The following is a 132,710-nucleotide window of genomic DNA, read 5'->3' on the forward strand; positions in this document are numbered from 1 at the left end:
CGGGGCGGGACACCCGTGCTCGGGGCTCGGGGGTCCCGCTGATCCCTGCCCGCTGCGTTCTCCACGCGGGAAGCGGCCGCGGGGGCCGCAGAGGGATGCCGCGCGCCTTGCTGCCACCTCTCGGGTACCGCTTCTCATCGACCCAGCGGGGCTGTCATCTGTTCAGGTGCCTCACAGGTTCTCCGGGGTTGAGTGTGGGCAGATTCGTGTGATGCTAATGATTTTACTTGAGGCTCTTTGTATTCCCCTGGCTATGTGCCCGAAAACTGGCACAAAGCAGGGGTCTTATAACAAGGAGAATTTTGATGACAAGTGAGCATCTCACCTTAGGATGTGCCAGGGCTCATCTAGCTAGCAGCCTTGAGGCAGACACCCATTAGAGAAGGAAGGAAAAGCATAGGAAGAGCCAGAGACTATTCTTCTTGTCTCAAAATCTGCAAATCAGCCACCAAGAGGGGACCAGCCCAAGTGAAGCACAGTGCCAGGCTGGGGCCTTTCAAAAAGCAGCTCTGGGCACTGCTGGACAGTCAGCACTGTCAAGATAATCAGGGTAGCCTGGAGAAGGCAGGACACACATTTGCCTTGTCCTGGTCATGCAAAAGACAACAGTGGAGCAGAAGTACAAGGATTCAGAAATTCACCTACCCCTTTTCATTTGGCTTTTCCGAGGTGCATCCTTCAGCATGAAACTGGTGTCAGTTCCCCAATGGTTTCATCCAATCACCTGTCTGGGGTTCACAGCCATCACAAAGCACAATAACATGCTTGCATTAACTCTACCTGTCCTGACCACTACTTTCTTCTCCTTCACCTTCTCATCCTCCTGCCTGGACCACGACACTGCTGCTGCAGGCAGCCACAAACCACCCTCTTCCACTTCCCCATGTGGCTTTCCTCTGCCCTGTGCTGAGCTGTCGTTGTGCCACTCCGTGTGTCCACTCGGAAGCTCCCGGCTCACTTTCTGTTTATCCTTTGACAAATCACACAGTCTCTCATTACCATTTTAGCAATTTTGAATATTCCAGTACATACATTTGTTTGCATGAAATAGTCCCAAAGTGCAGTGGACGGCGGGGGACGCTCTCCCGTTCCTCAGAGGTCGGGAGGGTGGCTAAGACTTTTGGCCTTACTTGGGTGAGACATTGCAACAGTGGTGGAAGAAAGGAGTCAGCTTGGTCGGGGGCTAAGTCCAGGGTTATTGAGGAGAGCTACAGTGCAACACATGATCAGGGGGATGAGGCAGACCCTGACAGAGCATATGAAGCAGGCTTCTAGCCTGGCACATCCCAGTTTGCCTGTAGGGTGCTTGGTCCCACTGTGTTCCCCATCTCCTACGGAGAGATGGTAGGGACTATGAGGAACACAATGGGAACATTCAAAGCAAGTGACAGGCTCAGATTCCAAGTGAACCATGCTGCATCTCTACTAGAAAAAAAGATAATTCCAAGACAGGAGCTCATGCTATGCAACACTCCATACATGGCTTAGAGAGCTCCCTGGTGTGGTTTTGGCCCATGCCAACTAGCACTTTCCCAGCCAATACCCAGGTCCGTAACAAGTTATGGCTTGTGCCAGGGGCTGTCCCTAAATGGCCATTTGGATGTGCCCATGTGGATGTGGGACACATCATACATCTGGGATTAGAGAAGGGGGCCCGTCATTGCCTTGGCTTCTTTTTAGCACGATAGATGTACTGCGAGGTGCTGGCAGATGAACTGTGAAGAGACAGGGCTACAAAAAACTATCAGTGACAGTGTAGAAATGAGGCAAGTGTTCTGCAAAACCATTTCCCACTTCATCCTCTCCCATTTCTTCACTCCCATTTTATTTATTGTGCTTTCACTCCTCCTGTGTATCCTCTGGCTTCACTGACACCCTCCTGACCACTACACTCCCTTTTCATCAGCTGCTTTCTGCACTGGAGCATCTCCCCTCCTCCTGTCCCTTTGGCTTCTCTGTTCTGATGCCTCACTTTTGTTGCTTGTGCTCCCCTTTGCCACTCCCATCCTTTCTGCTCTGTACTTAGCATTTTGGCTATTTTTTTCTTGCCATGACCCAGTTCCTTCCGGAGCCTTATCATCACTTTTTTGTTTCCTTCTGCCCCTTTTGTGTTCTGTTCACTTATTCCATGCTCCTGCTGGCTATCTCCAATCAGCTGCCCAGCTCCAGTTTCTCCTCCATCAACTTCTGCCCAACCCTAGCCCCGCAGGCTCTTTCTTTTCTCTCCTGCTGTATTTCATTGTCCTGTTTTTCTTTTCTGATATTGTTCCCACTTCCCACATCCCCTCCTTGTGGTCCCAAATGCTGCTGCTGCACGGCTGCCCTTTCCCACTCTCACTCTGCTGGTTTCCAGGGTCCCCTCTGGTGCTCCCGGAGTGTCTGTTCCCTTCCTGCCTTTGTCTCTTGGTCTGTCTCTCCCCTTCCCTCTTTGTTCTCAGCTTTTTCCTCCCTTGGCCTCCTCCTCTCCCAAGGGGAGGTGGTTTCATGCTAATGCAAAGCTGCAAGATCTCAAGAGCAACTTCCATCAGCCTGATTTAATTTCTACCTGCTGCTTTTGCATGTTTTAACGCATTCTCCAAAATTGACTTGGATGGCTGCTTTGCACTGTCACTTCTTTATCGGGGCCTGACTTGAAGCCCTCTGCAGCCAACAGGGCCTTTCCTGTGTTTCTTGTGACCTTTCAGGCAGTGTGGAGGCTGAGGCCCTGCTGAGGCAGATGCCCCCATAGCACCCCAAGACTGTTGCTTAGCAGGTGGGAGTGCACACAGGTAGCAGTAACAGCCAGAAATAGGCAGTGTTGCTTTCCAGCCTGTTTCTCAAGGCTTTAGGTTGCTCAGGGTTGTCCCCGTGCCGTTCTGGAATACAATGCCATTGTTCAATACAGCCAATTGCCAAGACAGTCACTTCAGGGAATGGCAGAGCACGGAACTGTGGGGGTGTAACAATTGTGGCGCCTCATGGAGCAACAGTCAGGTCTCTGAGAGGGACTTGAATATACTGAGCCATCTTAAGAAGCTTTGGTTTTGATTGTCCCTGAGAAAACTGTGTGGAACTGGACCTGAGAACTGCAGGCAGGAGTGGGCACTTCGTGGGGCAGCATGAGAATGAATCAGCGCCTGTGAGACACTTGGGATCCCCGCTTCAGTGCATGGCAAAGAGTGAAATAATGGCAGCAACAATAAAAGGAGTAAAATAATAGCAGCCACCAGAAAAGAAGAATAGTGTTTTAAAAACTTGTTTCCTTTCTGGTTTTCTCAACAATAAAAGTTGGCCAGATTTCAGTGTATAATTGCATTATACATATTTTGTAACTTTTTTTTTTAATTTCAAATATGTTTCTCAGAACTAAAGCAATTTGGAGACTGCAAAAATGCAGTTTTAAAACTAGTTTCATTAATTTGCTTGCACTAGCACACATCCCATTTTTCACATTTTTTCTTTCCGTGAATTTGCTATTCTGGGGAAAAGTATAAATGAATGGAAACAAATTTGAAAGTCAGGAAGAAATCCAAATCAAATGCGATTTCTTGAATCTAGGAGTTTAATGGAAATTACTCTTGCTATAACCATAACATGAGCAGCCATGTTGAGGAAGAATGACAGAGGTTAAAATTCATCCCTGCAAAGTGGTCAAGCCAAGACGTAAGCATCACTCATTTCACCTCTGGTTTGTGATCATTTGTAAGACTTAGTACGTAAGGGAGATGAGTACAGAGTTGATCAGTTTGTAGACATTCCTCCTTAGTATTTTTTTCTTTTTTTTTTGCCTCTAGGTTGATGCTTGTTTTAACATGAACAATCTGTTGTAGGATTTTTATTTCTGTGAACCAAAATAATTTTTTATTTGGATGACTAGAATATGTACCCCCTCAAACTATGGGTTTTTCCCCACTTTAGCACAATAGGCTCCAAAAAGGCTGTGGTTGCACCACATAATCAGGGGGCAGGGATTCCTACCAGCACAGCAGTTAGCACATTTTCCAAAATGCCCGTGTAGTCCATATGTGCTGGTTTTCAAAACACCAGCCTCCACAAGCCTTGGCTTTGAAAATGGAACTTTTTTTCAAAGGCCCTAATTCTGAGGCATTAAATTCTTACTCTTTTAGCCTCAGCATTTTTAGCACCTCTCATTTTTTCTGCAGTGCTCCTGAAAATGTTGGTTTTCAGTGCTTCAGACTGGTAGGAATATTTATTTTTCAGTAGCTATATTTTGGCCCAGGAGTTGTTTGCCCTTCCCCACATGGTTCTTCCCTTATGGATAATGGGCCAGCTCCTCTCCCTCCTGGCCAGGCTGCTCTGCTCTTGGCTGAGAGTATTTTCTGAGATGGAGCACCAAACTCCTACTCTGCTGCCTGCACCCTGGACCGTCACATTAGCCTTTTTTTTTTTCCTTAACACAGAAAACCATCCTTTATTTCCTAAACATATTTATTTCAGCATGCCCCGTCTCCAAACCATCAACATAAACCTCAAAAGTCTAATCAGATCAAGATTTTTAACTGCTCAAACTATGGTGTGTGAACTAACAGCAGACAAAGGAGCATACCTAAATAAACAGGGTTGCTTTAGGAGTCTGAAGTACCTCCTGCACTGTGGTCCTCCAAAGAAAGTCCTGTTTCACTTTCCAGCATCCTGCAAGGGATCTGCACCTTTCCCAGTGCCCCACAGCCCGCAGAGCTCTTCCAGATGAGTCCCCCCATGTTCTGGCTCAGGGGAGGCTTGTGCAGCCCCACAGCATGGGGACAGGCTCTCCCATTTCTCTTCCTTTTGCTCCTGCTTTTGGTGGTTAGTCTTTCACAAGAAAAGTCGGGAGAAGGAGCAGGGCATCACTGCTGCTTTTTGCAGTGTTTTATTTTGCCACAAAACAGTGGCAACTTTGCTTCTCTGCAAGCTCTCTGCATTTTTGTCACTGTCTTAGATTAGAACCACATTGTCTCTCATTCACAGTTAAAAACTTAATACGTGGACGTGAAGAGGGAAGCCACTCCTGCATTCTTGGTATATCAAAACACATCCTGACATCAGGAAAACAAATTTCAGCCTATAGATCAGGAGAAAGGGAAGAAGTTTGCAACGGTGATTCTGCTTTCATTTGCTCTGGTGTAGAAAATTAAAATGATGTAGGAAATTGTTTTTCCTGTTTAGGATAGATTTGATTTTAAAAAATTACTGCTAACTTTGTAAACATTAACATAGACGCAATAAAGATGTGAAATTTCACACAGGGGATCCACAATGTTTGTATAATTATAAGCATATGGTTACTTTACATGAAGTCTCTGTTATACTTTTATTTACTAGTGCTTGGGGAAAACAGAGGTTCTCAAATTCAGTGTTTATTTACATGTATAGGGAATGTCACAGTCTCCATTAACCTGTCATAATCTGTATTTCTGTCTTGGAACTCCAGCTATATAAACCAAACCCTCACTCACACCATCATTTCTAATTTGTTCAGCTACTCTGCTAAATCAGGCAATTTCTGTAATTTCTAAAGAATGTATATCCTGCTGCTGGTGGCAGGATGAGAACTGCTTACCACCTCAGTGCCTGCTTATTTCAGCTCTTGAGGGGGTAAAAGTGAAAGCTGTTGCTTCGATGCAGTTTTCTTTGTTCTGAGGAATTTTGTGGGACTTTAATTTGTTGTTTTCTTTTTAGTTTGAATTTCTGCAAGGCTATGAACAAGCCCTGGAGGACACTCAGCATTTTTTCTTTGATATCCACAATTCCTAATTTTATAGGACACAAAAGGAACTCAGATCCAGCAGGATTCAGCCCTCAATTTGTGGGCTGAATTACATTATTTTTGGTCTTTTATACTGAGTGGCCATATGCCATGGGCTGTTCTTTGCTTGAGGAAGTGTGGGAGCTCATATATGCACAGTAACTTCACATTTTAGAAAAAAGGTGAAATAATTTGCAGATTTTTTTTCACTTTTTCCTTCTGTGCAAGAATACATACAGTTTTGATAAGCTAGATTTAACTGTGCATTTGGGGTTTTTTGGGGGAATACCTCAGCTCAGACTTCAATCATTGGCTTCTCAGGCTGGTGCTGTTAAATGATGCTTGCTGTTATAAATGATCAGAACCACGCGTTCTGACTGAGAGGGACAGGGACATAGAGGAAATTCCTTTCAAAAGAAGATGAAGGAGTCTGTTCAAGTGTTACAGCACTGCAGCCTGGCCTAACAGCACAAAGAAATTTATTTGCATCCTTTTATTTTACAATTCCTTTCCCACCCATCTCTTTTTCCTTCATGTCCCTCTTGTCACTGCAGCACTGCATGGCCACCTGGAGCATGGCAGCTCCACGAACCTTGAGAAGACTTCAAGATGTCTTGGTTACTGTTCTGTTACCAGTTCTGGGGAGAAAATGAGCACTTATCTGACACCTCGGAGGTGTGGGTACCAATCTCATCCCTACTCTCACTACCTCAGGAGTGTCACCATGTGTCTCCCTACTGTTGTTTCTGCCTATTCATTGTTTCAGCTACAAACTCTTCAGGACAGGATCTGCTTCCCACCCTGCCACTGTCAATTATTTTCTTGGTAGGGAAATTTTAATCTTTCCTTACATTAGTTCAAAGCAATCCACCAGTGCTAGCTCTGCCTAGCCCACTGAGTGTTGCTTACTGCCTTCCCAGACCACGACCTGGAGCCATTTGCCCTAGAGAAACCCTTCAGGAGCAGTGCAGGAGAGTCACTGTATATGGATCCAAACTGGAGAGGTGACAATGGAATAGGCTCTGGCAAACAAAACAAACTCCTGCAAAGTATAAAATTAATTTTGATCCTTGCCAATGCTTTGATATTGGAAGGAGATGGGCTGCAGCAGTCCTCAGGCCGGGGATATTCCCTTGAATATCCCCAGAGAAGTTGTGCCTGAGGATGGCGGCATGAGAAGGAGAGGCACAGGCTAAACTCTGTGATGGTGACAGCTGTCACGGTAATTACACTCTTTTCCCCTTCCTTTTTGTTTGGCTTACTGAAGAGGCAGTAAAAGGCAGAGAGAGGAAGAGGAGGGGATCAAGGAAAGACAGGAAAAGGCAAGCTGATAGTGGTTTTATATCAGAAGGTTAGCTGTCAGCTGGATCTTTCCCATTAAATAAAGGGATTTGATATGAATACTACTCCACCTCAGAAAACATCCCCACATATTGCAAGTGTTCCTTCCCCTTTACATTTCTTTTTTTTTGCATTTTAAAATCTCTGTAGTTTTGAAAAATCACTTTTCCTATCCCTGTCATAAGAGAGGCAGGCACAGCAAATAGAAGCTGATGACTTGCCCCGGAGAAACAGTTGAAGTATTTCTCCAAGGGGCAGTGCTGCAGCACAGTCCCATGCCTGCCAGCAGCCACAGGGAGCCTCCATGCTCCTACCCCAGCCAGCCAGAGTGTCCATCCTTTATAGGTCCTGAATTAACTCAGCTATTTTGTGCAGTAAAAGATGCTTAAACAAGCAGTGAGATGTTATCATTAGAGGCTTCCTATTAAACTATGACTATAAATACTGGCATTGGAAGGATAAAGCTTTCTCAAGCTAAGCATGTCAGAAGATAGCATTTCCTTCAACACTGTCCACAAAATGTATTGGTTGACCAAGTGTTTATCAGTACTACCTCTTAGGAAACCAACCAGTTCATTTTCAGTTCCTCTGACTGCTGTATATTTAATGCAGTAATGTGGTTACCTATTACATAAAACTGCATCATTAAATAGATTCCTTAAACCATTTCAACACCACAAAGGCAAAAGACTTACTCAAAAGAATGCCAAGGCTCAAAAACAAGCATTCACCAGCTAGAGAACAGCAAAACCCTCTTGCCTGTAGCACATTTTCTTTCCTTTGCAGCTTAATCATAATTCTGAATTCCCTTATTTTGAATGCTTGTTCTGGGATTAATTAAATCAGCTGGTCTGATCCTGGAGCTCCTGATGTGTACATTTGTTCTTTCTCAATGTATAGTGGGGTTTTTCCTATATACAGGAGCAGTGGAAGCAAGCCAGAGCAATGCCAATGTGCTGCATCAAACAAAGAGCTCTAAAGCAGAAGTGTTTGTTGGAGTATTCTTCTTCCCCACTGTTGCCAATGCTGCCTGGCATGGGGAATCACTTCCACACCTCCTATACGTGGATGGCTGCAGGTGTGAGCAGACACCAGTGAGTCAGGAGAGAACTAGGACTGATGGCAGAATAAGAATATTAGTGCATTTACAAGTAAAATTATGGGCATGGCCTTTATCCTGGGTATTTTATCTGTGCCAATCAAGCAGCAAAAAAGTCCTTTATAAAAGCCAAGCTGAAACTGTGCAAACAGTGCAGAAAACAACCCTCACACTCGCCGCGGATCAAAGAGAATAAATGCACGATAGCTTGGGAGGTGCTGGTTTGCCTCTGAATATCTGAAGTTTGGACAGATTTGCTCACTTTGGGTGTGAGCCCAAAGCCATCCACAGGCAAGGGGAGCGGGCTGGGGCACAGAGCTGACCTTTTTACTGCAGGGCTGGCCTACAGTCATCAGGAGAAACCTGCTGCCATTCAGCCCGCAGCGCCTTTTCATCAGCGCGGCTCTCACTGACAGTAATGGGAATTATGGTCGCAGTTTAACTTCCTCATGTGCCAGGGTACAGCCGCACACAGTTCTCCTCTTTATAAAAGAAGACCAGGCACTCTATAACTGCTAAGAACAGGCTGTCTGAAAGGTGTTTTATTAACTAAAGTTGGGGAAGAAAATGAAACTGAAAAGAATACGACTGCATATTAAACTACATGAAGTGGTCATGACAACTGGGAATCTCGGTATCATAAAATTTTAACAGCTGGATGCAATCAGTGGGGATTTTCCATTTTTCTTTTTTAAGCTTAAGAAAGAAAAAGAGGAAGAAGAAAAAAAGAAAAAGAAAAGCTTCATTTTACTCAAGCAAGCTTTTTATCCAGCTCAGCTTTCTTTGCTTAATAACAGAAGTTGTCTTTACTTCTCTATAAATCTCAGCGCTGCCTGTGCTTAGCTGACATCGTCCTTTTCCCGGGGCAGGGATTCCACAACTGGAGGTGTTCAATATCCCCAACAGCAGCACGACAAGGAATAGAAACCAGAGAAATGCATGTTATAGGGAGACTTCCCCCGTGTGTATGCAATTTTCAGAACTTACCAAATAATTAATCAAAATCAAATTTTGCCTCACAATTCATCAAGACTCAACCGTGCCTGAAATCCCACAGTAGTTCTTCAGCAAAAGGACAAAGTTCCATGGTAAGTCAGCAGAAACACTTCGATGTTTGGCTGGGCACCTTCCATTTCATCGCATGCAGTCTCAGCCCAGGCTTCCACTTATATACACCTTTGTTTCTTTAGCACTTCTTGCTTCCTGGTAATGTCAGCACTTGCCTTGAGGTAGCTGAAGAAACATTTCACAGACTGAGCTTTATCAGACCTAGAGGAACAGAGGACATTACTGAAAATAATGTAATGGATTCCCTACCCCCACAAAAAGCATATGTTTAAAAAACAAGGTAAGAATTGTATATAATTTATGGAATGGTATTCCTTGATAGCTCCAGTGAGGACCGGCTTATTTGTCCAGGGAGTAATAGGATATTATTCAGCATAACTGAGTTTGATGGCTCTCTGTCTGACTTGCATGGCTTTGCTTAGGCAGCCTTATAAACAAGCATGTTTCCTCAGTTCATTGTTATTTCTGTGTCTGCTAAAATGCAAACTGACTCCAAACTTCTGACTTTACCTTTCAATGCCTACATGTGCATTTTTGTTTACTAAAATAACTTCATTTTTCCTTTACTGATGGCTCATGAAGCCTACAACAGCATCCACACATCTGAAGAAAATCTTCTCTTGTTGCATTTTCAGCCTCCCCAAATCCCACTTGTCTCCAAAGTCACAGGTTTTCCCAAGCAGAGGTTGAATTCTGTATAAACTCCCAAGCCCTTGTTTTGAGGACTGTGGATGGGCTTTGCCTCTCCTGAGAGACTCAGCACTGCACATTCATACTGAGGGTCAGAGCAAGGCAGGATGGAGCTCTGAGGATGCAAAACAAGCAGATGTCACCTGGGGAATTCTCACCTTCAGTCTCACAGTTCCTTCAATGGTTGCCCTAAATCATGTTTTCCATGTTCTTCCACAAAATAATTTGGAAACACCTGTAGAAGGGCTAAAATAAACACTAGCAGATGGTGTTTGGAAAATGTCGGGGGCTGTGCTTTGATGAGGTGCCTGGGAAGGGAGCCGAGCACATCACCTGGCAGTGCCCGTATCAGTGAGCTGTGGAGAAAACTGGTGGGCAATGCAATGCTGCCTGGGCTTGGTGACTGCACAGACTCCGGACTGTGAACTGATGTGCTTCAGTCCCAAATGTCTCTCACTGAAGTAAGCAAAGATGCTGCGTGTGCTTTGAGCAGAGGTGTAAACTCAGAGCCACCAGCACAAGTTAAACAATCAGAGCAAAGAGACAAGAAATATGCTTTTCTACGGACAGGCGGGTAAAAGTACAACCAAACCACCATGCCTGGACTGTACTGTGTATTTCTGAGGCTTGTGCAAGGCACTGCACGGGAAGAAGACAGAGAAATTGCTGCTCAGGAGGTCCTCGGGAGGATCACCGAGTCATTCCACATATCACTCCAAATGAACCAGCAGCATCCAAGTGAAACCCGGGCAGAGTGTGAATGAACGTCCTCGGAGGGAGATGTCCGAGTGAGAACAGGGATCGTGCTGGCACCTGATGGGCGTCACCAGCGGGTGACACGAAATGCGCTCTGTGGGACCGGCACTTGGGCTCCGAGCAGACTTCTCCCCGTTAAGGCCAGCATCTGAGGGTGCGTGGCTCTGCGGGGCACACCCGGCGGAGCTCGGCTCTGCTCCCGCTTCCTGACCTCCTCCTCGCACCTCCAGCTCACGGACGGCCCGGAGAGCCGGGCGTGCTCCGACCCCCGGCGGGAAAGCGGCCACAGGAGGGCACGGGCGGCCCCTTCCCCCAGTCACCGGGACAGCGTCCCCGCTCCGGTGCCGCCCGGTCCCTCCCGGGGCCGCTCCGGTGCCGCCCGCTCCCGCTCCTCTCCCGCTCCTCTCCCGCTCCTCTCCCTCTCCTCTCCCACTCCTCTCCTCTCCCGCTCCTCTCCCGCTCCTCTTCTCCTATCCTCTCCCGCTCCCGCTCCTCTCCCGCTCCTCCCTCAGGGGCGGCCGGGCCGTGCCCGGGGCGACAGCGCCCCCTGGCGGGCGGAGCGGGCCGCGCGGCCTGCCCCGCGGAGCCCTCCCCCAGGCCCCGGGGGCGCTCCCGGCTGGGATTCCAGGATCCCTAGCTGGGATTCCAGCTGGATTCCCGCTCCGAGTGCCCCTGAGCGCCGCTGTGACAGTCACACCGGCCTTTTCGAGCACGGCTCTCTTAATTTTGTCTCCACTCCCTGGGGCGGCGCTGCCCATGGGGTCGTTCTGCTCTAGGGCCTCCACTTCCCAAATATTTCTGACCTCCTTTTTGTGTTCATTTGTTCCACATGCTCATTCCAGTCCCCAAAGCAGGAGCCCGATTTTCCCATATGACACTTGCCTTGCATGCTGCGAGGATCTAGCAGGAATGACAGTACAGACAGGGAGAACCTACAGAGAGCATCCATGGTGAGGAAACCAGAAGGTAAAAGCTGAAACAGTGGGTATCCAACTAAATCACACAGCAGGATTATGAGATAAGGGATTTTATCACAATAGTAAAGAGGAGAAATGCTGAAATATGGAAAATTGAAAGTTATTTTCCTACACTTAGCATACATCTGGAAAGAGTGAAAAGTTTAGAGAGAAGCAGCTCAGTATGTGCTGATCCGTGGCTGTTGGCAACCTGATGGGTGCAGCAGCTACCCAGGGGACTCCTGTGGCCTCTGCTGCAGGTGTTCCCGCAGAGAATACAATTTTTCCAATGATTGATGATTTTTTTCCATGTCCTCACAGGACAGCTTTGTAAATAAACCCTGTGTGAGCTCTGCCTGAGACTACCGGCTCACAAAGGTACCCAGCAAAATCACAAAGCCAGCATGAGCTTCAGGAGTGGTTCTGTAACTCATGCAGACCTGGGCACATTTACGAGGTTGTCCTGGAGCCAAACCCTGCCCCACGTGTCACTGGGGACAGAAACACCAATTTTGTTTCCAGATTCCCCTTTGTTACAGGTGTAAAATGCTATACCACAACTGTGGCAGATGGAAACATGTTACGTTCAGTTTTGTCACCTCTGCTAGACAGCAATGACTTCTGCAAAGCACCAAGAGGCCGGCAAGGCCAACAGGCACAGTAATGTCTGACAGAGCCTGTCTGTCTGCAGGAGCCACATACAGGCTTGGCATCCACATGTCTGTGAGACAATACGTGTGGTTCTGCAGCTCTGCTTGCACAACCAGGACTCAGGTGCAGAAGTGAGGTCCTTCAGTGGCACCCGAGCCCTGCAGGTCCTTGTTTCCCACGCCTTAGAAAATTTTCTTATTGATGTAGAATGAACTTGTAATGATTTTCTTTTCTAACATTCACATACATTCTGTTCTTTCAACTTACTGATGAGTGTAGCAGCCTGCTTTCCATTTTCACAATGAGTTTTGCCCATGAACTTAATTTTCTCATCAGATTTTGGGAGCTGCAGAGGCACTTGGAAAGTTCTTGGCTCATATGCACTGCGCCAGACCACACCTTCTCCTTGAGGAATTCCCAGGCTTTCAACTCAAGACTGTGATCTCTGTAAACCCTTGTCTGTGATGTCTGAATATTTGTAATACTTCTCATTGTTCAGGATTTAGCTCCATCCAAGTGCATGGGGTGACTTGCCATTCACCAGCAGATATGTTCCAGGCTTCCTCCAGCAAATTTTTCTCACCTTTCCAAGCTCTCCTGTGCACACCAGCAAGCTGTCAAGGAGGGCGAGGAGAAGAAAATCGTGGTGCCCTCAGAAGTCAGCAGAAAACTTTTCAGCTGCTTTTGCAGAGTCCATGCCATGCCTTCCCTGCTGACCCCGCCAGTGCTTGGGCAGTGTCCCAGCTCAGCCCTCAGTGAGCACTTTGGGCTGTTCCTGCCGTTCCTGCAGCCCTGTGAGGTGCAAGCTGCCTTGGGGGTGTGAGCCTCCCTCCGTGCCCATGTCCTGCTGGGTCAGCCACTGGCCATCTCTGCTGCATCCACAGAACTGCACGGCTGCAGGTCTGGAAGGGGTTTGTGAGTGGGAGCAGCAAGACCACTCCTAAACACAACCTCTCAGGGTGTGAGAAAGATGGAGTCCTCAAATTGTGCCTGGACTACTCAGTGCTTTGTAAGCTTTGGTGCAAGAAAAGGGAGAGCCTGGGATTTCCAGTGAAATAAAAATGTCTACAGAAATAAATCAAATTTAAGATTAATGGAGCTGTAAGGACAATAATTGCAGAACTACATGCTGGTAAATTTTTATCACAGAATAATACATATGGCACCAGCAAAGAGAGTCTGTTTTCTTTTCTTAAGCATATGAACTACCACACGTTTATAAAAGCAACCATTCCTATTCTCTTACACTGTTTGGAATATGTTTGAAACGCACAGTCAAGTGTGGGGAAGTGTCCAAAAAAGTTGCATCTGTCTGGTTTATGACTGACAGGAAAGGCCAAGCAATTATCTGAACTCCTGATGGGACAATTTTGTTCAGATGTATTTTGGGGTCAGGAGGCAAGGATTTCATCAGAGAGAGTTCTTCAGCTTATGAAACATACAATGTGTCCAAAACAAGGTCTGAAGTTGATTAGACATAAGTATTCAAAAGGAAATGATTTACATGACAGCCCTGGATGTATCGTCCTCTCAGTAAGATCTGACCCAGCAAGGCTGAGATAACTCACTTATGAAATAGGGCTTGTGGACCCAATTAGGCAATTTTTTTCTTTTTCCATTGTAATGTTTTGCAGGGAATTAGTATATAAATCTTCAGGAACCAGGTGGAAATGTAGGAACAGATCCTCAGCTGGTGTAAATGAGTGTAACTCCACCAACTGGAGTGCTGGAAAACCAGGACCATGGTTTCTAGATGGGCTGGCAGGTTTTGCTGTGTTTTGGTGCTGTTTGGCAGGGGCTTTGAAAGAGGCAACACAGTTGCCCAGGCAGTTACAAGGCTGCACACGTGTGTGGCATGTGCTGCATCTTTTCCTCCAATGTCACACACATGCAAAGCTCTGTCATGGCCACCGGGTCCAGGGGGTCTGCTCAGGAGAAAAAAAAAGTTTCCCTTGTTACACGGGGCTTTGCCACCGTGAGTATTTTGGGGACACCTGCTGTCGGCACCGAGAGGCAGCAAGAGCATGAGGGTATGTCTGGTGCAGCATTTTCCTCCTCTTTTTCACCCACAAACCATAGAGGCTGAACGCCTTCATAGGAAATGATAAGACAGAAAGTACAAAAAATAATAGTTGCCCTTCATGTCTCCTCTTCCTTTTTCCTGTTGTCTTTTTTGGTTTTTTGGGGAGGGCAGGGTGGGGATGGTAGGACAGCAGAAAAAGCAGTCCATTTGAAAATGTTTCATTCTTCGTGTGTTTAAACATTGTTTATTTCTATGCATTCTGCATTTTAGTCTTCCAATTCTGGCATGCACATAGAGTTTACTGTGAAAGATTGAGAACGAATATTTTTAAATTCAAACAGGTTCACTTTTTAAAGCATTCTTCTCACAGATGAGACCTCTTTCTCACACCTTCTTAGAGGGCTTTGCAAAGGTCCCTCATGCTTTTACCAAGACAGGCTTGATGTCTCTGGAAGATTTATTAGGAGTCACAACTTAATCAAGGAACCAAGAAAGATTCATTTTTCATGCAACTTGTACAGCATCATCACCTGAGAGGCTCAGCACTAGTAAATCTTGTTGGCATACTGAGGAGGGCGATCCCAAATTTTCAGACTCCCCAAATGCAAACTGAAGGGATACACTGCTTTATGTCTCCTTCCAAGCTGAAAAGAAATATGTTTGAGAAATAAGCCCTTTAGATGGCAATTTAATTTGGGGCAGATGTGCCCGACAGCCATGACATCATCCTAAGGCAGGTCTTTTCTCCTTCTCCACTCGCCCCCTCCCCAGCTTTACAGGAAAGGTATGGAACATAAAGGGATTTATCAGGTGTCTTATCATAAATGTGCTTTATATTCTGAAGTGCATCTGTGAGCTGGTTCTCATAGGTAAAACCAGCTGTTAGCTTTGAATAAGGACAGATAAACAGAAAAAGAAAAGACTGTGCACGGGAAAAATTTCCAGCCATCATGTATGTTGTGAGAAAGAAGAATAAAACCAAGTATACATATTTGGTCTCTAAGCATGTGATTTCTTTCAATGCCAGGACTGTAACTGAATTTGCTTTCATCTGAAAGGAAATTCAGCTCTGCATTCAGCAGCAAGCAGTGCTGTTCACTGGGCACCTGGAAAGCCATATTTGGTTGAGAGACGAGGCTCTGTCCATTTAATCACTGGCACCTCTGCCAAGGCAGCCAACACAGGTGGACAGGAATCCTGCCTGTCAAGTGGTTTTGGCTCTCTGAACTCCCCTCCTCAAAACCTCCAGCCACCACCAAATTAATTTAACACCGATTAACAGTTATGCCTGAGGAACACATGGATGTCAGAAGTTAGGTGCCAGTGGCCTGGGAAGTACCCATTTCATTTAAGTACCTCTTTGGAGAATACAACCCTGGAGACTAAATCGCAGCCTAGGATCAGGTGGAATTTTGAGTCTAAAGTCCCAATTTAGATGTGTTTTGGGTTGGCTAGATCTTGCCCCTATTTCATACCAGAAGAATGATACTAGAAGGACAAAACATGGAGCTTCAAGCTGTGGCAGGCACAAAGGAATCTAGTAGCATGCTTTTGTAGGTGTAGCATGCTTTTGTAGGTGTAGCATGGAAAGATTTTGTCTCCATTTTCCATAGGTGTACTGGGAAGCATAGAAATCCCCAAGTCTTTTTTCAGGGTTTCTTTTATGTTGTGTTTTTGGGCTTTTTTATGTGTAGGTCTTTCAGTTTTCAAAAAGCAGTAATGTCCAGCCTTCTGGAAAAAAAAATGCAAAGACCTCTCGGTATAGTGCAGCTTGTAAAGGTGAACACATAAGATACCTCATCATTTAGCCAGTGCTTGTGATCCACCACGCTGAATGTGCACCCACTATGTCACAGAAAAACTCCTGTGCTTTCACCACACAAACCCTGATTGTTTTCTTGGGTGAGGGGGAAAAGTGCCTGCCGTGAGGAGAAAGGCTGCTGGGACAAGGAGTATTACTTATCACTGCATGGCACTTGCTGGGAGGACAAGATGATCTGTGCTGGTGCTAATAAACCAGGGGAAGATTGTTGTGTCCATAAAAGCATAAAGATCTGCCTAAATGAAAAAAGAGGAAGGAAAAAATGCTAAGTGAAAAAAAAAAAAAAAAAGGCTAACTTCAGTACTCACTCTTTTTGCTCTTTAAATGTCTGCAGCCAGCAATGCTCACAGGGAGTGCCAGGAAAATGAAAAGGTTGAGGAAGGGTGAGTGCTAGCAGTCTCAGCCTTTTCACACTTGTTGCTGCTGAATCATAAAAAGTCCACATAGCTCCACATAGCCCTGTTTGGGGCTGTGTGAGCTATTGCCAAGATAGTGACAACTCTGGCCCAGCACAGCTTTCCAATGTGGAGAACTGCATTGACCATTCTGAGGGAACTAGGGGGTAAGATTTATCCAAACATAATAGAAATTTATCTGGCGGTACAAAAAAAAAAAATAGATCAGGATAAAATTAATTTTTACTGCAACCATTTATTTCTTGGCTTTGTGAAAACTGTTTCAAGTCATTGCCTTTCTTTAGGAGGGTCAGGAGGCCAAGTCCAATGATAAATACAAAACTCTGAGATCATTATTCCCTTCTTGGACTTTAACTGACGAAAAGCTCCATTCTGTTTGGCTGGGCTGCAGTCCAAAGCCCAGTGACCACCCTGCTGCAGCAAAATGCTGAGTTAGGGTATTCTTGAAAACCTAAAACATCACTTATGCTTTTCCTGATAGGAAACAGATAGAAGTCCACTGTGTCTCCATTTTTAATTGTCCATACTCTTGTGGTCCTATTCCTCTAGGTTTAACCTAGACCCTTACTGCAGTTGAAGGGTGTAGCAGTTGGGGCTCTTGGTGCCAGCAGAGGTTTTAGTGCCAGGATTTCACTCCTTGAAGGCAGGGGAAGGCTGGCTGCTGGCCAAGCAGCATGTGGGCAAGGCTGCCTTAAGCCTGACTCTGCTGAGCATGTGCTGCTGGCTGAGCAGTGACTATAACACCCATCTAGGTGCTTTTTAAAGGTGTTCACCAAAATCTGGGTTGAGACCATCTTCTTCTTCTGGTATTACCAACATCCACAGGATGGTTAAAGTAACATTTGCCTTGTTTTAATCTGGGGCATGAATTCAGTGCATTTTCTGAACCGTCTTCAAGACTGATTTCCAGTTATCCTGTATGTTCAAGCTGAAATATTTTAATGTTAAACTCCATCTTACTGCTAAGTAAGGATGAGCATTTCAGGACAAAAAGAAACCCAAACCCCTTAAACCTATCCCCTTCCACTGCAGTAGGTGAAACTCACTTTCCACAAGAATTCCCAAGCAAATTATAGCAAACTTCCCCAACTTCTCTGCAGCTGCACTGGCAGGGGGCCAGCAGGCTAAAGGCAGTATCATATTGAACGTAAAGGTGTAATATACATAGCCCAGAGCTACCAGCAGAAAAGGCTCTGTCCTGAATCCTGTGGCTGCAGGAGCTGCTGTGACACCCAATATACACTCAGCCCTGGGCAACGAAAAGGTGTACTCAGAACTATTTGTCTCTTCCCTAGCAATAAAGTTCTCTCACTCCTGCAGCATCCTCTTCAAGCTTGAGCCTGAAAAGCACAACCTTCTCCTGTGTTCTCCCAGGAGAATGTTTCTTTTCCCTCTGACAGATCCTCCACTGAAGGAGGGTTCCCCATGCATGTGAGGGCTGCATAGAAATGCTGATCCCTTCTTGAATCAAGGAAAATGTTTCTCACCTTGAATTGGCAATAATCCCTTGGCCTTTCTGGGGCTGTGAGTGCTGCTGCTCTCACTCCTGGCTACCAGAGATGTTGGGTTTTTCTTTGGAGCACCCACATGCAGATGCAGGATGAGAGGGAAGGAGCCTCAGTACAGGCTGCTCCCTGCAGAGGATGCTGCCTTGCTCTCCTCCTTCCCTTCCTAGCTGTTTCCTTGGGTGCTTGGTGCATTACAGACCCATGACCACTGCAGACCCCAGCACTGATCAGCAGAAAAATACAGTGCATTTAATAATGGTTTTTTACAGTTTTAAAATAGCAATTGCCTAGCTGAGTGGGGCATATGAATGTGTCCCCCATGTCTTTCTCATACAGACAGCTAAGGAGAGACAAAATCATGAATCAGTGGGTACACAAGTGGTTGGAAAACATGCTGAACTTATCATGGTTTCTGTCATCAGACTGAAAATTCATTTTTGATAGGGTCACCCAGGGTCTGTTTGGGGCCTGTTTCAGTTTGATATTTTCATTAGTAACTCGGATAATGGAATAAAGTATGCTTATAAAATCAGCCCATCACACTAAGCCAGGAGGATTGTGAGCATACTGGGGCCCAGGATTAAAATTCAAAATAGCTATGAAAAATTGGAGAGCTTTTCCAGAATCAACAAATGGAACCAAAGAGGGATACATGCAAAGTGCTAGGAGGTCAAAAGGCCTCGTATTGAAACAAGAGGTGACCAACCAGGGAGCAGAAGAGACCTGGAGGTGAACACACCCCAGCTGACCACAGTGACACCCATGAGGGGAGGTGTGGAGATGTCAAAGCTAAGGGCTGAGTGGGAACTTCATTGGGAACTTCTCAAGTTTTGCATCCAGCAACTGGACATCACCTTTTAGAAAAGAATTAAATGAAATAAGAAAGCCCTGAGAGACCATCAAGGGTATTACAAGGTTTGTAAAATCTGACCTGTGAGGAGAGATTGAAAGATCTTGGAGTTGTTTAGTCTAGTGAAGAGAAGATAGATAGGTCCAAAGGGAGTGGGATAATAGCCTTCAAATTTTTTTTCTGTAAAGAGGATGAAAACACGTTATCTTTATATCCACTGAGAGTGGACATGAGGAGTAATAGATTTAACAGGATGCAAGGGAGATTTAGCTTAGATAGCAGGACAAACTACCCAGCTATAAACAAATATAAGCTCAGGAGCATGCTGCCTTTGTCGACTGGGGGAGTGTGCAGTCATCAGAGGTTTTTAAGAACAGATTAGATGAATGGCTGTTGCAGACAGCCTGTTACAGTTCTTCTCACCCCAGCACCAGAGAATAAGCCACAGGGCCCTTGCTGGTACTGCTTTATCTTTCCCTGCAGTAATTTGCTGGAGTTGCTGGAGTTGAAGGAGTTGTGCCAATAGCTCTTGTTCTCCTTCTCTGTCAGGAGGAAAACTCAGCCATCTGCCTGGGATGTGTGAAAGCACCATGGCTGGTACTTACACAGGCAGTAGCCACAGCTGCATGCTTTTGCTTGTAGAGCAAGTCATTGCAAAGCTCCATTTCAAATCAAGCAGCCCTTGAGCTTCCTTGCTCAGCTGGATCTTCCCTTAGCACATCTCCTAAGGCACCCAAAAGCAGTGATGAAATGCTTCTCTCAAGTCTCATTCCTGATGTTTTAACAGATTTGTTTTTGGAGGCAGCTTTCACAGACACCGTTCTAACAAGACTGAGTTGTAAACTGAGTCAACCTCCATGACAGTTCCTAATTAACAGGAAAAAAGTAAAACATCCAAGCTAAAAATGGCAAGGGCAACCACACTGCCTTGTATATTAAAACAACTGTACACCAACAACTCATGGTCTTCTGACTTCCTTTCTTTTTTTTTCTTTTTTCTAGAGTGACACAGACTGTGATAAAACATGCTTTAAAAATCAGATGGTTAAACAATATGTGCAATCTGCTTATTATTATAGTTTCTACCCCAAGCTGTGAATCAGTGCCTCTTCACTCTGGCAGTTTGAGATTATTAGGCATATAGGTTTGTGTTCTAGGAAACAGTAAAAATTGTCTACTCAATGATAAATAATTGTTTCTTCTTTAGAAGCACTTGTTATCACCTCCTCATACTGAATATTTTTAGTACTAGCAAAGTATCTTCTTTTCAGCTCCCTTGAGACATCTGTTCTCCATATGGTGGACTTGCCTCTGCTTACACAGCCGGTTTCTGGGAAGGAGTCTCCTGGTATGACAAATTGGAATTATTTCCAGGTCTTCAAACACTCCACTAGTTCCTGACTCATGTAATTGAGCCTAACAAGTTCTGCAATATTGTACATGTTTTAATCCCTCTTGCCTACCTAATTTTTGTCATATTACCTCCACTGACAGCAAGCTGCCCTTAAAACATCAACACCAGGCTCTCGGCAGCAAAGAGCCACTTAGGAGCCAGTGCTGGTGCTGAGCCCTGCTAGGGTACACCACCCCACCATGCTGTGCTGCCCCTCTGCTCCTTGAAGTAAATCTGCTGGAAGCAGCACAGTTACCCCATCCTGGCCGTGACCATGGGGGTGCCAGCACGGGAGCACAGCCTCTTTGAGCATCTGTGCCAGATCCTTAGCACTGTGACTAGTGCAAGAGAAATGGGGCCACCCCAACTCTATGGGCCACACTATTTGCTTCCTGCGGTTTCTGAACTGTATTCTGTGAGGTGAAGACTCCTACAATCGCACAAAAAAAATATAGCATTTTTTTTCTCTTTGGTTTGACAGCAAATGCCAGAGGATGAGAGCTAAAAAATAATCACTTATGTTTGTGTGTTAGGCATGTATCTATAGTTACCCTCATATTCCCCCCGTAGCCCCTGATGTATGGGTACTCTCTGACCTTGCACTATGAAACACATGCACTATTCAGATATATTTCCTCATGCCTTATTACAGAAACTGCCAGTTTGAATCCTTCTAGAAGCTGTTGCAGTACAAAGAGACACAAAGCTCTGTCAAGTGATTCATTCCACACAACAACGTGATATTGCAAGTAACAGAGGAGGGAAACCACACAGATGATACTTTAGGAGCGAGACTTTCAATAGAGGACCAGTGGAAGGCACTGAATATTGATACTTCCAACCCACAATGTTTGTGCATTTTAATAGCCCTCAAAGCACCCATTTTCCTTCTGTGCTTGGAGAATCAGGGAAGTGCCACACCTGCAGAAGGGAAGAAAGCTCTGTGCATGGGAGGAGCAGAAGCAATGTGGGGAGCACTCCAGAGCAGCAGTGCTGAGCCCCCAGCAGCATGCTTGGGGTAGGTTATACTGAGTGAGCTGTGATTTTGTCTTGAAAATCTAATGCTTTCATTAATTCACACCGTGTTTTTCTTCAGATCCACAACTAAAACTCCAAGGATACAATATGTGGTCATGAGAAATGCATCTAGCCATAGTATTTTTTTATATGGTAAACATTAAATCCTTCTTAATTAGAAAGAAGTAAATTGTTTTGGCAGCAGAGTGCCACATACACAGTACCTGGAAAATAGAGAAGTACTCCAGATTCTTCTGGGAACAGTGGGGGCAAAGTAAAAGCAGAGTAACCCAGATGAAAACTAAAAACTGAAGGGAAAAAAAAGTTTTTCTTAAATCCTTGGGTAGTGACATATTAACCCACCTGTCTTTTTATTCTTTAAAGATTTTGTTTCTTACAAATTAATATGTGGACTTGCTTTTTTGAGATAGCTCAGAAATGTGTATTTTATGGAGTTGCAAATAAACTTTGCTTATGAAGCAGCAGATAGGGCACATTCAGCAAGCATGTTATTGCTTAGCTTCCATGTATGAGACAATTTCTGCAGCTAAACAATATTAAATGTTTCAGTAAATCACTGCATCATTAAGGACCTAAAGGGCAAAGATGTGTCAAGCTGAGTATGCTGCTTTGTCTCAACTTTTCCTACATCCAGGGTTACAGCAGGACAGTTCAGTGGCATATTCCCAAACACAGAGCCACTGCCAACATTTTCTTAATGGGATTAAATTCTGCCTTGTTACTGTACAATGACACATTTTAAGTACACTTGGCCATTTATTTGATGTATGATTCTCTTTGGCTGAATTATTAGTCTGGAACTGTGAATAGTAAATTCTTTATTTCATTTCTTGCTGTAGTTCTCCTAAAATTTATGTAATTAGCAATAGAGATATTAATAGAATTGAGAAGTAAGATGGATCATTTAGAAATCCTTCCCTTCCTTCCCTATCTCTATCAATAACTGAATAAACACTGGGAGAAGTAAAGCATATTGATGTACATACAACTGAGAAACATTGAATTGATAAACAGCTGTCCAGAAGGACTCTTCTGGGCTGACACCCTCCCTTGCTGAATTGGAAAGAAGGGAATACATATGGCAGCAATACTGCCCACAGCTAAAACAAGGCACAGGCTGGTCACAGACAGGACTCGGAGGCTGGGATGGAGATGAGCATGGAACTTCTGTCAAATTGGGCCTCTGGTACCTTTCTGCTGCAGGCAACAGAACAGCAGGGATCATCCCTACAAAGACATCCTTGGGCCATGACATACGTGGCAGTCACAGTCACAGCAGATTAAACATGATGAAAATATTTCTGGTTGCTGCAAACACTCCATTAAAATGTAACTAAAAGGCAGTTTTTTCCCCCTTGAAGCTGGCCAAGAGAACCTGTGCAGTGGCCCAGGTTTACCAGCTCTTTCCTGCCAGCTCAGCAGCAGTGCAGCAGCACAGCACAGCCTGGCTTCCCCTGGACCCCTGCAGCAGGGACTTCCACCAGGTTCAGCAAATCATGCGAGTGCTGCCTGCTGCAGAGGTGGGGAGGAAATTAGAACATTGTGATTAGATCTGTTATACATAGGTGTCATCTCCAGGCAGGTGACACCCGTGCAGGACCCCAGCCAGCAGCTGGAGACCTCTGCATTCCCAGGAGCGGGTGGCTCACCAGAGGGCAGCCGTATGCTGCAGTCTTACAACAGTCGGTATCCACTCGACACAAACTCTTACTGCGGAGTTGTTAACATCATAAAATACATTCTACAATAATTTCTGAGAACTCCACACTCACCATGAACATGTCACAACTGAGACTCTACTCCTGCAATTGTCCTTTCCTTGCTAAAACATTGATTTATTAAAGACTTGAATCTGCTCTTATTTCACAGCTATGTAATTCCACTGCTATGACATTATCCCCAAAGACTTTAGAATACAATGCATAAATACGGAAAAATTAGGAGGCTTGCCAAATGGTACATGGGCACAACATCCCTGGATTTGATCTTGGTACTGAAGACTATAAGCCTGATCCTCCCTTCTTGAAGACTGGTAGAAACCAGGGCATGTGTATATAGCAATTGCAAGGGTAAATATGAGAGATTAATTAAGATAATGACTTCTATCACAGATCAGTGTTGTCTTTCATTTGTTTATATTCTAAAAAACTTCCCGTTTCTGTGTATAATTGAAGCCGTGCCTGTCCAAGCATCCTGGGGGGCCTGTCCCAGCTAGCACCGGCACAGCCAGCAGCAGAGGACACCGTCCTGCTCCTCGCGGGATCAGGAGAGCTTGGCTAAGGCTTCTGCCTTTGCGTGACGAGACACTGGGCAGCAGCACCAGAAGCAAAGAGAGTGCACTCCAGCTGGGGGCAGCAATCCAGGTTCATTGAATCCACAGGGAAGAAAGCAAGCCAGGGAGGCCCAACTGCTGAAGACACAGGGCAGGGCTGTGCAAGGGCTTATAAAGGGGGGAGGGAGCAGGGTTTGCCTTCCAGCCAATAGGCCATGAGGGGCATGGGGAAAGGGAAGATTGACTTTAAGAGGGACCAATGGGGACAACCTTGGGGAGGAGCCCCAGCTCCTGCACCAATCACTTGATGCCCTAGGGAGAAGGTTCCGGAGAAAGGGAATGGTCGCTGAGTGATGGACAGGGGCACCGGGGAGGGATCAGGGGAGTGATACACAGATCTCCAGGGAAACAGGGGAGGAGGCATGGGGATTGACAACAGAAGGAGGAGACAACCGTGACAGAACCGTTATAACAGCGGTACAAAGGAGCAACCCAACGTACAGCTTAGTACAAATAAAATGTGTAAAATCACAACACAACATACAGTCACCAGGGATGTGCATTGGTGACTAAGTGTGCTTTGTAATGAAGCACAGTTGTCCAGCTCCTTCCTGCAGAGGAACAAGTCAACACAACCAGGGTCTTGCACTGCTTCTAGTGCAAAAGCCACCACTGGTAGAATTGAAACAAATTTATGGCAAAAATTAAAACATTTATATTTTAACATCTCCAGACTTTATTAGGTGTTCTTTATACAGTCATCTGGTATGTTTAAAGGGTGAGCAATCATATAAAAGGAAATATGGTCATAACTGATTGAAGTAATAAAACCCTGAAACTAAATAACATCTCATAACTCATTACACAGCATATATTAGATTTCATTACATCAGTATATGACTTAGTAGTAAATTCTCCTGTTGGTCATAAACCTCTAAAGTGTTGTCATCCTGAAAAATGAAATTAAAAAGGGGAAGAAGACAATGCCAGGACATTCTGGTGGTGCTTGTACTGTTACAGCACAGCCCCACCTTGCGTCAGGGTGAACTGGCCTTGATTGGTGATGCTGGAGATGGGTGATGTGTTTTTCCCCACTGTTATCATTGTGTCCAGGACAAAGCCACCCCTCCACCTGGGGCACTGGCATTGCCAGGGGTTCGTTTTTGTGTAGCTGACCTAATGCTGTGCTTGTCACCCTGGTGTGCTGATGAAGCCACCTGCATCTGTGGCACTGGGCAGCTCTTGCCAGGGTGGCAGCTGAGCACCCCCTCCCTGAGTGCATCCCTGTCTGTACTGGGGTCCAGGAACCCCACAGCAGGTGCTGGGGAGCAGCAGGGTGCTGGTAGCAGAGGCCAGAGCCGTGGCTGGGAGCCTGTGCTCCCTCTGCCGTGGCACTGGGCAGTGTTAGCTGCTGGTGCTGTTTGCTGCTCACCACCCCGGGCAGGCCATGTGGGGGGGCTGCTGCCCACCCAGCTTCCTCATCCTCACCATGCTCCCACCTTCACCTGGCTATGTCACATGCCCTGGGCTGCAGGGAGCTGGATGGACACCCCAGCTACTCACCACTGGGACAGATAGCTTGGCTGGAGCTGAGTGGGGCTGTGATCTGGGGCTCTCAGAAGGGACCTTGGAGAGGCAGTTCACCAATTCATGTTACCCATGGAAACACCAGCATGGGGGATTTCCAATATCTCCTCTCTTTCTAAGGCTGAAGCATCTCCCAGCTGATTTCTAAAGGCCATTCAGGATGCTGGTGCCTTCCCAAATCCTTCAAAGGGCTGAGCAGAGGGTCACTGATGACCTGAGCATGCTCCATGAGTCCAGTGACTGCTGGTGTGTTTAAGGGAGGTAGCAGTCACACACAACGAGGAGAGGAGCCAGGCTTATTTCTGGCACAAGCTCACCATGCCCGCTGCTCGTTTGTGCTACAAACAACAAATGCTTCAGAGAAACTGCACAAAAATGACCCTTTGAGCTGGGGACAGGCTCTGGTAAGTGTTTGAGCCACCCAGCTACAGCATCAGGGACCTGCTCCCCATCTCCTTGCAGCTCCCAGAGTCCTGAACTCTTGTGCTGCAGCTGTGCTGCAGCTCCTCATCTGGAGCTCTGTCCTCCAGCTGCTCAGGCCAGGTCTGAGCAGGGGACCAGCCCTGTGGCCGGGAAAGCTGATTTCCTCCAGGGCCAGCAAAGTGGCAGTTTTTACCCAGGTTGCCTCTTTCCATTTGAGTGTAAGGGCTGGCATCTGCTGCCTCAGGATCAGATCGGCTTCTGCTAGTGAGATGGGCAGCAGGTCCCTCATTCTAGGCTTGGACATTCTGCTAAAATGATTTCTGAGCAGATTTGCTAGGATCAGTCCACAGCAAACCCCTTGCTGCAGGGCTCATCTCTATGCAGCATGCCATAGCTCAGGTCTAAGACAGGCTCAGAGGCATGTCCATTCAGGCATAAGCAGAGACTGTTTTGGCTCTCAGTGTCAGCTGTGAACAGTGGATCTTCCTCTCTACAATTCCCCAAAAAGCTTTTATGTTGTTTCATTTGAGAACCAACCTCCCCTCCTCCATCTGACAATTTATAATTACCCAGAGCAACTGATCAGCAACTACACCATTTGCAACATCTGGGAGATCTTAAGGCAGATCTCAGTCCAAGCTGCACTGATGTAATTGTTTTGCTGTGTGAAGGATGATAACTCTCCCCATTTAAGATTATACTCCTTCAAAATAATCCAGTGGTATTTTTGAGGCTCACTTATGTCAACACGTGCTTTATTGTGTCTTATGTGTTTTTAAAGTGCTGGGTGGAAGCAGCTGGAAGAGAAGTCCTCTTTCAAAGCATACCTCCTCTTATTCTTTTGAAGTGGCTTGTTGAATGGGGCTTTAATGGCTCTTCTGGACACATTCAAACACACCACTGGGTTTGATATACTTATGAAAAGCTAAGGATGGAAATTCATGAAAGAGATCCCCTAGAGTTCCAGAGGTGAGGGTGACTACACTCCTCCTTTCCACGAGAAAGAGCAAGAGTCTGTGACCAGATAAAAAACAAAGCTGTACTTTTGAAAGGAAATTGGTCTGTTATTTTTATTTTTATTTTTCTTGAGAATTTTTTTTGTGTTGTTGCTATATAAAATATATAAATAAAGCATGTCTAGCCCCATGTTCTGACTTTGCCCTAAGTGCTCCTAGGCAGGGATGACTGCCTCCACAGAGCTCCAAAATGATGATCTCACCCCTCCTCTGGTACCTTGGCTTTTGCAGTGCGCAGAGCAGAGCTGAGCCAAGCCTCACCTGGCAGCAGGATGCACCTTGATTTTTAGCAGAGCCACCTCTACACAGCCACGACAGTGTGGTGAGCTCCAGCAGGCTGGCTGAGAGCTGAGCATTGCTGGGGGCCCGCTTGCACATTGATGGAGTTTTCACCCACCTTCTTCAGGATGAGAGACTGCGGCCGAGAAACATGGAGAACTTGGAGAATTTTTAGTTAATTGAAGCAAACCAAACAGATCAAGCTGCTTTTATGACTATTTCATAATAGTATCTTTTTAAACTAATACTCCACTGGGGAACGCAACTTGCAGACAGAAAACCCTCTGAAGTGCCTTGAAGAGATCTGAGCTTTGGACTCTGAACTCTGCTGCTTATAAACAATCATTTCAATCTGCTAGGCTGCAGTGGGAGTATGAGGCTTCATAAAAGGGCTTAGGTGTTGGAATACTGAGTGCAGCAGTGCTTAACTCCATGTCTCACTATGCAGACGCCCCTTGTGATCCAGAAGATTTAGACACAAAGAACCAGATCCATGCAGGCCAGTGGGGAACCACTTTGGGAAGGGCTGAGGAGAGCACAGCCCAGCTGTGCTGAGTTACCTCCTTCTGATCAGGTTTCAGGCTCCAGGTCCTTTCCCAGCACAGGAACCAAAGCAGCACACTCTCATAAAGCAGCAACAACAATTCCAGCACTTGCTTAGGCTTTGGGAGAGAAAGATCCAGTGCTCCTCTTTTGCAGCAGAGATGTGAGCATCCAAAAGTCAGACCTACCCTGTAACTGTGGGGACATTTTCTTGAAAATGTTTTGGTTTTCATGAAAGAAGTAGATGAGGTTGGCCCACAGGAGATGGATGCTTAGGCCATGTCCAGGCACCCTGGAGGCAGGGCAGGGACAGCTTGGATTCCACTCACAATAAAGTTCAGTGTTTGATCTTTAAATATTCTTTAGGGAAAACGTAAGCCTCAATGAGTGCCATGAACTTGGCATTCCCAAAGTTAGGACACACAGGTGTCACTCTCTGCACTGGCCTGAAAAGCACCTTTGCCTTTGTCAAACTACCTCATACCTCCCTCCACATGCTCATACTCAGTGTTCCCATTTCCCAAAATGTGTTAAACCACGTTTGCACATAAATGCATCAACTCCACCTCATCCTCACCGTGCACCTCCAAAGCAGGCAAAGGGGATTGAGGTCAACTTACATTCTTTATACTTCCTTCAGAACCCTGCACATGATTCCCTAATCCTGGGTCTACCTCAACCCCGCACCCACCCTGCATTCTTCACTCAAGCCCTTGGCCTAGCTTCCTGATCCAGTGCCATGGCTCAGGTACTACAGGAGAGAGCAGGGCAGAAGCTGGTGGGCAGTAATTGCCTAGACAGGCAGAAGTGCCCACAGACAGGTGGAGGTAGACAGGTGGAGTCAGGCACTGCCCTTATTCTGAAGCTCATCATAAACCAGCCTAGAAAAACGCTCTTAAGCAAATGATTTGAGGCCTCATGTCTCCTGGTACAGTTTATCAGATCTTTCATAGCAGAAGAGAGATAGCCAAAAGGATTAACAGTCCCACTTGCACTCCAGAAAATATGTAAATATTATGTAAAATATGTAAGCATTCACCAAGAAGGGAACTGTGAATCGACACCTTTTGTGAAGAAAAAGTAATTGAGCTGACAGGCTGCCAGCATAACCTAGCATTAAATCACCAGTGAGCAGAAGGCATTGAGGGCTCCTTCTCCAGACATGTCTCAACACGTACCCTGACAGGAAGGCAGAGGTGCAGATGCTTTCTGGCACCTTGGGACAGCACCCTTGCCTGTCACCTCATCCCAGTAACACCAGCAGAGGTTCTGGGTGAGTCAGGAACTTCTTGACACTGAAGGAAGCTTACAGCTCCACACGGCCTGCAGGGGAGCGTGAGGAAATAGTTTTGGGATCAGGCCTCATGGTATTTAGATGCTAACACACTGTTTTCAGTGAAGTTTGTGGCCTACAGTTTTTCAAGATGTTAGCCCTTTGGGCTGTAGATCAGCTAAGAGAGGCTATGAGAAGTGAAGTCACTCTGGTGTCACCCTGGAGGGTTGCCTCTGTCTGTTCTGCTGCCCAGGAACAGCCCCTTGCCCTGGCCACAGTTTCAGTCCATGAAAACCAACTGGAGAAATCCTGAAGGTCATCTTTGACCTTTGCTCTCTAGAGAGAAAATGCCTCAAGTCAGAATGTGTTTACCATACTAAGGCTAAAACGCTTCTATTAAAATGACAAGCACGATGTTTCATCAAAATTCTTATGGGATTTGTATCTGCTGTAGCTCTCTTTCAGATGGAAGTTGGATGTAAAACAAGCATATGTTTCTTGTTACAGTGCTGAAAAAAATCCATTGTTTTGGGGTTGACCAATTCAAAATTTAAGGAAATCAGTCTGACATAGCAAACATGATCTTCAGCAATCAAAATGTATTCTTATATTTCATTATGTATTTAATAAAGAGAACTTCAAGTGAAGAACAGGTTTGCTCAAAAGTGATGAAGAATAATTTAAGCTAAAACTATCATCAAACTGCAGGACTAGTCAGCTCAGACTCTTAATTTTATATACATAACTTGGATGTGGTGAATGACAAAAATAGCTCAATAATTTAGGGAATCTCTACAAAATTTATATCCAAAAAACTACATTAACATAGGTGAAGGTATCAAAATCAGGAATAAGGAGATGCAAGATTCGCTGTTGCATTGTACATGATGATATGACCTGAAATTGCAGGTTCACATTTTAGGTACTCTTCTCATTCAGAAATTCTTTATAATCCTCTTCAGTGCACGGCTCATCCTTGCTTTCTGAAAGTACCAGATACAGACTACAAATACATCATCTTCTGTGTAAGTATTTTTGCACTTACCACCAGAGGAATGAGGATAGTGACAATCCCTGTGAAATTTGCTCCTGCTACTACCACCTGTAGTAACCATTGTGTGTATGGATAAATACCAACACTTGCACCTCATATTTTCAGAACCAATGAACTGAACCCAGACATAGATGTGGTTACTCCGCACTTTTGCAGATGTAGCTCCAAGCACACATATATTAAGCACTTAGCAAAATTCTTATGGAGCTTCTGCGAACCAAGTGTCTTGCTCAGTATTACAGAAGAACTTTGTAGTAGCGGAATAAAAAAATTCCAGTTCTCCAAAGCAGAATACCCTTTCATTCCTCATCAGACTCTTCTATTTTCTTTTCATTTTTCTTTTCTTTTCTTCTCTAGCTATCTGACCCCCTTTACTGTTACTAACCTTTTTCTTAAAATGAGGCAACTTTGCAGATAGCAAGCTAATGGCTGCACAGGCCGGGATGATTCAGAGGGCAGGATCCCACACAGAGATGGACAGGTGGGGTAGAACCAACAATGAAATTGCAGGTCTGGAACCCATTTTTGCAAATGCACTCCTTCCCATCTCAGATATTTTTAAGCATAACTGCAATCGTTCAAAATTGGGAATCATGCTGATCCTCCAACTTGTCACCAGCAGGATTTAAATCTAACATACAAGAAAATCCCCATTTCTTCTGGCTAAGATTAATGCCTGTCAACTCAGAGTGCACAGAGGGCAACACCAGAAGGTGAAATATGAAATGTCTCCTAAGCTACTCATTCATTAACCAGTAGCAGAGGCATACAAATCTCACACCACATAGCCTAAAAAAGGGTTTGGTCTCTACCACAAAGCTGCTATAACTCCTCATTCCCAAGCAATAGATGCCACTCTTACACTAGCCTCCTCCTCCTTCCCTGTTCCTTACCATTTTTAGATACTCCTACATTTCAAATACACACCCATCTCTGCCAAAAATGGCAAGTAACATTTTCCTTACTAATACTAATAGCCTTCCAAGATACAACTAGACAATAGTAAATTTTTCAAAATGCTTTGACAGAAGACTACTTCGGACATTAGGGAAATTTAAAGCTAAAAATTATCAATCCAAGCCAGAAGCATCTGAAAACTCATCTAAATGAAGCCTCAGTGAACAGGAAAGCTCTTAACATGGCTTTATTTTTCCTCTTGCCCTTGAGCTGCCCAAAGAGATCACTTGGAAAGACTCTTTTATTAACTTCTATTACTCACCCCTGACTCTTTTAAGATGTTACATCTGAGAGTAAAGGGGTCAGTGATTTCAGATGGTTTAGGCCAGCTGTGGTGTGGCTGCTTTGCACTTCACTCAAAGATCAGCCTATTTTTAAGCACCTTATGCCAACAAAATCCATTTGTACAAATCAGGTAATTTTTGAGAGGCTTTTTTCTTAATCAAAGCCTGTGGTCAAATAAGTAGAGTCTTTCCACAGAATTCTAGCTTTCATAGAAATTTGACCAGCTATGCTTTTGAAGTACTACTTTCAGTATGTAATTAAGTCTTCTAATATAATTCTAACAGATAACGAAATAGCTCTGATTTCATTAGAAAGCTACACTCTAATAATTCCATAAGAGAAGTGTGAAACTTCATGCCCTATTTGTCGCTTGGAAGAAAATCATGAAGTTCCTAAAAACACATCAAATTATGTATGCTTCAATCATTAGATTTTGCAGGAGAAAAACGAAGCCTCAAATTCTTAATATATTTTCCATGCAGACTTAAGAGGAATATTGGCAATGAAGGTATTTTTGCAGAATTTTGTTTTGCCACATCAGGGTGTCAAGTTTTGAGGGATCATTGTATCCATCCTACAGATGTAAAGGACTTAAGCAAGCAGGTGAAGGTCAGTAACAGAGTGATGAACAAAGCTAAAAGCTTCTAATCCAGTATTTTATTTATTTGGTCATACCAATTCAAAACTGCAGATGTGGTTTGCTCTTTTTTCTTTTGGTAAACCGAGTGTTGTATTTGGCAGACAAGCATGCACAACAAAAGGAAAAACACTAACCTTGAGGCCATCATGCACGAATCTGTACTTTATCCAGGTTACACAACAGGCTCTGAATTTCATGCCTTATACCAGTATCTGCATCAAATTCACACTACCATTGAACTGTGGAAGACTAAACTCCAGGTTTTCAGCCAGTATTTTCTGGATATGAATCACTAAAAACTAGAGCATGCTTTAGGTGATGAAAAAAACCCATGAGAAGTTAACTATGCTAAGTGCTATGTTGCTCAAAGCACATCAGAATACCACTTTTACTCTTTAAAACAATAAAAAGTCTCAAAAAGCTGAAGTGAGACAGTAATTACAGTTTACATGAAAATGGTTTTTAAGGTTTAACAACATATACGGTATTAAAAGTTAGGGAAACAGTTTCCATTTTATGGTTAAGGAATCATCTATATCTTCCATTTTTAGAATATATATCTGCTCAGGTACACAGAATATTACATTCTGCTGTCTCACAATACCATTGTAACATCAAACACTGGTTCAGAATTGCTGCCTACAGGGACAAGTGACAAATGAATACCAAATCTTCTTTAACTTAAGAGAGCAACCAGCACCAACAGTCCTGACCATTTCTAACCTAATTCTACTACTGCAGAAAACAGCTGTATGATGAAAAGAGCAAGAATCAAAAGCTGGGATGAAGACTGCATACCACTAAGCTAATGTGTAATGTATATGCTCACAGGAAAGATCTGAACGTTAGCTTGTTAACATTTAGAAAGAACTCTTCCAAGATTTTTATAGTTTGACATGTTTATTTTAGTTGGATGAACAGATTCAATGAACAAGCTGAAACAGTATTCCTCAGGCCCACAACTGCCTCCCTATAGACTTCTACATCCAAATGTTTAAAATAACAGAAATATCTGGATATTTGCATGAAGTAGTTCAAAAGTTACTTCTTGTTCCATGCTTCCCTTTCTTGTCTTTCACGGATTACTTCTTTTAGGTATGGTTCGAGATAACGGTGATCCTGAAAAAGAAGAAATATGTAGAAGAAATATATTTAAACTTACAGCAAAGTCCAAAAACACCTCAAGTCATTCCTACAGACTGTTTCTTCCTCATTCCTTCCCAGGTTTGACTAAACACCAATCTATGAGAGAAAAGAAAAAACCCACAAAACCCAAAAAACCTCAAAACAAACAAACAAAACCACCAAAACAAAACCCCTCAAAACAAAACAAACAAACAAGAATCCAGCCTTACTTACCCTGAAAAGGTAAACTTTGTATCTGCCAAGTCTGTGATGACAAGTTCTGTACTGCAGCAACCACTAATTCCTAATGCCTCATCAACATTAGCAAGCAAAGTGATGCTTCCAGCTATGCCTTTAGAAACAGTGTTCTTTTTGGCAGATACTCAAATGCACAAGATCCACTGTAATTAGTTCAAAGTCCAACAATAATACTCCAGATAATCTCTTTTTTCAGCTTAACTTCTCAACAGCACTGTAAACTTGTATTTGATAGAACACCCTGACCATGTTTAACACTTACAAACCAAACTACTGCTTGAGGAATTGACCAATTACTAGGTCATATGTCTAAATATGACCTATGAGACCAAAAGAAGCAGCCTCTGCTTATTCAGAGATGCATTAATACATCTCTCATGTATTTATACTCTCCTATAGCCAAAAGTTTGACGATAAAATTCCTCCCTGCCAGGTAACCTGGAGAAAGCTGAGATGCACAGTGATGCAAAATCTGTCAACCAATTCACTACCAAAAAATAAAATTTAGTTACATCTGATAAGGAAAGTGCAGTCTGTTTTTTCAAAGTACAAGGTGACACTTATTTTAATGCATGATTTCCCTCCAAATTATTCTTCATTGGCACCTTCAATGAATAAAAGCTTTGGCTCCAGATTTTCTGCAAGATTAAGAAATTACTCAGAAAAGCAGATCTTGAAGAATTCCAAAGCCATTTACATTGTATTTCTTTATCTGACAGCTTACAAGAAATATTTTGTCTGAATGCAAACAATGTGCTGTGATTCCGAGGTGAGGCATAAGCTTCTGTCATCTTGAGAAAAATTTAGTAATTTGTACAGAAAAAGAGATTTTTAAACTGCAGCCAAAAGTGTTTTCCAGAGGTACTCCATGAGATGCTGACTCATTCACGATGAAGAACATGCAAACAGGTGTCTCCCCAGAGAATGAAATCCCAACCACCAGTCCTAGCAGTGCCACTGAAGACCTGCACGGGGACACACCCCATGCACATACCTCCTCATACTTCACCCACTGGTCTTTGGGAAGGATCTGATGCTTCAAGCTCAGGTCCAGCGCTCGCTTTATGCGAAACACTCTCTCATTGTACAGGTGCTCTGGAAGTCTCCTCAATGCTTCTTTTACATCTTCATCTTCATGCAACGTATCATCTCGCATTAACCCTGTACCAAGAGGAATTCACAGTACCACTGAATGAACGTTCTTCAGTAAGATTTAGGACTGACACGTGTACCATGGGCAAAACACTTCCAGCACAAACTTACGAAGAAAAGCCAAACCAATCCAGGAAAGCCACTAATTGATCAGAGAGAACATGTAATCCTAAACACTGACTTTCAAAGACTCCATTTACTTTTTTCACTCCTTTTCTTAAAGAGGAATAAGGAAAATGGGTATTTAATTCAATGTGTTTCATGAGATTATGCATATACAGAACAAAAACTTCTCTGGATCCAAGGGGTGAACTTCTGTGCATCTAATTTTGTATCTCTGTTAAAGATGACTGTCCAGGTAAAGGGTTTTTGAGAGCTCTGAATCCATTAGAATCAGCCCCAGATGATGTGAAGAATTTTTCTTCAGTATGAAGAATTTTTCTCTAGACTGCCCTGGTAATGATGAGCAGACCTCTGCTGACTATAGGAAGCTATGGGAACCCAAAGCTCTGTGTTGGTGCGTGAGCTCCAAATCAGAAGTTAAATCAGGGAGAAACACCCAGTCTTCTCAAAGCTAAGCACACTCCCACACTTCTGTAGAACAAAGGATTCTTGAAGACAACCAACCTTTCTGTAAGGTTCAGTATTAACAAAATAGGACAATATTACTTCTGTGGCATTCCAAGATGATTACTACAACATACCTTCTGACTTGTGCTTAAAGGTTTTAATCTCATGTGAGTGTTTTGGCAGTAGTGTCTCAATGAACAAATATTTGAGTCACATATTCTTAACTCAGTTTTGTAATTTATTTCAAAGGCACAGGGAGCACTGCTACTAGTTTAAACTATATTAAATTGATGCTTTGCTAATTTTTTACTCACATTTCCAGGGAAGCAGCAGAAGTAAGAATTTCAGCAGACAGGCATTATCAAAGAGGAACTAAACACTGCAACTTTGAAAGATGGATCTAAGCTACTTATTTACAGTTTTATTGTAATTTTTTTTCTAACTTCCCAGGGCAGGTTTTCTAACTTTCTTTAAGAGATTTTGCTTGTATTGTGGTAAGCAATAAACTGCAGCATCTGAATATTCACATTCTTGTCATACAAGAACTGTTCTGCCATCTAAATGGTTGAAACAAACTTGGTAACAACTCTGAATAAACTGAAGACAATACCATTAAGGGACCCTCTTCTCCTTCCTGAAGGAAGCCCTGTTTTGAGACCTATTCCACCACTGTGCAGGCCAGAGTGATGCCAGCTGCAGTTATGGTGACACAAAGGGCAGAATCACTGTAATCCTTTTTGCACTTTGGATACTTTGCCCAAGTACTGCAGATAGGCTGACTGCTATCAGTGGGAACCTCCCCAGCTTCAAGGGCAGTAAGACACTGGCCACTGAAAGTGACTCGGTGGGGAAATCTAAATAATTGAGTTTTCAGGACTGCTTTGTGAAAGTTTTTTCAACTTCCCAGCCTGGCCTTAGCTGTTTTAAGTTAATTCACTAGAATGTGAGCAAACACAGAAATAACTGAAGCTATTGCCAACTTTTTTTTGCCACAAAGTAGTAGCCAGTTTTGATCAAAAAGACTTATGCCAACCTGCACGTACATATGCCAGCCATGAACCATAACTAGTTTGAGAACTGTTACATTTGCAGTTTTAAAAACTCAGTGAAACACTTACCGTATTTGTTGAACCCAGCTGCATTGTAATACCACTTGCAAATCTTGTCAAACAGGCGACCACCTCCTGCAACTGAACATGCACAGCAAGGTAAAATTCAACATTTACACATTACTGTGCCAGTACACAAATATTTGCTGGCCTCCAACACATGCAGTAATGTAAAACTGCATCAAGTTTGAATCTGACCATATGTGACTTGGGTTCTACTTCTCAGTATCCCATAACTGACACTGAACTCACTACATACAAGAGCTTAACCCATTTCACTAAATTATTAGGCTGCTTTAAGGCTTGGAAAAATGCTACCAATTCCTCATCAAAGACAGCAACAAAACTCTCAGACTCCACAACACTTACATGAGCCAAACCCATAGTCTACATAAAACAAAACCATCAGGCTTTTCCAATAATTTATCTAGGTTCTTTGGCTTTTGCTATGTGACGTCAAGCCCAGCATGTTACTATACTGTTGACCTTCTGCTCTCCTCAACAGGTACTTGAATGCTATTCCTTTTTCAAGGAGCTGCCAAAGTCAACTGTAAAATCCAGACTAAAACCTCAAAACCCCTAACCGAGCAAAAAAAAAATTAATCAGACAAAAAAAAACCCAAAAAAAAAAAAAATAACCAGGCCTCCACAACTCATAGTCTACATAAAACAAAACCATCAGGCTTTTCCAATAATTTATCTAGGTTCGTTATGTGACGTCAAGCCCAGCATATTATTATACTGTTGACCTGCTCTCCTCTCGATACTCGAATGCTATTCTTTTTTCAAGGAGCTGCCAAAGTCATCCATGAAATCCACACTAAAACCTCAAAAGAAGCCCCAGCCAAGCAAAAAAAAATTTATCAGACAAAAAACCAGACCACATCTAGCACGTTCACCTTCCTTTAGGTGTGGTTTGGGACGGCAGAGGTGCTTTTACACATAATCAAATACCTCAGCAAGGGCTCTGGAAGGCCACGAACGGCACAACACGGGCGAGCTGTTTTACGTGATGACTTTTAAATCATCAGTCTCACCAGGTCAGCCCCAAAACGCCCCAAAGGAGCTCTTTAGAGCGCTACCTCAGCAGGTTACTCAGTTACTCCTTCGTCCTTTAGGGCCAGACAAGGAATAACCTCAGACCACTGCGCGCCCAGCCGGTATCCGCGCAGGACAGCAATCCCCGAGGGCCCTCATGGGCAGCCCAAGGCTTCCTCCGGTGCTCCCGAGCCCGCTCTACGCCCACAGGGCTCAGCTATGGGGGCAGGCTCCCGCCGCCGCCGCGGGAAGGCCGGCGGGGAGCCCGGCCCGGCCGCTGTGGAACCGGCACTCGCTGTCCCCGTCAAGGGCACACGGTGCACACGGTGCACACGGTGCACAGCGGCTCCCCGGCTCCCCCCCTCCCCGTCACGGCCCGCCTCGCTGCCCAGCGCGGGCCGAGGCGAGCCGAGCCCCGCAGGCCGGAGGGGGCCGCGGACAGAGCCGGCCCCGCCGCCCCCTCAGCGCCCCCTCAGCGCCCCCTCAGCGCCCCCTCAGCCTCACCGGGCGCCCTCGCCGCCATCTTGACCTCGGCGCGCCGCGCGGGCTCCTGGGTAAGGCGCGGGCGGGGCCGCCCATGCCGGCCCGGCGCCTGCGCTCCGGCGGGAGGGCGGAAACGAGGGACGGACGAAAATAAAAATAAAAATAACAGTTAGCTTTGTAAAGCGCGATAAGCAAAGCACCGATCGGCCACGCCAAGGAGCAGAAACCTGCCTGTGCTCAGGTATCGCAGCCGCTAGCGAGCGGGCAGCACAGAGCGCTGTGCCTTCCCGAAGGAAGGGAGCGCTGCGGGTTTAAAGAAACAAAATGCGGACGTGGGGGGGAACACAGAAACAGGTAGCACGCAACGCAGCGGGTCATTTCAGCCAGAAAAGTTTGTGGTTTTACTTATTTTTTTAATCGTAAAGCCACAAAGTCTTTGTCACGATCCTCAAAAAGTTCTTCGATCCCCTCTCCTCTTCCATTTCAGCACTCCCTTTAAATGTTTCGTGTCCATTTTTCATCTATTTCGGCAGAAGCTTGTGCATTTAACCTTTCAAAGAAACTGGTTTAGCTCTGGCAGCAATCATTCCTACATTTAAAAATATTAAAGGAATTTAAAGCTCAAAGTTTGAGACATCCAAAATATACAGACTCTGTAATTAATTTCTGTTACAATGGTTTGTCACAAGGTAATACACAGTAAAATAAGGCTAGTGGAGAAAATCTGCAGAAGTTAACTCCAACATTATGAACCCACATATTTTCTATTAACATTTTTTACTGTAAACACTATTTTTTACAAGACTGTTTGAAGATTACAGTTATTAGCATTTAATACAGTCAAAAATCCAAGTACGCATATTGGACTTTGGATACTTTTATTTAACAGGAGGAAATGGGGGAAGCGCTTAGTCAGCACATTTCAGCCACCATGAAATTTGTTCTGTATCTCCACCAAGAACAGTCTATTTAATAGAGTATTTCAAGCAATCTTTCCAGGCCAATGGAGCAGGAAACATGAGAAAAAATGACAAAATAGATAATCTCAGATATATACTGCAGACAGTGGATATGGTTTTTCAATGTGTTTCAAGCACTTGTTTTTCAAATTCTTAATTTGGATTAATAAGAATTTATCCGAAGTCATAATCCAGAGATCACTACTATTCTCATTCTTTAAATCTCTTTAATTTTACTTTATTTCCCACCTATTAGTAGAATTTAGCCTTTGGATTTTATTCTGTTGTGTGCATAAAAACTGCTATTTTTATCTTCAACAGTGAGGTTTTAAAACATTGAGGCTTTTTCATTAAATAAACTTAAATCCAAATTAAAACATCTGGGTTTCAGATTTCCTGAGCTGTTTCTAATGAAGAAATTCAAACTTCTAAACAACATCAAACAGTTCTGCATGTGGATTTAAGCAGCTTTTAGTTCTTCCCAAATACACTGTGAAGCATTTGATAATTCCATATTAACGTGCTTTGTTTAATAATAGATTAAGTGTTTTCAATACTCCCATGATGCCCAATGTCAGAATTTACTGCAGCTTTTACAACTGACCAACTCTATCACCTTAATATACACTACAGCCTCTTTTCATATGGTTACTTGTGTATTAAAGCCACACGAATCTCATTGGTATGGGGGGAAAAACTGAACAAGGGGAAGAGAAAACTAACTAAATTAAAGATCTTCTAGATTTCAGGAACAGCTTTTTTTTTTTTTTCTTTTTATAATTTTCCTGAGTTTTGTTTGCTGGGGTTTTTTTTGACATTTCTAACCAGCTTTTAGGATATTAATTTCAGCAGCAAGCTTCAAAAAGAAACACCTTTGTAACCTGTTGAAAGAATGCCTTTCTGTATGAGGAGCTTCACATATTAATGGTGTGATACTTTCTGCCATACAAGGAAAAGAATAACATCATTATTATTAGCTCAAGCAGGTAAACACAACATTACTTCATTACCACACTATCTTGCTATTCTAACTTTTGGGGAAGAGGTGAAAGGAGAAGATAACAGAGGGCAAGACAGGGAATAAGTCACTAGCTGATTTTCCATTCTCCCAAAATTCTGCCATTATCAAAAGAAAAAAAGAAAAATTTGAATTTACCTTTCTGTTAATGTGCTGCATCATCCATTTTCAATTAAGTTACTGATTAATTACAAGGCTTGCATTAGTAGCAATCAACATATTGGCTCAATCCTTCTGAAATACATTTTTAAGTTACTATGAGTATTACTGTAAGCCTTTAAATCCTACCCGCTTCATAAACAATGAGTTCTTAAACCAGTAATTAAAAAATTAAGAGACCTTAAAGGGAAGTAGTTTTATAAAGTATGTTTATTTTGCAACTTAATTCTATAATTTTTTACATGTGTTACTAATCAAAGTGTTTTTAAGAAATTTTCAAAGTCCTGCATGGAGGCTTTGGCAATCTCTGTACAAAACAGCTCATCGGGCAAGGACACCAGCTGATCCAGGGAGATGTAGCTGGGCTGTGCTGGGTCATACTGGGCTCTTCCCAAGAATGCAAGAAACATATGCCTCTCTCTGATTCGCAGTAGCTTTGAGTTGAAAACCTAAGAAAGAAAAAGGGAAGAATTTTTTAGGTTGTCTAAATTCAGACCCTGAGGCATCAAAAATAAGAGTGTTTTTTAGACAAACTGAAGATCTAGGAAGCAAACAAATAATACACTTGTTTTCCTTTAATTTACGTCCAACACCAGGTAGGTTACATTTATATATAAATTATCTAGATTCTAAATAAATACTTCAATATGCTGACATACACAAAAAAATGGAGTGATACAAAAAACCTAATGTGCTAGGGATTTGTTTCTATATAACATCATTACTTTTGTGTAATCACAGCCAAAAAGTGGAGGTATTCAGTAACAGGGAGCACTTTCCCTCTAGCATCAGACAGATTCAAATGACCACTGTTATAAGGAAGAAATTAAGAGGTGACCACGTGGCATAATGTAAATAACAAACTGGTACAGTGGCAAGGGTAAAGGTGAGTGGATGTGACTCCTGTCATCATAACGTGGCCAAAAGGCACAGTGTAGTGGTTCAAAGCAATCATTTGTCTTCTGCTGCACAGCAACACCTACCTTTGAAGATACCTGACACAAAAAAATAATCTAGACAGTCAAAGATGAGAACAATGGTAGGGGAATCAGCAGAACATTTAAAAAGAGAGGGAAGTGGGGAAGATGAGATGCACAGTTAAGTTGTAAAAGCAAAGATCTAAGTTCATTCCTGAGTAGTACAACTGAATAGAGAGAGATGCTATAGGGGCAATAATGATGAAAATATGAATGCTATTCAGAGATTTTACTAAGGAAGCAGAGATTTTACTAAAAAAAAGACTCCACTGATGGAAGAAGAGTTCCATGAGGATGCAAACCAATTTGAAAAAGGAAGGAAATACAAAACTAGTGTTCCTCTTCTGCCTTCCTTGAATTTTAAGAGGCAGTCGAAATAAAAAAATAACACTTAACCACCATTTATGGATATAGCTGACAGAATGGTTACAAGAGCAACTGTAACATCAGAGAGAATTTGACAAAAAAAAATCCTGTATACTTCCTATGTTCAACATTACTGTCATTCAGGATAAAAGTGAGTACAGATGGAGACAACCATGCATTTGGGAAGGCACAAGTTAAAGGCCCAACCATATACGGGCCGATGTGCACTACCTGTATCCTGGAATTCACAGTTTTCAAGGGAGAAAGGGAATAACGGGAGAGGGAGAGACTGTGGCAAGAACAAGGAACAGAGGAAACACTCCACTTACCCTACCAAACAAAAGGAATAAAAATAATGAGGTGAACCACCATAAAGCAAACAATAAGACAACTGAGAAGAAGTGAGCAAAACTTGCAGTCATTTACAGATCAAGGAGGGCAAAGTGACAAAGATGAGCACAAAAGCAAGCATCTTTGTTAAGTAAAGATAGATCAAATAGCAAGACAATCAAAATCCTGAGTAGCTTTATTCCCCCATGCAATTTTGGCTTTCTAGCCACTTAGATTCTCTATTAAACTTGCTTTAGAAAGAAAATTACTGCAGTTCAGAAGTTGTAATTTCTGCTTTCATTTTACCTCGTAAGAAGATAGTGCAACTGCATGTAGGCATTGAATGAGGTGACTAACACTTTCACTTTTAATTTGTGAGGAAATAGCAGTAATGAGGAGGTACAAAAAAACCCCAAAATAGTAATAAAGAAATGAATCTATTTTCAATCCTGTGGTATTTTAGCAATTGCTGCAGCAATAAGAAGATCAATGATAATCTGATTGTCTAATAGACAGAACCTCTCTTACCTTTACACTCTATTTTCAGATCCTAAAATTTTTAAAGCTTATTTTTTAAGTAGCATGACTACCTCTGTTGAAAACTGTAAATATCACAAGGCTGTGGGTAGTGATATCATATATGCTAAGGGAAAATAAGCAGCAGGTCCACATGGAAATCCTCAATAGTTTCTAATTGCTAATAAAAGTTATCTCAATTAGAGTAAAAGCCATAGGCTAGCTGAAGCATTCACTTATGTTCTGCATAGAGCAAGGCTTCACCTTCAGCACGTTAATGAAGTGGCTGTGACAAGAGCAGCTACAGTTTATTCCCAGATTAACAGCTCACCTGAGGAAAGCGAGTAAGCATGTGGTGGGGAATGCCCATTATGTTGTGTAAGTAGTCAAATGTCTGTTTGAGTCTCTTTTTACTTGCAGTTAAAATCTTGGGAGTTTTACACACTATCTGTTGAATTTCATTACGTTGAAAACCAAGTTCAATTTGACAAACCTGAAAAAGAGCACAATTTTATCTTTGCAAGTCAGCAAACTTATTTTAATGTGACACTGAAATAAACTAACGCAAAATTCTTCTATCCTTTTTCACACAGCAACAAGAATGCAAACCACAAAAATATCTTCCACTTCGGTTCTTCTCAAGTCAGACAATGCTAATTATTTATTGTTCTAGATTAAAGTGCAATTTGTTTATAGAATATCTCCAAAATAAAAATAATTTCTGTGAATATTATATATTTTTCAGTTTGTCTGAGATATGAACAAAAAAACATGTTAGCATATATATGGCAGTTAAAAGCATAAAAATTCTTTACTAAGAGTCCTTTATCATTTTCAATACCAAGCTGTCAAGAGACTTTCTTCCTGTGGAGCTGCTGAGCTCTGTAAAACACAGCAATCAAATAGCTAGTGCCTACTTTTGCTAATGTGTTACCTCTTTTGCTAATGTATCCAAGTTACATTTTTATAATAGGCAGTATAATTTCTATAGTCTTCAACTTAAGACTGCTGAACCTAAAAGAGATGTGTAGAATATACAGTGTATTCAATTTATTCTACAGTTCAATCAAGTCTAAAGTAAGATGTCTTTTTCAGAGACTGCCTTGACTTCAATTATGATTTCCCAAAAGGAAAGCAAAACACATTTTTTCAATAAAATCATGAGCACTCCTCCCAAAGTGCAGAATGGCAAGCAATTCATTGAGTTGTTGAGAAAGAATTCAGCATACAAGACTGTCTATTAACCCAGTCATTTCTTCTATCCTCCAGTGACACTTACAAGCAGCTTGTTTTCACTCAGAAGTGGGTGTGCTTGCCAGTTAACCAGACTTTCATATCAAACTAAGGTACTTCAGCTGGCAAGAAGGCTGTGTTTTTGTTTGCCCAGTTTGATGTGCCAAGACTGCAGCTCTTTTCCAGAACTGCTTGTCAAATATGAAGGGGAGGGCTTGGAATCTGGGTTTTGAATTTACCTTAGGACTTCCAAGTCTTTGCGGGAACTGTTTCTAAAGGCAACTGTAATCAGGTCTTTCAAGCCCTCATTTTAACTTTTCTTCTTTATAAATATTTGTGCACCACACAAAATACCCATCAACTAAGACAGCATTCAAGTATGAAAAAAAGAGTTTGCACATGAGTGGTATCTTCCATGGACCTGAGGTGGCAGGGGTAACTTCCTGCATCAAGATACATAACCAGAGTTAAGACCCCATGTTAAATCACTGCAGAGATAAAGCTGGGCCCACTGTAGAGGTAATTGTGGCAAGAATCTTGAGTTTTATCTTCTACCCTGTGACACAGAACAGCTCCCTCGACATGATCAGTGAGCTCAAGTGTAGGTTGCTTTGACTGCACTCAGTCTGACAGCAAACATGTTTAATATTCATTAACTCTCTAGGCCACATGCTAATATCATTATTGCATAAGCCTCTGCAATAGTCAACGAAGTATGTTTTATTCCCAGGATAGGCAGTGGTAATGAAAGCTTTGACAGGTTTTACCCTGTTAATGAATCTCTAATTGTGCTTGATTAAACCCTCAGAGGATGGACTAAGCCATCCCTCAGCACATTTAGTCCATGACTGGTATCTTACGACACCAAGATCAGCTACTGTACTTGTTTCTGAATAACAGTCCATTCAGAATGAGGGACACAACCTGATTGCTTCTGAACTGCTGGTACAGGATGCCACTTTCCAAGTACTGTCCTCCCACCAGCACTTTAGGACATACAGGTCTGAACACACATTCTGAATCCAACCTCCTGAAAAGCTTGAGCTGTTAAGAATGAGCAGATGCCAACAGCGGGGACCTAAAAATCCTTCCTTTCTTTCCCTTTCTCACACATTTTAAAAATAGAGGTGCTATGCTGTATTTCTTGGTAGATAAACAAGATAGTCACATAGAACTAAAGACCTCAAAAACACATTCATTATAATAATGGCTCCCTAGACTGTGGAAACAATGTGTGTTTAAAAGAAAGCACTATTAATTAGAACAGTCTGCTACTTTCCAGTCTCCTCCCTTACCACACACACATTTCAGATTGCAAGAGTTCTAGCATTTAATAGTTTCAGAACAGTGAGTCTGTCTGAAAATTATACATTTTGATTTATAGTTATTTGTTATAGAATAATGGAATTTCACAAATTGTTACACTACATCATGCTGTTTGGCCTCGATGGCTTTACAGCACAGTAATTAAAGCAATACACTTACATTTTCAAAAGGGAAAGGAATCCCCATGGGTTTGAAGTTATTTACCCAACAGTTGTTAATAACGACCATCTGCTATCAGACAATAGGTGTCAAATGCACATTTTGGCAGGCTAGTTACCTGCCAGGAGAAAAATAATCAACTGCACATTTCTTGCTCCTAAATACTCACGGACAATCCAAGTTAGCAAAAAACCACAATAATTAAGGGGAGGAAAAAAAAGACTGAGTATTTTTCTACCCATTAAAAAATGGGTGACCATTTATGTCATCATATAGTAACTTTTGGTAGGAAGGCAATACATCAGAGTAGAAGACAGAATAAGGTAACGCTCCATGCATCGAGTAAGCTTGCAGGCTATAGAGGAAAATACATTGTTTAACAGTTACTTTATATCACCTCTAAACTTATTTCATTAAATTCTTTCTGTACACCATCCTCTACACGAATTTTGTCTTCTGACAACTCAAACTATATACAATACACTTTTAATATCTATTCATAAGCTCACCTGAAGATTTTCTTTTACAGGCTCTATTTTGCCAGTTAGTAGCCTTGGAAGACGAATTACCAGATCCTTTGTCTACAATCAGAAAAAACACATAAATTAAAAGAGTTTTACTGAAGGCTTCAAAAAATAGATTCTATATAAACTTTTTTTTTTGGCATTTCATCTTGTATTTCATTTTATCTCTACACCAAAGATGAATTTGCATGAAACAGCAGTATGTTAAAATGCAAAACATTACTTAAATATGTTCTTTTGGAAAACAAAAAATAATACAATTGTAAAGCAGACAGGAAGAGGGAGTAAAAACATGCATCAAAAGGAGAAAGTATGCTCAATTGCCCAATTTCTCTCAGCCCTCAAGTTGTTTCTTCCCATCTTTTTTAAAAAAAGTAAACAACACACCACCCGACAGAGGCTATAAAAGGATTTTCTAGTGTCAGTGGAGCTAACTTCTGAGTTTGGTTAGATCACAGTGTAACAGCACTACAAGCAATACTCCACATTCCCTGAAGTGTCTGACTACTTGTAATCCACCCTGAGTACAACAAGGTGGTGGCCAAACCTTTTTCTGAGGAGATGTCTCACCTCAAATATGGAAAAGCCAGCAACAGGGCACTGTAGCAGCTATGACTGTTCAGCCAACAGAAGAACCAAAGATTCCACTTGGAATTTGACATTCATTGCAATCCCCACCTACTGCAGGACACAACTAACACTGCCCACTTACTCCAGGCAAGTCCAGCTGCTACCTGCCCTCGCATGGTCCCAAAGCATGGTGCTGAATACCTGCTAAACATGTAATGAGGTTTGCACTCATGAGCAAAGACAGAGGTCACTCTTGCTGAGCTGAGCATATGAATTGGCATTTATCTTGATAAGATATTCACAGATTAGACTATTTTTTAAATTATTGAATATGTTACTTATTATTTAAGTGTCTTAAAGAGATGAAGAGCACCAAAGAATTTTCCAGAAGTTAAAAGAGCTGCTTGCTGTTTCAGTAATTAATTCAGTCCTCTGATCCACCTCAAATAACAGAACTGGACATAACATGCTTATTTGATAATAACCTGTAGCAGGTGATCTTCAGAAACTGTACTTCAGGTCCTCTGTATGTTAGATGTCCATATCACTTCTACAGTTAAATCCAGACAGTTAAATCCATGTTATCCTCCTGTAATCCTCTAGTGACATTACTGATGTTAACACAGTGTTGGTTGATAATCTCTGAACACTTGGAGTATTCATATTGCAAGACCTTACAACAGCCACTAACAAAATACCTGAAGACTTCAGTCTTTACCTTTTTTACACTGAGACCAAGTTCATTTTTGAAGAAACCCAGTCTGTTATCCAGTCTTTCCACTGAAAACAACAGCAAATACGGAGCTCTTGAGACCATCTGAGCAATTTCTGACTTACCAAATTTTTTTGATTTTAGGTAAGCCACTCTAAAAAGAGAACAAAAACAAAATAAAATCCAGTGATGAAAATTATATTGCCTCCATTTATTTAGTGATCACTTAAATTCCTCAGTGATATCTTATAAATGGACAGATGTTCTAGCATTAACATGCAACCCTGCCAAAAATAATTAGGGTGAAATCTGCAGTTATCGTAAAAGCAAAATACCCTCCCTTCCAATTAATTAGAAGTAAAATAAACCTCAGAGCAGAATGTCAATACTGAAGACAGATTTTAATTCCTTCCAGCTGTCCTTAAGCAGATAACTATGTTAACCTACAGTTAACTACCAGTCTGTCTCCTAGATTGCAAACACATTAATAGGGTATGGACAAGAAGATATATACAGCCTTTTGCTATTTTAATGAATTCCATTTCTACTGCTGAAAGAACAGAGTACTATACCTCATACATTCCCATTTTGCCAATAGCATTGGAGTAGAAATATCATACAATGATGCTGTGTGTAGAGATAATGTCGAAAAAGACATTTCTACATCAGCTGAAGTTGTGTTTGCCACAAACAGGCCCCTATTTTCAGTCACTGGTCTAACAAGTAAGTAACAAACATCTGGTTGTCAGAAAGCAAGAGGAGTTGACTAAAGTTTTGATATTTAACAGAGCTTGCTTTCTTCCTTTCTTTCCAAGTCAAAACTTTTTCCAGACTTTGATTTCAGTGAAAGTGAAATCCTGTTTCAAGTACCACTTGTAGTAGATGATTACCACAGCTCCCAGAAAAAAACGCTTGAGGAGGGGAAATCCAGCACACCAAGTAAAGAGAAACAATTAATCCACATACTACCATGTACTAAACAACTAAACTATCATTTGGAGAGGCTTCCTCTGGTTATGGATGAGAGTAGTTGCAATATGAGAAGTATATGCAGTCAGATCAACTTAGAGCATACAAGAATTGGTTTATCTAGTAGTAATTAAAATACTAAATGGGTTGCAGAATATTTTGCAGAAGCAGATATTCAGCAAAAAATGTTCTGTTAAACCATGTCTTGTGGAGAGAAAAAAGTCCAGTTACTACAACTTCCCTCTTTCCACAAATCTTCAGAAATTAAGTTATCACAGCTCTAGAGAACCAATTCCTAACTGAGCAGGCACCACAACACAGAAGGTAGCACCCTAGGCTCCTGACAATGACAATGGAACTGGCACAGCTTCCAAGCACCCCAGAAACAGGTAAATGAGCCAATTAAAAATCAAATCTTTTGGCTATTCTGACTCCACTTCTTTTCTGTTAATAAGTGTGAATAGCATTCACACTTGAAGCATTTCTTCCTGGAAAGGCAAAAAAACTTAAAAGAGGGATGGCAAGATTGTAATAACCTGACTGTAGAAAATTGAATATTAAAGGAACACAACTATCCAACCTGGCCAAAGCTTGAGATACATCTGTGAGTGCTGGCACCGAGGTTAGCCCTCGTTCCACTACAGGGCTCAGCAGTTCTATGTAGCATGTTAACAGTTTTAAGTCATCATTAACACCAGCATAAAACAAAGCATCTGGTGCAGCTGCAGTACAGACACTGATTTGCAACTGTCAAAATTGTTAGGAATTATGGAATGTTTTGACTTTTACAGTGTTTATCTGAAGTCAAATGCCAAACCTATTGAAATTTGTGTTTTGTTTCCTGGCAACATGGAATCCATAGCAATAAAACATTCCAGAGTGATGTAACCAATACCACGTCCATCTGCACCAAACTGTTTATGCAAAGGTGATACTCAGCTTTCAAAAGAAAGCTATTTGAGACACACTCACTTCACAGTCTTTACAGCACACTTACTTACTTTAAAGCCTGCAGGAAATCATTCACCAGTGTCAAACTTACAGAATAATCATATGCAGAATATCAAGAAGAAATCAGATTGCTCTGTTTAGCCCCTTCTGTACTAACCAACCAGGGCCACAGGAGTGTCACTGAAAATTAAATTTGACTTCATGGAAGAGTTAGGGTATTTATCACAAAAAAACCCCCAAACCTCTACTCAGAAGAGCATAAGCAATCTGGTCAGATATCTACACTCAAAGCTACTGCTGTAAAATGACACAGGGTATTTTTTTGGATATTGTTTCTGAAAGGACACTTACTGAACACAAGATTATAAGAACAGAGGCGAATTAAGTTAGGTCTATGCTATACAAGAGTCTACTCATGTGCCTGTTTCTAAGTATCTGTACTTTCAGATTTCAGACAGAAATGCTACTAGCAAGAGCCAAGACAACAGACTTTTTCTCTGGAGTACTGGGAAGTTTTGAGTTCATTAAATATGCACATACACACACACACGAGTTGTTCTGAAAGAAAACTATTGAATTAGGAATAGTATTATAAATTAAAGTTCATTGTAAGGACTGAAGAACAATTTAGGGCCATACAAGTGTGAACAAAAACAAATTAGCTCATTGTAGTGTTGTGTTGAGTTTCAGCTGGACAACAGGAAAAAAGTCACCAAAACCTCCTGCTGCTATTAGATGTCAGCACAAAAGAAATCTTTGATTGCAGAACTCATGAGATTTCAAATTGTGACCAAAGAGTTTAATCTTGCTCTACAAATTTATGTAAAGCCTAAGGGATGTCATTTTGGAAAGAAAGCTGACATGAGTTAAGCACGTGGCCTAATGTGGCAAGCTGTTTCCTCTGTGGCAAACAGACAGGGATGGGCAGTAAAAATTTGTTACTAGACAGTTTTCAGGTGGATGAAGGTGTTGACTTATGATACCATCACACAATAGTGCCAAGAGATGGGGAGGCACAAGAATACAGAGGCAGGGGTCAAGTAAGAAAGGAGGCAGCAGGCAGCACAGCTCCTTCAGACAAGGTTAAACCAACTGGAAAACGAGATCTTCAAGCCAAGGGGCTTAACACCCTGCTACTACTCAAAAGGCTTACCTGGTTTCTAAAGCTTCCAGATCTTCACCAAGGATGTATGGATTTTTGGTCAGGAATGGTCCCAGCTGATTGTCTTCTACACCCACATCCTTAAGAAACAGAAGTATTTTTTTTACATCTTTTTCAAAGTCCAAGGTCAGTAAGAGCTGACCTGCCTTTTGACGTTTCTCCACTTGGGATAAGTCAACTCCTACAACAAACAAAATTAGAAGTTGTTTTAATTAAACACAGACCCTGCTTTCTGTAAGTGTTTCCCAAAGGCATGCTGGAATTTATAGGACTACTCAATTCTTTGCACTGATTTTGCATACTTTAATTACTCAACATAGCAAGGCTATGCCACCTTGTATATTGTGGAAAGACTCCAGATAAAATAAGCAGTCATTTTAGAAGCTTTTGCTGAGTTTATTTTTTGAAGAAAGACATTTGCAGTGAATCCTGCATGTGCCACACTTAGAGACCTGCTCTTGTTGCACAGAAGTATGTGTGCATGAAATTTCCAAATCTATTATAAAAGGGAAGATGATTTTTGCAGTGAAGTGACTTTGTATACTGACTCACATGTGACAATTTCTTACTACATTGAGACAGATTCCCCCTCTCAAATATTAATTTCTCCAACCTCCTTCTAGTCTTCCTTGCATGTTTGGGCAACATGGTGGTGAGAAAGCTTGAACATGGGTATCTCTGTACTCCAAGTGGTTTTTTTGATGAGAAAGAAGGTTCTTGTCAATCCTGCCCCTTGCCTCTCCAGTGTGCTGTGCCTCACTCCTAATGTTATGTATGGCAACCATCCTCTTTCCTTCCTTCCAAGGATGAAGAGCTGCACCTTGTTTTGCAGCAAATTAAAGCATCCTTAACCAGCCCAAAAGAAGAAAGACCAATTAAGTTACACAGTGATCCCCACCTCCTGAAGCTGTGGGAGATGCCTCCTTCCAACACCCACAGCACTCAGGGACTAACACCAGCCTGTTTCCCAGTAGCGTGGCATTGCTAGTGACACAGTCCCTTTTTTGTCCATTTACCCTGGATAACATTCTGCAGCTTTTTACCATTGGTCACTGTTCCCATCTTCAAGTTTATGAGATAACCAGTAAGAGCAAAGCAGAAATTACAGATCTCCAAGGCTCCTGCTATAGAAAGAGCACACAAACAAAATCACACATACCTAGGTGGACAAGTTTTGCAAGGGTTTCTGAGTGATCAACATAATCTCGGAGCGTGGAAGACTGAATGGGGAGAAGTGGTTCTGCAATGATCTGTACAGCTTCTTCCTCAGAAATCAATTCCAAAGCAGATGAAGGTGGGATGTCATCCCAGTCTGAGAAACAAATACAGAAGACCCAAATGTCTTTTTTTTGTGAAAGACAAAGCTGCTCCCACCAAATGCTATACGTATCTCTTAAAATCCTTTCCAAAATGCAGGAACACTGTGCCATGTGATAAACAGCCAACCTATTATTTGAAAACATAAAAACATAGACTCTGCTCTCAGTTTTTGCCTCTGTTCCACCTCCTGGTCACTGCCTCTCAACTTTTACTCATATGGCCAAATCTGAGAGTAGTACCCAGCAAGCCTGCCTTCAGTGTGCTGCCCAGACCGCTGCAGACAATAGATCATACCACCCTCTGAAAAAGGATTGTCTTTCATGTCTTCACAAATGTATTCTTGCCTGATCACAGCCAGATAAAAGGCTACTACAAAGACTATTTTTCATAACCTGACCAGCCCACTACTTTGTGGTTCTCCTGAATATGATGCCTGAAACACAGCTGTTTTAACTTTCAATGTATTTCATAGCCAGCTCCAGCCAAGCTATTCTGCCTTATCCATTAGAGAAAGGTAAAGCTTACTGCCACTATCTCTAATAGCAAAATGAATAGCTTCCTACTCACTAAGGTTTCAAAGGGAACATCATTATGCTTGTTTTCCCTTAAGTGTTCCAAGTCACAAAACTCAGTGTCTTTAAAAAACAAATTCTCTAAACAGATCTATTTTTCCATTGATAGGAGCTCACAGCAACAAGATTAAGATTGCTGTTTGCAGGCTGACTGCTAGCATCCACATCAATCATCAATTTGATTACTGAACAGATGCCCTGATTATAAACTCTTCAGGAAGGGGATTTTCAGTGCTCTGTATCTTTGTATAATGGCATCTGAGAGACCAGGGTAACGCTCTTCCAAGTCAAGAAACAAAGGCACACCAGAACTCTACTAAAGTAATTCCAAAGTAATTAGGATGTGCCTAATGCTCCAGGAGGAGTTGCACAGACTAGTCTGATAGCTGTTGAAGGTGTTGTCTTTTTCTCACAGCCTCAGAAACAAAAACACAGTAAAATGTTTTCAGCAACATTTACACATTGAACAGGAACTCTCTAGGAATCTATAAGAATATCAAGTGGTGTTTTTCAACCTGTTGAGGACCAAACCAATAAAGTCCATTCCAGACACATGCATGTCTTTTATTGTCACTTTAAGGTCCTTACACTTCCTATTGGGAATCATACTTCAAGTTACCAAAACCCACAAAAATTATCAATTATGTTTATTCCGTTATATAAACTGACAACTGGGAAAAATGCTACACACACACACATTCTCCAGTCAGTCTGCTGGCAGATAAAAACCTGGCAAAAGGATAAACTGCCTCGCAGGTGCAGGCACACACCAGCTGCTGACCCATCACTTTGGTGCAGCACTGGGTCAGACCCAGCTACACACACAGATCTCTGGGGCAGGCCTGAGCCACCCCAAATAACAAGCTCTGTATAATCCAGGCTGGCTGGGCTCAAAGCAGAGTCTGAACATACAAGGCTGCTCAGTAATTCAGAGCAAATTTCCTCAGCATACACAAAGTAATTGGAAAGGATGGAAATATTATAATCCTTGTTTAGATGTAAAAATAGGGGAAAAAAGTGAGTAAATTTCCTCAGGGCAACAACACCAAGGCGCTGTATTTATCTCCCTTTGTGTCCTTTCGTCAGGAAACATTTGGGCAAGCATTTCTCATCAGAGCAGTGCTTAAGGAGGCTTCACACCACTGCCTCCTGTTGGTCATTCCTGATCCCTCAAACCGTGGAGTGCGAGCTGCTTCAGGCGAGCAATCTCCCTGCCTCGCTCAAAATAAGAAGTAAAAAAAAACCCAAGAAAACAAAACCGCAAAAAACAAAACAACCAAAAAAAGAAAAAAAAACCACCCCAAAACTAGACCAAAAAAAACCACACCAAAAAAAAAGAAAAACACAAAAAACCCCCCACACAAAAAATTAAAAAAACCCCACCAAAACCCAAAAGAACTCAAACCAAAACCCTTTAGTTTGTACCACCACATCTCTGAGGGAAAGGCAAATGCTCAGCAAATACAGGTAGGGTTATGAAAACTCCTTCAACTGGCAGCTCCAGACCTACATTTTCACCCAAAACATTATAGCTTTATTTCACTTTAAAGGTATTCTTTGCATGCCACATCGACCATAACTATCTGAATTAACCACCGAGCTAATCAGAAGTGAAACTCAGGAACTCCAAACACATATTTCAGGCAAACAGGGCAAAAAAGGAGAACCCAGTTGGGGTTAAACCGCAGCATACCGAAAACATAATTTGAGGATCCCTTAAAGCCTCTTACCTTCGTCCAGTATTTTTGCATTCAGATCAGGCAGTATTTCTGCTTTTGCTTGTTGCTGTTGCACTGAAGGCAGGTTACTCTCGGGAGAAGAGCGGGGTCCATCCTCGGCGCTGTCGGGCGGGGAACAGCTCCCGAGGGACACCGGCCTGCCCGCCTGCAGCCGGCCCAGAGCCGCCGCCTTCGCAGCGGGCAGCACAGCCCGCGGGGCAGGCCCTGGGCAGGCCGGGCCGGGCAGCACAGCGCCGAGCCTCCGAGCGGCACGGGCCGTGCTCAGCAGGCAGCCCCAGCGGGCGACGTGCCGAGCCCACAGAGCCGTCATGCCCCTCAGCGCAGCATCCTGCGGGCACAGGAAGGCGGCGGAGTGGCACCGGCGCTGCCCCGCCTCGCCCTGGAGCCGGCAGCGTGAGTGCCCCGGCGCTACGGCAGCCCCTCTGCAAAGCACCACCCAGCTGCCGCCCGGCTTCAAACGCGCCGCAAACGGAGGAGCCGGGTCTGAGCCACCGCCCGCCGCCCTCTAGGACGGCCGTTCCCTTGGGGGCATTCCCAATTCCCTTGGGAGCACGGGGGAAGCCCAGCCAGGACCTAAACCCTCCCAGGAGCACGGGGCCCTCCGCGTAAAGCCGTGACTCGCCACAGGGAGGGGAGGCTGAGTCGGGCCGCGCCCGCCGCGCTCCCTTCGCAGGGCAGCCACTGCACGCAGCCTACGGGAGAAGGAGCAGTGCCGCCCGGCCCGGGAGCGGCGGGACCCACGGGGGCCTCACCTGCGTCGCACGGCCCGGCACGGCACGGCACGGCCCACGTGTGCGCCCCGCTCCGGCCCGGCCCGGGCGATACCACTCGGGAGGAAACGGGGGGGGAGCAGGCAGCAGCGTCCTTCTCTCCGCGTGTTGTAAAAGGGCGGTGTGGCGCCGCCGCCCCCCTCCCGCGCTCCGTTGCTCTCTCCCTCCCTCGGCTCGTGGGCGCGGCAGGGCGAGCTCCGCCCCTCGGCGCGGCGGGCGCGGCGCGGCCCCGCTCGGCTCCGCTCGGCGGGACGCGGCGCGGCCGGGCTGGTTCGGGCCGCGCCGCCCCGCGCAACCACAGCCGCGCTGAGACCAGGGGACAGAGGGGGCGAGATGGCGTCGTGCGTGGGGAGCCGGACCCTGAGCAAGGACGACGTAAACTACCGCCTGCACTTCCGCATGATCAACGAGCAGCAGGTGGAGGACATCACGCTGGAGTTCTTCTACCGCCCGCACACCATCACCCTGCTCAGCTTCACCATCCTCAGCCTCATGGCCTTCGCCTTCACCAGGTGCGCGGCCGCCGCGGGGAGCCGCAGCCCCGCCCCTGGGTGCCGGCAGCCCCGGGGGGTCCCGGGCGGGGGATGGCGGGGGTCGGTGCCCGGCCCCCCGAGCCGTGCCGAGCCGTGCCCTGGTGCGCTCCCCGGGCCGGCGCTGCACCGCCCGCGCCCCCTGCGCGGCAGGCCCGTGCTGGAGAGCGGGCATCCTCCCCGCCCTTCCAGAGCGGTTATCATCCCCACTGCGCTTTCTGGGAACTTGTTAATCGTTCTGAGGATCTCTGCTAGAGTCTCTGCTAAAACGTGTGTTTCAGGGAGTTGCCAGAAATGGGCTTTATTAGGCTATCGAGCAGACATCAGGCATGTAGCTGGTTTCCCGGGCGTGCAGCGGACGGCAGCGAGTGTTCTGTGGCACTGCCTGTGCCGGTCTCAGCTTGGCTCCGGCCCTGGCACGGGTGGGCTCAGCCACAGCCTTGGCGCACCACGGCAGGGAGGGCTCTGTGGGCATCGCCCCTGCAGTCATTCATGGCCATCCTGCCAGGAACAGACAGGTTTTTCGGGAACCTTGCTTGAAAACAAAGGGTACAGCAGTGCAGTCTGAGGGCTGTCTTGCATGTTTTTTGAAGTTCTGTATGTTTTTTATTGCCTCCTACTGGATGTGAAGACGATTGCCTAATCCTCCTGTAGACTAAGTTGTGCAGTATGTAGGCAGTGCTTCCTGAGGGGTTTTGGCTAGGTAGTGCAGTGCATTTTAGGCTCATTTAAACTTTTGTAGCACTGTGTGTACACAGTCACAGATTTCAGTGGTCTTGTGGCTTAAACTCTGATGGTGGTGAATCCCCCCCTTGAAAGTGACCTTAAAACATTAATACAATGACAACTCTCCATTTAATGCAAGAAGATTATTATTTGTCACTAAGCCTGATACACTGTTCAGTGTGTAATCTCATTTTATTCTAAGAATCCACATGTATCGTTTTCATCAGCTGTGAAATAATGGCTAAACCTCGCTTGAGTTTAAGGAGCATAAGGAAAAGTAAAATAGTGTAACTGTGGATGGTCTGAGGTATGCCTTTTCTTGTTTCAACATGTGTATGGCCCCAGGGGAGATACTTTTGGTGAGCACATCACTTGGTCTACTTGGATCCCTTCTTAACTCCAAAATCAGAGACATATTTCTGTGCTCTGCTACACTGTTTAATTACAGACCTTTGCTACAAGTGCTCCTTATCCCCTTGCCTGATCACTTTTCTCCCTGAAGGGCTAATTTAGGTCAAAGTTCTGACTCACTATGAAGTTCTCATCACAATGTCATTCTGGAGGATTAATAGATTAGTGGATTGCTCACCTTTGGGGAAGGAATTTTGCCATTAATTCTTTCAAGCAGCGGATGAGCCAAGAAGCATATTCAGCACTTTGGAGTCTTCTAGGCCCAAATAAAATTGCTTCACTTCTGGATGTTTGTTTTCATTTTTCCAAGAGGATTGCTGGTTTGTCCTTCCATTTGTTTTGCTGTCTTTCTGACTTCTTCAGTTTCATTTTTTTTCCCTCTGTCTCTCTCTGCCTCACTTCCTGTGTTTAACTGTCAGTTGACTTTTCTTTAACTCTTCTCTGTTTCTCTTCAGGTTGTAGAAGGTACTCTGATTTTACTTTCTCCCCTCTCCTTCTTCTGCTATTTTCAACTGTTGTAGGAGTTTCATAGATCTCTTGAGTGATACCAGAGTGCTGCCTCTGGGCCTCATTTGGGACACAATCCAAACCATACACACTCCTTGACCAACTGGGGAGGAGGAGATACTTTCCCACATGCTTTACAGTCTGTGCTCCTTTCCATCAGCTTATTGCACTGACTCATGCAATAAGGTGATGTCTTAAGTTCATTTTCCCACTGCCTGGGCACAAGGGCCTGTAGGCTTCCCTGTAAGGTGTCACAAGTGATTCTTTGCTTCCCCTGTGCTGTCAGTTGTTCCGTAGCTGTCCAGGGCAGTTTGTTGAGTGGGGAATTTTCTATGATAGATTTGTGCTGATGTTGTGAAGTAAAATTTAGTTTTTCAGGAACTTCACCATAGACAGAGGAAATTCTGTGTTCCTTAAATTCTTGTCTCTTCTATAATTGTTTTGTGTCAGAATTATGTGGAGGGTTCTGAGAAGCTTAGAAGATGCTTTTCCCTTGTGTGTAGCAAGCCATACATAACATGAAGTCCTCCTTAGGATCACTGAGAGCAGCTGCTACTGTCTTTGAGCTGACAGATAAGGGTGAAACTGAACTTCAGATAGCAGGAATCTTCAGGTATGATGATGGTAATATTTATAATAGTAGTCCAAAAGAAATGTGGTTTTAATTTTTCTATGTTAAAGTGATGAGTAGAGGGTATTCTGTTCTTTAAAGCACATCCTTCTAGAGCTTCTGACAATGGCTGCAGCTTCCTTGGTTGTTTCCTGCTGAATGAGCCAGACAGAGGCTCCTCTGCTTCCATCCTGTGCCTTGGGGCAAAGGTGGGGAAAGGCTCCAGCTTCCCCTGTCCTCTTCCACTCTAAATAGAGATGTGTGGCCCTGTGAGCCCAGAGGCAACTGGCAGGAGTAAGTCCTGGAGGGGATGTTTTGTGGGACACAACAATAGGACTGAAAAGGGTGACAGACTGCTGGTATGAAGCTGCTGGGGTTTGTAGAAGCAGGAGTAAAACCTGTAGGATGTAGAGCTTTTGTCTTCCATATCCCTTGATTAATGGGCTTGATTAAACTGGATTATTGTGTATTTAGGTTTGGCTGAGTTCATGGAAATGTTTTTCCTCTTTCTCCTGCATTCCAAATTTAGTGTCCTAGCTATTTTTTCCTCAACTGAGTACCCCCCCCCCGCTTTTTTTTAAGAGGGATAAAGATTATGCAGTTTTTATGCACTTTTTTTTTTAATATTTCTTCTCTAAAAAGCCACAGAATTGATAAATGCCCTCATAAAGTGGGTTAAAATTGAGAGAATTGTCATGTGTCCTCCCATGTAGGCATTAGAAACTTTGCTTCTGCTGCATGAATGCTTGTGTTTCAAAATCAGAGTCAACAGTTCTTGGGCTATGTGAGGAGATGGTTTAGCACATTTTCCCTATTGCAGCTTGTTATGATTGCATCTTTCTCTTTGGCATTCCCCAAAATAGTTCTTCCAGGTAAACACTGTAATTCTTATACCAGCTAGTGTGCAGCAGCACGTTTCTTGCTCACACCTGTTCTTAACCTGCTTCTGTCAGGAGGATTAGGTGTCTATCCCTTGTGAAATGTATCTGCAAGCCAAAATAAAATGCCTTGCCACTCACTTGGAACAGTTTAACACTGCGTACATCTTTGTTGATTTTTGGGGGAAGTGGTGCCAACATGACTAGGAGAACTTTTCTGAAGCTGAGTAGTACTCAGAATCCTGATATGCAAAGGTGAGGACCTTTAGTCTCACCTGGTGCAGCAGTCAAGTGATGTGATCAGGATGTCTTTCACTTCTTTGTTGGCCGTGATGAATTGATGTGATGCAACTGCAGTTATTTGCTCTATATAAAAAAAATAGTTCATCCTCTTGGTGGCAGCCATGACAGAATGTTCCAGTGTGTTATTTACATGTGTCAGAAGAGGGATGTGGTTTTGCTGTCCGAGGCATCAGAGCTGGAGGCTCTGGCTAGGAAGTGCACTGGATGGCATAAGGTCTTGGGATTGCCAAGGGAGCCAGAGTTAAGCTTTAGGACTTGGAGTTTATAACTGGTATAAGGTGTCAGCCTGTGCAGCATGGCTGCTGGAAAATGACTGGTAAAGCTGAACTCAGCTGGTTTAAAAAAAAACACTGTGGGAAGTCCCTAAGGCCTGCAGAGAAACCATTAGTATTTAATGCACTTTTTCCTTCCATACATTTAAACTAACATAGTGCTTAAATGCCTCACAGTGATGAATGCCTGCTGTGAAGCTGTTAAAGTTCAGTTCTGAGGAAAAGAAAAATAATTTGGCTAAGTGAGAAATATTTTCTAACTGCAGCAAGTATCTAATGTGGAATCATTTATGCTGTCATGGATTCTTTACTGAACCATCCAGAAATGTAACAGATGCACTTCCAGGAAGAGCTTTATACCTTCAAAGTTTGCTAGGAATTATTTTGTTATTGTGTTGTGAATAAATAAAAAATATACTCAAATGAATAAACTGATCCTAAGTACATGCTAACTACCCAGACAATAAAACTGATTTTAGTTGTAGTCAGTTATATACATTATGAAGTATTCACTGTTTATACTATCATAGTCTGAAGTTTGTTTGTTTGTATTACTGAAGTATCCCAGAAGCTGTCTGCTGGTTAGAAAAGTTAGGTGAGGGTTATTTTGTTAATCTTCTACCTGCCTGAAAAGAAAGGGCTCTGTCAAGTGTACCTTGGCATTCCAAACTGAATTCTTAGGTCTCTCTTGTGGCTATAATGTGACAGTAGCACAACTAATGCATGATACTATATTCAGAGCTTTGGCTTGATAGATCTAAAAGCAAATTGATATTTTTCCTTGGGTCTTTTAAGTTGTGCTGTGTCTCTGTTACAGATTCTAAGCTGTACATTCATTATTTGTAAAGACTGATTGTAATCATTATTTCTGCCCTCATCTCAGGCATTTGATGGTTGAAGATAGGCAAAGAGAAATGACAGGTATTGCAAGTACCATCAAAACAGTAGAGGGAAACCTGGGAATTGCATCCAGGCTTCCAGAGGTTTTAGTTTAGGTGTAAAAGTAATTTGATGATGTTTCTATAAGTATTAAAGCAGGAAGATTTTTTTCACCTTATATTAAATTTGGTCATTGCTTTTAAACTCACTTCTAACAATGCTAATAGTTTGCATGTGTTTATTAAATATTTAACCCTCTTGTAAGAAAGAGACACCCAGAAGGGTAGTGTGAAAATCATTCAGTGCAATTACTGTCTTAACTTGTTACTTAATGGGCATGCATATTTCTTATATTTAATTTCCATGTATTCTTTATTTAAATAATATATCTTGAGAGCCTTTTGACTTCATCCTTGTAATGTACTTTAATACTGTGTTGTCTGTCTCTTTAGGGATGATTCTGTACCAGAGGATAATATTTGGAGGGGTATCCTCTCTGTGATTTTCTTCTTTCTAATCATCAGTGTTCTAGCTTTTCCTAATGGTGAGTAAGGTTTATACAGCTTGTACTTCATGTTTTTTTAAATGTGAGTTTCTCTTTATTGCCACTATATTTACTTTTCTTTAAATACCAATTTTCAGTGTATTTTTTTTCTTTACTCATTTGAATTCTTTTATATTAAGGAGCAGTCTAAAAATGGTTGTAGTAATACTGAGCAGAGATAAGTGTTATTTATAGCTTGTTATTTATAGTCTGTATTTAACAAGGAAGTCAAGTTCTCAAAATCAGTGTCCTATTTGCAGATGTGCAGTTGCAGCTCAGATTGTAAGTAGTGATGCCAACAGACCCTTAAATAGTGTTTAGGAGGAATTTGCTTCAGTGTATTTCAACAGAAGTGTAATTCTAAAAGTTCTCAGACACAACATCTTACCAGAAGATAGTAATAGAAATGGTTTAAGTTGCATTTACAATGTAAAACCACAGTTGCTCAGTAGAAGTTAAAGTTGGACAAAAGTTTTGGTAGTTGCTTGAGGAGCATAAAGTAGAAAAATGTAAGAACATTTGTGTGTCACCTAATTCTGTGGAAGAAATGCTTATACATGATTTGTCTGTTTTGGTTTTTTAATTTTTGTTTATTCCTGTCAGCAGAAACGTGAATCTTGAGTCAATCTAAACTGTCTCACAGTTGGCAATGTCCAGGAAAAAACAGAGATCATGTTCAGGGCAGCTTTGTGCTGCAGAGTTGGGATGTGTTTTTCCAACATGTTAAAAATCCTATATGCATACTTTTCACAAAGTGCTGCCTGAAAAACTGAATGCCAGAGAAAAAGGAGCTTTATGCATACAGTGGTGAAAGAGTGGTCTGCAGTGTGTGCTGAAAATATTTGTTGAGCCACTTCTTGCTACCTAAATGTACAATTCATCATTAGACATTTTCCACTTTTACCAGATTTACCTTCTCTACTGTTCACATTAGCTGAGAGGTTTTTAGTCTAATAAATTAGTTTCATCCCTGGTTCTAAAGTAAATCATTTGACACAGGTAAAGAGCATAGGTGTCTTCCTTCTTGTTAGCTTTATATGATGCTCAATTTGGAAATTTCAGCAGGCCTGTTTGGTAACATTTCTTGTTGGCCTGAAGCTAAGCACCATGTTTCTTTGTTAACACAGACAAATTTGTATGGGATATCTTGATTGGGAGCAACCTGCAGTCTGGAAACCAGGTCAGGACATCCTCAGGTGACACCTGAGATGTGGTGTCTGCTGAACAAACAGCATGCTACTGTTCTGGACATGACTCCATAAAAACAGTGAAAAATTGTCTTCATGTTACCAACTGGCAGTCTCCTTTTTCCACTCTGAAATCTGCTGAATTTTTTTTTTTAACAGCATAGAGCTCCAGCTTTCAGGTGTATTACATAGTTTGATGAAGAGCTGATCCATGCTCATGCCAAGTAGTCATAGCTGATATACTCAAAAATAAATTTTGTAGTTTTTACTGATTATCTCCTAATAAGCTTTTTGTTTGCTGTCTATAGGACCCTTTACACGTCCTCATCCTGCTCTATGGAGGATGGTTTTTGGTAAGTTAGTGTTTCCAACTTTTGCACTGATTTTGCAGGACCTGCCTTTTTAGCTTTCTGATGAATGGAATTGTCATGAACCATAATTGTGCATGAAACTTGTGTGAATGTTACTTTCATCCTGCTCCTGAGCAGTTGCTTATAATCTATTCTCAGTTATGTTTGGGAATATCATTGTAGTTACTCTATGTCAGGATGGTGTAAATGAAATCACAAAAAAGGGATTATTCATTCTGATACAGTTTTAATCCTGTTTTGTCCTTCCCAGTCTCCTTCCCCCACATCTTTCCTACTGTCTGCTCTTCCAACTCCAGCTACTGCATATACTGTCTGACTTCTAAACACAGTTGAATAGTTTGTTTCTTTTCATTATTGGCAAAATATGCTGTTACTTTATATGGTGATTAAATTGTATCATTGAATAGGTTAACAATTAATAATATTCTTGACATGTATATATTCATATTCTTAACTTATTTCATTAAAAATACCTGTAAATATCAGTTGCATTCATAGTTTGAAAAATAATTCTGTTAGCTACAAAACTAACAAGTGAAATCCTGTTCCTTAAACATCTGATTTACACAGCAAAATAATGAGGAATTTTATTTTCAAATAATTCGGGGTTCACAGAGCATATGGTAGACTGCATGTTTGATTATTTTTTAGGCAGACTAAATGTTCCTCTCTCCTACCACCTTATATCTAAAAATAAGTAGGTTCCCAAAGTAGCTGATTACTCATCTGTTGACATTGAGAGGATACTGCTGATTAGACAGTACTCATTTAACAAACCTGCTTCTTGGGAAGTTTGGGAAACAGTACTCCTACTGGAAACACTAGGTCCTACTGCTCACTTCAGGTTTCACCACATGTGGAGTGAAAGGTCATTCTCAATGTTGATACTGTCAGAGCTTGACCCTTGTACTTTTGGGAAAAGGCTGCATGCAAAATCAGGAGCAACATTTTTCCCTTTGTAATTCTCCTTCTGGTGTGGTTCATTTAGCCATGTTTCAGTTCTCAGACCCCTTTGGTAGATGAAGGGCAGGACTGGTGCATCCTCAACATTTCCAGATGCACCCTAGGCTGCAGGCTGTGCTTCATTTAGCAGGGTGACATCTGTGGCCCTCGTGTTTCTGGGAGGGACTGCACAGAACCATATAGATACTTCCTGTGCGTGTGTCTCTGAACAAAAGCTGCTTTCTGGTGTGCACTGGGGGCTATCAGCATGTGAGTCCTGGTTATAGTTTAAAAGGCCTTTTTAGAATTGCTGCAGTTTATTTTGAACGGCAGATCCTTAGTTTATTTACATTAATTTTTCTGCCTTCCATGATGTTGCTGCAGGATACATTTGAGGCTGTGGAAATGGTGTTTGTATGCCTCCTCCAAATGTGGTCTTGGATATCTGGGAGCTTGTGAATAATGTAAAGATATGGTCCCAACAAAAGCTTCATCTATCCACACAGCTATACCTAGGACTCAACTTCTAATAAGTTTTTCAGTTAAAAAAAAAAATCCTTATTCAGACCAGAGGTGAGAAATGGAACTCCTAAATGCAGTCGTGTTTCATAATTTATAGTGGTGTGAAAATAAATAATCATATTTATCTTTAAAAGGTTCAAACAGCAAATTTTCCAGCTCACAAAAGTAACTCAGACATGCATTAGTTTATAATTACTCTTTATTACCAGCACAGCTCAGAATTGCCAGGTGGCATTATTAAATTGACCTTTATGTTGAAATCTGTGTAAAGGCTTAGGGACTTACATTAGTGAGACCAAGAATACTTAAAGCAAAGGGACAGAGCTAATGCAATCCTGGATCCTAGTGTATCTCTTTCTAAGGAGCTTCCTGATCACAGCCTTGTATTACACATGTCTAAATTGATCAGACTGATTTTGTTCATGCAGTGGAGCATGTGTTGTATCACTTGTCACAGGAGGGATATGAAGGGCTGAGTGCTCAGACATTGCCATCTGACTGGTGTCTCTTCAGCTTTTCTCTGTGTAGCTGCTGTGTACAGAAATTCATTTGTAGAACAACTGTTTGAAAGCAGCTTTTTGAACTCTGTGTTCCAAGCAGTTTTTTTGTGAGTGAGCATGATTTTAAAACTGAGTCTTTTTGCAGGTCTCAGTGTGCTTTATTTTCTGTTCCTGGTGTTCGTGCTCTTCCTCAACTTTGAGCAGGTGAAAGCAGTGATGTACTGGCTGGACCCTAATCTTCGATATGCCACAAGGGAAGCAGATATTATGGTATGTATCCATGGCACTTTATTGTACATACTTTAGGCTTGTTTTATATGAGTGGGAATGGATAAATCTGAATTTGTTGTCATGAGCAGTGCAAGTTTGTGGCTATACTTGACAGAATCAACAAGTCCTTTGTGTCAGCAATTTATTTACATTGAAATCAGCTGGTGTGAAAAAGAATTTTCTCAGTATATTTTTTTTCCTAATGTAGATGGTTGGATGAGTGTGCCATTTGGAATAGGATATATGTTTGCAGTGGGGTGGCTTTGGATGCTTTTTGGTAATAGATACGAACATGGATACTGAAAATAGACTTAGCAAGGTAATATCTAAATGAAACCTGTATGGTATGTGTCTCAGATCAGGATTTTTGATGCCACAGTGCTGCACTCAAAGAACTTTGGTCTCATCTTGTTGCTCTGAGCTTAGTACATCACTATTGTGCTATGGAGCTTGTGGAGTATGTGTTTGTATGGCAGCTGCAGGACTCTGCTTCCTTCCAGTCAGTCAGCAACTGAGCACTGATCCTGTTACCATTGGGAAATGATTTCCATAGACCATAACCTGGAGTGGCATAGAAAGCCAGGTGTGTTCTTCTGCTCACTGAGCAGCTTGCAAAGAGTTTTCCATGTGGAGAACGTTCCCCTTCAGGTGGGGACACAAACACAGGGAACTGAGGTTGTAAAAGGAGGCCTGGGAGAAGGGTGTGAGTTATGCAGGGAGGCAAGCAGAGCACAGTGTGAGCAGCTGGCCACCAAGCAGAAGAGGAGGCTGCGTGGGGAGGCAAGAGTTGCCAGTCTTGCCCTCCTCATTATCACCTCAAATGACTCCTCACCATGTGACCAACATGGTCCCTTGACCTTGGGTTTGTGCATCTGTCCACCATGGTCACCTGTTGTATTCCAGGTGCTTTTATAGGGCTCATGCCTCATGAGTAGGGAAATTGACTGCTTGTCTTTCACATGTGGCTATTTACTGCTTATGCAAGCCAACACACAGCACCCCATCAGCAGTGGCTGCAAACTCGTGCCCTGTAGCACATGGGGGAATGGAAATCTTTACAGTGCAGTGAGCTCATGTTAGCTGATTGATAGTGAGGGCTGTGTGCAGGCTCCTTGCCTGGAAAACTGCATGCTTCAGGTATTGCACCTCAGCCTGTCAGCAGAACGTGCTGTGCAGCTCTGGGCTGTGACTTTGTGTTCTGCAGGGAACCTCCTGTGCTGCTGGAGGGGCAAGGGCAGCCTGCCCTTAGGATGGGGGGAGGACACATGGCTAAATGGAGCCCCAGCACTGGTGGCACTGGTGCTGCTGAGCAGCAAAAGGCTGCTGAGACAAGGATCTGTTGGTTTGTCAGATTCACCTGGCTCTCCTGTCATTTAAATTAGAAACAGATTCTAACTAGGGGAGGACTTGTATTACTACTGGCACAGAACCACAGTACAGCAGATTCCCTGACTGCAGCAGTCACTGGAAACTTGCCCTGGTCTGCTTTGCAATCCAGATATTGTCATTTGAAGTTGGAGTAAATTTTTAAAGTGCAGTGGTGATGAAGGCTGCAGCTTGGTTGCTTGTACAGGACTAGCAAAGTTGCTTGGGTATAAAAAAATGTTCAGCACATTTCACTGTATGGCTGGCAGAACTGCAGCTGGAAAAATGAGAGAGAGAGGAGAGAGGCCCCAGTAAAAACGAAAAAAGCAAGAGCTGTGGAAAAAAACTTACTTTTGGAGTAGCCTAATTGTGTTCACTCATCATAGGTATCGTGGTGTGCAGCAAGGAGCCTGCACCTTCTGTGGTGCATTCTGTGCTTCTCATGCTGGCAAAGGAGCCAGTTTCAATTCTCCTGGTGCTCTAAAGCTGCAGGATCACCATCCTTAGAACAGGGGTGCACCTTTCTCTGACCAGCAGCACAGGCATGCAAGAAAGCACCAGCAGTAAGGGTTACTTAGAGTAACCTACACAACTCCTGTCATCCCACAGTGGGACTTATCTGCCTCCTGATGGACAGAATTATATGAAATTGTGCATTCTTCTCTTTATGGTGGCCAGGATTTAAATCTTTCTCTGCTATCTCATCTTCAGCTTGATTAATATTCATTTGTGCAGGATTAGCAATAGTTCTGGCCTGAAGGAGAATTCTTGATTTAACAGCACTGAGCAGTGCTGAGTTGTCACCTGCAGGTGGCAATGTGTATTTTAGGAAGATTGAAGAGCAGAGATTTTATAAAATGTGTGTTTCCTCTTAGGAATAGTTCAGTTTGTGTCCAGTGATGAGACAGAACCCCATAACTGCAGCCTCCTGATGGCATACATATTTTTTTTTCTTTTTGGGCACTGATTTCTAGCACTTGCTGTACAACATGTTTGGAGAACCCAGTTTCTTTGTCATTGGTGACTAGAATATTAATTACCATTCTTAAGGAATCTGCTGCTCATCTGCAAAAAAATGTTTTCAAGTTCCCTTTGATCTTCCTCTAAATTTTTTTTCAATTCAAGCCTGTGACTGAATGTCTTCAATATGAATGGGTTCTAGGAAATTGCTTTCATGACGAAAATAAGACACAAAAGATACTCAAGTAAACATTGACATGAGTAACATTATATCAGAAACTGAGGAGGATTGGCCACTAATGAGCCACATCTGAATACCAGACAGCATGAATGTGGAGAAAGGTGGTTATTTCAAACCAAGACTCCAAAGAAAGGCAAATAAGTATTTTCTGGAGTATTGTTTGCTGGTTTTATTGTTATGGATTTTATTGGTTTTGTTGTTTCTCTGTCACTTAGGAAATACATGCTTCTTCAGGCACCAAGGTCCATTCTGTTTCCCTTTAAATTAGAGCTGTACAGTGATGGCACTGAGCCTTAATACTGGAAGTTTTCTGCCACAGTTTAGATGGATAAGAAAATGAAATAGTGCTAATTTTAATACCCTTATAATTCCAGGCTTAATTGTACTGGATGGAAAAATGTTTCTTCTTTCTGAAGTTGTGTGTTGATGGAGCTATTTTGTTCTGGGTTTTTTTTATTTTCCTAACAGGAGTATGCAGTGAACTGTCATGTTATCACCTGGGAGAGAATCCTCAGCCACTTTGATATATTTGCTTTTGGGCATTTCTGGGGCTGGGCTATGAAGGCTCTGCTGATCCGCAGCTATGGGCTCTGCTGGACTATCAGCATCACCTGGGAGCTCACTGAGGTAGGCCACTTTCACCTTAATTATCAGCAAAGGTAAGAGATGTGAATTGGTCTTGGGGGAAGAGTGAATGTTAGTAGAAGGATGGCTCTCTACTTCTCAGTATGGGTTTACATTTTAAGTCTTATAAGCCAGATGCTGAGTAATTTATGCAGCTGAATGAACAGACAACAGCAAGCTGGGTTTTATGCAAGTGATTTATTACTGCTTGAACAGAAAGGAAGTCTAGGTCAGCCTATTTGTGCCATTCATAATTTATTTGCTGCTGTTGTGGGGATCATGCTTCTTTTTCTACTTCACATATTTCCTGATTCAGAGCAACTGTTCTTTTTCACCTTGCAATATCTGTGATGTACTCTCTTGGTCCCTGTACCTCACATACAACATCACACATTGTGTATAGGCATGCATAATGTACAAGTGAAATGGAGTTGAGGGATCTTCTTGATGTAAACATCTGAACTTAGTCTTTAAAATCAGTTTTCTGTAAAGCTTGCTGTCTTGAGAATGCTTGGCTTGTCTGACAAAGCATTTGTAAATTTAGAAACATAGATAAGGATTTATTAATCTAAAATTAAATTTTGGGTTTAAAAATCCTGGTGCTGTGGGTTCCTCTTCAAAACACGTTTTTGTTCTGTAGCATTGAAGGATACTCTGTTTTCTAAGTGATTTTGAAATTGCTCAACATTGGGATTTCACAAGTACCCATTCACAGAAAACATCTCAGCTAGTTATTGTACCAATTTTTTCTCTCTGGAAAATAATGTATTTGGATTTGTTTCACTCATACTCTTATTGTTTATCACACAACCCTCATCTTCAATTTGACACAGCATCAGGTGTCTAGTATTCCCCTTGTTGGAAGGCAGACTATTGGAACAGATAATGTGTTGGACGAGGTTCAAAGCACAGATATGTTATCACCACTCAAATGGATTTTTGATAAATTAAATAATTCAGGAGAGTAATTAGAAACCTCCAGAAGTTATCAGGGCAGTTACACAGGGATTTAGCTGAGTATTTCCTATTAGCATTCACAGATTGCAGCCAGCTCCTTGCTCTGAAATGGGAAACTTGGCTCATGCTCCATACTGTTGGATTAAAGTTGGGAAGCAGGCAGACCTTGGTCTCTCTGTGAGAAAGCAGCTAGAGAGCCTTAGAGGCTGTCAGGCTAACAGCACCTGTGCTCTGGGTCTTGCTGCCTCATTATCTGTAGCTTCTGGTGTCTTTGCCTGGATCTGACTGACATTTGTAGGCTATCACCCCTCTCAGGCTAAATTAATTAAAAATATGAAAGGGAAACTTTACCACGACAATGAACAACACTGTATCACTTGGTTCCTGAAGAGAAACTCAAATTTTCTTTTTTGCAAAGGTTGAAATCCACATAGCTTTGTTAAAGAAAAAAACTGCTTTTGATACACTTTGCTAGAGTTTTCACAGAATTGTCATCGCCACTATTAGTCACTGTAATGTACTGTAAATGGGCCAGCATTCATTCCTGTTGTATACAGAAAACATTCTTGTTCCTTTTCTCAAATCTGATTTTTTTCAGTACTTTATGCTTACATCTCTGAACAAAAGATACTTTATTACAAAATCATACCAATAATCTTCCAATCTTCCATAGCCACAGTGTATGTACATTCACTGACAAGAATTGCACTGTTTTTGTGGAGGTACATTCTTTAGTTCACTATGTATTTTGTTAATTATCTCCTTGAGTATTGTAAAGGAACTGCTCAGCACATGGCTGTCTTGATTTCCTGCCCATAGGTAACTTTTCCAGTCTGTTTTTTTGATTGCAGTGATTTTTCACATAGAATAAGATAATAAAATTATTTTTCTTAAAGGAGAAGGAGAGGCAGTGAATCTGTTTCTAGCTCTTGGTAAAATATGGTTATATATTGCCTTAACTCTGGCCAGTTGTTCCCCTCATTGCATCAGTAGAGTGGATGTCCTCTTAGCTTCTTGAGCCATTCTGTATTAAGTATAGCAGCAAAGCTTGCTGAAATGTTGTCTGAAATGTTGTTGAACTCTTTTTTTTTTTTTTTACAGTCATTAAATTTCCTGAAAATAGAGTTTTGAAATAAAGAAGTCCTCTGTCCTGAACACCACCATGCTTTAGTACTGACAGCTTTTACAAATGCAGCCATTTTACTTGCTGCATCTTGTTGCTGGTTTAGAAAACATACTAGTTAAAACTATTTAGCAAAAATGAAACGAAGATTCTCTTAATTTTATTTTTTTAAAGCACAAACCACCTTATTTCTTCCAAGAAATGCAGTAGTTCTGCTTGTTTCATACATTCTATTAATACATCGTGTATCGTCTTTGAGAGGCCAACAGCTGCATGATGTCCTTATATGCAGCATAGCCTCAACATGAAACAGTGAGAAAGAAACCTCTGATGTCTTGTGTGGTTCTGTTCAAGGCCTTCTGAAGTTAATGGAAGGATGTCCATCAAATTTCAGTGGCTGTGGCTCATGCCCTTGAAGTATGCTGTGTACTGAAAAGCTGATTTTTGAATGTGTACTTTAAAAGTGAATTTATATTAATTCTATGCTGTTCCTCACCCAGAGTCTTTTTGCTGTCTTCTGTAGCTCTTCTTCATGCACCTTCTGCCTAATTTTGCTGAATGCTGGTGGGATCAAGTCATTTTGGACATCCTGCTCTGTAATGGGGGTGGCATCTGGTTGGGCATGGTAGTTTGTCGTTTCTTGGAGATGAGGACCTATCACTGGGCAAGCTTCAAGTAGGTCTAAATTAAACATGATAAACATTGTTTTGCATGTATAAAAATAGCATAGAAACTGCCTGTGCTAACGATGCTGTAATTTTATTTTAGATGTTAAATATCAGTGTGATAGTAATGTTCCTGTATGTGTATGTTTGTAGATGTGACTGTATGTATGACTTTCCTTTGCAATTTTAAGTTATAAGCATGGACAGTACAAAATAGTAAAGCTATTTGCATTTTCAGTTTATTTTGTATACATTAAACTTTGAGGAAGTCAGGGAGCAAAGCAAATTGTGCTTGTTTTCTTGTCATACATTTTTAAACTAGATTTGGGCTCACCTTGGTGATGCATTAGTGTGGCAGTGTGTCAGCACTAGCTGTAATTGCAGTAGGGGCATGGGGCTGGTGGTACCTGTGCTGTGCATTGCCTTACCTCTTAGCTGATGCTGACCTTCTAAAATAAAAGGAGTAAAATAAAGAGGCATTTGTTGTGTAAAAGGGCAACAGCTTGTGGCCTAGTATGTCAGTTCCTAGCTGTCCAGGTATGGTTTGTTCCATAGCTTTTTGCCCCTCTCTTGCCTTCTTCCCTGCTGGTAGCAAGCATGGTTATCTGCACATTGCCAATGGTATACATGAAACAGGGTCAAGTGCAGTGAATTGCCTTGAGAGGTGGAAAAGGAACTCAGTTCTTGACTTCCAGATTTGTACCTTGTGTAAATTTCTGTACTGCTTTTCTTTTTTTATTCACAGATTTGTTAATTACTCTAAGAACCATCCAGCCTTTAGTCTGAATTCAGTTTTCCTGTATTTCTATTAGCGTTGATGGTCCTTCTATTTTTAGAGGGTCACTGAAAGTTCAAACAGCAGACTATCTATGGCACAACTAGTCTTTACTGTCTTTGTGGAATAATTTTTCCTCATGTTCTTTTAAATGCATGAGTAGATTTTTCTGACCTATAACATGATGCTGCTTCATGAGAATGAGAATGTTTTGCCTGTGCCCTTTTAGTTTTTTTTTTTATTTTATTTAATAAATACCGATGTTAAAGTTTAGAAGATTCTCCCTAATCTAAGTTCTCTCTAGCCTAGAAGAATACAAATATTGGAAATATCAAATCTGAGGATTTTTTTTGGGGTTTTGGTGGTGGTTGTTTTTTTTGTTGTTGTTGTTTTTGGTGGGTTTTTTTTTTTTTGTGGGTTTTTTTTGTTGTTGTTTTTTGTTTTTTGTTTTTGTTCTTTGGTCTAGAAGGGCCAGAGAAATAACAGGGTGAAAAATGGCTTCTAGTCCTGCTAGTTCTCCTTCAGAAGAGGAAGCTCTGAGATTTTCTTAGATTCTGTGTCCATTGGATGCTGTTGCTCATCTGAATTAATAGTATCAAAATATTAATATTATCAGTAATATGTCAGATGAGTCTGCATTAAAATCCCCTTTCAAAATGGAATTTAAATCCTTTCTAGCTTTTAACAGTGTTACCACACCTCTCCAGGAGGTTCACATGCATCTGCTGTCAGAACAGCAGGGCTTATGTGTGCTGGAGGTGTAGTATTGTTAAACCTGTGGAGCCAGTCCCTGATACAAATAATGAATAATGAATCTGACAGATTCTTGAAGGATTGATGTCAGTGAGCTCTAGAACAAGGAGCATTTAAGGTAAGAGCAGTTGCAACATAAACCAGGAAGAAATAACCCCTAGTTTTTCCAAGGAAGTTGCAGAATTGCTGTCCTTGTTTCTTTGGGAAGAGAATGATAAATGTGTTTTGTAGTTAGTTACTGAGTTATTGACTGAGGATAGAGAAGACTTTTATAGGAGAATACACACCTTGACTGAAATGCTTAATAGATTATTTTTCTGAATTCTCCCTTGCCTGGTACATAGTTGTGTCTGAGATCTCTGCTGTTGGTCAAAAAAAAGTGATTGTTCCTCAGAAACATCAGTAACAGAGTTGTTGCTTTTTTGTTTTTTTCCTGCTGGCATATTCCTTGTATTTACTCCAGCCATTATTTTTTCCAGGGACATTCACACAACCACAGGGAAAATCAAAAGGGCTGTATTACAGTTCACCCCAGCCAGCTGGACCTACGTCCGCTGGTTTGACCCAAAGTCTTCGTTTCAGAGAGTGGCTGGAGTCTACCTTTTCATGATTATTTGGCAGGTAAGAAATAAATTCTGTGAAGTCTAAGCTGCCATCAGCTCAGTTACTTGTTGGCTATGTTGGACTAAAAAATGTTCTGATGGAATGTCTGTCTGTTGCTGAAGTACACAGTTAAATGAATTGATAATGTGGAATTGGAAAGGGCACTTTGATGGGAGCTATATGGTAGTTCAGGAGTGTAATTACAGAATCTGTGGGAAAAGTCAAACATTACAGATTGCTATATTGGCTTTTTGCAATTGACACAGACGTAAAAACTGCTAGGCAGTGGAGTTTAGGTGGTGAAATTTTAATTTATTTTGGTTTTATTGTGTTGATGTGGCAGGGGATTGTTTGGTTTGTGTGTGGGGTGTTTGTTTGTTTTGCCTTGCTTTTTTGGATTTTTTTCCTTTCCCATTTCCTGTTGAATGGATCACTGATACTCAGAATACTGTCATTGATCTAGCAAGACTCTATAATATCACAAATGGTTTAAAAACTTAAACTTCTGTAATTTAAAAAAAATTCTTAATTCAGTGTTTTAAAGGAAAACCGTCAATATTTAATATAGTTTTCTGAGGTGTGGGTTTTTTTAATATATGATCTGTTCTGCTTCTCTCCCAAAATTGTTTTGGTTATTTATACTTGATTTAGGATATACAAGCTATCAGAAGACCACTCTACAGGGTGAATTAGTGTCTGGTCCCTTAATGAGTTTTGGAAAAGAGAGCAAATACTTTGATAGAGGTTTCTAGGGGAGAATTTTTTTGTTTTAGTAGTATATTACTTGCTTGTCCTAGCAAAAGACAGAGCAGGAATTTCTTATGTTTTCGTTTCCATATTAATCTTTGCACATTTTCTGTACTAATTCATCAGGAGTTATGTAAGTTGAACACTATTAACTAGCTTTTTTTTTGATCTAGCTAACTGAGTTGAACACATTCTTTTTGAAACATATCTTTGTGTTCCAAGCAAGCCACCCTTTAAGCTGGGGGAGAATTCTCTTCATAGGAATCATTACAGCACCCACTGTCAGGTAATTGTTTTTGTTTCAGTGGTTTTTTTCAGTTTAAAGTAGCTTAACTTCTAGGCATCCAAGAACTGCATATAGTTAGTGAATAAGTATGGCACATTTCACAAAATGTATGCTTTTGCCACCATGAAATGCAAAACAATCATCTCTTGTCAATAAAATGTATTTCCTCACAAATAAACTAATGAGGTAAAATGTACATAACAATGTGTTGCCATAGGGATGCAGAGCCAGTCTGTTCCTTCTCCTGTTTGTGTAGCATCACCCTGTTTTGTGAGTTAGCTGCATATATTATCCTTGAGGACTGCCTGTGAAAGTATTCAAGTTAATGAGTCAGGTGCTCCCAAAAGTGTAGATGAGGAAAACCAGAGCTGCTGGTTTTTCTAAGAGCTCCTGATTGTGATTGAGCAGTAGCTTATTATGAGAACAGAAAAGTATATATGCAGCATTGACAGCTGTGTAGAAGCATGAATCTGCTTTTGGTCATGCATGCCATTTTATGTTGTTAACAAAGTTCCTTAATTTCCTTTTTTCCCCCCTTCCATAGTTGGAGGTAGACAGAATGCACACAGATCTGAAGTTAGAAGCAGAGAATTCTCTGTTCATGTCCAAAGTGTTGTTACCTTGGCCAGTTAAATGGCAGCCATGAATTGGTTTAGTCCTCAAGTAGTGTCTTAAGTTATGTGCAGTGATTTCACACTATTAATTAAATCATCCAAAACACCCTGTGAGCTCTTGTATAGGTGAATTTTTATGGGTTTTTTTCCTTTGTAGCACTTGCACACCTGTAGAAGTCTTTGTTCATTAGCAGTCCTTGTATTGTTGGAGTAATAACACTTGTCTTCTCCATCTGTCAGTGGAAATCAGAAACTGAGGAAACTTTGATTCCACTCTTCGGAATTCCCCTCTCTAAACTCTTTAAAGTTTCTGGAGCATAGAGAGCAGAGCAGAATGGTCTCCATAGTGTTTTCAGAATAGTGAAAAATGCTACTGTTCTTGAGAGGAAAATATGCCAGTGGTTAGACCATTCAAACAGGATATGGAATAGCCATATTCTTTCAAGATTCAAACCCACATTTCTCAAGAAAATGCAATTGTTAATAAATAAAAGATAAACTGCGGAAAAAAATGAAGGAGTCTCTAATTCTTTTGAAACTCTTGCAGTTTGCCTGTAAGAATTGGAGACTCGGTGGAGAGGCAGGAGACAAATGCTGCTAGCCTACTAGTTTGGGTCCTTTCCCAGCTCTTGCTCTCAGGATTGTTTTCTGTGTTGTCTCAAGCTATTTGATATATGTGATAATCTGTCCTGCTAGAATTGAAGCCATCTGGTAGACATCCAGAATGATTGCATGTGAATTTAACCATCAGCACTTCATTTTCACTATAGATACATCTGTAACACAAAGTTTTTTTCTATATGTAAATATCCTGGGGACTTTAAACTTCACTGAAGAATTTTCTTTCTTCCCTTCTCAGGCAATACTATGCTTACCTCACAGACACACAGTGCAAGAGGGTGGGAACTCAGTGCTGGGTGTTCGGGTAAGTGTTCTTGCTGCGTTGCTGAAGCACTTGGACAAGTGTTGAGGATGGGTCCAGCACAGGAACAGGCAGTTCCCATGAAGCCAATCCTTGTTTTGGTTTTGCAAGTTCAGAGGAAAGGAAAATTCTGAATTTGGAGGTCGAACATGGGAAGTGATGGACTGAGTAAGGACAACAGAAGGAGTAACTAGGACCTGCTGGATAAAAGCTAGGGTCTTTCAAGGCACCATTGGCCTTTCTACCCATATTCTTAGTCAGGTGAGGAGGAAAAAGCTTTTACCTCTATAGCTTGCCTTTGCTTGATGGTTGTGAGGGTAATGTTTTCCTGGCTGCCAAGGTGGGCATTGCTGCTGTTAGCAGCATCACAGCAGAGGACAGTGAAACAAGCCATGGTTATCCACTGTTTCTGTGAGTGTACTATGAGCCATGGTGACCTTGACTGCAATCTCTTTTTCTCTTAGAGGTTACCTTTAAGTGAAGAGTTTGCATGGTTGCTTCTGAAAAATTGTTAAGGACTACAGAACCCATCATCCTTGGTCCAAAGCTCTCACTGAACATGTTAATGTATTGTGTGTCAATAAATAGATAACCAAACATGTCTGCAGGATTGCTTAACAGGAACTGCAGTAGAACATTCACCGACAGTCTGGTCTAATAGTGGGAAATGTGTATGGAATAAGTATTCTTCTTCCTACTGCTTACTTCTGTAATCTGCTAGAAACAACAGAGCATCATCTGATGACTGCAGAAAAAAGGGGAAATCTTCCAGTAATGTAACTATCTAGAATATAATTTCTGAAGCAATTAAAAGAAGTATATGGAACATTCATCTCTGTGGTAACCAAGGTACTTCTAAAGGCACAAATGGATTTTTAAGCAGCCTAACTATGGGTATAATTAAAATTAGTGCCTTTCATTAGTACGAAACTGTTTCTTTTCAACTTGACATAACTATTGCATCACTCTTGATGGATGTACAGTAAGTGATGTAAAGCATGAACAAGGCCAATGCAACAGCCCTGCTGAAATTGCACTATTTTCATTAAGATGAAGCCTTTCAAAAAGGAAAATCTGTTAGAATGTTACAAGACCATTTTGCTTGAATGAAAACTTACCATATTTAGTTCTATGGAGTACTCTCATCACCCTTCAGCAGGACACTAACACCCTTCACTGTTAGCATCCTTCTTTCTCTTGATTTAACACTTCATCAGCTGTAATAGCTTTCCTATTGTAAAATGTGCTTAACCCAAGTATTCTTGGCAGGAATAACAGAAAGAATGTATAAGTTCAGGGCAAACAGCTGTATTTTTTTTTTAGTCCTTATTTAAAATAGCCTGTTGTTTTGTTTATGCCTTTGAGTGTATCATAACCCTGAGCTTGTTTCCTGATGGTGGTCTTTCTCTTCCCACTCCTGTAGTTTAGTTTCATTATTTTTTTACTCTACAGCTGGATCAGTAAGAATAATATAAAACCAAGAAAGAAAAATAGTTAGTGACTCAAGAGAACAGTACTGCTCTCAGTTTTTTGCTAATATGCATCTCATTGATTTGTGTATTTGTCACTTGGGTGTTACTGCCACATTTTTAAGTTTTGGCCCCAGTATGCTGGAAGTCACATTGAATAGTACAGGGAAAGCTGTGATTTATTGCTTGCACCAGGACCATCTCTGCAATACCAGTGGTTTAGTCAAGCACACATTTTCTTTCCTCTTTCATGGGGGAAACTGGGTCTTCCTTGAAAGGCAGTAGTGCATTTTTTTGTGAACTGGTTATTGAGAGTATTGGTAGGGAATGTGTCCTGCAGTGTCAAGCTTGGGAGACTGGAACACTTGATGTGATGTTGATGGTGTCTGCACATTGGTGAGGAGGAGCTTTCGTGCATTGCTCATATGTACAACCTTAAAGTCTCTATTGAACAAGCTAACTATTACACTTTAAATTTAATAGTGTTTTTCATTATTTGCTTCAGATTGAGATGAGTCACTTTCCTCCACTTTTAATGCAGGTTTTCAGTGTCACTTTTCTACACTTCTGTTGTTAAACATATATAATTTTCTCTTCAGGACCAATACAAACTAGATTTATTTTCATGGCAGACAGTAGAAACTTTGGATTCATAAACAAGTGGTGGAAAAGCCTTCATAGCTTTGAACCTGGAGAGATGTAAACACTTGGTAGCGGGGGAGAGATGGAGATACTTTCCTCTCTGACATTAAAATAATAAAAAAATGTAAAAACTGCAATTTTTTCTCTCACATTTCTCCCCAAATCCTCTGAGGCTGTCGTGTGGACCTGAGTTTACAGATTAACCAGAGCAAACGCATGGATTCTCAGAGAATTTGAAATGTTGTTTCATATGAATTTTCTCATATGTGAAAATATGGGAAATACATGTGAAGCAAACAAACTAGGCAATTTAGAACTGTAGTAAATTTGCATCTAGTAGAGAAATAAACAAAGCACAGTTCTAGTTCATCCATCAGGGGAGTCTGTTGGGTGTTCAGCATGGAAAAGAAATTCATATGTGGCGAGAGCTGAAGCACAGTGGTAGACACAATTGAAGATTCTCTGCTATTGGCAGACACTCCTTGTTCCCTTGAGCCCCATGGAACAGTGAACTGCCAGTCAATCACTTTTGTGTGCTGTTTATGCTGAGAAAAGTATAGAAAGAAAATGATATTTGTCAAAGAATTTCATTTAATGGTGCTGTCAGGGAGGTGTGTGCTCACTAGAGGGTAGTGCTTGTTTAGAGCTGACAGTCTGGGATCTGAGTTGTGAACATGTGAGTTAAATCCTTAGTGTTTTTAATCACTCTCCTCCCTGCTTTCATTTACCCACAGGGTAATTGCCTTCCTTGAAGCTATTGTGTGCATAAAGTTTGGACAAGATCTTTTTTCCAAAACACAAATACTGTATGTTGTGTTTTGGCTTCTCTGTGTGGTAAGTGAAATTTCTCATGTGAAACATAAAGCATGACAAGAGCATTGAAAGCATCTAAATAGCTTCCTCTCTGGAACACTGGCAGCAGGGGATCATTGTGGGGCAGCTGGTAAAGAGCCTTATCCATGTCCTAGTAAAAACAAATGCTAGATTGCTTAGAACTCACATTGAAGGGACTAGAATAACTTTTCTCATTTCTTGACATAGCAGATTACTGGTGCTGAACAATGAAACACACAGTAGTTCTAGGATGCTTTATCTTGATGAGAGATGATGTCAGTTCAATCTAGCTTTGGTGGAGCTTGCTGTAGTGCCTGCTGGAAATGAACAGGAGTTAATGGACAGTGTTAATAAGCAATGTGTGTTGTGCCACACTGAAGTCTTACAGCTACATAAACAACCCTCATTTATCAAGCAAATCATTCTCACTAAGCCTGTAACTTTCTGTACTTCAGTGTGATTACTGCAAATGCAGCATGAAATGCCCATTTTATAACAGTAAATGGACATTTGTCTCACCAGACTTGTAACTCTGATGCCAAGCACATTTTTCATGGTCAGTGAGAAATAAGGCATTTATAATGGGCTGACAGAGAAATACTTCTCCCTTCTAATTGGGACCACTGTTTGAACAGGTGATGGGGAGTCAGAATTTATTGTTCTCTTATTTAGCATGGTGATTTTATTCCTGATACTTCAGAGGAGAAAAGTATTGAATTGCTTCTCAGATCAGAGTACCGCAAAACTAAGTATGTAACCTAGCCTGAAGCATGGGGCAGAGAGGAGGAAAATTTGGTTTTCCCCCAGAACTGTGGCTCCTGATAATATACCTACAAGTGTCTACCAACTGCCTTTGTGTGATGTTGTACAGAGTGTGGACAGAAATCCTGCTGGCAGTGTTTCCTGTGAGTGATCTGGATGTATTTTAGTGCTTCCACTGAGAATTGTTCTGCATACCCCATGGTGGCAGGCTCTGTGTGTAGCTTGAAGTTGACACATGAGTCTTACTCATCCTGACAAAAGGTACAGGGAGAAACAGAGCATGAAAATCTGAATGTGGCATCTCCAGGGACTCTGAGACCTTGAATCAGCAAGGAATTTGGAAAAAGTTCTACAGATAATTTTTCATGTTGTTCTTTTTCTTCTCCTCCCTTGTTTAGGCCTTCACAACTTTCCTGTGTTTATATGGAATGGTTTGGTATGCAGAGTACTACGGCCACCGAGAAAAGGTACTTGTATAAAAGAAGCCTGGGTTTTTTGGGGTTTTTTTTTTTTTTTTTTTTTTTTTTTTTTTCCTGGGGCCCTTGAATAAAAGAAGCCTGGTTTTTTTGGGTGTTTTTTTTTTTTTTTTTTTTTTAATTCCAGAGTGCCTAGATTTTGGAATTCCTCACCAGAGTTAGCATAAATAGGGATAAGGGGGGATGGTCTAGAGTGTAACTGAAGTCAATAGAAAGAACTCTGAATTCAGCAGGCCTTGGACACATCCCAAATTACACTGTGGTTTCTAAAGAATGCTGTCCTCTTAGTTACTCAAAATGAGGCCGTAATTTTAGCAAAGCGTTCAAGGATGAATGGTTAGCTAATGTTCCCATTGTACAGGTGGAATGCTAGGGGAATATTAAGAATACTTGGTTACACAACAGATCATGTGGCAAGTGGTGAGTTCTTACTGTATCCTCTGTGTGGTGCCTTCCAGCTAGGAAGGGAAAAGTCCAAAGTAGTGTCTGAATGTTTTATGAGGACTTCTGCTACAGTTTCTAAGTCCAGTTGCAAATGGGAGGAGTACTGATAACATGAACCACCGGCATCCCAATGACACATGTCCTTGTTTTTGCAGACCTTATCAGAAAGTGAAGACAGTCCATACAGTCCAGATGCTTCCTGGCTTCATTCTAAATTCAGCAGAGGTATTGGTACTACTGTAGCTGTATTCCTGAAATGGTATAATGAAGGCTCAGCACTGGAAAATGAGGCTTGAGAAACTTACCTAGTTTCAGCAGGACTTGTTTTAACATCTCTGCAGGACTAATACAGATAAATAATCTGCAAAACTACTTTTCTTTGCTCACTTTTAAATTCTGATTCTTGGAAATGTATTTATTTTTTAATATGTGAACTGATTTTTTTCTGCTGTTACTCCAGGCCGTTATTGTAGATGTTGGGCATTATGCATGAATACCCAATGTGGAGGTTTAAACATTGATATGATTTAAAATGGAAGATGTTTCACCACTCTGCTATAGCAAACTTCTAATTATTTCTTTTTGTGGGGGGGAGAAGGAAGAATTTTACAGGAGTCTTAAACATTGCTTTAAAAAAAACAGGCCACTAGATGGAGTACAAGTATCAACCAATGTCTATTAGCCTGAAATAATCCATACTGTTAGCACTGTAGCTCTAAAGCCTTACTGCCTTTCAGGTAGGAGTTTGACAGTGTCAACTAAATAAATATGTATATGTATTAAATAAATATTTATTTCTCAGCAGGTCCTGACAATAGTCCACCAAAACATTCAGTCAATAGTGAAAGCCATTCATCTAGAAGGAGGAATCGACACTCCAAATCAAAAGTATCAAATGGAATTGGCAAGAAATAAGAATGGTATCTAAAGACATCCTACAGTGTGGCCAGAAGTGACAAAGAAGATCAGACCTGGCTCTGAATTACCAAATGGAAGATTGATTTTTAATTTCAAGTTTAAAAAAAGGAGGTGTTGAAGAGAAGGATGATGAAGATGGAGCCACCAGTGTAGTGCAGATCGTTGCCTGATGGCACTTGCCATTCACTGATACAAATCTAGTTTCTTCAGTGTGTGGCATCAAAAGTTGATGAAGGGTATATTGGAAAAAAAGTCATTTTATCATAGCAGGTAATCCCTGTTTTGTGTTCAGGTGTTGCAAGGTCATTTTTAATAGATTAGTTGAGGATTTCAACCCAAAGGTTAGCAAACTGATAGTCAGTTGGTGTAGTTGATTGAATTTTTTTTGTTTGGTTTATTGTATTTTTTTCCTAGAAGAGTATGCAACCCTTTGACTAAAAGCAGTTCTGCCCTTCTTTCTCAGTCTCACAACAAAACTTTCCCTTGCAACTGTTAATGAGTATTTAAAAATTCCATATTGCTTGCTTTTATTTAAAGGCTCTTTAGGCCTTATGTTGTCAGGGTTTTGCCAGGAAGGAAATGGGTCCAGGTTTCTTGTAAAGGATGTGAAATTGATCTTCAAACACAGATTTTTTTGTTCTACATTGTCTTCCTGCTTAAGTCATACATACTCAATTTTTTAAAGTTTTAAAATACATATATAAAAATCTGTGTCATAGTAGAGGGCCATGCCGCCTGTCCTCAGTGACAAAGGCCATGTTATTTCATTGTTTTTCCTCCTCTACTCTAGTGTGTTTTGCATTTTCAAGCGTAAATATGTCTTTTTTTCATCTGTGCCACATTGTGTGCAATGTTTCTTCCTACTTCCTTCTATTTGCTTCCATCCTAGCTGGACCCAGAAATCCTCTTGTCTTCAGACTGATACCAGAAACTGCTTTGAAGGCTCAGATGCCCTTCTGAGCTTGGTGATAAGGCAGTTTTTTACTGAAGCCAAGTTGCTTACTATCTCCATAAATGTAATAATTTGTGAAGATTTGCAGTAGTCTTTGGTGTCTGAGCAGCAGCATGATGTGATAGACCCCATTGCATTGGTGTTTCCTATCATGCATCAGATACTCAAAAGCCAAGTCTCTTTTTTTATTTTCTTGCAGGTTGTTTTGTTTGTTTTTTTGGTTTTTTTTTTTTTTTTTTTTTTTGAGGGGTGATTTACTTTTTGTCTGGGTGGTTTTTTGGGGTTTTTTTAATAGATTAATTGTGACATCTAACAAAGCGGATAATTCTCCAGCAGTGATTGTGATGATTAAGTCAAGAGGTTAAGCAATCATGAGCAATCAGTTTCTGTGTTAAGTTATCAAAATGTTTTTGTGCCAATTAAATTTTGGGATTCAAGGCATTCAGAGGGGTAGGTACCTTAAGCAAGGATAAGTAATACCCATTAGTTTCTTAGTTTTTATGAGAAAATAGGATTTGCTTTTTCTTTGACTAATGTTACTGTGATTTGCCACAGGCTAGGTACTAAAGAAGAAATGCAGCAGAGACTTTTATACAAGTGTATGATACTGTAAATAGAAGAAAGTATCCTGTGTAATCCATGAATTCCTATGTGCCACAGATTATCAATGTTTGCAATGCACTTAAGTGTTGCTGCTGAGCTCTTCAGAGGCCTTTAATTTCCTACCCTGCTTTTCAATCAAACATGGAGTGTACAACTTGGAAAGTAATGTAGTAGAAGCTGCTGTATCATCATTGCCACAGTGACATTTAATGTTACATGAAAAAATGTGTTAGGAAGTCTTTCAGGCTCTCCTACAACTACTTGGTTTTCATTCATACTATAGCAATTCCATATATTGCCTTTGTATTTGTAATGTACTACATATTGATGAATGTATTTGTAGATTTCTTTGGATACTGAGACTTGTTATTTCTTTTATTTCCTTGGTTAAAAACTCAGTCTGTGTAAGACTGAAGAATGGCATTGTGAATTTTCTATTGGCTCAATACCAAAGCAAGAGATTTGAAATCTGATGGTTTAGGTATTTTAAGTACTGTGGTTTTCCAATGCGAGAGCCTGTTTTGTACTTGCAAGGGGTATACACACCAACTGTGTATACAAAGCTTATGTGTGTAAACAGATGCTGAAGTACATCATCTACCTGCCTGTGGGGACAAGCACATGTTTTGTAAATGTAGGCCTGGTGCTCATATTGCTGAACTGCACCCTAAAAATACTGGAAAGAGAAATATTGAAGTGTCATCTTGATGGAAGCTGACTTCTGTATAGTATTACAAAAGCTTTGTCCTGTAAAAATGTTGTTTGACAACACATTTAAATTATTTCCAATTAAGTCTTTTTACTTTAAATTTTTGTGTTTGGTTGAGTTTTTTTGGTTGTGTGTGTTGTTTCATTGCGGGGGGTGGGAGGGTCTTGGTTGTTTGTTTTTTGGTTTTTTTTTTGGTTTTTTTTGGGGGGTGGGAGGGTCTTGGTTGTTTGGAGGTTTTTTTGGTTATTATTTGTTTTGGGGGTTTGGGATATTTTTTTGGGTTTTTTTTTGGCTTGTGTTTTTGGGTTTTTTTCTTTCTTTACTTTAAAAGGGAGATTGCCATTTACCAAGCAGCACTTGAATAGTTTACTGAAGTTTCCCTTTTCCCTAGCAATGTCTCCTCTGTCAGCAGTTCTGGCTGGAATTCACATGTGTTCTCACAGGTCCTCCACTGACTTTGTCTCCTCTATCAGCAGTTCTGGCTGGAATTCACATGTGTTCTCACAGGTCCTCCACTGACAACTGTATTTTCAGCCCATCACTTTGGATGTGAGCTTTGCACTGGAAGTCATTGGAAAGGTGCTTTTGATCACTGCCATAAAATTAGTGATTCCAGTTTTATCAGCTACTGTGCTGTTGCTGAATTCTGTATGTGTGTAACACCTATAAATCACTGAGCTGTTTAGCAACAAGCATCCATGTGTGAGTTCTGCTGCTTGAACAGTGTTTTGTAACAGTCATGGATGTGCTGTCCTGTTTTAAACTGCTTGTTCTGCCACAGCCTCTCATTCCTGCTTTCCTGCTTCTGATGTTCTTTCCTTTCTCTGTCCTCCAGTGATCTCCCGTGCTGCTGTGGAGAGGTTGGAGTTGGCCCTCCAGAGGCTGTCCATCAATGTCAGTCATTGAAGGGAGGCTGATTTGAGGCAGCGTGGTGTAAGCAGAGGGTAGTGGCAAGAACTTTAAGTAGTAGATTAAATAAAAATGGAGAGTTTTAAAATAGATTTATACAGTGAACCAGAGCTCATGTTGAGTACTGAATTCCAGTATTAAGGTTGCTGCACGGATCATACACCACATCTTATTTAATATTTTGAGGTATGGTTTCAACCAGTTCTTTTGTTACTCTTCTGTGAAGATCATCATTTGATGTTCCAGCTGTTAAAGCTTTATTTTTTTTTACTTTGTTTTACAGATGTTACCACATATTAAATATTTTTTAAATAGAATTGCTCTGTATTGATTGCAAAGTATTGTATTTTGCAATAATTGTGTAAATCAACCCGTGTCACTGGTATGTGTTTGTCTGTACCTGTGAGGCATAAGAAATTGACATACTGCCTTTAGAAGTTCTTATGTTTTATTCTAAGTAAATTAATTTTGACAAATGCAATGGTTCCTGAGCAGCCTACAGTGCACTGTAAGGTTTTGCTGTAATTTATTATTTTGGAGCAGCAGATCTGATAACAAGAACAGTTACATTATCCCTTCTGAAATTTATCTACTTCTTGTCTTAGTGGTTCTTTTTAGTATTTATTTATTATTGGATGGGAGAGCTGAGTTGCAAGATGGTCTCATGACAGACCTTCAAGGAAGAAACAAGGCCTCCTGTACAAGGGCTGTAGGACAGGCTGTCACCAAGTAAACAGCCAGTGTAAAGGTGCCACTGAGTGCCTAAAACGCTTTGGCTTCCACTGCAGACAGTTCCCACAACAGTTTCCAGTTCTGTTATACCTCAGACCTGTTGTGAGCTGTTGGTTGCTCTTCAGAGCCAGATGTGTAGCTTGCAAAGCAGCACAGCTTTCCTTTTCTTCTTCAGTTCCTTCTCTGTACAGACTTTGAATACTGGGACTTTCTGATTTGCTGGGAAGGACTTTCCTTCAATGTGACTTACCTTTCTGAATTCTGGTTTACAGAGAGGCCATACCTTCTGAGGTTGTAGGAAAGTTAGGGATAGCCTAACTTAAGGACTTCAGCTTGTTCATTGTGTGGGAAGAACAGCTAAAAGTCAAGTGTTCAGTTTGTAAACATCTGAAGGGTGGGAAATACCTGATTAAAAAATTTATAGGAGCCACCTCTCTCAGAATACTGCTTACCACATTAGAGAAGGGGAGGGTGTTTATCTTTTCATTCTTCATTAAAGCATTAAAAATACTGGGGAAAAATTGGAACAGTGGAAGAAACTTTGTATAAGAAGCAATGTTTCAAAAATGTGCTCTTTTGTAAGCATGGAGCTCTACTACATTTGAACATTGATCAGTCTTTGTTTTATGTCTTGGTAGTTGCTGTTGAGGGTGGAGCTTAATCAGCAGTGTCAGATGAGCCTAGTGGCTTCATTTGTGCTCAGTCGCCCTTGGCACAACTTGCACACTGTTAAGATCATATGATTTGGGCCAGACCAGAAGCTGGAGCCAAAAGCTGGCAGCGTGATTGAAATAGGTGTTGGTGTGCCTAATTCAGTGTCTGAGTGCTCACATTCAGCTACGTCCTGTTCTTGTATGCATAGGCCTAAGCACGACTCTCCTGAGCCACCTGTTCCCTCTGGTATTTGCTGTAGCTCTCTAAGGAACACACATTTAGTTTTAACCAGAGGTTTCTGAGCTGCTTGGATGCTCAAAATGCCTCCTGCAGTACACTGGCTCCCTTTGTCTGCAGGTGTGATCTGCCTTCTTATCCACATCACAGTTTTGTTCTCTGGAGCCAGGGCAGGCTCTGGTTCTAATTCAGCAAATTAATGTAAATCCCTCAAGGTGCAGTGGAAATGTGTTTTGGACAAACACCCTGCCCATGTTTCTCACTTTTGCTTTAGCATGGCTGCTCAGGAATTGGGCACTTACATATTACTCAAAGAAAGTACAAAACCATAAGGTCTTCATACAGTGGGCTAAAAAGTACAAGGACAACCAGACTCCTGGCTTATGCCCAGCAGGGTCATGGTCTGTCACCTTTATGCCTGCTCACTCCTCTGTCAGTGCTCTGGCTGCAGGTGCACCTCAGGTGCCTCCCCCTGTGCTGCTTTCATTTGTATGAGCTCCCCCAAAGCCAGCTGATAGTCAGGCTGTGCTGCTTCCAGCTTTTTTTGGACTAAGTGACACACCTTTCAGACATGTCAGCACAGCTGGGGCCAGAGGGCTTACCATTGGCAGTAGGAAGAGAATAAGTAGGATAAGAAGTTGGCTTTCAGGCTTGCTCATGTTTTCTGTTGTACCAATGAAGCCAGTAACCTGCCTGTACGTAAAAGCTGATGCATAAACCATGAGGGTGACTAGGAACCCAGTTTGGGTCTGGAGAAAGTGGTTTGGTTTGGTTTGGTTTGTTTGTTTCTGGATGATTCTAGATCTGCTGTTGTTTTTTTGCAATTATGCTATCCATTTGAAGAACCTCACAAAGAGTAGATCCTGCACAAGTCTCCTGTTGTATGTTTGTGACCTCTCTGTTCACTTTGGGCAACTGCTCAGCAAAATGCATCAAATTCCTTTGTACTCTGAGTCCTAGTCATGATTATCTTAAAGAACTTCAGAAATTTGAGGTGTTAATTTTTATTTCCAGTTCCTTCCTGTGTCTTTAATTTGGACTGTATCTTCTCCTGTTTCTATCATTTTGCAGTGAAAGACAAGAACTGGTCTCTCATGGTTGGATTTTGTTTTTCTCACAAAGGAGCAGTCTTGCCCTCAACAGTCTAAATTATATTATGGTAAGACCAAGTGAGTTTTTACTTCAATGCAGAAAAAAAGCAAGTGTGGGAAAGAATGCAAATTATAAACATTGAATTCCTATAATCAGCAACAATGTGAGTGCCAGACTATACTAAGGATACACATGGGTTCAATTTTCATCGTTTTTGAGGATCTCAGTTTTCAGAAGATCATGAAATAACTGGATGGCTTATTTAATGTTTTTAGAGTAGGGGAATTTACAGCAGCAGCATTCCTGTGGCTGTGATCCAAAGTATGTTCTACAACTGCTGTGCCCTCCAGTTCAGCATTTTAGAGGTTCTTGCTCAAAAAACAATGCATAAAATAGTTGTGTGCATTTGTATATGTTCATATAAATCTACCAGATGAACTTTCTCATCAAAATGCTCGAGCCTGGTTCAGTACAAAATCTGTGACAATGACTACACCACACCTGAGTATTTGGAAGCATCCAAGTCTGTCTGTACCCCTGGAAGGTCCAGGAGCAGCAGGCATTAATCTCAGTTGCAGCCCCTAGGTGATGCTGTAACACAAACACACAAAGAATATGACCTGGATTTTCAAATGTTGCTTCTAATTTTGGGCCACTGGCTTTAGCCACCCAGGCTTGGTTTTAAAGATTTCATAACTCCCATTGACTTTAATTACAAGTGCCATACACACAGTCCTGCAAAGTGCCCTTGTTGTCAAACTTGCTACAGAAAAACCAAAGCAAAAGAAAATCAAATGAGTAGCTTTGAGAAGACTTTTATTTAAAGCATTAAATGATAGCTCTAGACTTTGGAGAGCAAGAGCAATAGACTTCTCTTCTGGTTTCCACTGTACACAGACTACCAATTTCTTGTCCTAGTACCTTGCTGATTTGAAGGCAGGACTGCTTCCCCCCGAGGATCTTTGGGATGAAGCTCTGTGCAGGGTTCTTATGGCTTCCCTCCTATTCCCACTGGGCTTTGTGTAGGGCCCTGGGAGGGTTAGGATGACTACTGTTTGAAAAGATGGTTTGGTTTTTGTTCCCAGGAGCTCAGCTGAGCAAGGGCATGGTCTCTAGTGCTGCCCATTCCCTTGAGTTTGTGGCTGTAGCCACGAAGTTGTGAGTTATCTCCTTGCTTGGATGAGCCTGTCCCTCATCCCTGCCAATCTCTCTGGGACAGGGAAGCCACTGGGTGCAGATTGTTACTGCTTTGTGTCTTCATGAGGCTCAGAGTTTTGGATGGCTCAGAGTGTTTATCAGCAAGCATTCAAAACTTCATACCATCTGCAAAGAATTCCCATTTCTCCTTAAAGTGCCATTTTTTCTAAAGATTTGAAAAATCCTTCTGGTCACAAACCTCAACAAGGCACCCAACTTGTACCAATTGCTATGACTTCTATCTATTAATGCTAGATGGCTATTGGGGAAAAAAATAATTTAACTTTTATATGGTCAGCTGGAAGAAGAAATTGCAGTTGTCATTCCTTGCAGGAGGAACCAGTGTCCTTGCTCTTCTCAATCTGGTTCTACATAGGGAAGCCACTAATATAAGTAAGCCTATATTGGTTTTTGTTGTAGCCTGACTTCAGTACTTAATGGAGAGGAGAAAGAATACAGTGAAAAATATTACTAAGAGTCATATTTTTCCATTAATCAAATAAATAACCTGGAAGAAAACCAAGACCTTTTATTACATTAGCTGAGACAGTTGGGTTTGTGTTTTTTTCTTATTTATGTGCTGTAAGGGTTGTAGGTGATGCAAAATGATGCTTATAACTTTTTAAATACTATTATTTCTGCCCTTTTGCTGACTTTGCCATATTTGGCTCCCAAATCCACATCTATGCATTCCATTTGCCCACATTTAAAATGCATCTGGAATAGCAGGACAGAGGTTGGGGTGGAGAAACCAGATAGAGCTGAATTGCAATTTCCTGGTGACATGTTCTCTAAACATCCCAAAATATCTCTCAGGGTGAAATGTTCCACTCGGTGACTTTGGGTTTCGGCAGCACACGCTGTTCATTCAGTCCCAGTGCTTCTCACAGGGATGGTAACATGATTACCAGTAATGATCTTTCATGCTGTAGAGTTTTTTTTCTTGTACCACTTCCATGTTGAAGAAATCTCTTTGGAACAATGCATAGGTCATTGCAAACTTGATGGGGGAGTGGCCAGTAAGTTCACGTTAAAGAACAGAAGTGGGGACAAAGGGTAAGTCACTTGTCTACATTTCCTCAGGAAGCTGAAGACAAAGAGAAGAGTAAAATCCCAGACCTTTGGGTTCCATGCTGCTACCTGAAAATTACCATGGGACTTCCTAATAAAGGGCTTGTGTTGTGTAGTAACTCCAAGAATATTATCCACTCTCTTAGTCCTTAAAAATGAAAATATAATGTGAGATGGAACAGGAGCAAGGTGATACCCCCTCCGTTCTTATATTCTGATCTTCATTTCATTTTGTTTCACTGGCTTACTTCAATTTACCTACCTTTTCCAGTGAGCTTTCTGACCAATACCCTGGCTGTTGATGTAGAATTAGGGTTTCCTAAAGGTGGATCAACACAGATAGGGCAAAGGAGAAGATCTTGCATAGAAACTGGGAAAACTCATTGAGAGCCCTGTGGAGGACTTGGGGTTCTGGTGGGTGAAAAACTGGACATGATGCAGCAATGTGTACTCCAAATGAAAGCCAAATGTGTCCTGGGCTGCATCCAAAGCAGAGAGGCCAGCAGGGCAAGGGAGGGGATTCAGCCCCTCTGGTGAGACCCCCACTGCAGGGCTGTGCACAGCTCTTGGGTGGAGCTCCAGAGGAGCCTGTTTGCTGTGGGCTTTTTGCCCAGGCATCCAATGCCTTCCTGCATGAAGAAACTGTAGTTTGTGAAAGTGGATGATTTGGTAAAGGCCTGCCACTAACACCAGGATCTTAAGGCCCTCATGGTTTTGGTTTCGCATTTATTGCAATTGCTGAGTGAGCTGATCTTTGCATGAGGGTGTTTTCCCTGTTTTGTTATAGCAAGTATTAAAGAGATAATGACCCAAGGGTCTTTGTACCAGGTTAAAAAGTTTCAATTTATGCTTCTTAAATATTCTTCTTGAGCCTGTCAGGCCCTGGTGTTTGTTTCCATCAGCCATGCTCTTCTACCTTGACACATCAGAGATCTTTTGTTAAGGACTAATTACTTTTTGAACTTGATAAGAGGATAACAGCCACTTTAAAGTGAAAAGAAAAAGGTACTAAAATAAAGCCTTTGTTTCTGAGCTGGGTTCGTGGCTCATCTCTATCCTTCCATCTAAAATGGTCCCACAAGGCTTCAGCTTTGAACGGGTGACAGATGTGTCCTGGTGACAGTCTGGATCAGCCTCTCTTCTGCTCCCTTAACAAAGACTTTTCACTCTTCTCCCTCAGCAGCCATGCCACTTTCTGTCATGCAGCAGCCAGCCTCTCCCAGCAGCAGGATGGGATGCTTGGATTCATCTCCACTTAAGATAATTGACAGAAGAGCCTTAATTAGGTGCGGAGTCCCCCGTAGGCTTCCTTGCCAGTCTAGAGTATTCTATAGGCATCTTCAAAGAGGAAGGGAGGTTGCAGATGGTTTAATCCTTCTCTGGAGTTGCAGGTGACCTCCAAAGGAGCCTTCAGTGCTGAGAGCAGGTGTGTAGCTACACCAGCCTTCTTCACATTGCATCACCTCCTGCAAGCACCCAGATTGCAAAGGATGAGTCCAGGTACATGCTCCTGGTGCTCCACTGATTTGAGGCATCCACCTCTTTTCCTCACTGGTCCTCACAGCATGATGCTGATTTCTAGATGCAGGAATACTGTACTTCAGCAATGGATAATTCCATCTGATGAGATGGGAATTACATGTCACCCCTCTTCCTGATGGTGTCCTTTTCGGATGCTGCTGATACTCAGAGCCCATTACAGCATAAAAAAGGAAACTAAGGGTTCCATGCTGGAATGACATTCACTTGTTTTCTTACAGGACCTGCTAAATTTGAGGCTGTATTCCTACTAGTGTGATAAGCAATATTCAGCCTGTCAAAAGATAAGAAACAAACATTTCTTTCTTTCTGTTTTCAATTCTCCCAAGCTGTAACTCATCTTCTCCAGCTTCCTTTAGCTGTTAGAAGAGGGTTAAACAACCTCACTAGGAAGCAGAGAACTTTATCATAGCTAAAGAGGATTAGCACATGCATAATCCCTTTACAAAGCCACTTGCCTTCCAACTCCAGTGTGTAAAAATAAAAAAAGGATTGGATCAATGTTATTTTTCTTACATCTAATTCAAGAACAATAGAGCACATTAAGTAATTAAAATGTTCACCTGTAAGGTGCTTAAAAGCAAGGCTGCTGGCAGATATATAATTAGCTCCAGTTAGCTGCTTGCTTGTTTACTTCCATTAATTTGCCCATAGTGGGGTCTTTGGGCTTGGAGCTTTATTTAGAAAACATTTTATTATTGAATGAAGCAGTGCCGTGGATAGGCAGGGACCAAAGACAGAAAAACAGAAATTAGATAATTTACTGAGCCAACGTACATGCTAACATAGGATATTTCAGGTTCTCCTTGTTATGCCGTCTTAACCTTCTGGCAATTTATCTTTTGTCAAAACTACAGCTCTTAACAGGTTGGGTAAAATCACCCCAAATGTTACTAATTTTCTTGTGTTGCCTTTCTTCTGCAGAGGACCCAGTCTGTTCTGCTTGTCTCTGCACATGACATGCAAAACAGCAGGCTTTCAGCTTTCTTTAAAGGAAGGATGACTTAGAAAGATGCAGAGCTGTGCATTCCCAGACCATGACAGCATTCTGAAAACAAGGAACATATCAGGACTACTATCTGTGCCATTTTTGTGGATGCCTGTGAAGGGGTGAAGAGCAGGATTTTTGCCTGGTTTCCCATGTTACCTCTGCCAGACTCCTGACTGCCCAAAAACCAGGGGCTGTGGGTTGACAGACCCTGGCAGGACAGACAGACACAGACCTTAGTGTGTGGGACAGGAGAGAATGGCAGGCTGCAGCTAACAGCTCCCTTGCTATGAGCTACAGGCATTGCTGCCCATGGGTCACGACAAGTAATTTTGCATGGTTTATATAAAATGTCTTGGAAAAATCTGGCAGCACTAGGAAAACAAACCCTGGGAATGATTTACAGTTATTTATTGTTTGTCCATGTGAAGGGGTGACTCTGCAGAAGAGCCCACAAACAGTGTTTGTGATCTGAGTAAGACATATGGAAGATCATGACTGACACCAGGGAGGAGAGGGAAATAATATTAAACTGATGTTGTATGAGCACTGTAGAGGAAGTGAGTCTTTAAAGTGTGAAACCTCCAGCACTGGAAAAGATAAGCAGTGCCTGCAGAAATCAGCTTGTGAGATCTGTTTCTCTTGCTAAGCCGCCTTTGAAGATTGAGGGGCTGTTTTGCTTTCAGTACCCCCAGGGAAGTTTTCCCTCCTTTCTAGTCTTGCCATTGATCTGAGCTACACTCCCAGATCTGTAGGTGACTGTACTCCTGTGGCAGGCTGTGATAAAGCCCAGTGGTTTTTTGAACAATATAAATGATTGTACTTCACCTCCCTGTAGGTCTCGAGTTCAACAGCCACAGGAGACTGAGCCTGTCAGCAAATGAGCCCTTCATGGCTTCTGCTTCCTTAGTGAAGTGTTGGTTTCATGGCTCCTGACAAGTTCATCTCGATATAAAAATGTGTCCAAGTTGACTCTTCCCCCTCCCTTTTTCCTTTTCCTGTGGAAAACTTTTCTTTGCTGTCCTGTATTTATTCTCTTGCTCAGGGATCAAGGACTAAACATGTGCCTGCCAGCTCCCCTGCCGAGTCCAGGGCTCCGCCTTCCCTCCAGGGACTTTAAGAAATTTGTTGAAGTGGCCTTGGACAGACTAAAAATCTGGAGAAGCTCCTCCATCACAGAATCATGGAATATTCTGAGTTGGAAGTGACCCACAAGGATCATCCGGTCCAACTCTTAGGTGAATCACAGCCTGCTTCAGCCTTTCCAGCTGTCAGCAAGCAGGAACCAGATGTGGACAGCTGCTGATCTAGTACAAGGCCACCAAGGCCAGGACAGTTTTATCAAAGGTGGATCCATCCATCCATCCATCCATCCATCCATCCATCCATCCATCCATCCATCCATCCATCCGCCCACTCATATGAATTTTAAGGCCAAGTTACTCAGGTTACCTATTTATACCCACAACTGACTAGCTGTGATTCAAAGGATGAACTAGAGGATGTGCTATCCGGAAGATGTTCTCTTTTAAATCTGTTTCTCACTGTGGGGCAGAAGTTGCTTAATGCAAGGTTGTCATCTGGTGCCTGTGACACTTGACTGGTGTCACAGCTTGATGTCTCCAGCAACATCAGACCTACCAGATCAACAGGGATGACATCTCATCTCAGCTCCCCCAGCCTACAGCCACACAAACACCTTTCCTTGCAGAGCACCTGCTGCTTTCCTGAGTGGGCCCAGCCAGAGCCATGCCTGGAAAGCTTGGGACCTCTTGTCCTGCTCTGCTCTGGAGCTTGCACACCCCCAGCACTGCAGGGTGTCACAGCCCACCTGCTGCTCCTGCTCTCAGCTGGCAGCCAGGCACATGTACAAGGCCTTGAAACAACTCGGGCAACATGCACGGGGTGGAAAGAGGACAAATCCCAGATATATTGTTTTCCCCTTCTTTTCTATCCCTTAATCTTTTCTCTGGCAGCCTGTGTTTGACTGATAGCGAGTCCACATCAGCTAATCACAGCGTGTCCTGAGTATCTCCAGCTGTTCCTTGACAAATGATGAAGAAAGTGGCAGAGCTCGACTCTCATCAAAGAGACCCTTGGTCTCTGAGCTTCCCCAGAGGGCGTGGAGGCAGCAAGTGGCACACTCAGCCACTGTCCCATGCAGACATCCTCCCTCCAGCCTGCACATCAGCAATGGGGAGTCCTACCAGGGAGCCCCAAACCAGGCTTGAGTGGGAGGCTGCAGGAGTGAAACAGGGTCTTGTTGACCAAGCAACAGAGCCAGCTACCTCAGGGGGGACAGAGGTGCTGTGAGTGCAAGAGCAGGCCAAGAAACCAGCCAGCTCCATCAGAAACACCTATGGGAACAGCTGGGTCAGAGCAGGAACTTGAAGCCACATCTCTAAATTAGAAACTATAGACCCTGAGAGACTGACTTGGAAATGGGACAAAAGGTAGCAATTGTGTTTGTTTGCCTCGCCCTCTGACTTCACCCTTCCTGTTTCAGATGGGTCACCCTGACTTCATTTTCAGACTTCATGGAACCACTATGAAGTCTGGATAAGTAAGAGCACTGAGGGCTTTCCTGCTAGGTTTGCAAATGCATTTGGGCTTGGATTCAATGGGGTGTAAAATATCTTCAACTGTATTTCTTTCCCCTGGTCCTGAAGTATGGTGTTTCATTTACAAATCTTTCAGGCTGCAGTGGTGTGACCAAAAGGGCCAGTACAGGAGTGCATGGGGCTGTGGCTGGAGAAATCTGATGTGGTGTTTTCCAGTTAAGCTAAATCTCTTCCTCCCCAGCAGGGTTAAAGTTAACTCAGCTGTGCAAACTCATTTATATTCAGCCACACGTGGCTATAAATGGTACTTTTTGTTCCTGACAAATATGAATATAGTATTTGCTCTGAAAACTCACCATTTCTCATGATAAATCTTTCCCCCTTGCCATTTGTCTCCAAGATGTTGAATTTTACTTGGCAGATGGACAGTGCAGGAGGGTGGCCATGCTGCGTGGGAAAGACTGAGTGCTGGGGATATGGGGCATCCTCTTTTCTTCTGAACTCTTGTGCAAGTTTTACTCATTTAATATAGTGAAATGCAAATGGCAAAAAAAAAAAAAAAAAAGTTCTTCCAAGCTGTTGAGGACAAAGGGAAGATATCTTCCAGTGAGAGGATGGACAGAATAGATACAGTCCCTGACAGAAAACTTGTTTCATCTTATCTTCCAGCTTGGAGATTGGATTTAAATAAGGGAGCTGACAGGACTCAGAGCTGTTATTCAAAGGTGTAGTGTATTTTTTCAGCTGCCCTTTCTGTACTGCTGGGTCTGTACTCTGGATATAATGGCCTGGCACACAGACTTTCCTAACTAACTGGAAGAGAGCTCACACATTGACTTGACTGGTGGTTGTTACCAAAGAACATCCATCATGACTAGTATGTCACAGGACCCATTATATAATTTTTGATAGCATTAAGAAAGCCATATCTCACACATCTCTCAATTACTCAGGCAGTCTTGCCACTGCATAACAGAGCAGTTAAATTTTCAAGAATTTGAAAATTTAACTTTTAAAACCTTCCCACTCTCAAAAGCAGCAAGCTCTGGAATGACTTCATTTTGTTCTGGAATTATCATCTCAATCCTTTAAAAACTATAACATTATCTACATAATGCCAGTCAGACAAACCCATCTAAGTAATTTCTGCTTAAGCTTGGGAAATAATGGAAAAACTCTCCATATGAATATTTCATGTTATAATGTCAGAAAATACATATATATAGGTGTATGTATATATGTGAACAATTGCATATCATTTCCCTTGCTCTGTGAAAATAATGAAGAAAGATTATTAGATAATATTATGCTGTTGGCCACAGAGCTGTTGTTCTCAGCACAGAAGGGCTGACTTTGCATTCTGCCTGTTTACAAACCCGACACATTAACCACAGGCACAGAACTGAGGAGCGCAGGAGAAATGGAAAAGCTATTCAAGAAGCTGGCAGTTGACAACGGGATCTTGAAAAATTATTTCCTTGGACTCAACTAAATTTCTTCTTCCCCCTTTCCAGACAGGGCTCTGCTAGGAGACAGTTTGGTTCACTGTGGTTGAACCAGCTGTTGAAATCCCAGCCAGCTCCTGAGTAAGCAAAAAACTAATCAGGAGTTGCCTTCAGCAAGCTTTGCTTTCCCAAGCACTGCTGTCTCCTCGCTCAGGCAGTGTGCTGCCCACCACCAAAGCAACAGGCATCTGACTCCTGCCTGGCTCTTGAGCAGGTGCCTCTGCCTCCTGGCCCCCTGCCACTCCCTGTCCCTGCATTGGGTCCTCTCAAACCATCTACAGCAGTAAAAGGTTTCTAATGCTCTGATGGCTTAGACTCCAGACTTCTGCCAGCGCAACACTGCTGGTCTAGGAGCAGGGGTACCTGCAGCCCTGACAAACAGAACATCTTTCACCAAGGGGCCAAGAGTCAGAGCCTCCTGATGGGCTGTTCATGGCCTGGGCAAGGAGGTGCTCAGGGAAGCAGAGCTTACTGAAGACAGTTTCTGATTAGTTTATAACTCACACAGGAGTTGGCTGGGATTTCAACTGTAGGTTACAAATCCTGTTCAAAGACCTCAATTCTGTCTGCTCTTTCACCTTAGAGTTAAGTACATCTGTGCACCTTGAAAACCAGAGCCAGCCCTGGATTCAAAGGCTGAGGCAGAATTCAAGCTCTGAAAATACAGGCTGTCATTCCCATTATTATTTTCTGGCAATCCTGTTCCCATGTCCTCACCTTTAACCAAAGAGAGAATACTCCAAGGCAGCAGAACAACACTGCATGCCCCCTCTCCATGCCATTTCTGACAGGACCAATCTGCATTCAAAGGGGCTGGTGTTTCCCTGCTGGCTGCCCACCCTCTCTCACTGTGGGACACTGGGTGTCCCCACCAAGGCTGAATGGGGCACTGCAAAGCCACCCCACCTCTTCCAGCTGCACAGAGCCAAGCTCAAGCTTGCCCTGCCTTATGGTTCTGCTGCGAATTGTGTGGAAACTGCAGAGATGCTTAGGCTGGACACACAGATTTAGCAGTTTAAACACAAGCCTAGCTAGGGCTTGCACTGAAGTCCTGTCCCTGATGTAGCACCAGACACGAGGACACCTGTGGCTGTGTACCTGGGGTCCTCCTGCTGCAGAGGTGGCCCCAGCTGGATCTCTCCAGTGGTCCTTCTCACTCACATGTGCTGCAAACTCTTCTCCATTGATTAGATAAGAGGAATTGCCCATTGACTTTAATTTCAGTTGTTCGTGACTGGATCAAAGGATGTATGCTCTCTTTGCTTCAATTATGCAGTTTGGGCTAATGTAGTCCAGATGGCTATTTCATCTCAGCCTTTATATTTATTCATGGCCTTTCTATTTAACTTTCCTAAAACAAATACTCACTTGTAGGCATATATTAATTCAGGGAAAAGAACTGCCTCAATCAATATGTTGAGGTTAAGTTTCTATACCACAATAGGTCCTATGTACATAATTTCTGTTTTTATTACCCCACTTCTAGCCTCAGATATATGAGCAATTTCTTTAACGTGTTTACTTTGGCTTTTTTACAAATTTACACAAATTACATCTTCTCTGATTATTAGATTTACAATATGCAGATATTCTTTCATTGACCTTTTAGCTAAACCCTTCTGCAAACTTTGGCTGAATATTAATAAATTTACAAAAATACCAAAGAGCCCAAATGTTTGCCAACATGATATTGCACCATCTCTGACCGCAGCGTGCCCGTCCAGCAGAGGATAAAATTGTTGTTGAATTTATGTGCCATCTTGCAACCAATGTGTGAACACAGAGAGTGGAAAAGCTCAAGAGACCAACGAGACAAAAAGTTTTCAGTTAGCATTTACATCATCTTTTAAACTGGATCTGCAGGTTGGGTGTTGAGAGTTGGCTCAGAGGCTGCTGGTGGAGAGCCGAAGGCAGTGCCTGGCAGGAGGTGTCCAGGGAGGGGCAGTGCCTGGCTCTGGGCTCAGCAGGAAGGAGGGGACATGGGAAGCCTCCGTTTAATCTGTCTGGTATTTGATTTGGGCTTTAGTTCCTTGTCTGGATAACAGGGTTGTGATTCCTCTTGGTACACTTACAATAAGAACATCTGAAACTCAGCTGCAGCCAGGCAAGATTTTCATTTTGGGTAATCTGATTTTAGCTTAGGTGATTAGCTGCTCCATAGTCAATAGCCAAATCTAATTGTCATTGTTTTTTCTTCTGGAGCCAACAAGTGTTAATGTCTTACAAGCTGGGCTTTACTTCACACCTTCTCTTCTTAAGCAACCTTTCCCAAAGCATTGCAAACAGAGGAGGTGATTTCAGACCCAAGCATGAGGAAAAGGGTAGCAATCACTTATCAATTTTTCTGTTGTGTGAAATGGACACAGTGGGCCACCTTTTAACATTCTGAGTATTAATATTGGCCTGAAAATCTTATATATATTTTTATATTTAGCATTCATAATATAAACATACTTTTCATTACATAGGTTAGATGAAGTTTTCCAGAACCAGATCCTCTTCAGCATTTTACACCCATATTTTTATGCGTGAGTGATTGCTCCAGAAATCAGTGCAAAACTGGGACAAGACAGCTCTCCAAGTTTCATTAAAGATTATTTTTTGGTTTGTAAAACAGTTTCCTTCAAAGTTTGTTTGATTTAGAATAATAATTTTTTTAAAAAAGGATGGTGAAACAATTTATGACAGCTCGTCCCTTCCCTGCCAACCCTGTTAAATTAAAAAGACATTTAGAAATGTAGAGTTAACCTAAGTACAAATCCTAAGCCTGAGAAGAAAAGGAGACAGCAATGATTATATGAGGACAAGTTTTCTGTAATGTCATTTTCCTTTTGGTTGGATATCTACACGAAATGAAGCTAAGGTTTAGATCCATAACCTGGCTGCTCTAAGAGAAATTATTCCAATCTTTTCTAAGGCTAAAAGCAGAAAAAATGCTGATGGCTTGGAAAGGCAGATGAAAGATAGCCTGCTCTGCTGTGTGTGGAGGGATAGCTAGTGTTGCTAACACCACAGGTATGTAAAACAACATCCACACAGTGAAGCTCACCAGCCTTCAGACTTTCTGCCCATGGAGCTCCCTGGGGGAACCATGAAAAACCAGTTAAAAGTCCCTCCCAGTCCATGCTTCAGAGAAAACCCCAAAACATTAACATTAACAGCATTAACAGCTGAAATCTTCTGCAAGAATTTGGATTGTAAGTATTTGAAACTCCCATCTGAGACTCTAAGTGCTTTCCCATGAAGTTACCTCAGACTAATTGGAAAAGCAGGAACAGTATGCAATTACCTTCAATGCAGTGATATTTAGAGTTTGCGTGCACAAATTAAAGTCCACCCATGTGTCAACATTTCTCCAACTTCTAGGCCACTGGCATGCTTACTTATCCCCAGCTCTGAGCAGCTGCAGCTGCTGTGGGTGAGCACACCCTGCCTGTGGCTGCTGGGATGGATGGAGGCAGGACCTGCTTGGCTGGGTGCCCTCCACACCAGCCTGTGGAAGTCTCCAGGTGCCCAACCTGCTCCTGCCCCGCTGCTAGCCAGCCTGAGTGAGGTATCTTGTTTGTATCCCATGGTGTGGGTAAGACTGGGGCTGGCTTCAGCTGCTTGAGCCTGGGCAGTATTCTTCCTATCAGCTGGGACCTGCTCTGCTTACTCCCATCACTTCCCCATCAGGAGTAGTTTCCACTGGGAAGGAATCATAAGTCTTGGTGGCAGCACGTGCACAGATGGTGTGGGAACAGGGAACAACAGGGAACAGAAGAGAGGATATGGGATTAAGAGATAGTCTTTCCAAGGAAGGATGGGGAGATTATTTCACTCCAAAGCCCACAATGGCAAAGGTCCCAGTGATGAGCCTTGGCTAGAAATTCAAACTTCAGCTTGGTTTGAGAGTCCCTGTGCATACCCTGGGCAGGGCAAATACTTTCAGTTTCTGTGGATACAGGAGGAACTGTTAATTAGTCCATTTTCTGGGTAAGCAATAAGTATAAGTATTATGATAAAATCTGGCCACAAATTTGCTGGTTTGAATTTCTGTTTCTTAAATAATATCTTTGTGAAGATGTTTTCTAGATCTCTTCCCAGACTTCCCCATGGCAAACTATCCAGTACTTTGGAGTATAGGCTTGCCCAGGGCCAGCAACATGGGAAGTCACACAGCAGTGCCTGCATTAACAGCTGAAATCTTCTGCAAGAATTTGGATTGTAAGTATTTGAAGCTTCCTGTGGTTCCCTCTCCCAGCCCTGTAATGATCACACAGAATTATCATAACCCTTTATGTGTTGAAAAGAGGAGCCAGGTTTCTTGCTGTTTACTGTTATGCATAATTTCTCAGATTCACTTTCCTTTATTGCTGTAGTTTTCTTTCCTCTGTTTTAATTCATCCCCACAGGCTGTCTTCAGCCAGATTACTGACAACTGATTTAATCAGTGTTATAGGGATGGACTCTGAGAAGGTCTGATGGCACAGCATGAGCTGCCTGGAGCTGGCAGCCAGTTGTAACATACCCCAAGTAACTATCCTTTTCTATTTATTTTTGTAGTCTTGAGTGATGATGCTCTTCATAAATGGATTGGTTTTGGACAGCAGGATGCTACACTGTTTTGAGACTTCGTTGTTGTTTTAAATAAACATCACTGAAGTACCAGGTGGGAATTTAACTAATGGTTAGAAATCAAGTCCTACACCCAGCTTGGACAGGCCAAGTCAAATCTTCTTTTGAGTACCTCTTATGGAGAAAGGTAGTGTGGGTGCTGTGCTATGGAGCCAGAAACAAAGCAGGTCATTAGGAGCCTTGGTAGGGTGCTGGGGAGAGGACTCTGCATGGGTCAGCTTGCACCACCTTAGGGCAGGCTGACTTCTTCTGGCAAGGTGCTGGCTGGGTGGAGTGATGCATGCGGCTGGCTCGGAGTCAGTGGTGTTACCAGCTCTTCTGGCATGACATCACTACTCAGGAAGCATTAATTTTAGCAACAGAACGTGACTTTGTGTTGAGGGGAAGTACACAGAGAGCTTTGAGTAAAAAGCACATGACTACAAAGGAGTGTGATTACTTCCGAATTGTGAAATAAATGAAAGTGGCTTGTGCATTGTCTTTCTGTGGTGCTGCTTATACACAGCAGTTGTACAGCAGCACTTGAGTTTCCTTTCTGGAAATATGCTGCAGACCACAGGAAATTGCTAAGTTTAAATAAATGTGTTTATTAACTATATAGGAAAACTACCAAATCTGGACCCTTGTGATCACATTTCCCATTACATTCTGGTAACTGTTTGAAACTCAGGCAAAAATACTGAAACTCCAAATAGTAGAAACCACATGGACTATCCCTGGTTTCAGTAGAACTGCATGAGGAAGTGAAGAGGGACTGAAGTGATGCAGACTTAGATATCTTGTCCAATCTTTGCAGCATGGGATATCAGATGGCTCTGACTACACAAAATTTTGGATTGCAGCTCTCCACTTTCCTTGCCATGTTCTCTGTTCCCTTACCTTGAATGTAGGCTAACTTTGCATTAAAGAGATAATTGCTTCTGGCAAGTTGGAATGTGCTACTTGCCATGTGCCAGAAATTGCTGCAGTCAATCATGCCTGTTTCTGAGATCCCGCCAGAATTACCTGACTCACCTTGGAAACACAGCAGGTAATGGCAGGATTGTATAAACTTAATACTGCCATGAGGGAAAAAATGAATCCCATGGAGGCAGCACAAGAGGCTGCTGACCACAAGACATAATGGAAAAACATCAGGCTGAAAAAACGTTGGTTTAAGGCCATTTGATTCATTAGTTTCTTCTTTGGAAATGTAAAAGAAGTGGAGAAAACTACCTTAGAAATAGAAGAGAACTTGACAATACCCATAATGAGGAATAAGGAGGAGCCTTTTGCCACCATAGTGTGGGCAATGACTGACTACACACCATCATCAAAGGTTAATATCTGAAAACAGTACTGGCCAGCATTTCTGTCACTGTACAACACTCCAAGATTCAGCTGTTTGATGCTGCCCATCATCCTCTGGGAGCTCAGCTGGTACCCTACAGATAGAAAAACACAGAGCCTATAGCTTCCTAGGAACTTGGGTCTCCCAGGCTGCTACAAAGCAGCCCAACAACTCATTGAAGTCCTTTATTAAAAGGATCAAGCTCCATCTTAAAACTCATCAGCTTATTTTGTCCCTACTGCCTGACTAGGAAGCTGACCCATGACCTCCATGTCCTTGGATGGTCAGGTAGGAATTTACAGAGAGCAGCTGCTAAGGTCTGGCTTTGTTAAGCTGAAGGAGCCAGCCGCATGCATTCCTGTCTATTAAGAGGAGCCAGAAAGCTAGAGGGTGGAAATACTCTTCAGGAAGATTTTGAAGTGTTATTCCCTTCATTACTGGGGCCAAGGAGCTTTCTAGCTGTGCTGCTTCTGTCCTGACCAGCTGTGCTGGTGACATGCTGGCTCTGTGCCATGCCATGAGCACGTGGCCATGGAGAGCAGAGCCCTGTGTCATTGAACAAGAGAGAGTGTCTGACTCTGCCGGGGAGGAGATGAGTCCAGGCCTTAAGGACAAGAGAGACAGGTCACCCTTCCTTTGTGGAAGGAGCTTTGATGTGCAGTTATGATGCCCAGATATCTGTCTGTCCAGCTAAGGAGCGAGGCTCGTGGGGGCTGTCCTGCAGAGGCTGCTGGCCTGAGCCTCTGCGGAGGAATCGAGGGCTCAGCTTGGCTGATGACACCAAACACCCTGCAAACCCCTCCTGAGCTAGCCTCCCCACCAACGTTTTAAAGAGCTGAATCTCAACATAAATTTCAAAGGGGGTTTGAACTACTTGCAATTTTGTATTAAAGCTATGTTGTGCTTGAAGGCCCGAGTGTCCGTGAAGGTTGTTCAAACGCTATTTTTGCTTCTGCAAACAAAGGAACCCTTGATATCAAATGGGTGACTACATCTCCAAAGTATGCTGTCCTGTCTAAATATGGAGATATTAGTAAGCATTTGTTTTCATTATCCGAAAAAGGAGGAATTGCTATTTCAATTTTTTTCTTTCCTGAATTTTAATAGAGAGAAGAAAAAACTTCTGGATGAGGACAGTTTTTTATTTTCCCAAGAAAAATTACTTCTGTGTGTGCAACACTGGCCTTGCTTCTGCAACAAAAATATTCTTTCAGGATATTTTGATGATGTCCCCTGAGGGGACATCATCATCAGCTGTTTTCCAGATGTTTTAGCCTTTCTTAATCATACTCTTTCACTGGTCACGAGATCTGATTCAAAGCTGAAGAACGTCATTGAATCCAGCATAGCCCTTCTGAGTCCACAGGAAGTATTTGGGTTTTGCAGCTTATAAAAATGAATTTAATTAAAAGATAAACTGAAATAAATCTATTTGCAGTGTAGTTATGCATATGACACACCATTGGCAGTCTAGACCTACCAGCATTGCAACTAGGTGATGTATGTTCAGTTTTTATCTCGTGTGTTTTATGCACCAGGTTGAACTTCATAACCCTGCCCTGGTAAATGCAGGGTGCCTTCCTATCCTCAATACTTACTGTCATCAGAAAATGCCCTGTCTTGCTACTCACCTCTCTGTCTAGGTCATTTATGAGTCTATTGATCAGCAGGTCCCAGCACAAATTGATAAAGTCTGTCCAGGACCTTCCTCCATTGTAAAAAAGTCGTGGTTTGTTTCCTTTTTTGTAACCAAGTCTGGGGAGGAGTATTGTCAGAAGTCATTGGTCAAGAAGCAAGGTGTTCTCCTGCTTTGCATCTGCCAAGAGTCAGTGCACAGTGGTTTCCTCACCAGCTCCACAAGGCAGGGGTCTGCCTTTATCCTAAACACCAAGCTTTGGCTTTTAGCCTGAAGATCCCCATCAGAAAGACTGTTTTCCCCATTGCTCCACTCTCTGTGTAGTCATTTATTCCTCCATGTAGTAGTGGCAAACTAATCAAAACTTAATCAAAACCGTACCCTCCGCATCCACTTCCTATTGAACAATAATAACAATAATAGTGACTTGTATATTTCTGCTCTTAAAAGTAAATTGGCTGTGTGTGTCTCAGGGAATTTATGCAGGGCCTAGTTTGGAGGGGGGGGCAAGCTGTGAATGAGGCCCCTGGGTTCTCCCTGGAAGCCTACCATGGAGATGACAGCCCTCTGTGTGACTGGAGTCGTGTCTGCTACACACATGGCATCCTGATGCTGTCTTTGCTCCACCAACGGATGTAGCCTCCAAAGAGCAAAACAAAATGTAGGAGAATCATTGAAAAACTAAGTTCTGACTATTTTTACAAAGAGGCTTGGGGATCTTTTTTGAAAGGTAATTTTTTTGAAGCTTGGGGGATTTTTGAAAAGTAGGTTCTTTCCATAATTTCTGTAAAAATTGAAACACTTTCATTGTTTTTATATTGTTTCTCCAGGAATCTTTGTTTTAAGTCATGTTGAATTTAATTAATTTATCTTATTTTCATTCATAAAGGACCAAGTTCTACAAACACCAGAACACCGCAGAGCTTTGTGGGACGTGGACATATCCAGCTTTGTATGCACTCTTGCTCTTGTCAGCTTCCTAGAAACATATCAACTGGGAGGGGAGGGAAACATTTCAGAGGGGAGGGAAAAAAATAAAGATCCTGTTTATATGGACGATGAAAATAAATATTTTTTTAATGGATGCCAAATGTTAGGCTAACAACCTTGAGAGTTTGATCACACCTCCTAAAAATGCAGATGAAGGAAAAACTCTGTAGAAAATTTTTTCATGTTTTACTCTGGATTTTCCCAGTTATCAGACTCCTGGGATTTGCATTTTTGGGAAGAATGACGTGGTGTGGGCCCCTTGGCTTCACAGAGGCTGAGAGTGAGGTGTCCTTTTGCCAGACTGAAGACAAGACTTACCAGCTCCTTCCCACTTCCCTGGCCCCTGTGCTGGCTGGAGCACATCAGAGCAGAAGTCATGCTGAGGTCACAATGCCACCAGCATCCTAGGATGAGCTCAAGGCTCGTTACTTGCCTGTTCTGAGCACACACACTGTCATGGTTTCATCTTCCCCAGCCATCCCATTGTTTCTCCAAATATGCCAGCCAACTGGCAACTGGGATAGCAGCGTCTTATTTTTGTGTCCATGCCTCAGCATTTCGCTTCTGCACTGGGACTGTGACCCCACCCATCCCCGACCTGCCCATGACAGGCTCTGACAGGAGGAATGAGTCCAAACATGAAAATTCTCAAAAATGTAACGCAGAATAAATTTTCTGCCATTTATTTTTTTCTGCTGTCTACCACTGCTGTGGGAGAAGTCCACAAAAGTGAACAGCAGAGTAGGTGGATTATGCAAGCCCACGGGCAGTTCCTGTTACCACTGACCCGTCTCCAGGGGCTACAGAGTCCCACAGAGTCGGAACGGGAAGTTCTTCTGATGTGGGAATGCTTGAAATTGTTCAGGCACCTGTTCACATACTTCCACAAGTCTCAGTTAGAGGGAGGAAGAGCCACAAAACTTAGGACAAAAACATATACATTGAAAAGTAAGAATTGGTGGGGTCTTTATTTTTTGCTTTTGTAAAGGAAGTGGATGCAGGTAAGTAAAGAAAGGAATGTGGATTCTAATTTCTTGGTATTTGATTATTCAAGGCAATCAGAGGTACAGCAAAAATCCAACCTGCACTTTGGCAGAGTACAATACCATTATTCTATAGGAAGTAGAGACCATTTATTTCAGTGCTCTCTCTTCCTGATTTGTGACTCCCATGTAAACTTTACACAGACTTCACAGAGCGAGACTGTGGCAGGTTCAAGGAGTAAGGTCTTTCCTGTACACTTAAATTAAAACAAACCTTGTATTTGCCAGAGGCAGCCTCCAGTTTGTTTTCATAAAAAGGAAGTACAGTGAACTTCTTCATGGAGACTTCACTTATGATCTTCCTCATTTTATTTCCCCTTCATATTAAAATAGACCTTTTAGGCTCTATTGCTGATGAAAGTTGATGATTCCACTTTGTACATGCAAAGCATAACAGAATGGTGTAAGATGAAAAGTAGAAGCTAGTCCAGAATAATACACAGAAGAAAACAGCTTCAGCTGCAAATGCTGAACCGGTCAGGAAGTGAAAATAATTTCTCTCCTTCAAGTTGGAACAAAAATGTAGCAGGAAATATAATGACCAGGTGGCATGAGCAAAAGTCCTGGGATCAGATGCTTAAAAAAAAAAAAGGATATTGTTTAAGAATATGAAGTTTGTCTTAGGAGCTGTTGGAGGGCAGAGAGGAAGGAATCATTTGGTAATTGTGCCATACATTTTAGAGGTTCTCCTCATTTATTCTAGTCACATACATATGCACTCTTTTACTACGGAGAGCTATTTAGCCTGCAGAGAACCACATTTCAGTGTGCATGCATTGTAAAACCACTATAGGAAGAGTGTTTAGTGAGCAGCTAATGACTTCCTTAAAAGGATAATACAGTTAACAGTTGAGAGGATGTACAGCTAAATATGGCCCTTGTAAAACTTAGCAGATTCCATTAAAAAACAGACATGCAGGAAGTGTCTAGTTCCTATTAGAACTGATTGTACACAGTTGCATGGGAAGAAATAAATTTAGTGTACAGAATTTTACATCACATCCTTTGAAAGCATTGAAATTCTCTGGGGTCCGCAAATCTGTGCATCTGGTCCACATACACACACATACACACACAAACAATTAACTGGTGTGCACTTACTTTAAAGGAAAATGTGCATCTAAAATTCAGAGACTGCACATCCCAAAGTGAAGGGGAACATCCTACTGACTGCAGCAGGCCTGGGTTTGGCTACACCTGGACCTGTAAGTTAGGCTCTCCCCTTACAGACCCTGCACTCACCCAGAGGGACTCCGGGTGCATGTAAAGGAGGGGGAAATCCATCCCGTAATTTCTGTGTTAGAAAAGCAATTCCATTTTATTATTTTATATAATTTTCTATTTTGAAAATTAAAACAAAGCTAATGCTAAAATTTCCTTCATTGGATTAATAATTTATTATGAACAGCAATTATGCAGTCTTACTCAAGTTAAATGATTTTATGAGACAGTGTTTATTTTCAAGGTATTTTCAAGGAAAAGATTTGGAGCCAGAATCATTTAGCATTGAAAGGTCGCTGTTCACAGGAACCTGAAAAACCTTTCTCAACTGTATTTGAAATGATTTTTTAATTCATTTGCAAGGACATCAGAGAATCAATTTGCCTCTAGCCACAGTCCTGACGCCAGCAGGTAAAGCCAAGGAAATGACCCAGAGAGCATCAAGATAAATCTGTGATGAAATCCAAGACAAAATTGCCTCCCGGAAACCTAATGAACTGGACTCAGAGGACATTCATGGACCCAAACAAAGGCTTCTTCTTCCCCCAGAAAGACTCAATTGCCATTGACACACTGAAGCTTCAAGCTTGTAGTGTGAGGATGCCCCAGCTGAGTTCAGGAACTTAGGAAGGAATTAAGTTTCAGGCATTTGAACAGCAAGGGCTCTCACTGGTTATTTGTGCTGCTCTGCAGACCACAGTGGGAACAAAACTCACGTGGGGCTTCCGTGCTCCATGCTGCCCTGTTGTCTGGCAGCTGAGGAATGATCAAGGAAAGAAATGTTTAAAACAAATAGTTATAGAATTGTTTATGTTGGAAAAGACCTTCAAGTGCACCATTAAACTAAATGGCACATCTACATGTCTTTTAAATACCTCTAAGGGTGGTGACTTCACCACTTCCCTGAGCATTCTGTTCCAATGCCTGACAACCCTTTTAGTGAAGATGTTTTTTCATAATATCCAATCTAAGCATCCCCTGGCACAATTTGAAGCCATTTCCTCTTGCCATATAGATTATTACTTGAAAGAGGAGACCCTCTTCTCACTACAAACTCCTTTCAGGCAGTTTTGGAGAGTGAAAAGATCACCCCTGAGCCTCCTTTTTTCTAGGCTAAACAAGCCCAGCTCCCTCAGCCGCTCCTCATAGGACTTGTGCTTCAGACCCTTCACCAGCTCCAGCCCTTTTCTGGACACCAGTCTTTGTGTAGTGAGGGCCCCCAGACTGAACACTGAACTGAATTCAAGTCGTGGCCTCACCAGTGCCCATTACAGGGGGACAATCCGTGCCCTGGTCCTGCTGGCCACACTGTTTCTGATACAGGCCAGGATGCCATTGGCCTTCTCAACCACCTGGGCACACGCTGGTTCACATCCAGCCACTGTCAACCAGCCCCTCCAGGTCCTTTCCAGTGGCCACTTTCCAGCCCCTCTGCCCCCAGCCTGCAGCACTGCCTGGGGTTCTTGTGACACAAGTGCAGGACTCATCCCTTCACCTTGTGGAACCTCACACAACTGGCCTAAGCCCAGCCTTGGCCTTCCTACCCTCCAGAAAATCAACACTAGGTCCTTTCCAGTGGCCACTTTCCAGCCCCTCTGCCCCCAGCCTGCAGCACTGCCTGGGGTTCTTGTGACACAAGTGCAGGACTCATCCCTTCACCTTGTGGAACCTCACACAACTGGCCTAAGCCCAGTCTTGGCCTTCCTACCCTGCAGAAAATCAACACTTCTACAGCCAAACATCCTTTAAACATCTTGCTCTGCAGCACCCCAGAATAATTCCCTTCCTCTGGTGCCCAATCCATCATAAACAGAGAAGTTCAAACCTCAGATTGATAGAAGAAAGCAGCAGCCATCGAATCATGGAAAGAGTCCTTCTTTGGCAGGCTAATAACAACGTATCACTGGTAGCAAATATTTTTCATATTCCAAAGAGAATATGAAACCAGTGTGGCAGACACATCTGGGCTTTCAGTACCAGTAAGCAAAAGGGAAGGGAAGGGAAGAGTATGACTACTGCAAAGAAGAAGGTTTAAAAACGAAGTGGACTTTTCACTGTGAGGCCTGGATTTTATGTTGTATTTTTATTACTACAGATGGTTTTGTGGGGAATATGATGGCTATCCTGCTGTGGTGGATGAATTACATTCAATTTAGAAGCCTGAATTTCCAGTCTACGGATTTTGAAGAAAATAAATAAACAGTTTCACACAGGAAATGAGCAGAAGTCTCTCTGTGGCACACAGCATTTGCACATTATTGATTTGTGATCTGATATTTAATGGACTACCTTGTGTTGAGAATATGCCACTGACATAAACTTCACAAACAGCACCAACAACCAGCTTCCTAAGAGTGCAGGCAAAATGAGTGCAGTCCCCAGCATCTTTTGTCATCCCTTTTCCAACTCTGCTGAAGTGCTGGTGCTAACAGCTACTCTACCTGTGGTTTTTGCATAGTTTATCCAGAACTGGAGTGATACACTTATGTTTTTACGCACATAAAAATATAAGCAGGTTGCAGATGTGCCACTTAGAAACCTCTTTTAGCAACAGAATTATCATGGATGTGCTTCTGCTGAGTCTGAGTTAAAACCACTTAACAAGGGCTAACATGAGCTGCTGCACAAGACAGTGACTGCCTCTGGTGGGCCTCTTGTAGGGCTGTCACCAACCTCTCCCTTGCCCTTCCCAGCCTAACCAAAAGGTCACTGATATTATTATTAGCACAACAGAAATCCTAGCACATTAAAAACACTTAGAATTTGCCATATTTGCCCAAGATGTCAGGAAAGGCTCAAGAGTTTCTTGCCCCCTCCTTCCCAAAATCAGTACTTCTGGTGGGATTAAGGCTCCTGGTCCAAGGGCAGGCAGCAGCTGCCCAATCTCATGACCTGTGAGGTTTCCTGGTGTCATTGTGGAGGGAGTTCATTAGCTCAGTTCTGTAACATCACATCACTTTGTGTTCTCAGGCATAAGATCGCCAGCAGCCCCGGCTGTCTCTGGAGCCTCCTTGGGTAGAGGGGCTGTCTCAGGATCATTTCTTCCCCCTCCTGCAGTCTGGAGAAGTTGAAACTTTGTGCACCCAAGGTGACATCCTCATACAGCCTGGGCAGGCACCCCCAATCACCTCTACTTTCTGTGAAGGAGATGTTAGTCTTCTTTCCAGTTGATGGTTTGTTCACCCTGTTTCATCATTCTCTGTTGCTCCAAAGCAGCAGCCCTCTGGGTAGGGACATGGCAGACACCCTCCAGGCTTGTGATATGCTCTCCACAATACCCTTAATGGGCGGAGAACCTGTAGTGTCCCTGTTGTTTCACATAGCTCCGTGTAGGGCAATGTGACTTTTCCCAGCTTGTACCATTTGGTGTTCTTCTGTGTGCAACCCCATTTCAGGCTCCCCAGATTTTCTGCCTGATGCCTCTTTTCCAACAGGCAGAACAGTGCCTGCTCCAGCTCAGGACCAGGTCAAACTGTCCTCTGTCAGGTTAATCCTGCATTGAGTGTCACTTCCTTTGAGCGTCACACATTAAACAGGATGCTTCCAGCTCCCTATTACAAATGTCTTCAAGACACAAGTTCTCTCAGTGAAGATGATCAGAAAAAGATGGAAGAGGAAGAGTTTACAATAAGGAGTGAAGAAAGAAATTACAATTGTCAGATCTGAAGTTACTTTTTCTCACAGTCATTTTAATACACTAACACAGTGGCATGTTGAGGCTCACAAAGTTACACCACCACACTTTGAATTAACACAACCAAGAGTCATCAGCCACTGTCTTCTCTGCAGCAGTGTTTGATCTGGGAGGGTCAGTCCTTCAGGAGATGCTCATGTTACCTGCTGGCAGCAGGAGCTGAGGGAGGCAGTCCTATGATCACATCATGTCTTAAGATCACACCCTTGGGTTGACTGCCCGAATGATCCTTAAACAATGTGTAGGATGACCCAAGTGATACAATCCTGTGGAAATCTCAAGCATATCTTCAGGGTAAGAGTGTTCTCCAGCAGCCTCAGCAGAAAGCATGGGTGCCAGTCCTTCTCCCAGGCTAATCCAACAAGATTGTCCCAGTTCTTTCCCACAATCTGCATGGACACTGAGGCCAACACCTCTTTAGCAGGTCACCACCGTTATCAGGCTTCCTTTATCTATGGGGATGGACTACATCATCTCAGTTAGTGATTTGGGAAAGCTGTGAGACCATAAAGCACCTTCTCGAGGGCTGCTATCCTAAGAAAGGCTCCATCAACAAAAGGAAGAGCCAGGTCTCAGCCAGGTTCAGGACACCTGTGCTGGTCTGTAAAGCACTAGGTAGGCAGGCCTGGAGGTCACACAGAAGGCTAATAACCTTGTCTGTTACTTCCTTCCATCTGTAGCCAGCCAGAGTGGATGAAGTTGTTGATTAAACCAGTTCTTGCAGAGCTGACATAAAGCAAACAGCCCAGCTGAGAGCTCATTACCTGTAAAAGAGGATGAGGGGTGGAAAGTGCTGGCCACTGGTGGTGGTGTGCAGCCCAGGCTCCAGGGCTTGGCCAAGGAGAGCCTAGCACTGAACCAGAGCCTTGCTCAGTTCCCTGATGAGCTCTGGGAGGAGAAGGAGAGGAACAACGTCTGAGGTCTCTCCCAGAGTGTCCAAGACCCAGACCAACATGCCACCATGAGCCTCTACTGGGAGTTTAGTTGAGGAGGAGGTTGGAAATGCAGTGCAGCAACAGACCTTGACTGATGACAGGTATGTTGACTGTGCATTTGTGATCTTCTGTCTTCATCTGACTTTTATACTCACTCTCTCTTGCTTGCAATCTCTCAGTAAAGCCAACCTTTGTTAGAGTAGGAATATAAACACTTATTTTTATGCATATAAATTCAAGGCCAAATCATGCAGCCATAAAACTGGAGACAACCAGGACATACCATGACAAGCAAAGAGATGGGACTCCCACTCAACTCCACTGGCCCCTGAGAGGTCTAACCAAGGGGAAGCCACCCTGCCAGCCACCCTGAGACATGCCCCAGCACAGCAGCAGCAGCATCAGTGATCAGTAAATTTTTAGCTTCTATATTTTTCAGATCCTGTACTGCATTAGCATCTAACTCTGAACTCCATATAGAATGTTAGTAAGCTCTCTTCACATTTTGGTCAGACAAAAAAAATCCTTCCAAGCCTGAGAACCAAGGTCACCCTCACCCTGAGGTCAGCCTCAGGCCCCAAAAAGTATAAACAAAAGTGAATTGGGGAGGAGCAAACTGGGGAATATGACTTCATTACCTGAAGCTGCAATTGGACAATTAACCCCTGATATGCAAACAGACCAAACTTATATCTGTATGAAAAACTCTTGGCCATTGTCCACTTTGGGTGTGGTCTCTGCAAGGCTTTTGCACTGCCCGAGGCCTTTAATAAGGCCTATTGAAGGCCTTCAATAAATACCTACTTTAACTCTGTCTAGCCTCTGTTCTAGGCAGCCATTCCAAGGCATCATCAGCCCCAAGGTGACTGGGCTCAGTGTCCTCAGCCCCGTGTGCCCGACTCCTGAGTGTGGACAGCAGGAGCAGTGCTTCACCTCCAAACTTCAGAGCACAATCACCACCAGGGTTTGAGGGTCTTTCTCAGGAAACCACTAACAGATTCCTCCAAGTGAAAAACAGCTGCAGCAACACAAACCAGGGGCAGATCAGCCACTCAGGTGCTGCAGCAGCACCTCCACAGCCTGTCACCCACACCGAGTTCCCAGGCAGCACGTCAGGGGCAGCCCTGGCTAATTACTGGTGACATCCATGTTTAACAGGGGTCAAGCCCTGGCCCTGTCTTTCTCAAAACAGGCTTAATAATTATTAACTTCAGGCTGGATGAGGAAAAAGCAAATGTTAACTAATAACCTTGATTTCCTAGCACACACAAACCATGGGGTTTTTTTTAAAACATTGGTTCTGCTTGACTTTCTATTTGCCTGGGAAATACTGATCTGATGCTTTACCCCCTTCCTGCAGTTTTATACCAAAGGAAGGACAGAAAATCTGGTGTGATGAATCAACAACACAAAGTGAAGTCACAGATGTGCTCGAGTCAGTGGATATGTGGCCGGACTGACAGAACCAGGACTTCCTTTCTTCTTACCTTATGAATTAATTTGCCTTCATGTCAGCTCACTTGTAACTAAACTGACTTCTTTTCATCCTATTTTTTAATGATGCACTCTGCAGCACTTCGTATAGCCTGAGGTGCTCAAATGGCATGTAAGTGGATATTGCCCTGCAAGCTGCACTCTGCCATACAATTGCTATCGTCTCTTAAGTCTTAAAAGCCTGGGCATGATGTGAATTACAGGCTTTTCTTCTCCATGTGGGGCTCACAGCTTATAGTCCTAAATTACATTTTGTCAGCCTGTTGTCAAAGCAAGATAGAAGACCATTAAAAATAAGCTGCAGTTATGTAAGTGTTCATGAGTGTCTAAATATTAATGTCAGGATTTTGCATAATGGCAATGCTCTAAATAATCCTTTTTAGCCTTTGTAGTTTAATCTTTGTTCATATTTTATCCATTAGTTACCTCTAAATAGCATGGTTCTTTTGATAAGTAAGAGGCTGTGAATAACATTTACTGAAATTTCAACATTCTTGTCTTTCACTGCCACAATCGGAAATGACTCTGTTCCTGGGGCCACTCGGTGTTTCATATTTTAATTGCAAATGAACTACGCAACCTGCAGCAGTTTAAACAAAACCCAAACACAAACCAAAATAAATTTAAAAAAGCATACATTCCAGTGCCCATCTCCTGCTTCTACCATCTGCAGAGCTGTTTGAAATCTCTATGAGCACTTAATTCACTTAATTCACCACTTTTCTACACAATGTTATTTACCGACTTCCAAAGCTTACCAATAAAATGCTGCTTCCATGACAAGGTGATGAGATTAAATGACAAAAGGCAGGAATTGAAAGTTTCATATTGTGCCTAACTAGCTGCCAGTGTCCCCATCTGATTTGTTGTGTCAGTGAATTGCTGGCCTTGACTGGAGGCCCCAGCAGTGGGCCTCATGGATGCTATAGCATGCAGCTGTGGAAAAGGAGTGTTTAATTTATTTTATGTGATCTTGATATGGTACAATCCTACCCTACCAGGGCTTTCATCTAGAAAAAAAACCCAAAGACCAATACCTGGATGCAATAGGTGTAATGTACTGTGACCATGGTTTTGGTCAGGGAAAAATAAATTCTATAAATACCCTAGCAATGCCTTTCTCAACAAATGCAATGAGAGTCTCATTGCTTCAGTATTTTGTAAACAGACAACTATGTCAGCTGGTTATAAAGTTTTGAAATTTGTTTCCAAAATGCTCAGTAATTCTTTTATTAATTTATGTTTCACTTATCTAAATAAAAATAACCAAGAAAGAGGGATTGAAAAACTGCAAGAGGTCTTCCAGCAGGAGAACTGTTACCATTTAACTCACTCCATTACCATTGTTTAGGGCCATAGACTTTCTCATGTCCCCCCACTGTCAAAGGAATGCCACACATATAGCTGAGAAAAAAGTTAAGGAATTCTTCACCAATTTGTGGACAAGGTTATTTTCTAGGTTGAGACTGTGTCATGTCTGAAGGTCCTACTATGCAAGCTTTGCCATTATGGTTGGGCTCTAAGAAAGGTCTGACCTGGGTACAGGCTGTTGAGAAAGCACTAAACACTGGTGCTGAATGATTCATGGTATCACACTGGAGCCTGTTGCAGAAATAGCTACTGATAGCAGAGAGCATCCCAAACTCTGGCCTACAGAGCAGATTCTACAGTGTGAATCACTTGGGAGTGATTCTCTCTCCTTATTTCCAGATGCTAAATTACTTAAAATGCTGCTAAAAATATGACTATTGCCTAATATTACCCTTATAAGTAGTCTTTTTGCAATGTCATCCTGCAAGCTGTATGGGGAAATTCTCCCACCCATGTGACAAATATATTTGATAACTCTTCAGAATCTAAATATTCCACTGAAGGCATTCACTTTCCCTATTTTAAGCCCCTTCTTCCTACTTTGGTCAAAGGGAAGTGAGCATTAGATCATCAGTGAGGGGAAAAGAACCCTAACCTGCACTTTTTGTTAGCTCTGGAATCTGCTGATGTAGGGAGGACTTGCAGGAAGGATGCATTTCCAAGCTTTACTTTTCCACAGCCTCAAAATCCTGGGGCAGTGGAGCTGCTCAGCCCTCAGCATGAAGAGCTGTGGAGCAGTGAGAGGGGCACAGCACAGGGCAGTGATGCCCAGACCCCAAATGTCTGGGACGACTGTCGCCCTTTTTCGGGAATACCCATGGGGAATAGCTGGTTTTATCTTATATCAGAGCTTCTGTTCACCATAATGACTCATAAATTCTCGCTCGTGTTATCCAGGCTCTCTAGAGCACTCCAGTGTCCTGAACAAAAGCGGAAATAATTAGGTACCACTGCAGTGGCTAAATATTATTTGATTCTGAACATCAACTTTAAGGAAATTGACAATAAAAATTCAGCTCTCTAACCTTTTTTGACAAGAATTTTGGACTGCTAACAGAGTACTAAACAAGACAGCATTAAGAGATTCTACACAATAATGGGTAACACTAAACATTTCCTCAAACTTTGCAGAAGGATTGCAAAATTGTATATTTTTAGAGTAGATGCTTACATACTGTTTGTACATATGGTATTTGCACAAGATTAATATTTTTTTCTGGTTTTGCATCCACACATGTCCCTGTACAAATGTGGATGTATATGCAGACACATGAGGTCAGCTGGTAAAAGCAATCTACATTTTTAGTATATTTTTTTAATACCCTGGGTACAATGAAATTTTCTTATGGACATTTTGACAGTATTTGGACCACTGTTCATGCCTACAAAAATTCCATGGAAGTTGATGATGAGCAATAGAAGAAATGTGTCTTTGCAGCAGAATGGCATTGTTTTCTGTCTGCTGTTCTCGCCTCTTCTCTTTAAAATACTTCAGCCATCTAATGCAGGATCAGAAATGACACTGTGTCACTTAAATTGCCAATTGCATAAAACAAGTCCTGAAGAGTGAGTGGCTAAAAAAAAAAAAACCAAAAAAACCCAAAAAACAAAAAACACACACACACAAAAAAACCCAAAAAAACAAAAAAAAACCACCCCAAAACCTAATGCAGAAATGACACTGTGTCACTTAAATTGCCAATTGCATAAAACAAGTCCTGAAGAGTAAGTGGCTAAACAAAAAAAACCCAAAAACCAAAACACACACACACAAAAAAACCCCACAAACCCAACCAAACAAAAATTCTACAAATATGTGTTTGTGCACATATTCTACAAATCATGAGTTCAAGCAGTTCAATGTCTGCTTACAAACAACAAGCACCTCTGCAGAAATGAGTAGGGGCTCACAACTAACCATCATCCAGGACAAAGGATTCACACACCCCCACAACCTATACTTTACTATCACAGAAAATTGGAATGCAATACCTAGGAAATACTTCTAGAGGAGTCTGCAGAGACCTTTCTGTGCTGCCTAATGTTTTGAACAGGGTGAGGTTTTTGCAACCATTTCCTATGAAGCTCTGATGTCACCCTGATGTGCTGCTGCCTTGGGGAGGAAGGCTGTGGGAGAGGGGATGACCAGACACCATGCCGTCCAATACAGCTGGAAGTGGAGGAGGGATGATGCCCACTCCATGCTTTTGGATGTTTCCAGCACTGTGTAGGATGTTTTACTGGGAAATGCTGGCAAAAGTTACCTGGAGACCTTTGCAGGAGGCACAGGGAGGGATGGAGAGAGAGGAGGGATGCAGGGAGAGGTGCAGTGGTGTGGGCAGGGGAGCAAGAGCCCAAGCAAGGGCTGAGGCACTGTACCCATACCCCAGGCCAAGGAAACGCCTCCCTTCCTTACTCCATGTTTACACAGGCCCTGCAGAAAGCATACATGAAGACACATGGAGTAGTTCCTATTTTAAGCAGCTGCTGCATGTGTGCCAGAAATAGGCTTTTAGTTCTTTTCTGGCTTCCAGTTCATGTAAACGAAATACAATGAAAGAATTGCTGAGCAAAGGCAGAACTGGAGAGAGACACAGAGGTCTGGGAGACTGTAAAAAATGAATGGCATCCCTGCCCTGCTACCCAGCAAGAACCACTGGATGGTGTCACTGGGACTCTACCAAGTACAATCACTGACCAGGCATCACATAGTTTCCATCTCTCTAAGCAAAAAAAAAAAAAAAGAAAAGAAAAAAAAAGAAAAAAAAATTTAAAAAAATGCTATTTTCTCTTTTAAATCCTTGGAAACTCTGCTAGAATAAACTCTCTAATCCTGTTTGAACAAGTGTGATTTTATATTCTCAGTGTTTGCTTTGTGTTGCATTACAAACTCCCATAGCCACTCACTTGAAAAAATGCTTGTGGCTCAAATACATTGAATAGTCAAAACCAAACACTGTTTACTCGTCTGATTGAATTAAAAGCATTCTATTTAAAGTGTTTACAAAATCTTCTACATGTAATAGGGATTCACTGCAAAGCCAGAACAGCGCTTTTATGACTTTTAGAAATCGTTGCCGAGGAATCAGGGTAATTTGATTATGTTAGCAAGACTGTTTAAAAATTCAGGAAATTGGGACTCTGTTCAGTAAATGAAAATAGGTTGTAGGAAAGAGATACTCGGGCATTAAATGCTACAAGACGTTCTGCTGTAAATTGCCAGATGTTCCCATTCGGTGAACTGAACATAGTGAAACGTTTTGATTGAGGATTGCAGCATGCAGTACAGAGTCATCAAACCTCCCTCAGGCAACGGGATGAAACTCCTCATACCCTGCTGGAATTATTCAGTGCAATAAGTTCCTGTAAACTCTCAGCTCAGTCCATGGAAGTGGTTCACACAATCAACTCAGGTCACATGTTTAGAGTTTGCTGCTTTGCATCTTACCGTCCTATGCATATGCTTGACAATAGGTATTGGATCTGGACATCTGCTTCTCATTCAAAGTCTGCCCGTGTGCATGAGCCATTTAAAATTAAAATTCCTGTGAAGTAAGTCCTGAGGAATTTGAGTTTGTATTGGATTTTTCACACTTGGGGTACATAAAACTGCAGTGGATATCCATCAGCTGGTAGCAGCCATACAGCAATGTTGCATAGGTAATTTTCAGGCACAGCAACTCCAGTGGCTCTGGATGGCTCTTTCATTTTGTTTAATGGTCAAAAGGAATTTTGGTGACATTGCTGAGGTTACACATTCACTCTTCTGTTTTTTAAGTAATGCCACAAGATTGATCCTTGACCTGGAGGGCCACGCAGAGGTGACCTCCACCTCTGACCCCCTTCCTCCAAAGAACCCGGCTGGGTGATGGGCAGAGCAGCAGCCTGCCAGCCCTGGGCTGCTCTGCCAGTGCCACCCTCAAGAACAGGATTGCCTGTGATTCTGAAGAAAATTTTACCACTTGCCTGTGTTTCAGTTTTAGTAGCAGGTATACTGAGACACCCCCCTGGCTGTTTGGCAAAGATGTATCACTGGAGGAACAACAGGAGGATTTTGTGCAATAGGCACAGCTCAAGAAGATACCAATGCACGGAACCCACTGTGATTTTGGCCCTGTTTCCTGCTGAGATAATTACAGAGCTTCTGAAATTGCTCTGCTCCAGTGTGGTGTCTGAGGGGCAGCACCAAGGCAGAGGAGTGTCCAGCAGGAGAGGTGCAGTGGTTCAGCTGCTCTCTGGAACCTTTCCTCATGCTCTGGTTCTGGTACCAGAGGACAAGTGAGGACTATTTGAGCTGGATCAACACTGAAATCCAGAAACCACTAAAAAAGGTCATTTTTCCCTGAAATAGCTGTGGCCAGCCCGGGTCTCCCTTGAACCCTTCTTGCTGGTGTCCATTTCCATGGGAGGCTGACTGTGGCCTTGAACCCTTCTTGCTGGTGTCCATTTCCATGGGAGGCTGAACATTTCCCTCCCCTCAGGTGTACAGTTTTGGATCAGATACAGATCTCCAGGAAAACAGTTTCCCTTAAGTCAGCATGCCAGCACTTTCCCCATGTTCACCAAGGTGTGAGCAGGCATTTCTGCCTCCATGTGATGCTCGCCCACTCTTTATAATCAGTTTCTACCTCTTAATCTATCACTTTTGTAAAATTTACTGTCAAGCTGATACATATATGAACCTCCACCCAACACATCATAACAATGAAAATCCCTACACTATTTATACCTCCCAAGGGTTTTTCTTGAAGCACTTTTATCAGCAGCAAATTTGGGATCAATTTCAGATTTACATTAAAAGGCATACCCTTATCTCTTGCATTGTCACTAATTGGTACAGCTTTCTAATAATTTTCAGAGAGCAGGTCGAGACTAGAAAAATGGGGCTTAGGTAGTATGTAAACTTCAACAATTTCACCATGAAGCTGTATCACAATGAGGTTACTTTTCTTCATTCCCTTTTGTTGTTGCTGTGACCATAAACTCCAGCACTGCGGGGAGAGGAGTGTGGGCAGGGCAGGCAGCTCAGCAGAGCAGGCTGCAGAGAAGAGCAGGAGGCCCAGTGTCCATGGCTGTGCTCATACTGTGCTGCACCATGGACCATGAAAACACCTGCGAATTACAGAGGTGTCAAAATGCAACAAGAACTTGCAAACACAAGTTTTGCAAGCATGTTGGCATCACAGAGAGCTGGGGGTGCAGGAGGCTGCCCTTGGATGTTGACATGAGGAAAAGCATCCTTGTGAGGCATTTGTGGAGTTCAGCCACACTCTAGCCTGCCATTGACACCAGCCATTCAGCAGGTTTGGGGGTCTCCTCAGAGAGAAAGGACCCACAGTATCATGTTTGGAGAAAAACTCCCCTCAGGGGCTTGCCTGTTCTCGTCAAGTCAGGTGGGGGACTGAGTCCACCCTGGTCTCTCTCCTTTTCTATCAAAATCCAACACTGATCCTGGCAGTAGCTCTTTCTGTGCAAATCTCTTCAGCTGCCAGTACCTGAGCAGGGTTGAAATCAAACTAAATGTGCTCATTCAGCTTCATCTTCCCCAGGCAGGGCTGCCTGCAGAGGTGGGAGCCATGCCCCATTGCTGCCCATTGCCCACTCAGCACTTCACAAAGCCCTGGGAGGGTGCTGATTCCGTGGTGCTCCGTGGGCACAGTGATATGCACACAGCTTCTCATGGGTAAGATACCAGAACACCAGGAGACAGCAAATTGAATTTAGCCTCTTAATAGCATTTATTTAGATTTGCTTTAGTAATGGGCAAGAATAAGGGCCTAAGAGCCCAGGAGACTATAATCCTTTTAGACACTCAAGCTCCTGAGCAGAGTGAGGTGAACCTTCCAATGTCATGTAAAAGACTTGAGAGACTCAGAACCACAGGAAATGCAGAGAATCCTGTTGCCTCTGAATGAGGCAGCAGATGATGGGTGGCTCAGAGGTGTTTTCCTCTCCTGTTTTTTGGTACTGCTGGGCAGAAGAACAGGGATCATAAACACAAACTGAACTGGCATGAAAATTAACTTTCTAATATCTATTACAAGCTGTCTCTCTTTTCCAGAAATTTTGTGAGAAACATGAGAGATTTTGCTAAATCTGCACCTTGACTATTAAGGCTTGAAGATGCAATGCTCTAAGCTGCTGAAAAAGTATCAAATTCTTCAGCAAGGGAATTATCAAAACATTTAAGTGTACTCTTCATAATGTGAAGTGGAACTACTATCCTTGGTAACACACTTTCTTACCAAGTTAAATAAGAATGTAGGACTTTTGAAACAAATCAACTCTTGGAGTCTACTACTGTCACTGTGCTTTTTCATCTCAGGAAATTTCTGGGGACTATAACTGGTGAAGATTTATTTCATTGTGTACTTCTGAAGAAAAATCCATGTTAGAAAACAAGGGCTTGAGCTGTGGCAGATGGTGCTTTTCTGAAGAAGAAATTAGTGTTTAATAAGGACTGTAATAGTGCAAACCAGATGTTCATCTCACATTTTATCTTTGAAAGGATTTGGGAGGATGCCATATAGATACATATGTGCATCACAGATCTTGAAAAAATACACAGCTGGATCTCCAGGGGCTCATTAAGGGAGGAGTAACTTTTTGTGTCATCGCACTCCACCGAAAAACCAAGGTCTGTTTAAACTATGACTAAAGATCTCTTAGGAATCCCCTTTCACCTCCCTCATGGACAGAACAGCAGTCCAGAAGAGTAAGGGTAGCAGCAAGCTGGTTCACCAAGGAAAATGGTGACTCTAGTTTCATCAAGTACTTTGGAAAATAATAATTAATTAAGAAAAGAAGAGTCATCAAGAAATGCTACTCTTACTGGGCTTTGTCTAGCTCTCCACTGGGATGCAGATGTGACTTCCTAGCCATTCATACTGTGACTTACAACAAAACAAAAGCTGCAGACACATTGCTCCTGCTACATGACAGCCTCTCAGCCTTCAGTGCCCTGTTTCTTCCTGGGCAGTGGAGAAGTGTCCTCCCTCCTTCTCCTTCCACCTGCAGCCGAGCTGAAGGCTCAGCCTCATGGTGGGTGCTCCTGGTGGAGCAGAGGCTTGAGGTCAGAGCTCCCAGCCTGGTGCTGAGGTCTTGCTGTCAGTCCCCTGCCTGGGCCATGGACACCTTCCCACAGAGACACGTGGCCTCAGCTGCCCGTGGGCAGCACAAAGGTGCCTGTACTTCCCCACAGGTACCAGCATCCCTAGGGCTGGCCAGTGTGAGAGTGGCTTCACTGGCAGTGCTGTAGAAGATTATTACCTTGGCCTTGCTTCCCTTTTGCACTTAAGAGTAAACAAGGACTTGCTTCAAACCAAGATTCTCTGCCTTACTACCTTCACTTAGCAAAACCACACCTTGCTGGAGAAAATCAGCCATGGATGGATAAATGTCTACCCACCTGGGAAAAAATCCAATTAAAAATGCAGGTGGCCAATGCTCCAGCTGCAGTGCAGCTCTGCAGCTCCTCCCAGTGCTGGGAGCAGCATCCTGGGACAGAGAGAGGCAGCCATGCACTCTCCATAAAGAATTACTCCTTTGCTTGTGCTGCAGGCCTGGCTCCTGGCTCCTGGCTCCTTGCAGGGTGGGCAAGGTGGGGTGCCCTTGCATAGGACAAAATTTCAGGGATTTTATCCTATGTCAGGGGCCTGGCAGCACCCATGGCTGCTGACCTGGGAGTGAGAGGAGCTGGGAGCCCTGCAGGAAGAGGCTGCTTTTCCAGCAGTGACTGCTGACCTGCTTTAGTCTTACTACTGCAGCAGCTAGAGTTGTTCTTTATTCCCAATTTTTAAACAAGGATTTTATTATAGCACTGAAATAATGACCAAGAGGCTGAGAATTTTAGCTGGCTCTGCTATTATTACAGGTCTCTTTCCTGCAAGCCAACAGAGAGAACAAGTGGGTACATGCTCCATTTGTTGAGGAAGCACCTCTGATTTCATGCTGCCCTTTTTCACATTTCTGCAAGCCTGCCTCAGCACACAAACAAATTCAGAAAGCAAGGATTCTCAGGTTATGTGAGGCACATTGGAGAAGCACACAGAAATATATCTTACCTAAGACTCCACAGTGAATGTAATTACCAGAATATTTTTTCTGGGAATGGCATTTGTACTTCTGCATATTGCTGGGGCATTCAATGCCATGGTTGTTTTTGCAGTCAGAGTTCAAGGTTCAAAGTTCATACTACATGAAGAACTTTGCAATATGTATTGGATAAACAAAAAAATTACATTAATTAATAGGTGTTTAATTAAGAAGATGAGATACATCTTGCACCCATAAATTGTTTTATAACTGGTTTAGATAAATTCCTTTGCAATTAGTAATTTGTAAGTCAATTAAATATGTCTGCACAGAGGACCTGGTTGACATAAAAGGCAAGAATGATTCTCAGACTGCTTGTACTTTCATTCCAGTTCAAGGTCTCCTCGCAGCGGGGCCAGACACTATCCTGTAAACAATAGGGTTATCTTTTCCAGCTTATTGTTTTCTTATGACTCAGATACAAAGCTGAGCTACTGTCACTCAGTTCTGGAGGAAATGCTTTAGTTTAAAATGCTCCCACCAGAGTTCATGCTTAGTTGTCTCACCTTGCAATTAAAGCAGGTGAGGAGTGAAATGATTACTGACGTCTTTAGGAGCTCAGCTGATGCAAGGTTAGTTACTTAACTGAGTTATCTGCTAGACTCCTTGAACTAAAATAAAGGTTATTCTCACTGACAGCATCTTTTGTGTGTGCAAAAGCACAGGAGGGCTCATTAAGGACTTTATTCTTTGAAATTCTTAGGAGTTGCACCAAAACCCTGCTTCCTGAGTTAGGATTTAGTGAATTTAAAATGTTGTTCACTACAGAAAACAAGAAAGAAAGAAAAATCATAAGTGTCACCAGCTAATATTAGTGAAGAATTTGAAAGGCAAATATGTTTGGTTTTTTGTCAATGTGAAGATATTTGCAAGTTTTTCCAGTTTCCTGGGGTCCTACAGAAGGACAAGCAAATCCTACTTCTGTAAGTAGTTCTGTAAGTTCCTGTCAAGCAAATCCTACTTCTGCAAAGAATTTCCTAAGAACAATAGAGTGAAAGCATCTGTGATCTCAGAAGTGTGGTTTACTTTAGAGAGACCACACCAGTATTCACAGCCCTCCAGCACGGGCTGGGAACATGGGCTCACTTCTGACCAAGTCACAGCTGGCATTACACCTGAAAATCAGCAGCAACCTCTACCTCTGTAAGTCTCTAAGGCTTTGAAAGGACAAAATTATTCTCCTTCTTTGTGCCAATTGCTGTTAACATGGGAAAGTCATACCAAATTTCAACTAACTGGTTGGAACTGTAGAAACATCCCCATGTGCTCGTTCATCCCAGATGTGGATGTCCATTATCCCTGTTCTTCATTCATGAAACATCTAAACCTTGTAAAGTGAACCTTGTGGGACAGAAGCAATGATCTTCCTTGTGCCTAAAGTGCTGTAGCTGTTGTAGCATTTCAGGCAATGTCTAAGCAGATAATTTGAATAGCATGTGTGTTTTGATTCTCTTGGCTGCAGAAGAGCTTTTCTTCATCTTTGTTCTGGATCCTGTCCTGAAGGATTCCAACACTATGCAGTGTCCACTGCAACTCCACATGCTGGCAGAGCCTGCCACTGCAAGCCAGTGTACAGAGGAAGGCACTCACAGAGCAGTCCCAACAACACATGTGGGAATATTCAAGGGACTTCTGTTGCTCATATGGGTTGCCATTAACAAACATGAATCTTTACCATAAAGTTTATGACTGTGCCTACTATCCCATGTAAAGAAAGAGGGGAAAGAAGAAAGCACCCACTGCCTTTTCAAGGTGATAATTCCCACTCCAATGCACATTAGTCTTTTTTCTCCCTACTGCCTTCATCCTTCTCCCGCCCTCCTATCCTCCCATTTCCTTCCACCACTACAAAGCCCTGCAAAGATCAAAGTCATCATTGACCATGAGTTTCCACAATGTTTCTGCTTCAACACTGGCTGGGAGCCAGCTGGCATGTGTTGAAAACCATCATCAGAATCTGTTTAATTACTGTTCCCAATGCAGTGTTTTAACAAAACACTGGAACGGACACAGCTCCAGCAAGCTGATGCCCAGTGATGAGACACTGCAGCAGCACAGCCATGACTTTGATGTTTGCTGTTTTAATTCTTCCTTATTTCATACTATTAATCTACTTTTTGGCCTGTTTTGAAAAGATACCTTTGCAAGAATGAAAAAGGGTATCTCTAAAATTTTCCTCAATTTAGTGTAAGTTTCCTGTTAAAATAGGTTCCATGTAGATTTGAATTGAAAATACATCACTCACAAAAAAAGACACTCTTTCTACTATGTCTCCTCGATCTGTGACCTGTTGTTGGAGAAGAACACTTTCCTGGCTGGCCTTGGACCTGCATGTTAATGTGATGATTGGCTGCTCCAGACAGTGCTTGTAATTCATCCACTTGTTAAATTAAGCCCATTGTGGCTGCATCTAAGCCTTTTCCTGACCTTTGATATATGTCAACTTCTGGTCCTTCCCAGAAGCACTAGGTGGTTTCTCTGGCTCACACCTTCTCTGGGACCTACCCTGACCCATGCCCACGTGGTTTTGCTGCCTCAGGAAATCACAGACAATAGGGGCCAGGTCAGCCACTCTCCACGTAGACAGTGGCTACCTTCACTGAAGAACCTCATGCTGTACATCTCTAGCCAGTGGCACACATTTCCCTTCCCACCATGGTCTCAAACACCTGCAGTCAGCCAGCCTGGCCACATGCTGCCTCAGTGAGCAACACTGTCTGTCACCAGGGTGCTCAAAGCTACCACTGCCATTGCAACAGCACAACCAAAACCTCCACACTCTTCAAACTGGGCAGCTGGACACTCTTCAGGTCAGTCTCTGCATTGTGTCTAAGACTTTGCACCTCCAGGGACTCTGCCTGTGAGCCTCTGTGATTACACCCACTAGGTCAGACTGGATCTCCTTGAGCATCTGCACTATTGCCCGGAATTATACCACAGGATTGACAGCTGCACTGCTCTAAACCATGGAAATTCAAAGATTAGTCTGAACTATCTGGTAGCGGGAGAGCATCCATCCCAGAGTGCAAGGAAAAAGTGACACTTTCATTGTGCCACTCAAGATGGAAATTATGTCTGTGAGGCAGCAGCACCATTCACTGAGAGACATAATCAGAGCAGTTTCTGGCTGATGCACAAGTCATCTCTCTTTTAAGGAGTGAAATTGTGTTCTCATGACCACTTTGACAATGGCTATATACCTGTTATGCTTCTTGTCACCCAAAAATTTGAACTGCAGGACTGGATGGCAATGACAAGGCAATGACAAGGCAAGTCCTGCAGCTAAGGACAGTGCTGTCCTGGCAGACATGGCCCTCAGCTGAGGACACTGCTGTCCTGGCAGACACGTCTTCCCGTGAGCCAGAGAACCACTCCTGCTGCTCTGCAGTGGGCAGCCTCTTTGGCAGCTCAAGGGACTGTGAATAATCCTTTTGAGCTCCTGCCACCAGTCCCAAAGTGTGATCACTACATAATGACGCCAATGGCAGAATGTGAACCTTATGCTTTGAGAGGTTGGGTTTGAACAATAGTGACAAGAAAGAGCTGGATGTAAGGGACATTCAAAGGCTCCTCCACACAGATCTCATGACAAGAATGTAATCACCCCATCGGATCCCAGGACAGTGTTGCACACAGGTCATATATTCTGGACATATTACCATGGCATCTTCATCTTGCCCTGTCTCATGTGACAAGTACCTCTTGTCCTGCTTTGCTTGTTGCATCACACAGCCAGATGTGGAACTCAACCCTGAGAAGCCTCACTCCCAACATCTTGCCATAGGGCTTTTGTCCATGCCTGGAGCAAATAGACTGGGGAAGAATGTGCCTTCCAGACAACCATGATGTTGGACTGGGAACCTCAGCATCCAGGGGCTGCCAGCAGGACACAGCACACGTGGTGGCCGAGGCTCACAGCACTGTGCCCTGTGACATGGTCATTTCCATAACTCCTCTGCTGCTCCTTCCTGTAAACTAATATGCTTCATCTCCTACATGGTGGACTTAATCGAGGGTTAACTGCTCAGGGCTTTTGTTCAAAAAGACATCAGAATCTTCAAACCCTTGGTCACCCTATCTCAGCAATTAGGGTCTGAAAAACAATCTGGGGATTATCCTGAGGATGAGCATAAAATCTTGCCCTTGGAGAGATCAAATGAAAATTTTACCATAGATTTTATCATATCCCTGGAGGTGGGATTTTCCCCAGAGATTTCTTGTGCCTTAACTGGGTGTTCAGTTAGAAAGACCGCACATGGTGTTTAATTTTTCTGCTTCCAAGATTTGTTTGACCTAAGACGAGAGCTATGAGTGGAGAGGAGGGAGGGGAGACAGGCTGGGCAGGAAACAGAGTCCAGTGAACTTCTACAAACCTTAAACAACTGCAGTTGGCTGGCATTCAGTATGTGAGATGGACCAAGGTTCAGGGTGATTTATTTTATCTGGAATTGTTTCATGTCTCTGGATGTAATGTGTGGGGTTGGCTCCCGCTCCAAAAGCAAGTGGTCTTCTGAAGAAGGCTTTCAAGACGATCTTTCATTTATCTGTAGTGCAGCATTTGCCTTCTCCACATTCACAAATTTGGAACTAATTCCCTGTATGACATAGCATTTAATAAGTTTGTCTCCTGAATTCTGCAAAGCGTTTCAAATACTTTGATGGCATTTTCTTTTTAGTAATTAATATCTTATCAGTGAGTTTTCAGAGAACAATGGCCTGATTCTCCCCCAATGCCATTTTACATCTCTGTAGCTTCACTGACTACAAATGAGTTACCCCTGCTTCACGTAGTGGGAGATGAGAATTAAGACCTTAAGCTTACCACTATTTAATCACATGCTTTGAGCTCATTTTCTCTCATTCAGAATCTGTTCTTTGCTTGCAGCCCTACATAATTGCCATTTTACTATCTTAGAAAGCTGGTCATTATTAAGAATGTGTGTACTAACTACCCTTTAAGAACCCCAAAATGAGGGATACTCCAGCCAGGGGAAGCCCCACACCTCTCCATCTCATGGCAGTGAAGGTGGCTCTTCTCACCCGGGTACCAGACTTCCCTGGAGACTGTTCTACAAGCTCTAAGGGACAGTGGTTATTATTTTATTTCACCCCTAATAAACAGCTTCTTCTACATACCTGAGGAGTTTGCAATTAGACTCAAAAAATAAAAGCTTGCTGCAGGAAAATAAGCTTTTTCTCTAGCACGAAAAATCCAGCTGCATTTTCTCTCGAAAACAGCCAGACCATAGACTCTCCTTGTACTGTAGACTAATTTGTTTTGATGCTCACAGGATGTATATCCTGAAGTTGGAATAAATATGCTGAAACATGCACAACCTGGACACATCTTTATTTCACTCTTTTGACTCTGGATCCAGTTCCATCCTGAGAAGGTAAAAGCAACACCAACAGAGAGAGAAACAGAAATGCAAAAAACCCAGATAGCTGTGATAAGGCTTGACATAGACAGATGCTCACTTGCTGTTGGGATATATGTTTATTTTAAATGTATTTGTATCTGAACAACAAAGCAGGAGCAGGCAAGAGGTAGCAGACACTGTTTTAAAATACTTTCATTAATTACACACAAATCTGGACTAACTTTAGCATGTTCAGTAAATTAAATGGGTGAGTATTTCAGGATCTGTTTACTCTCGTAAATTAGGAGGTGATAAGTGGTGTCAGCTAATTCTGGTGATTTTTTCATGTGTGCAAGCATTACTCATATAGGTACAGATTTCCAGGGCCAGACAACTGAAATTAGTTAAGTGGGACATGTTGGGCATTATATATTGAGAACAACATGAAGCAAATTTTTGCTATAAAAACATTTAAGCTACAAAACAAAGTCCTTGAAGTTGAGAAAAATCAAAATTAAGGTTGTCCTTCCATCTAATGCTTTTTGATACCATCTTCAATTATAGTTGTCGTGTCATTGTCTCCATAGCTTTAAATTTCTGCAGCAAAGTACTGCATGGATCTTACTGACAACATTCTCTCTCACTAAAAAGCCTATTATTTATACTGATTGTATAATTAAATAAATGCAGACCATTTGGGCTTACAGACATCTTCCCTTTGCTATTTGCTGACAGCAAAGGAAGATGGTGCCTTACATCTGGCAGTGTGATTCCAAGGAGGAGAACGCAGTTATTCTATGATGAATATTCTAAGATTATCATCTTGTCTTGGTCAGGACTGTACCCTTCCCCTTCTCCTCCCAGCCACCCCAGGCACTGCAAGGTCCTGCCTTCCTCCCTTGCTGTCCTCATGGGTATCACCTACCATGGGCCTGATGTCCTGACATTTTCCCCTCTGTGCCAACATCTCCTTCTACCCTCACTCCTGTCCTTCTCCCTCCCCATATCCCCCCCTACATGGCCCCTCTTCTTCTTCAGTCTCCAGTTCTTACAACCACTGAGCCTCTCTTTATTCCTCCATAAGTAAACCAAATTCCCCTCTCTTTCCCCTGGCTGAACAGGCACACACAGCAGACCTTGTCTCACAGGTGCCAAGGGGAACTCTACAGCCCTTTTATTTGGAGACCAAGCACAGAAAGATTTCTATGGCTCTGAGCTGGAACATGTCTGGCCTAGATGGGATTTTTAGATGTCAGAATTTAACAAGTCTCTACTGAGCATGTACAAACTGCAAAGACAGTAATGCTTAGACATGGTCCAAAGCTGGGAATAATTTCCCAAATGTGTTGAAAAGAAAATTTCTGGTGTTTGGTTGACTTATTTTGCCAATTTTTTGTGCTTTCCTTCCATGCATGGAGGTAAAACATCTTCTTTGGAAGGAAGGGAATTTGGAATTTTGAGGGAATTTGTATCACTACAGACAAAATAACATACTTTCTCCTAACCTTGCTCTTGGAAACAGATGCAGCATTCTTGATAAAACTTGCAAAACAAAAATAAAATGAAACAAATGAAGTCAGCTGGAGGCTGATATCCAGTATAGAAAATTTCAGCTTGCTGCATTAAACTTTGGCAAATGTATAAGCAACTGACAACAAGATATAATAATGAAAAAGTGTTGGGCAATCACTGTACCTCTAATTCATAACTCCTACACATTTTAAGATAATGGAAATTACTCATGTTCATCAGGAATTGAATAGATGCTTCTGTAATTACTTGTATTATTCAGTTAGCAACAGCAGCCAAATGTATGTCTGACTTTCATTAACTTGAGCAGTATACTTTGCAGTATTAAAATCTATTTCAATTCAACCCTTCCGTATTTTTCTTCTTATGTACTGCATACAAACCTTAAGTATGATATCATCTTTTGGGATAATAAACTAAATCAACAACACATTTCATTTGCAGAGATCATCACATGAGACACTTTCAGGTATGCAAATGTCTCAGGTAAATACTGAGCCATGGCTCTAAATAGAACTTTCAGAGATAAAAAAAAAACCCTTTTATATTTTAAAGGTACATTTTGTCCTAATTAAAAAAAACCAAAAACAATAAAAGGCGCAATAGCCTTGGCTAGAATTGTCAGAGTGGTAAATTTTATCCTGTTCAGGAGGCCAGCACAAAGTGACACCAAATTTCTTACTGCAGTTAACATCCAAAGACAAATCTTCTGGACCCAGGACAGAAGTGGGTTTTGGCCAAGTTTTATAATTTTTGGTAGTCCTAGCTGTCAGCATTGTGTCATTCACTTTACTTATGGTTCTTGGTAGGCACCTACCCTGGAAAAGAGATTCTTTAATCAGCAAGGCACTTGGGGCATGTATTTTACATTTAAAAGATTCAGCGAGTTGCTGAATGACAGGGGATGAGCTGGACTGCTGCCAGGGCTGGACTTTAATGCCAGGTGTAAAGGCCATCTTTGAATCTGGATTAATGACTGGTTCAGATGTTCCCCTCTAGGTAGGGGTGGGGACTTTCTGAAAGCAGCTCTCCTGGAAAGCTGGCTGACACCATTCCCAATGAGCACAGCTGACTCCAGATCCCGCTGCTGCCCTGCACACCCCCCTGCATCCCCTCATTGCAGCAAAGCCCCCAGCCCAGGTGCAAGTCTCTGTCTCTTTGCATGGATACTCACTCATTTTGTTGCAGAGTGACAAACACAGACCAGCCTCCTTTGCAGGCTACTTCTGGACTGTTTCACCCAACCCACCATCTCTAGGAGGCTGCTGCCTGTGCTATGGCTTTAATGCCAGCCTTTTATTTTCTTATTACTTCTCCCACCGCTGTACTTGTCTATGAAAAATGAACAAAATAAAGTTTTGGCAGCTGCATGTTTCTCTTGTCAGCTGTTGCAGGCCATGCTCAGACTTTCTGCTGCATTCATATAAAGCCTATCATTATAACCCCATACAGTCCAGCTGTGCAGCCCCAGAGGTGCCACAGCAGACACAACAAGCACTGGTTGCTCAGCAATGCCCTTAGCTCCTGCTGCGCTGTTGTTTCAGCTATCAGGGATGCCTGGTTTTGTGCAGACATGTTTTGAACTTCATATCTAACCAAAATAAAACTATAGATACAATAAAAATTAAATAACCCGCATATGTCTATGATTCAGAAACTGCATAGCAAAAGAGGCCTCTGGATCAAAGAGAAGCAAGCATGTCCTAAGGTGTTTTGGGGCTGCTCAGAAGAGCCACCCTTTAGAACAAGAGCCTGTTGAGGAAGGATGCATGTTCATGGAATTACACTGTTAAGAACTCATTCAGAAAAGCCAGCATTCACTGACGTGTTACCAAAACTTGCTGGCACCTCTCCTGTGGCTCAATGGCCCCATGAGTACTAGTCCCATTCTACCACACCCCTGAATTCAGATTTTACTACAGAAATGAACACAACTGCACTTAAAAACATTACATAGAAGAATATTACTTAGAAATATTTCTATAGAAGACATGAGCAGTTCTATTGTTCTTAAATTAGAAGCATAAAATTCGGGAGTTTGGGGACCTGGTAATAAATCTCTTTAAACTGTCCTACCAACACATCTTACCAAGATTTTTAGGTTATTGTCAGTGTGGCTTCAAACAGATTTAATGTCAGCTGTATTTTTCCCTTTCACAGGTTCTGTCTCTCTTTGAATAAGTTATTTGAGAAAATTTGCCCCCTCTTATGGTCTTTGAATGTGATGCCAAGTCTATCCCATCCTGGGCACAAATGCAACCAGTCAAATACAACAAATACAACAAATCAGTCATTTTCATAACAAACAGCTCTGGTCAACATCACCTTGTCACCCACTGCAGTGTGAGGCCCAGGGCTGTGCTTTGGGTCAAGTGTTCTCAACCACAAGTTGTATTACCGAACAAACCTTAATGGAGACATGGCATGATTAGGAACTCTCCTCCCCATGTAGATGTCTTTCCTTAGCCCTGCCGGTTGTGCAAGTCACCTGCAGGATTGGCCATAAAAACATAAGTGCTTGGGAAGCCCTCAAAAAATTGTGATGCACATTTATCCTCAGTGGTTCCTTGGCAGCCATAGGCTGGAAATTTATTCCAAAGATTTCCCAACTTGCTTTTTGCACAATTTCCATGTCTTCCTAATCATGACTCCCCTAAAATTCCAGTAATTCTCCCCTTAGGAGAGACCCAAAACTCAATTTCCATATTAGGTGGACATTTGGGTCTTCTTGGTAGTTGATAACCACACAGCACATGCTACATTTGAGGTCTTATTGCATTTTTCCAGCATATAGAATATTTTTTTTAAAAATTGGCTTTTGGTGAAGTTTGTCCCTTAATCTCTCCTGAATCCCACTCCTGCCCAGTTTGACTCAATGTCACTGTGGTGATTGGGTTGCCTGTGCCCTGGAGGGACCCAGGGTGCCACAAAAGCAACACGGTGAACACTGCCTGACAGTCTGTGTAAGAAATGCCCAGACCTGCAGCTGCTTCTCTCTGGGACCACATGTGGAAATGCTCTTAATGCTCTATGGTGCTCCCAGACAGAAGACTCAGGCGAGTGGGCAGAGAGTAAGTGGGATACAGGACAATATTTTGTTATTTCTGTGAACTACAAGGGTTATTTTCGGTGCTCCCAGACAGAAGACTCAGGTGAGTGGGATACAGGACAATATTTTGTTATTTCTGTGAACTACAAGGGTTATTTTCTATTTTTTAACCCTCATGCTCATTTCTATATTTTCAAATCACCTGTCTGGCTTCTGGTCTTTAGCTCTGCTCCTTCCAGCATTAATGTGTTGTGTCTATCTTCATGTTTGGCATCAGACATTGTCCCCACAGAGGCTGAAGGATTTGGAGGTTTGCAGGTCTTAGCCCCAGATCCTTCAGGGCACTGCCCATAAGTACACTGGTGGTCCATGAGAAGCCCATTTGTTCCCATCATCTTTGCCTGAGGAAGGCCTGCTCTTCATTTGTTGCAGATGATATTTCGATCTGTGATAGATTCTGCCAAGTATGTAAAACCCTGATAATCATGCATTGTAACACGGAAGTAAAGCTGAGCTTGGTTTGTAAGTTAAAAGACATGCCTGTTAAAGAACACTAAAAAAATGTTCAAGAATGCTAAAAAAAACACCCTAATGTAGTAAATCACCTTCCCCTTGGTGTCTGATGACCCTTAGGATGCTTCCTGTATGCAGCATCTTTGTCTTCACATTTGCTCTTTAATGTTTTTTGTTTCTAATGTGATGTTCTGTTTTCCTACTGTTAAGGAATGCTTTTTCTGTTTCCCCCTTGACTGGGGGCAAGTTGCAACCTCTTCATCTCTCCCCACCCGGCAGACTGGGCTGCCTGTAAGACCCCATGCCTAAGTAAGGTCCTACAGCCATTGCCCAAATGGAGTTTTGCTCCCTTTGCTTCACTGTACTTTACTCACCCACATCAAACAGTGCTGAAATTGTTGCTTAGTTGAATTGAAATCTGGCTGCCTACAAGGGAAGAGGATACACAGAATTAGGTTTTGAGTATCTGCAACATACTTTGAAGGAGAAAGATTATATTAAACAATCTGTTTAATATAAGGAATATATTAAACAACCTGTGTGTGCGACACCAACTAGAAGCAGACCACTGAAAATCTGGTGGGAATGCAGGCTAAAAATCAGTGACATGGCATGTCCAGAAGGTGGATCTAGAAATAGCGAGTGTGGTAACTGCTGAGAGGTATCACGTTCCTGGGAGTGGGTCGCACACAGTAAGGGCAATCCAGGCATGGCCAGCCCCCTCTCTGAGGACAAGGGTCCTGCCTTGTCCCAGCACAGACCCAGCCACTGCACCCACACTGCGCAGGGATCGCCAGGGACGTGTTTGCCTGGGAGAGGCTGGGAAAGTGATGACTGGGGTGAGAGACTGCTTGTGTCAGGTTATTTTATTTTCTTACATGGCAGGCCTGTTTTGGTAGGAAGGCAACCAGATTGGGAACTGGAGGCGGTTGGGATCTCAACACAACCTGTTGGCCAAAGTCCTTCACATAGCACAGAGTAAGCAAAGTGAAGGGCATGGAAAAACATCGGCCTGGGAAAAACATCTCCCCAGGGTTTATCCCTGGGCTTTTCTTGCCCTCTCCGGGGCCCGGGTCCTCTGAGAGAGATAGATTTGGTCAAACAAAAGAGACCACTATGGTCCTTGTGACCATTTGATTCAGGCTGTAAAACGCTGTTTGCTACCTTCTCACTTAAATCACCAGTTGTAGTTTGCAAGTGAGACTGAGATATTTTGCTTTCCTGGTTATTGCTCCTTTCCCATGTCCAATGACTGATATCATGTGTGTACACGTTCAGTGGTGGAAACATTCTGGCATATGCAAGTGAATCGGGCTGAGGCTCCTAAGCTATGCAAAAGGACTATTTTCCCCAGTTGAGAAATACCATGGACTAGTTGTAGCAAGACTTCTTGTTTTGGCTTCTAGAGCACACATTCTTGGTGCTGTCAATTGCTGCAATATTTATTTTGAAGATACAGCTTCTGGATCCATGTAACTAGCTACAAATCGCAGCCCTTTCTTAACTTTACCGCCCCTCATCCTCAAAAGTTTCTAGTCTTCTTGTTGAGGGCGTAAACTCTAAAAAAATGAATCCTGAGGCAAAAAGCTAAGTGGGGATTCACAGTGAGCTGGCATTTTCGGGACAGCCCGCTTCCCGTGATTTCTGACCCCTCCATTTTGCTTGTTTTCTGACACTTGAAGCTGCCACCGGGGCTCACGGGGGAGGGTGGCGCGGAGCA

General features: G+C 42.6%; 3 protein-coding genes across 4 annotated transcripts; 1 reads left to right on the forward strand and 2 right to left on the reverse strand.

Moving 5' to 3' along the window:
* Nucleotides 1–31,667: 31,667 nt before the first annotated feature.
* Nucleotides 31,668–37,509, reverse strand: LOC120500720 (cytochrome b-c1 complex subunit 7). The gene is made up of 4 exons (XM_039705964.1): nt 37,422–37,509; nt 35,889–35,960; nt 34,043–34,209; nt 31,668–32,784 (listed from the first exon to the last, which is right to left on the reverse strand). Exons 1-4 carry the CDS (start codon nt 37,438–37,440, stop codon nt 32,707–32,709), a joined length of 336 nt encoding a protein of 111 aa, XP_039561898.1. The 5' UTR covers nt 37,441–37,509; the 3' UTR covers nt 31,668–32,706.
* A 2,218-nt stretch (nt 37,510–39,727) lies between these two features.
* Nucleotides 39,728–53,882, reverse strand: MTERF3 (mitochondrial transcription termination factor 3). The gene is made up of 8 exons (XM_039705963.1): nt 53,715–53,882; nt 52,954–53,290; nt 50,491–50,643; nt 49,323–49,512; nt 46,256–46,403; nt 44,953–45,024; nt 42,057–42,218; nt 39,728–39,985 (listed from the first exon to the last, which is right to left on the reverse strand). Exons 2-8 carry the CDS (start codon nt 53,270–53,272, stop codon nt 39,791–39,793), a joined length of 1,239 nt encoding a protein of 412 aa, XP_039561897.1. The 5' UTR covers nt 53,273–53,290; nt 53,715–53,882; the 3' UTR covers nt 39,728–39,790.
* A 54-nt stretch (nt 53,883–53,936) lies between these two features.
* PTDSS1 (phosphatidylserine synthase 1) lies at nt 53,937–81,745 on the forward strand. Of its 2 annotated transcripts, none has more exons than XM_039705961.1 (13): nt 53,937–54,244; nt 59,301–59,392; nt 60,888–60,932; nt 63,060–63,184; nt 66,219–66,377; nt 68,978–69,129; nt 71,127–71,268; nt 72,171–72,283; nt 73,757–73,822; nt 76,665–76,764; nt 77,925–77,993; nt 78,602–78,671; nt 79,249–81,745. In XM_039705961.1, exons 1-13 carry the CDS (start codon nt 54,066–54,068, stop codon nt 79,359–79,361), a joined length of 1,425 nt encoding a protein of 474 aa, XP_039561895.1. In that variant the 5' UTR covers nt 53,937–54,065; the 3' UTR covers nt 79,362–81,745. The 2 variants fall into 2 exon arrangements, with proteins under 2 accessions (XP_039561895.1, XP_039561896.1); XM_039705962.1 differs by having other exon boundaries at nt 79,252–81,745.
* Nucleotides 81,746–132,710: the final 50,965 nt, after the last annotated feature.

This window comes from Passer montanus, unplaced genomic scaffold (genome assembly GCF_014805655.1).
Source record: "Passer montanus isolate IOZ18808 unplaced genomic scaffold, ASM1480565v1 scaffold19, whole genome shotgun sequence".
Classification (NCBI taxonomy): domain Eukaryota; kingdom Metazoa; phylum Chordata; class Aves; order Passeriformes; family Passeridae; genus Passer; species Passer montanus.

Excerpts from the sequence above, each read along its gene's own strand:
- PTDSS1 (XM_039705961.1), top strand. The coding sequence starts at position 54,066 with ATGGCGTCGTGCGTGGGGAGCCGGACCCTGAGCAAGGACGACGTAAAC. Across the intron at positions 63,185-66,218 it reads CAAGGGAAGCAGATATTATG|GAGTATGCAGTGAACTGTCA; the intron begins GTATGTATCCAT and ends TTTTCCTAACAG. Across the intron at positions 71,269-72,170 it reads TTTTCATGATTATTTGGCAG|CTAACTGAGTTGAACACATT; the intron begins GTAAGAAATAAA and ends TTTTTGATCTAG.
- LOC120500720 (XM_039705964.1), bottom strand. Across the intron at positions 34,210-35,888 it reads AGCTGGGTTCAACAAATACG|GGTTAATGCGAGATGATACG; the intron begins GTAAGTGTTTCA and ends CTCTTGGTACAG. Across the intron at positions 32,785-34,042 it reads AGTGGGTGAAGTATGAGGAG|GATCACCGTTATCTCGAACC; the intron begins GTATGTGCATGG and ends CTTCTTTTTCAG.
- MTERF3 (XM_039705963.1), bottom strand. The coding sequence starts at position 53,272 with ATGACGGCTCTGTGGGCTCGGCACGTCGCCCGCTGGGGCTGCCTGCTG. Across the intron at positions 49,513-50,490 it reads TGCAAAACTTGTCCACCTAG|GAGTTGACTTATCCCAAGTG; the intron begins GTATGTGTGATT and ends TGTTTGTTGTAG. Across the intron at positions 46,404-49,322 it reads CTGGAAGCTTTAGAAACCAG|AGTGGCTTACCTAAAATCAA; the intron begins GTAAGCCTTTTG and ends TTCTCTTTTTAG.